General features: G+C 36.9%; 1 protein-coding gene across 4 annotated transcripts; it reads left to right on the top strand.

The window, feature by feature from the left end:
- The first annotated feature begins 63,070 nt into the window (after window positions 1-63,070).
- LOC149084813 (xylosyl- and glucuronyltransferase LARGE2s-like) lies at window positions 63,071-128,136 on the top strand. Of its 4 annotated transcripts, XR_016192763.1 has the most exons (15): window positions 63,216-63,471; window positions 64,938-65,127; window positions 65,232-65,360; window positions 66,765-66,832; window positions 73,606-73,760; window positions 76,719-76,839; window positions 76,929-77,084; window positions 92,467-92,589; window positions 92,937-93,090; window positions 94,013-94,095; window positions 107,297-107,378; window positions 108,223-108,340; window positions 110,363-110,452; window positions 114,599-114,680; window positions 127,944-128,136. XR_016192763.1 is itself a non-coding variant. In XM_089232557.1 (14 exons), the coding sequence occupies exons 1-14, from the start codon at window positions 63,323-63,325 to the stop codon at window positions 128,043-128,045; spliced, it is 1,716 nt and encodes a 571-aa protein (XP_089088683.1). In that variant the 5' UTR covers window positions 63,071-63,322; the 3' UTR covers window positions 128,046-128,136. The 4 variants fall into 4 exon arrangements, 3 of the variants coding, with proteins under 3 accessions (XP_089088683.1, XP_089088682.1, XP_089088684.1); XM_089232557.1 differs by lacking the exon at window positions 94,013-94,095 and having other exon boundaries at window positions 63,071-63,471; window positions 107,300-107,378; XM_089232556.1 differs by lacking the exon at window positions 94,013-94,095 and having other exon boundaries at window positions 63,231-63,471; window positions 64,935-65,127; window positions 107,300-107,378.
- The last annotated feature ends 7,448 nt before the right edge of the window (window positions 128,137-135,584 follow it).

Genomic DNA, 135,584 nt, shown 5'->3' with positions numbered 1-135,584 from the left:
ACATGCTTATCGTATTTCTTTTTAAACGTGTCAATTGTGTTACAATTAACTACCACCTCGGCCACTTTTATACTCTCTGAGTGCTCTTTTCTTTTCAAGATAAAGGTTCCGCACGCTATCCGTGAACCATAGAGGGTGTGATGTACAAACACGCTTTTTTCGAACAAAGGATATGACGTCGTGCAAAACAGAGGACAACTTCGTACTAAATTCTACCCATTGACTTACCACCCCTACTGATTCCAACTGGTCTTTGAAAACTTCCATTAACCTTCCTCTCAAAACATCAAAGTTAGTTCTCCGAAAACAAGGAACCAGTCTTTTGTTATCAACCTTACCCAAGGAAAAGTTACAGTGAAATCTGACGATACGATGATCACTGGAAGAAAACTCTTCCCCCACCGAAACATGTTCAACTAGATCCTCAGAACTAGTAAGAACTAAATCCAAAATAGCAGTACCCCTGGCTTCTGATACATGCTGATACAAAAAATTTTCGATCACTAACTTAAGAAAGTCTCTTTCATACTGATCTCTAGATGAAAGGTTCTCCCAATCAATACCTGGATAATTGAAATCCCCTAGTATGAGAACCCTCTTACGCTTACACATGTAGGAAATTTCATCATGCAATTTGGCGATGTAGTTTGGATCCCTATTCGGTGGATTGTAACAAACTCCAACAATAAGTTTATGACGTCTTTGTTCTCAAGCTCAACCCATATAGTTTCAATATCACTTCTCTGCACGTTACACTCTCTAGCCTTCAAACATGATTTCACGTATATCAACACTCCACCCCCTTTCCTATCGGGATCCGGAACTTTCGCCCCCGACATTTCGTCCCCGTCATCTCGCCCCCGACATTTTGTCCCCGACATCTCGCCCCTGGAACGTTTCGTCCCCGTTACATTTGGCCCCAGGAAATTTCGCCGCTGACATTTCGCCCCGGTACATTTTGCCCCTGGTGCGTTTGGCCCACGAAAAATTCACACCTGACATTTCACCTGCCCTGAACATATGAGTGACCGTATGAGTGATCGAGTGACCGTATGAGTGATTGACTGTATGAGTGACCGTGTGAATGATCGAGTGACCGTATGAGTGACCAAGTGAGTGTGAAATGAACTGTAGGAGTGCGTTAGTGACCGTACAAATGACTGAGCGAGTGGCAGAATGACTCACCACGTGAGTGACCGTATCAACTAGTGTGCAATTGACTTTATGAGTGAATGACCGTATGAGTGACCACGTGACTGACCGAATGGCCGTATGAGTGAGCAAATGAATGACCGCATGAGCGACCAAGTGATTAACTGTATGAGTGATCAAGTGAGTGATAGTGGGATTGACCGTGTCAGTGACAAAGGGAGGAATTGAGAGATGGAACGTTTGAGTGAATAAGTGACTGACTGGCTAATTAAATACTGGTGTAAGTTTCCTAGTGAATGATTGAGTGTATGAGTGAACGAGTGAGTGGCTAATTAAATACTGGTGTAAGTTTCCTAGTGAATGATTGAGCGTATGAGTGACCGAGTGGCTGACGGAATGAAAGACAGAGTGAATGCTTTAATAAATTTGAGAGTGACTGAGCATATGAGTGATCAAGGGAGAGACCGAGTGATTAACCGCATGAGTGACCGAGTGACTGACCGCATGAGTGACCGAGTGGTTAACTGCATGAGTGACCGAGTGGTTAACTGCATGAGTGACCAAGTGAGTGACTGTATATGTGACCAGGTGAGTGATGGTACGAATGTTCAAGTGAGTGATCAAGGGACTGACCGTGTGAGTGACCAAGGAAGTTACTGAGTGATGGAACGCATAAGTGAATGTGTGACCAAGTGAGTGACTGCATGAGTGACCGAAAGATTGATAAAGTGAATGACTGCATGAGTGACCGAAAGATTGATAAAGTGAATGACTGCATGAGTGACCGAAAGATTGATAAAGTGAATGACTGCATGAGTGACCGAAAGATTGATAAAGTGAATGACCGTATGATTGACCCAGTGAGCGACTGAGTGATTGGCAAAGTGAGCGATTGAGTGATTGGCAAAGTGCGAGTGTGGAGTGTCTACAAAGATGATCCTCCTCATCCCCTCCCTTTTTATAGGTGGTTACGTAGCACTGAGTGACCAAGTGACTCACACTTTAATGGATTCTAAGAATTTGGAATTTTCAGTTTAAGCATAAAATATTTTTCCCAAATTTACGACTCACACCGGTGTGGTCACTCACACTATCATTCATATATTCACTCATACGGTCACGCGTACGGTCAAGGTAGGCAAAATGACAGGGGGGTCAATTTCCGATTCACTTGATTACTCACTGAGTAACTCATATGATCACTCACTGGGTCACTCATATGGTCAGGGCAGGTGAAATGTCCGGGGATAAATTTTCAATTCACTCGATCACTCATGTATTCATTCACTTGGTCACTCATGCGATCAGGGGAAGCAAAATGTCACGAGTAAATGTCCAACTCACTTGTTCAGTCATGTGGTCACTCACTTGGTCACTTGTACCATCATTCATATGTTTACTCATACAGTCACGCGTACGATAAGGGCTGGCGAAATATCAGAGATTAATTTCCGATTTACTTGATTACTTACTGAGTCACTCATATGGTCACTCACTGGGTCACTGATATGGTCAGGGCAGGAGAAAGGTCAGGGCGAAATTCCCGGTGTGAAATGTCCGGGGCGAAATTTCCGGGGGCTAAATGTAACGGGGTGAGATGTCAGGGGCGAAATTTCCGGGGGCCAAATGTACTGGGGACGAAACGTGCCAGGGGCGAGATGTCGGGGACGAAATGTCGGAGGCGAAATATCGGGGGGCTAAATGTAACGGGGTGAGATGTCAGGGGCGAAATTTCCGGGGGCCAAATGTACTGGGGACGAAACGTGCCAGGGGCGAGATGTCGGGGACGAAATGTCGGAGGCGAAATATCGGGGGCAAAGGTTCCGTGAACCTTCCTATCAGATCTATTTCTCAAAAAAGTATCGTATCCTGAGATGTGTAAGAAAGATTCATCCCCATCGTTTGCCCAAGATTCTATAATGGTTATAAGATCCAGGCCCTCCACAACCATCATAGTTTCTAAAAAATCTTTCTTACTACCCAAGCTCCTGGCATTTATTAACACACATTTTAATTCGCCCGGTGATTTAGTGTCAATCGAGAAGCCATCCAAGTCAGAGGTGGGTTAATTCCCCGTCAGTACTGTTGTGATTATCATTAACTAACCCGCACTCCCGACTACGTGGTCTGGGAGTAAAAAATCTGACCTAAGACTATCGTAAACCTCCCAGACCCCCCCCCCTCTTATTTAGATAGATCCCATCCGAACGAAGCCACCTATTGGTAAATGCGGGAAGCTCCAAGAACGTGACCCCAAGGGAGGAGCAAATGTCCTTCAGGCCTATATTGAATTGGTGGATCCTATTCCTATACCCCCTACTACCCCTTGGCAGCACTGGAATCACTGCCATATCTGAACCCCCCCCCCCTCTCTAGCGGATAATAGTAAATCCCGGTACTCTGACAGAGACTCACAAATATTCGCTCCTACCTAATTCGTTCCCACCCACAGAACTATCCGCAAGGGCAACTTTCGGAGATGAAAAACGTCTCGAACGTTGCAAATCTTCCCCCCAGGAAGACAACAGCGCTCGAAACCCCGAAAATTCCTACACACTCTGTTCCCAAGTTCCCTAACCATGGAATCGCCGATGATTAAACCCCTATGACTATCGCCCTCTAAACTGTCGTTGTTCGTGGAGATTGCTTCTTCATCAACAGGTGGCTCGACGACCAGTGGCTCCGTTATAACCGAGTCCTCCAGCACCCTAACTTTTTCCCGTAAAGCTTCGATCTCGAGTTCCAGCCTTGCCCTATCCAAGCACCGTACACAATTGAAACTATCAGCTACTATACCCCTAGATCAGGGAAACCTCCCGTCGCAAGCTCTACACAACACTAGTCGAGGTCGAGGCATACTAACACTATTGCTAAACCTAGATAATAATAATAATTAAAAATAGGAAAATGAGAAACGTTAACAGGAAATTAAAATAATGTAAAATACATTACTATGCGAAATATACGTAAGAGATTGTACGAAAAAAATACGTAAAATAGAATGTTCAACACTAAATCACGAAGAAGAAAATATATATGTATATAAAGAATACAACACACTCTAAAAAAGGTATTCAGCTACAAAGTACAATTTATACTTATTAGAATTAGCTAACTATCTCAAATCACTAACACTACAACAATAGGCCCAAGTGGAAGGAAAAACAAAGTTATTTGAGTACCCGAGAAAAAGTATATACCTAAAAGTATATAGCTAACACTAACGTCCAAAAAAACCTACGAATTTATATCAGAGAAGCGCAAAACACAAACTTGGCGAAAATACAATGAAAATGAAATGCGAACGAGAAAAATAAATTCAAGTCGATCGAAAATACACAACGAAAATTAAAAAAATTGAGAGCAATATAATAAAAAAACATTTATCTCGCAATCCAACGTGTGCTAGAAATAAAAAGAAAACACCGCAGAATATGACCCAAAAATAAACAACACGCTAAGTAAAACTCACGAGAACGAAGAAAGACACAAAATGGCGCACTGACGTGACGGATAATCCTTCGCTAATCCCCCGGTAACGGTTTCGGATAAAACTGCTGCTGCGGTGAGCGGAGCGCGATAAAAACACGTCCGTTCCCAACCACGGCGTAGACGAGAATGAATGAAACATTGCTGTTTGAATTCTTCAATAATGATAGAAAAGCAAGTTGGCAAACTGCTTGAATGACACATAAATAAATGACATTTTCAAACTATTCAAAAATCTATGTGACTCATAAATACAGTGTGTTTCTTGAAGTGCAACATCCCATATTTTTTTTAAATATTGAAATTTTTTTCCTCATGTAATAGCATTCAGGGTACCTCATTTGCTTAATACAACTACTCAAAAATTTTCCCTCTTGACATGTCAGTGCTTGTCAATTAAAGGGTTAATGACAAATTTTCGATCTAGTTTATGCTTGAAATTCATCAGTGATTCAACTTGATATTTTTAAAATGTTTTAAGTTAATTGCTTTTCATTAATTAGACGGGTTAAAGTTACAGTTGTGTAACTAACATTTTCAACAATTTTGATCAAAACCAGAAATACAATCTAGAAGTGATAAACTGTCGAAAAAATAATGAACTAAGTCTCAGCTTCATTAGTTCGCCTCTAAATTGTGAAATCACAAAATTTTTAACATGGGAACCTATGCCAAACAATTTCAATAAAACCTTCTTTTTCTCAAAATGAAGATTATTCACTTACACCACTGTAACTTTAACCCGTTCAATTGCGGAAAACAAAAAAGTTTGCTGAAATGCAGTCGAAAAAAAACTGTTCGTTGGTTGTATTACGTAATGAAAACCAATAAAGTATTTTCACATGTGAACGATACGTGAGAGGTCTTATACTATCACAGCGGTATAAGGAAAAACGCTTTTTGTGACCGCACGAAAGCAATTTGTTAGTGTAGCTAATGGAATAAAAATGACTTCTCATTCACTAGAGAACATAGAGGTTGTTGGACTTCGGGACAATTGAAAAAAAGTACGTGAGGTCTGATGAACCGAGATTAATCTTACTCCGGAGTTACAAGAGTATTCATATATAGAAGTGGAAAAGCCTTACGAAGCGATGAACGCGACATGCCTACGTACTTTTCTTTGATGATCTCTAGAGACGGTGATGATTATGATCTTGTTTTGCTTCGATTTGTCTAGTCTAGGCCTAATACCAGTACACTGTAATCAAGTGAAACCAACCATCTTTATTTGCTCAATGAATAGGTTATCTCATCATTAGAATTCTTCACCTTTTCCTAACTTTCGAAGACATATTATATTAATGATATTCTTTGCATCAGATGGGAAATAAGATTTCGAAGAATAAGATGGAATTGGATTGATGTATGAGCGAGAGCATAAAACTCTTATCCCTTGGGTACGGAGCAATGCTCCACCCCGTCAACGCTGCAGGTACTTAAATACAATTAATGTTACAAATTCCACAAAAGCCATTCTGTCAATTATAGAAAACTTAAATTATGCAGATATAACACAGTGAGATTCATTTACTGTTTAAAAAAAAACTGAATTTTATCAAAAAACAAAAAACATATACTGTGATCTCTCACTGTTTCCGCCTGAAGATAACTCAGATAAGATTAACGAGCAAGACTATAAAAACCAACTAAAATACCATAGTGACCAAGGCTGTTGCATTGTAACAGCTTCAAGTTACATGTCTCATCTAGACCTGATGGAAGGTTTGCAAAATCCCGACAGGTCACAAAAAGTGTGTGTTTATTTTTTTCTCTATTGTTTTTGTTTACATTCTTCTTTTTTAATATTTTAACATTCATTGTGTTTTTTATACTTTTGTCTGATTGTGTGTATATTTGAAATAAAGAAAAAAGAAACATATAGTGTGCCAATTTTGAAATACTTGTTATGTGGTGGGAAAGAATTTTGTAACTCGAAAGAATTACCAATGAAAATCTTTGATTTTGATATTCATGTTGCTAAAATTAAAACTTATTACATTGAAAGTAAATAACACTATTTACTCAGTAATACCAAATATATCAGAATCATTTCATTGACTTTCAACTTGATCAGTTTTAGTTGAAAAAAAAATCCTTTTACATATATAATGCGATTTCTCCTTCTCTTTCGAACTTAAATGACTTGTTGGAAAAATGGTTTTATCCTCTTAAAAATTTAAAATTCTATTAAAACCTTTTTCCGTTTCAAATTTTAAAGGAAAGCTTTGTTTGTAGATACCCGTGGTAAACCGACTGTAGTTACAAACTATGTTTTTCGCTTCTAGAAACAAAGAGTTTTTTCTTTTTTTTTTCTGAATGTGAAAAAACTTGTTCTATCGCAGTCAACTCAGTAACGAAAAAAGTTGCATTGTCTAATAAGACCCTAAAGTAATTTTAAAGAAGATGATTCTCGAAGTTTGGTATAACAATAAAAAGAAATATATCATTTGAAGTTTTTATTTCTTTACTTGAAGCTTGAAACTAAAATAATGTTGCTTCGCACGTCATCTGATCTTTTATAAGATGGTTGTTGGTTGTCAAGTTTCTCTTTTATATCGCTGTCCATCTGCAGTTCGAATACAATCATCATACGCTCGTAATAAATTAATTATTTCTTTGCGTGCTCCTTCATGACTGTCCAATAATTCCATCACTTCACTTGGAGATGATCCATCTATAAAATCAACAAATAAACAAAAAACTGTTATGAAAACTTTTATTTATTTATTTACTTTCTTTTTTTTTTTCTTTTTTTTGAAAAAAACCATTGCACAGTCGAACTTGGTTAATTCGAAGTCCGAAATTCACTGGAAAAAATTTCGAATTATCCAATTTTCTTCCTATATTATTTATCCTGGATCTGTAAAATGATTACAAATTGCAACTTAATCAAACTTTTTCCCAAATTTTAATAATTTATAATTACAATAATTGTTCTTAGTTGCTACGTTGTTCCAGCGTTCTGGAATCAGCACCAACCGCAGAATTTCTTGACCATGTTCAAAGCATGATTTGCGGAAACAGTTTATGTTCATCCATTACGAATGTATTTCCCAAATTTTGCTTATTATTCTATCAAAAGGAAATGTAATTTTATTAACGTATTACAATGTGAATATTTCCGGTACTTTCCCTAACGACGACAAAAATATTCATATTTTCAGTGTTACACTTTGATCGATAGATTAAAAAACATAATCGATATTAAGTGGTACACAATCTCGATACACTCCAGATGAACAATGCTAAAATGGGCATTAAATTATCAAAAAAAGAGTTGGGAAGAACACAATTTTTAAAATATTATTAGTGTTTAAAAATTTGTTGTTTTACAACTTCATCGAAAAAGCAGTCTGGCTTCTTATAGAATTTTTCCAAAATAAATTTCTCATACAAATACTGTATAATAATGTTTTTCCTCCAACTTTTCGAGTTATACAAGAAATTCCAAAAAAAAACCGAATTAAACAAGAAATTTTCTCATTAAATTAGATAACTCAAGGAGACTTCGTAAAAGTTCGAATTACCCAAAATTCAAATTAACCAAGTTATACTGTAAAGGTGAAAACTTGAGTCCGTTCAAATATCTCGCGAATCGTTCGTTATAAAAGCAAGCTTTCAATTGGAAAAGGTATTCACACAAATCACGTGTCATTTTAGATATGTCATTTATCTTACTAGGGGCCGTATATTCACCCAGATACAAAATTTAATTCTTCATTTGGTCCCCCACCCCATCTTCAAACTTCCAATTACAGAGTTGTTGCTCTGTCTTTTCTAAACGAAACAAAAAAAATGGAGTTGGCTATGTCATAGACACAGACGCAAGTTTTGACGTGAATACGTTCTTTGTGTCTAGAATAGCGTGATAGGTACTGACATAATAAAATTAGTATCGTCAGATTTGTTTTTAGAACGACCAATGTCGTCTATTTGTGTTGCGAACTTAAATATAACGTCTATAGCGTAAAACAATTTCGTCACGAATGCTGGCCGCGAGCCTGGTGGCCAGACCGGAAGACGTATTAACGTTCGTAGGATATCATCAGATTTGCCTTTGCAATATCTAACAGACGACACCATTGGCTTTTATTCGAGTTGTGAACTCCCCGAAATATTGTGTGAAACAGTTTCGCCACGAATGCGGGCCGCTGGTCTGGTGTTCCACACCGTAAGACGTATTAAAACCGGAGTGATTTAATTATATTTGACTTACAAATGTCTATCAGGCGTTTCCATCGACTTTAATTTGCATTGCGAACCTCTCAAGACATAGTGTAAACAATTTCGCTAAGAAAGCAGGCCGCGAGCCTTGTGCCCAGACCGGAAGAAGTATTAAAACCAAAGTGATATCACTGGATTTGTGTGAAGTGATCTACCCACACACATAAAAAAAACTGATGTATTCTGAATACTTCCTGAGATAATGAACGTTTAAATTATTTTGTTGCATAACTTTTTGCGAATGCACTCAGTAGTGTCAGATGATTTAAAAGACGTATTCAGAATTGCATGTTTCTAAGTTCCATATTAGTTGAGATACTACAATTCCAAAATCGCTGAAAACGAAGAAAAGAACGGATATGAAGCATATGAATAACAGAAAAAAAACACTCTTGTCCATTAAAATATATGTTTTTTCTCTCACTTTAAGTTATTTTCGAATTCATGTATCTCTTTTTTTTTGAGGGGGAGCTCAGGAAAGAGACAGAGCAGCCATTTTGTAATTGGAAGTTAGAGGACAGGGAGACCGTATAAAAAATTAAATGTTGTATCTCAGTACATAGTCTTTAGAAAGATAAATGATATATCTAAAGTGGACACGTTATTTTGATACTTATTCTCATTAAATATCACCAATAGTTATTAGACTTAATTTTTGACCCTGTATACTACTTAACCACGCATGCACCTTGTACACATTCCACTGTGAAATTTCTAGCGAATCGTTATATACTGTATAGTACTGATTTCGGTGCTGATATTCTACACGATATTAAAACTAGTTGACGTTGCATAATAGTGTTGTGAATAGTTTCCCAGAAATTAGTGTTATTCTTATACAGTATATGGAATGTGAATTTAAATGTTTCATTACTTCTGATTTTTGAGAGAGGATAGGTAAAATATCAGGAACGTACATGAATGATTTGTTTCTCTAAAAAGTATCAGAATGAAAGAAAATTATCTAAAAGTATCAGGAAGGCATGTACAGGGTGTCCCATCAAGACCGCCCAAACTCTGCAACGCCAGATTCCTTGCTTGGAATACATCAAAATGCTCAAAGAACTGTACCTGTGCGACCCATAGTTTTCACGAAAAATGCGAAAGAAAGGTATGACATCATATCCGGTACAAGAAAAAAAAATTATTGGAAACACGAACATCGGTATTTGCATGCCTCGATATGCGCGATGGATATTTAATCATCTTCCTATGTAAACGTATACAAATACCGATGATCATGTTTGCAATAAAGTTCTTTTTCTTGCACCGGATAAGACGTCATACTTTTCTTTCGCATTTTTCTCGAAAACTATGGGTCGTACAGGTACAGTTAGTTCTTTGAGCATTTTTATGTATTCCAAGCAAGGAATCTTGCGGTGCAGAGTTTGGGCGGTCTTGATAGGGCACCCCGTATAAATGGTTTGTTTCTCTAAAAAAAGTTTTATATGTCTATATATATTCGTGTTAATGTATCTAGACCTTTTGAAGATAGTAAATCTTGAAATACTTGAGAGAGAGAGAGAGAGAAACAGTCTTAATATTTCATTTTCGCTGATCTTTTTTTTTATTGCAAGGGATCCGAAATGCATTAACTTACAACTGAATGTACGGACGTATTTTCAATTCTTTGTCTGTGACCCTTGACAGATTTTGCAATTGGCACATTTTAGTAAAAAAAATTGTGCGTTTTCTTTGTCGCGTTTCTTCTCAACATTGCAAGCTTAGTGAACTATATTTAGTAATTATAATCTATGCAATCACTGATGAGCCATACCAAGTGCACTGTGAAAAAATTTATTAATATTTTGCGCACGAATGAGATGATAGAGCATCGTGTACTTTAGAACAGTTGTATAACTTGAAATTTTCCTAGTTTATCTTGAACTACTCAACTTACACCATTTTTTAATTCATCTTCTTTTGCTTTCAAATACAATTTATGGTTTAAATTTTAGTTCTATACCTCTCCCTTACAAAAACTTCCGCTATATATATAAACCCCATTTCTTTCCTTTCATTCACCTTCGGTTATTCCGTGGTCAAATTTTCTGGATAAAACAAAGTTTCGTCCAACAAAACTTTTACCAAGTGAATTTCCTTAGAAGGAGAGGTGAGAAAATATTTTAATGTTCATCAGAGTGCCACATATTGCAAATATTGACAACAGGGATGTTGTATTTCTAATGCAATCACCTAGTAACCAGGGCACTGTGCTCGAGTGGCATGGTGGTAAGATGCTCGTCTACCATCGTGAAGGTTGTTGCTAGGGTCCCGGGTTCGAACCCAAGGGAGGATATAGATAAGATATTTTCCCTAATGAACTCGAGGCGACCACCGATAGACAGCGCCTTCACTTCCAACCCATCTCGCCAATGGCAATAAATTATTTTGCAATATAGCATATGGCCAGAGTTGGTGTTTGGTGAAGTAGTAACAAGGGAACTGACAGAACTAGATATAAAAATATTCTATTTCTTTTCCTCTCTACAAGTATAATGTAAAATAATTATGCAATTCATCTATGTAAATACGTTCCTATCTCCATTATTGTTAATTTTGTGTATGTATATATATATATATATATATATATATATATTAATAGTCCTATTTTTGTGCCATGTTTTTTATACATATACTTTTTATTATTATTCATTAATTTATTCAAGCAAAATACAAATACAACGCCACAACAGGCAAAATGCCCAACGAGGTGGCTGAGGAAAAAATGCCCATATGAGAAAAAGATGCCCATAACAAATATGGATGTCATATATTTCAAAAATACAGCAAAAAGTACATATACAATTGAAGGAGTTATACCCAAGGAGCCAGGAAAGGCTCATACTGGATATTTAATACAATCGATTAACATAAAGTATAAATGATACAAAAACAATAAAATAATTATAGGAAAGAAAAAAAAGGGGATAACAAAATATATATTATTAAACTGTGACGACCATGGGGGGGGGGGTGCTTTGAGTAGTAAATATGGGGGAAAAAATTGGAAGATATAAAAAGTGCTGAAGACATGTAAGCTCTAGGTGAAGAGAAAAAATATATATACATATGTACACACACAAAAATAAATTCATTGGAGAAAAATACAAAATAAATATAAATTTATACAACATAATTTAACAAAAAAAAAGTTCAAAAGTGTTTTTCTACGTTAGTCTCAGATAAGAGATAAAATTTCATCAATTTTTGTAGAGCAGAGTAACATTGGTACCAAAATTTAAAGGAAATGAATTTTATAGAACTTTGGAATAATATACGTAAATTATTTTCTAGCTATTGTTTTGTGAATTAGTGGTAGAGTGTAAGTTTGTTGACGAACGAGTGGTATTAAGGTTGAAGGAAAACTGATTTTTATAAATGAGCAATAGTGATTTGTAAAAATAAAGATAGGTAATGTCTGTAGGCGGTTATAAAGGGCTAATGTGTAGGCGAGTGATAATCATTGGTTAATAAATCGTAAAATTCTATTTTGAATAGAAATGATTGGTTGAAGATTAGTAAGGTAGTCGTTGCGCCCTAAGCAAGAACACCGTACATTAGATGGGAATGGAAAAAAGCATAGTAAAGAGTGTTAATAAAAAGGTGTTAGTTGAACATTGGTTAAGGTAATAGAATTTGTAAAATATAAATCTAAGTTTATTTAATAAATATTTGACATGTGATTTCCATTTCATATTTTGGTCAATGTCAAAATGCAAACCTAAATATTTTATTGTACTGACCTGCTTCAGATCTTGACAAGTACAAGAAAAATCATTGTTGCAGTTGATGTCATGGAAAATAATACTTACGCCAGATTGGTTAGTGGGAATTAAAGAAAAATTTATAAACTTGGTTTTAGTAACGTTAATTTGGAGGTCGTTAACGCGGAACCAATTTCTTACTTTTAGGAGATCATTATTAACAATATTTTGGAGAGATCGGTATTCAGAAGCAGAAAACAGAAGAACCGTGTCATCCACGAACTCAGTTATTTCACCTTCAACATCGAGTTTACAAAAATCATTAATGGAAATAGTAAAAAGAAGTGTGCCGAATACTGAGCCCTAAGGAATACCTTTTATTATGTTCATGGGATCACTAATGCTTGTAATACATTTAACAGTTTGTGTTCTATTGTGCAAATAAGATTTAAAAAGATCAAGTGCATTACCTCTAATACCGAGTTTTCCAAGTTTGCGAAGAAGGATTGGAAGGAATCATATATTCCAATATATGATTCATATAAAGTAAAACCTCCCAACAACGGCCACTAACGGGACCGTGAGAATGTGGCCACTATTGGGAATAGTCATTTTTATTCTGAATAAAAAAAACGACTAAAATCTTCTATCTATATAACATGTAAAATGATAATCCGTTCTGTAATTGATTACGATAATTATACAATTGCTTACATTAGAATAATGATTATTTTGATAATATTACATTCATTTATTAATCTATCTATGCAGCGCTATTTTGGCATCCTATAATTTGGGCTTGCAATGCTGAGATAGAACACAACAGAAACGACTCGGCAAAAAAAAACTGATGTGGACCAAGACGGTGTAGCAGCCACCCCAAATAGTTCTTTGTTCTCACATACAATCACCTAGACCATACATATTCAACCCATAACGTGAGGGCCACATGTGGCCCTCGGAGTCATCTGAAATGGCCTGTGATCTGAATCTGATCATTTTTTGTAGCACCACGGTCATTTTCTGCACACGAGGGCTAATTTTAGACCGGGACCTACAATTTATTGCCGATTCCGAACGGCAGGCTTGTTTTTATACTCATCGAGAGGTTGGTTCACTAACCCCTCGATGGGGGACTCCCTGCTGTAGCAATTTTTTCTTGTCTTGTCGCCATTTCTGTTGTACCCCTGTGTCAGGAAAGTTTTCTGACAAGGACGAACCGTGTATCGAACCTTGTTAGAGGTGTTGCAACACCTCTAAACATCCTTTGGTACTTTAGGCGAGTATCTTATCGACCTGGACTACCACGCCCCCTGTGATCTCAAACCTAATTTTGTAAGAATAAACTTAGAGGCACATTCTCATAGATCACTTCAATGACTCGCAGCATATTTACAGATTACTTAAGTGACCCGCGGTGCATTTAAAGATCTCTTAAGTGGCTCGTGACAAATTCATAGGTCACTTAAGTGGCCCGCGGAACATTACACTTAAGTGCCCCACTGAGCATTTGGAGATCACTTGACTGTCCCCCGGCACAACTATAGATCATATAAATGACCCTTTTTCGCTCTCCACTGCATTCAATAAACCCATCGAACATTTGTGTATCCAAAACAAAAGAAATTATACATAATATCCCCCCCCCATAGAGTTTGGGAGGAAAAAACTCCCTTGAAAGTTATTTTTCTTATAGCAATATGCGCATTTTTCCCGATCCACGTCGAAAGTGGCCGTTGTTCAGAAATCGTTGGATCCAACAAATTGAGGCCATTGTTCGGAGATTACCGTTGTTCGGAGGTGGTCGTTAGAGAAGGTTTACTGTATTAAAAATATACTCATTATATTATTTATCCAGTATTATTTGTTTTGTCTTTGTAATTTTACCCCGTTTGTGCATGCTTCAAGGTACAAGACCCCTTGTTAAACCGCGGAACATTTCTACATTTTCAAAAATCCATATTTCATGATTACAGTAAGTAAGAAAGAAAGGCAGTTTATAATTGATATCTTATGTTTCATACCGGATACAGATACTAAAAATGAATTTAGTGAAATTTTACGGTAAAAATTTTGACTGAAGTTGGAAAAATAATGTCTAAGATATTACAGTCTCCCCTACTGTATAAGAATTGCTCAACATCTAACGAACAATAGCCTAATATCAAGGAAACAGTTATTTTCCGGATGTTATGCTGAGGTGAGCTCGGAAAGAAAAGTCATCACGTCTCCGCCGGGACTCGAACCCAGGCCCTCTTGCATACCGGGCAAGGGTTCGAGTCCTGGGTTCGAGTCCCGGCGGAGACGTGATGACTTTTCTTTCCGAGCTCACCTCAGCATAACATCCGGAAAATAACTGTTTCCTTGATATCTCTGGCTGAGAAAAAAGCCATCTATATCTCTCTAAATAGCCTAATAATTACGTCAAAGACATTTATTTAGCGATACTTGTCACAACTACAAAGCTACTGTTAAATTTTGAAGCAACAGTTTCTGGAAAACCCCGTCCGATTGGAAAAAAATTTCCCGAAATAGTTATTTACAAAAAATTATGTGATGATTATCATGGAATTGATTTGGATTATACTTTGCATGATGCTTATCTGTCACATTGTTTTCTTATGAAATTTCAAAAGCCGCCTCTTGACGGATATTTTTCTTAGAATTTCACACGCTCAGCCCTTTGGATTATATTTTTTGCACGAGATTTTGTTTTCTTAAGAATATAATATAACTAACCTTTGAATTGCTACGATTGGGTATACTTAAAACACATTAGAGATATATTAGCAGCCAAAGGATTAGCTCTTAACCAATGAATAAATTTGCTATTATACGTAACTAGATCCCCAAACATATTTTTACGCTTATTTATAATAATAATACCAAGATATATAGTTTCATCGTTTCTTTACATAACCACTATCGTTTTGTGATTCAGGCCGATCAGTCATCTCGATAATTTTAAAAATTTTGCTGCACAGTTTACAAAAATAAAGTTTAAATTTTCTAAAAATTGTTATTCTTAATGTTAATATGAAAATCTTTCAAGAAATAACTAAATTATTGGTGAAAATCGATATTGAGATAGGTTTGTACTTTCGGAATGCTAATGCTATAAAACTAGTTTCAATGACATTTCATCCTTTCATCCAAGGCGCTAATGAATGATTTCTCTTAACGCCATCAAAGTAACGTTCGTTTTATACCCGTTCTAATCTAGTTAAAGTTGAATCGATCATTATTTTTCTTTATTTTAGCTTATCATCCATAGTTTTGACCTAATTTTGTTAAACTTAAATGGAGTTTCACGAGGATAATAACAATGTATGAACACAATTTATTGCTTCCCTGTGACATATCTAGACAGGTTGAAAAGTATCGTTTTGCTCAAAGGGAATTCGACTGTGTCAACCAAACTACGATAACTTTACTTTAAAGATAGTTCTGCAATTAACTCGAGCGTTTATCTATTAAATGGAATGGAACTTGACAGCATCATTGAATGATTGCTTAATTCTTTAATTTCCTTTCGGCATTTCTAGTCTGAATATTTAGAACAAATAATGGCTCTTGTAAGTTTCGGCATCCGTGTAAACGGATAAGATTTCAAAAGATTTTTTTTTTCCTTTTTTTCTTATTTTACAAAGGTTCTCAATCAAATAGAGAGATATACTTTAGATTCAAGCAGATTCTAATAAATAATATATATAAGAACTTATTTGTTGCCTCGAAGAGAATGGGAGTTTTTAATTTAATCTAAATTTTATCAAAAATCATACTGATCAAATTCAGAACTGCGTCAATGCACACAAAATTGTGAGAATAATTCGCACATTTTAATCTTTTCTAATAAACTTCTTTATCGAATGTCCCAAAATAAAACGCAAATATTCGAATGAATATTTGCTTTTACTGTTTTAACGGGGTGTCATTACTTTAATTACACCCTGAAATGAAAAAGACAATGTCACTAATATTATTTATGCCATTTGCTTAATGACTATACGGAAAAAAAAGAAAATTATCCTATACCTTCATAATATATCAAACGATTTTTTTTTGCCAAAAATAAGAAAAAAAATAAATTTGATGGTAATTTTGCAGATAAAAAATATGTAATGTAATACAAATACAAATACACAACGCCACAACAGGCGAAATGCCCAACGAGGTGGCTGAGAAAAAGATGCCCATAACAAATATGGATGTCATATATTTCAAAAATACAGCAACCCAATTAAAAATGCCATTAACACAAATTATAAACAATATATACACATGATAAAATGTGTTTGTATGTATTTGTAGTGTTAAACGAATGTTAAAAAGAATTTTAACATTTATTATATTCTTTTTTAAAAAGCATGCCAATGATACCACAATGAATACGATTTATATTTTAGTGTAAATTCTTAATAAGCATTTTTTGTTTTGGTTATGAGGATTTTCGAATAGACGTCATAATCATCATCAGCATCACTCTGAGGGACAAATACTAGATGATCCCCATAGAGATTGATGTTAAAATTGCCGATTTCAGTGTAGAAATGCGGAAATTTAGTGGGGTTTTCCGCCACATCAACAATTTTAAAAATTGGATTGAATTTTTGATTTTCGAAATATTAAGTTCGCTTAGAGATACGAAGCCCAGAAAATTAAATGTAAAATAATGAGCCAGACCCACTTTTGAGGTGGATATCTATGCAATAACAACTTTTCATTCAGATTTCAACTTTTTATTTATATCTTCTCAAGCACGAAAATGAGAATTAATGTCTCCGTATTGTCTTATATTATCCAATTACATCTCTCTCAATCCATACGTTTAGGATGTTTTGAAATTAATTACAGGCCCATATAAATTACATTGAAGAAATTCCGCAGCTTTAATCAAGCATTTTTTGAAGGAAAAACAGGCAGAACAATAACTTGAAGTTAAAAAAAAATTCGAAACATCTAACGCCCATTAAAAAGAAAAAAAAAAGATTCATTTTTGTTTCTTTAATTTAGATTTCTTTCTTTCATGAGTCGCACAGGTAGTCGTCATATTGGTTACCTTGTATGTCCCTCAAGAATGAAAGAGGGAATATCACGTGATCCAAAACGCCTCATTCTAATAAGAATCAAGCCAAAAAGATAATCATCAACTATTCAAAAAATAATACGTTTGGTTGTGACAGATATATCGAAGCTACTTACTCGCTAGTGAAAGGATTTTCGGAACTGGTCATTCTATTTTGCATGTCAATCAGCGTGATTGTTATTAATAGCAAAATATAAAAATTAATTTTATGTAAATAATTCAGTTGAATGTACAATGCCACATGAAAGTATAATTTTAAACCTTACTGAAATGTTTTGTTTTTTTTTCAAATTGTTAAATAAACTGTTCAACGGCATACAATATATCGATTGATGCTAAACAAAAATAAGCAAAATGGTTGCAATACAATAAAAGTTAATAAGTTGTTAAGTTAAAAGTTGTAAGATATGGTGATTTATTATAATTCAATTTTGCGTGTAGATATTGGAATTCATATCTAAACATTTAGATATTAAAAAACAAAGCCGTTTGCTATATTATAAAGGTATAGGAACACAAACCTCAACTTACCAGTGGAAAGTGTGGCAAGAATCACAACTAGGGGATTTGGTCCACATCCATGTGATCGTTTCATGATGGCATGATGATTTTCCATTGAAGCAGAAACCACAGCTCCAGTATACAGCAAAATCAATGTAGACATCATGAACATCGTCGTGTTTTGGAATCAGTGTTTTGCATGAAAATTCGGTTTAACATTCAGTTTATATACGAACATTAAAAGACTGAAGCCGAAGAAATACTCTCGTTGTCCATATATTTTCCCTTAGATATTTCATCAGATACTATAATTACATATATTAATTGAATTCGGCTTATTGATAAACTAGGAGGTTAATTTGGTTTCAAATACGCTATAAAAAATTCTAAAAGATCTATACACCCCAATAGCGAAACTAATTTTGAAAGTATTTCAAAAGACTTTCTTTGTGGAACGCAGAAAAAAAAATCCTTTCTAATTGGAGCTTTGTTTCAAATAAAAAATATTTCTTATCTTGTCAACAATTCTCAAAAAAAAATAACGGTAAAAGTTTCCAACATTAAATGCAAGACACAGAGATAAATAATCATATTTTTATTATTCTTTCACAATACTTATCTATGAGTATATTTTCTTTGAATTCAATGGATGCCGGAAGAAGGATAAAAGGAAGCTGTAAAAATGATCCACGATAAAAGGTATAAATGGGTGAAATCTTGTAACGTAAATATGAATTGAGACTACTCACAACAGCTTTAAAGAAAAGTTTATTTTTTGAACAGGAAATTCACTTTTTTAAGAACAGATATACACAGAAAATAGCTTGACTTTATTCATGAGTGGTTCCAAAGCGGATTCGTGAAACCTCGTGAAATCTCTGTGGGAACCATTCAATCTGTAATTTTTAGTGCCTTAACTCGAATTTCGATTCCGGGTTTTTTCCAACGCTTTTGATGTTAGACTTAACGTACACTATGTTTTCAAAAGTCTGTCTTTTTTGGAGCTTTAGACATTTTCTCGTATTTCTAGAAAAATACTGGGTGAATCATTCTGAAATGTTAGCCATATATACCCTATATTCGTGTTCACCATTTCCAGTAAAAATTTAGTCACGAGTGCATTTAGGGGTGAGACAAAAAATTAAAGAAGAAAAAAATGTTTGTGATCAACCCTGTATCAGAAAAAGATGCAAATGACTCGCAACTTTAAAAAAAATATTGTAATAACCTTTCTTGCAATACTCCTGTGCATTTTCGCATCTGGCAATCCAATTATGAAAAACAAAATTTATATTTCTTGTGCAAGCTCAATTAATAATCATTTACTAAAAATACGCATGTCTCATTGAATTCGTCACATTTTAAATTTCTGTACAGTATGACTCCTCACGTATAGAGTCATGTTTTCTGTAAGTTTCGTAAAAATTTGTTGAAAACTTGGCATGTTATAAGCAAAAATCATGCGATGAAATTTGGAATTTTTATAGAAAACGTTTATATTTTTGTAAATATACTTGCCATTTTAGCGGAAATGCACAAGACTATTGCAAAAAAGTCGGTGCAATATTTTTTTAAGTTGCAAGTCATTTGCGGCTTTTTTTTGATTCAGAGTTGATAAAAAACATTTTTTTTTGTTTTTTAATTTTTTGTCGCTCCAATAAATGAACTCGTGACTAAATTTTCACTGGAAATTGTGAACACGAATATAGGGTATATATGACTGACATACATTTCAGAACGATTCGCCAAGTATTCTTATAGAAATTCGAGAAAATGTCTCCAAAAAAAGGCACAGACTTTTGAAAACAATATATAGCCTAAAAATTAAACGTGCTTGGAGCTTTGAACTAAGCCAAGTTGTTTTTTGTGTATGTTAACTTATATTGCAGTGAAACCATATAACTGTTGGTAACAGCTGCTGGTGAGATCGGTCAATCGTTTTTCTTTATCCGTTCTCTTTGTAATTCGAATTTGAAATTCATTTTTAAGATACTTACATTTTTATAATCACAAATAAATTTTCAATGCATATAATTGACCTAATTTTAACATTAATGTGCGATTTTCTAATTATATGCAAAAATAATCAAATGTGGAGTCATTAATCATTTGCTTTGAGTTGTTACCGATAAAAAATGATCGAGTCAACGTGCCTCTTGTGTAACGAAAAGTAAGATACCTATAAAGAAAAATGGACTCATCATCCATCTTTGAGCAAAGTGTAGGTTTGCCGCTCGAAGTGATGTCTCGGAAATCGTTGAAAAAAAAAACGGGATAAGGAACAGTGATTGGTTACAGCGGTAATATTGACATCACACTTTTGGTCAAAGATGGTGGATAAGTCAGCGTGGCATTTGAAGAAGATCTAACGAGAAGTATATTTCAGTGAAAAATAGTGTTGAGTGTTCATGAATGCAAAAATATGTTCCATTGTTTTTGTACTGATTCCAGTGAAAAATTGTTTAGAAAATTGAATCATGATTGAAATGCAGCTTGGATCGACACCGATGCAATAAATGCAGGAATTCGAACGATCCAAACACCTCCACCTGAACAAACTCCTAAATATCTGGTAAAAATGCAAAATACGTGGCATCAAACATCGAATACTGTATAACGTCTTCAACAATTTCAACGTTAAACAATGGGAACATCTCTACAATTCTCTCTCTACTCTGCTTATAGTCCTACATCGACTTCACTAACAACACCTTCATTGTCTACCAATTCGAATACAAAGAAAAGAACAGGCAAAAACCCAACAATTCCCAACAGCTGTATCCTGTTCTCCGAAGATCTAATCCTCCAATCCAATCCAACGGAAGATATCAATTTTTTTACTCCTGGTCACACTCATATTAAGCTCCATCTACAGTATCAACTTTCAACAATAACTGGATAACCTCCCAGCACATTTCAAACAAAAAGAGAGTATATCATCAATGAATCCTGAAATATAGTGTTTACGATTTTTCAAACTTAAATACTCTGTATATACATGTACACTATATGATATTGACTCAGTTCTCTAATTTCACAGAGCATCTTCTGAAATATAGATAGAAGCATTGAAAAATCCGACACAACACTATACGACCTCACACTGTTAGATATTCACACTCACACATTTCCGGCACAATTCATTCGGTAGCAAATTGCCCATGGCGATAGACCGAAGTTGTGATTGGCTTGAATGAAAGAAAGAATCTCACAGAAGAAAATAGGCAATACCAAATAAAATAGCTAATAAGAATTTTCGTGGCATTCACAAAATCGATGTAAATGTGGAAACTACAAGTGCCAGCTATCCAGTGGGTGTTCAAGGTTGGAGTATATAAATGGTTCCACCCCCCACAATAACAAGAAATCAGTCTCCATATCGCTATAAATATTTTACTTTTCTAGCATTATAACCAGCCAGAGCAAATAGGATTAATAATATTGGATTTTATAATAATAGGATAGTAATTAATAATAATAGGATTAATAAATTGTCCTGTGGACATTTATATATTACAAATAATTTCTATGCATCTTCATCCAGTGTAAGATTTCTGTGTGTTTTTCAGTTCTAATCAGTGTATCCTGTACGCAGGATGCATCAGAAATAGATGCATAAGAAAATCCCTTTATCCTGGAATAATTCGCGAACCATTGATCCTTGAGGCATATTTCCGACTGGAAAAAGTATCCAAAAAAAATCTAGACCTCAGATACGTCATTCATATTGCAAGGTATTTTATAGTCATAAAAGTAAAAAAATTAACTTATTTGCCCACCTTATCCTAAAAACTTAATTATAAAGTTATTTTCTTGTTTTTCTGAGCCCAACCAAAAAAAATCTATGTTTTCAAGTCAATTATTCGCTGAGATATTTGAATTCAAAAATCACTGAAATGTTTTTTTTTTTTTTTTTCAACTCAGAAGGGACAGAAGGGACAAATTGAGTTTTTAGGAGTGGGTGACCAACTGAAAAGTTTGTTTTTACTTTAATAGCTATAAAACCCCAAAACTATAAAACCCTAAAAGCCAAACTTAGGGCTGTGCATCAGCCCTAAGACTGGTTCACCCCATGTTGAACAGCCACCACTCATCTCTGTCTTGGGTTTTGAGTTCTTTAGTTGGTTATAACTGGTACATTCTGCGTCATTTATTATCGTTGAGATCCAGGTTACTCTGGGCCTTTTCTCTTCCTGCCTTCCATTACATCTTGCAACACTCCACCGTGCTGCAGAACATGTCCCATGCTGTGTAGGCCTCTGTATTTAATCTTTTCTAGATTTGGCGATTTTCTTCAACCTGTGTTAGTACTTGTGAATTTGACCTTTTCAATGCCTTACTTATGGCTTTCATCACCACATCTCCAGTACTTCCAATCGTTTCCCGTCTCTCTTGCTTATGATCCAAGTCTCTGATCCGTATAGTGCCGTAGCCACTTATGCAATATGCCTTTATCAGGCATTTCCTTAGTTTAATCAGTAAATTTTTGTTCATTAAACAATCCCTATTTAGCGGGGAATTCTTGTTTAGCAAGAACGATTCTAGATATTATGACATCGCTACATCAGCCATCTTCCGTGATCAAGCTCCCCAAGGGCTTAAACGATTTAACTTGTAGTAGTTCTTGATCTTTAATTTTTGTTGTGAAGCGATGAGCTTTTTCTTGCCTATTGACATTGTTTTCGTTTCGCTTATATTTATTTCCATCCCATACCTTGCGGTAAATGCTCGAGAGTAATCTCATTAACGTTGTCGGGCATCCTGCCAATAGAGTAAGATCATCTGCAAACTTTATCGTTTTCACTATCCTGCCCCCTATTCGGAGATATGCATATAGCATTGTTTTCATTAAAAGCCTCGTTTAAAATTAGGTCTGCAAAGGCATTAAATAACCCTGGTGATAGTAGGTATCCTTGTTGGATGCCGCGACAAATGCGAGCTGGTTTAGTGTCGCCTTCTTCTAATCTTTATAATTGCCTTTTGTCTTGTATATTGGTTACGAATTAGGTTTAATAATTTTTCTGGACATCCGATTTTTGGTGGCATTAGTTGGGAATAGTTCACTCCAGTTGACACGATCGAACGCCACCTCATAATTATTAGAAGGCGTTCGATCGTGTCAGCTGGAGCAAAACTCGTATCATTGATTATAATCAATGAAACAGGCGTATAACCTTCTTCCCACCGTGTTCAGGTGCTCGGTTATCACTCTCAGCACTGCTACTGCATCTCTTGTCGCCAGTTTCTTCCTAAAGCCGAATTGCGAATCATCTAGGTATTTTTCGAAACAGTTTCCCATGCGTTTCCGTATGACATGGAGCAGTACTTTCGAGGTGTGACTGAGTGACTGATAAGGAGAGTTTCTTGGGTACTGGTATGATAACTGTCGTGCGATGTTCTTTAGGACATTTTCTCCCGTTTTATAGATATTATTAACAAGTTCAAAGAGCCGACTTCTGATAGTGTCTCCACATTCTTTTAATAGTTCCACGGGAATGCCATCCAATCCAGCAACTTTCCCTGTTTGTAGTGCTCTTATTGCATCTTCGAATTCACTTTGCAAGATCGGATGGTTCTCATCGTCCTCTGGGTGAGGGATCTCAATATTAATCTGTTAGGCATACGGGTCACTATAAAAGTTTTCCACGTAACGGTGTCAAGTTTCAGCCTTAGCTGAGGCTTCCATTATTTCCATTCCCGTCAACCAGCATTCTAGGATTATATTCTTTTCTTCTATGAGTGGTTATCTTGATCTTTTTATACACTAGGTCAGTGCGGCAGTGTCGGTCAACAATCTCTATTTCTCTACACTGTTCTTCTCACGACTTTTCTCGCACTTTTTTTGCATTCCCTTTGAATTTTGTTGTGCGGTGTCCTATATTTTTCTTGGATACTATCTGTGGTTTTTTTATCGTTTTTTATACCTTCTTTTCATCCATCCAATTTGGTAATTATTTTACGATCAACGGTTTGTGTGCTTCTCTCGTAGGGCATTCCAGTATCTCTGTTGCCGCCCTGTTTGGATATCTTTCTACCCTTTTTCAACAGGACTCTTTGATTCTCCTCCTGTGTCATCTTCATTATCAGCTCATTTCGCGGTCAAAATTCTCTATGCTTTTCTGGGTCTCGTAGTTTCTCTAGGTTCCACTTTTCACTGTTTTTTCTGTTTTTCTAGGTTTCCTGAGTTTTAATTGAAATCTCATTATAACCAGTAAGTGGTCCGAATCTACATCTGTCTTTGAGTAGCTTCATAGATTTGTGTATTTGATTTGGGTAACGTTGTTTTACAAGGATATAATCAATTTGGTATTTGTCTCTGTCTCCCGATGCTTTCCACGTATAGCGCCTTCCTGGGTATACTGTATTCCACGTATTGCTCACGATGTATCCTTCTTGTTTGCAGAAGTCAATTATTGCACTTGAAAACATTTATTTTTTTTTAACTCGGGAGACGGCCAAACATTTCTAACAGAGTTTTTCAGGAAAGGGTGACCAACTGAAAGGGATTTTTTTTTATTTTAAGAACTATACAACCCCTTGCAATATGAATTACGTATCTGAAGTCTACGAGTTAGTTGGATAATTTTTCTAATTGAAAAATTATCTTGTAAGATCAACGGTTTTTGCGAGTTATTCCAGGATAAAGGGAATTCCCTATGCACTCTGCATAATATGACACGTGTAAGATACCAGATGACATAGCATGAGCCCTTTAACTGCTTCTCGTACAATACCGCATTTGTTTTTCCTTCTATCTACCACGAGAGCTTCCAACCTATTTTTGACTGTTATCACCACACAATATGTTAGTCACAATAGTATCGAATCATCCGGGGAAATACAGGGTGCCCTGTAAGTGCCATCATGGCCTTTATCTCATCAACCTTCCGTCGTAGAGGTATGATTCCAATTTAAAAAATGCTCAAAAGGCGTTCAAAAATTACCTTGTACCAGTTTTCGGCTGAAGTTTGTTTTCTGTGGTTCCCAACTTCAAGGCGCAAATGCGAGCCGATCTCCCCGTTAAAAAGTCTCGCCACAGAGAGCAACAGTCCTACAACGATAAATCATTCAATCATAACACTTCACTCATAGTTAGAAACACTGGTGGCAGATGGCAGCACTACACATAACAAGCATTACAGAGAAACAACAAAAAAAACTTCACGTCAGGTTTCACTACACGTACACGCACATTCCAGCATGTACCGATTCGTTGGGGGGTTCCGCGGGGTGCATTTGTGGTGTAGTAGTAGTAGTAGGTAGGGCCTCCAAAAAATGGCTCGGGGATCCATGATGTTCTTAAGTCAGCCACCTCGTTGGGCAATTTGCCTGTTGTGGCGTTGTATTTGTATTTGTATTTTGACAGTGAAAACACAATGTGTAACGAAATAAAAAGTCTAAATTTTTATAGGGTCCCTTGTGCTCTAACTTCCAATTAGAAAAATGCTGCACTGTCTCTCCTTATGCCACCAAAAAACTTCCATGTTTCTAAGTGCAATATTCGCAGAGATATTCCAACTAGAACAGTGGTTCTCAACCTTTTTGGAATCGCGGCCCGGTGAATCAAATTTCCATGAATCTACAGCTAAAAGATTCAATTGGTCATACATAATCTAAATATCTTAATATTCAATTTTATAGAATAATTTCGCATAGTGTGTAAAAATACGAAGTTTTTATTCATAGTGGTCAATGGAATTTTTTGTGCTGACATCGACGCAGCACTTATTTATTAGCACTATTTTAATAACTTAATTAAGTGTAAAATATATTTTACGATCGAACTTTGTATTTGATCTTAGCTAGAAAGAAGGTAATGATATAAAATAAAAATTTATATATTGTAACTCACCATAAAAAAGTCCACTGAAGAGCAGAAAATTGTTCAGTTTTGGGCGAGACACTCTTTTCGGTATATTCACGATAGATGCTTATGTTATATTGCGTAACTTGATAAATTTCAAAACTTTGATCGCGATTTTTCTACTCTAAAACTTAAACTTATCTCCATTTTTTAACAAAAATTTAGATTTGTGAACCTATCCACACTGGAAAAGAAATCCAAACGAAAACCCTCGCAACGTGATTCACTGCTTTTTTGCAAAGAAAACAGTATTCGAGTTATCACCAGTAGTTATCGCTTCTCGGCCTTTTGGCTAAGATCAAAGTGTAGTGGTTGTGATTGCCTAGGATCTTACCAGGAGAAGAGGTATCTGCCAGCGAAGTTCGACGGTGCTCCATCCAACATCTGATGTGCCACGCCCCATCGAAGTTCTGCCGCGGGTCCTCTGCCATCCGAAGACAAGCCGATTCCTGCTCCACAACGATGTCCGGCTAAAGGAAGACGAAGGCGTGCCTGAAACATGACCTGGCTGGCGGCTGATGACTCGTGACCACCCCTGCTCTCTTCTTCCTCCACTCCTCGTCGTGATCCCGGGAAAGGCATCTGTCACATCTCAGGCATTTCAGCCTAGCCGTCGTCCTTGGACCCTCGCCTCATTATATGGCTGGGCCTTGGGCGTGCGGTCAGCGGAAGTGCCTGTTAGCCAATCGGTGGTGTGGCAGTGTTCGGGTCAGCCTCGGAGCTTTGGCTACACCTGGCGGACTGACTTGACACCTTTCCCTCGCGGGGCTGCCCCACATCCATAACTCGGGTTCGTCAGGATGACCTCTCGGGGTCGCTTGATGAATTCGGGTCTATGCATGATGCCCACTCGTGTTTCCCTCCCGCCCCTCCCTTTCTCGAGGCCTCTTAAAGGTCCTCAACTTCTTTCTCTCGGGACCTCTTAAAGTGTCCCACCCCCTGGTCTAGCGGGACCTATTAAAGGTCTCAACTCTCCCTGGGTTCTCGCGAGACCTCCTAAAGGTTCTCTTTCCCTGTGGGTTTGGTTCACGCGGGACCTCTTAAAGGTCTCTTCCCCCTGGGTTGGTTAGCGTGAGACCTCTTCAAGGTCTCACACTCCCGGGACTTCGCGTGGCCTCTTCAGGGCTCCCCTCGTCGGGCAGAGTCCGCCAAGTTGTGGAGTTGGTGAACTTTTGTTACTAGCTCCAGGGTTTGGCGGGGTCGGCCCACCGAGAGGTAGAGCTCCCAAGGGGACTAGTGGGATCTTCCCCCCCCGGGTTTTTTAAGAGTCCCTTAAGGGCTCACCCCCCCCCGGGCTAGGTAGGACCTCCTAAAGGTCCTCCCCATTGGTATCAGGGTCCCTCTTAAAGGTTCCACAGCCCGTACGGAGTCTCCTAAAGCTCTCCAACCCCCACCAATGGGTCTCGTGGGGTCCTTAAGACCCCCCTCTATCTCCCTGCCCTGGTCACGGGCATGTGCCGCTAGGTGGGTCATGTGTAGGGTGCGCCAAGTCAGCCAGCTCTAGCATCGGTCCGAACTACAGTCATCGAAGTGATCGCACAAAGTAGGTAGTCGTTGATTGTTAACCCCTAACAGTCTAACCACTAACCTGACTAACATCTAACGACACAATGCCGAGAAACCTGCGCAATGGAAGAACCCTACCGACACCAGGATCAGCCCGCCGTGTCATCACAGAGGGACTCGACCCTGAGGACTCGGAACGCCTCCTGGTCTCGTACGCTCTCTTCGTTTCTCCCGAGAAGCAGCAGTCACCATTAGCATCTCCGGTGAGCCACTCTGATGCTTCACCAGCCACAAGTGTGAGAGACGCCCACAACGACGGCGAAACCTCTCAGAACTCCTCGTCGCCGGGGCGACTGGTTATCGACTCCGATACCGACTGGCTCATCGACGCCACTGCAATCGCGCCGCCTAGTCAAGAAGCTGCATGTGAGACTGTGGCATTGGTGACCTGCCCTGAAGACGCGCCTACACGGGAACGGGCCACGAACAACAGCGTGTTCCCCCTGCACTTCTCTGCGGAAGACTCAACCAGGCTGGACCCCATGTCCTCCCCAGGAGCCTGGTGGGCGTCGGAATTACAGCCGGCAACAACTGGAGTAGAAGAGTGCCCAGTCCAAGCGGCGAAGTCTTCCCCGGAGCGCCTGCCAACGTCGTCAGACCTTGAGCGCGACCTGTCCCTGTCACCTGACACCTCAAAGTCAAGTGCAGCGTCAGTACCTCTGCCCCCTATGGCTTGCGAGAGTGATGGTGTAGAGAGGGGGCTGAAAGCGAGTTCGTGCGATGATCCCCCGCCGGCCAGTGACGTCTCGTCATCTTCCGCACACAGCGATGCTGCAACGCAGACGGACAGACCTGCTCGCCGGAAGAAGAAGAAGAGGAAGAAGAAGAAGAAGAAGATCGGAAGGGATGACCCGGAACTGGTACTCGCGGGCCCTTCACGGATACCGGAACCCTCTGCACCCTCACAGACCAGCGCTCTGCCACTCGCTCATAGGACCAAGAAGGCACTACAAACGAGGAGTAACCTCCCGGTTCTGGAGAGCCAGCTGGATTCGGATCCGCCGACGCCGCCAGATATGAGAACGGTAGTGCCAGAGACCCAAGCCCCGCCGGTGATGCCAGCGGCCGAGAGCCAAGTGGGGTCCAGAGTGCAGTCTCCTCCTGGGGTTGCCGGGCAACCTGTGAGTGACGACAGAGCACCAGAGGGGTCAGGTCCGCCGCAGGTAGCAAGACCGCCACTACTGCCAACGCCAGCGTGCAGTCCGCAAACGGCTCCACGTGCCGCGCTGCTGCCTGCCCCGGCTGGTCTAGGGAACCCGCCTGCTGCCAACACACACCAGATATCGCCGTCTCCACCGCCCACGACGAGTGCGCGATTCCCCGGCTCCACGCCCGCAACGTGTCAGAGGGAGGCCCTGACGCTACACCTCGTTTTCCCCGTCGCCAGCCCGATGGAGTGCCCGGAGGCAGGATGCAGAGCCAGGTTTCGAGCCAAGCAATGGACGACAATGAAGCAGTCCCTCCTGCGCCACCTCCTCGCCGACCACAGCCTGGATATGGAGGCATCAAGCTTCTGGTGTGGCCACTGCCGGAACCCCATCAAGCGTCAGCAGGTGAAAAACCACAGATGCCTACGCAGCGGCCAGCTCATCCTCCCCAGCAGTCAGCCGTCAAAGCACCAGTGCCCGGATTGCCCTGACTCGTTCCCCAGCGGGAGGGGTCTGCGGAATCACGCCCGATCCAGGCACAGACAGCAACAACGGCAAGCACCACCACGAAGTCAGGCGGATCAACAAGGAATGCCACTCCCCCCGCCGCAAGCACAGATCCAGAACCCGCCACAAGCAAACGGAGAATCGGGGTCACCGACACCGAATTCCAGCCAACCGACTGGGCCAGGAACCGACTCCCAGCAGTTAGAACCCCACGACGTGCCGGACGACAACCACGAGCAGGATGCCCATCCAGGTGACGAGGTCCCTCGCGACCCTCAGAATGATGAGGATCCGTCCGCCCCGTTCGCTCGCCGGCTCCGCGAAAGCCTGCCGGATCTCGACGAGAGCAACTGGGACGCCTTCTGCGGCATCATACGGGAGTTGACAGCATTCACGCAGGAGTTCGTCAAGCTCCCAGAGCCCACAGGTGGTAATGGAAGGAGAGGGGTTAATCCCAGAAACCACCGCGACATTCAGCGCCTCTACAGGAGGAATAGGCGTCGCGCTGTGAAGATCATAACCGAGGCGGAGTCCGAGAGGTGTGCCATTCCCATTGAGGAGGTCGTGGAAAAATTCCAGACAACATCAAGGTTCGACGCGTCCTTGCTCGAGGGAATCACCCACCCGAACCCCGCGCCTGAGCCAGTGGACGTCGCCCCACTCTCGACGACGGAAGTGCTGAACCGCCTGAAGCGCGCCGAGAACTCTGCCCCTGGTGCTGACAGAATAACGTACAAGCACTGGCTGGGGGTCGACCCGGAGGCAAAGGCGCTAACGGCGATCTTCAATGGGTGCCTCAAGTGCTGCAGAATCCCGGACGACTGGAAGTGCTCAAGAACAATACTCGTGTCAAAAGGGGGGGACCCAGCACAGGTCAGTAACTGGAGACCGATTGCACTGACCCCGACCATCTACAAATTGTGCGCTGGCTGCCTCTCCAAGCGCCTGACCTCATGGTTGAGCGACCACGGAATCCTGTCACCCGCTCAAAAAGGCTTCCTCCAGTACGACGGGACATTTGAAAATAACTACATGCTGGAACAGCGCATCCAGAAAGCGAGGAGGAGTTCCAAGGATATATGCCTGATGTCGCTGGATTACTCCAATGCATTCGGGTCAATCCCTCATGAGGTTATAGCGCACACCCTCATACGGGCTGGCGCGGGTCCTAAGTTCCTACAGGTCGTCCAGGACCTCTACAACGGGGCCACCACTACGTACCACACAGAAGATGGATCCTCGGAGGAGCTGGCTGTAACCCAAGGTGTCCGACAGGGGTGCCCACTGAGCGGGCTCCTGTTTAACATATGCGTAGACCCTGTCCTGCGAGCCGTCCAGCAAAGTGAGGACTGCCACGACATCTTGGCGTACGCGGACGACCTGATGATCCTCGCCGAGAGCCCGGTGTCACTTCAAACAAAAATCAACACTGCGAGCGAGGTGTCTGCCAGCCTCGGTTTGAAGATGAATCCCCGGAAGTGCTACTCGATGCACCTCTCGCACTCACCGGCTGGCTGTAGAAGCACTACCTTCGAGGTGGAGGGCACTCCCATTCCCGTGGTGACGGACGGCTGTCACAAGAGGTTCCTTGGGAAGCCGGTGGGCTTTCGGCTTCTCCCAGATGACGCTTCGCTGGAGCAATGCATCCAGTACGGGACGGACCTGCTATCATCAAGCCTTGCACCGTGGCAACGCCTGGATGCCCTCAAGAGCTTCTTCTACCCCTCTTTGCAGTACTCTCTACGTACGGCCCAGAGGAAGAAAGGGGAATGGCGCCGGATCGACAATGCGCTGAGACCACTGATCAAAGCCACCCTCAACGTCCCAAAGCGTGCCTCCAACACGTACCTTCATGGCGATACGAGGGACGGGCTCTTTGGTGTCCCCGAAGCGGCAGTGGACGCTGACATCAGCCACGTCGATGCGGCCATGAAGCTTCTAACATCAAAGGACACAGTGGTACAAGCCACGGCGTGGGAAGACCTGACAGAATTCGTGGCGAGGTGCATCAGGAAGCCAAACCCGTCGACAGCGGACTTGAATGCTTACCTGTCAAGGTCGGCAGCGAAGCATACCTCACACCCGACATCTTCGGTATGGTCCAGGGCACGGATGGCCTCCGAGCATCTCAAGCTGGTGTGGGAACTCACCGATGACCATCAGGTGGCTGTCAAGTGCGGAGAGACCACCATCTCCGACAGGAGAATGGTCTTCAGAACCCTGAGAGGCGCTGTCAGAAAGCAACACTCTGCGGACTTGGCAGCAATGGCTCACCAAGGGAAGACATCCAGCACCTTCTCACGCTCAAAGGCATCGACCCACTTCCACAGGGAGGGGAACTTCACTCGCTTTGCTGATTGGAGGTTCATCCACCGTGCGAGGTTGGGTCTCGTACCGCTGAACGGCTATCGACACGAGAATGACCCAGCTGCCAAACGTTGCCGCAAGTGCAACTATCCAAACGAGACCCTCCCACACGTGCTGGATCATTGCATGATGTATAGCCCTCTATACACAGCGCGCCACAACAACATCGTGGAAAGGGTAAAGAAGGCAGCCAGCGGAAGGTGGGAAGTCTTTGCCGAGAACCGGCCAGTGATGGGTTCAACTCTACGTCCCGACCTGATTCTCAAAAAGACGGCTCCATCCTGGTCATCGACGTGACGGTGCCATTCGAAAACGGCCCTGAGGCCTTTGCAACAGCGAGACGTGCCAAGGAAGAGAAATATCGACCGCTACTCAACCTCCTGAAACAGCGCTATCCGGACGTCCGCTTTGGTGCCATTGTGGTGGGAGCCCTAGGTTCCTGGGATCCACTTAACGATAGGATCGTGTCCCGGCTGTGCTCCCGAAGATATGCTGGACTCATGAGCAAGTTGATCGTCAGCGATACGATTGCTGCATCACGCGATATCTATGTGGAATTTATATCCGGAGTACGGCAGTCATCCGGGAGGACCTTGACACCCGCAACGTCCGCGCCCGATCACATGAGCAACCATGCGCGAAGACTGGTCCGACACAGCGCACGTGCAAATGCTGCCCCATGATATGTAAATACCCCCACAAGTGTCTGGCACCCAATTGTATATATATCGTGTTCTGAGGAAATAATGTAATAGCGCACCCATGTCCGTATTCAGTTCGCACCTGTATCTCTTGTATTTTCTATGTTCCGCATATATCCATTGTACTGTACCGCATCCGTGAAATATGTGTATATATGTATATAACCAATGTCTCGCATCATACCCCTTAATATATTTATGCTCTATGTATCCCGCAAATGTGTGTATCCGATAGGTACATACCTAACTGTCCGCACTAATGAGCTGTAACCCGCTGCTGTGAACTAGCACCATTAATGTATCCCGCATCTAACCTGTTTATCCGCACATGTTTAATCCAATAATGTCAAGCATACTACTCCCTTGTAAAGGAAGAACTGAGACCCATATCGGGCAATGTGAATACAAATTTTCAAACATGAATAAAAGCTTTTTATAATCTGTTATGTGCACCTTGATGACCAATTCAAAACATACTATTTTCTGTGTGGAGCAGGTGTTTCACTGATTAGTTAGTCGCTGACATTTGCCACGTATATGTAAAATACTTCGTTTGTTTCTGAGAACACATACAAAACCGTTATAATGACTGCTAGAGGTTTTTACCACTGGCCATAAATAACGGGTGCAATGGTCGAAAGTCATTATTCATGTCGAAGGTCATGTCATTATTGTCTTCAGGACATTTTCTGTGGTGGCGACAATGACAAATCGTGAGCACGCAAACAACAGGGTCATCTGGTTGTCAACAGAGAGCCCTGAAGCAGTAGTATATTTTCGAGGAATAAGCACGGAGAGTATGGAAAAACGCTCCCAACCCCTGCTGTATCGTTTGGATCTCATGAAGAAGGATACTCAAAAATACGCAAAGAAAAAACATACAATTAGAAATACCAGTTTCGAGGGGAGGGGAGGACCCCAGAGACATGTTTCCCTTTCTTTGGGTCTAGCAACAAAACGAAGGATTTTCAGTGCGATAAGGGGAAGAGGGATCCTATAATTGCGGCTGGAAGCCTTTGTTCTGGAACTCTAGAGGAGGATTTTTCATCTTTCCCCTTGTATGATTGTTAGACTGAAAAATTAAAATAATATGTGCCATAATAGAGTGAAATAAGCCAATTAGTTATTCTTGGAAATGCTTTGAAAAATGAAAGGGTAAAATGAATATATTCTCGCGGCCCGGTACGATTGATGTCACGGCCCGGCGGTGGAGAAACACTGAACTAGAAAAACGGAGGAAATTTGGGAAGGAACAGCGTTAAATCCGGGTAAAACAGTTTTTCCGCGTTTAACGCTGGTCATTTGATCATTTTTGTCGCACCACGGTCATTTTCTGCACACGAGGGCTAATTCGACCGGGATCTACAATTTATTGCCGAGGCTTGTTTTTTATACTCATCGAGAGGTTGGTGCGCTAACCCCTCGATGGGGGACCTCCCTGCGGTAGCAATTTTTTCTCTGGTCACGTCGCCGTTTCTGTTTTACCCCCTGTGTCAGGAACCGGGTATTGAACTCGCGACAACTCTAAACATCCTTTGGTACTTACAGGCGAGTATCTTATCGACCTGGGCTACCGCGCCCCTTAACGTTGTTTTATCCCAAACTTTTTCCTCCGTTTTTCGAATTCGAATATCTCTGTGAATATTGTACTTGAAAACATGGAATTTTTTCTGTTTTTAAATGTCTGTTGGCCATTTTCTAAATTGGAATCATACCTCTATGACGGACGGTTGATGGGATAAAGGCCGTGCTACCACTCATAGGACACCCTGTATATTATCACAATTGTTGTAGAATAATTATTTTTTCTTTTTAACACAGAATGTTAAACAAACACAAATGTTTTCCAGATATTTGTGCGACAAAACCAGGCTATAAGACTGGGGTTCTCAACCTATGGTCGCCACCCAAACTTGGGTTACGGGGGCTTTCAATACAAGATGGGTCGTGAAAATCCACTAATAACCAGGTGCTCTTGGGTGATGGGTCTCAAGCCAAACTTTATTCGCAGGGGCTTTCAACAAGAGTCGTACAAATTCGCTTACAGCCAAGGATTCTCAAGAGACTCACATTTAATTCGCAGGAACTCTTGAGCTATGGATCGCGGCACTGATTTTGAAAAACAAACATTTCCGTGAGTCGCGAAGCCGATCTTGTTGTTGATTTTGGGTGGCGGTGGAAAAAAGTTAAAAATCCCTGCTATAAGACATCGCGGCAAAGTTATAAGTCCGTCGACAGTGTTCTTATGTCTGTGTTCACATATTAAAAAGTTTTTTTCACCATTACAAACAATTCAAACATGAGAACAATCTTAAACACTGCTTACGTACTTACTAACCATACACAGCTCTGGTCTATCGCCACAGCTAAATTATACTATTTAATTACTCAATATATAAATTATATTTAATACGCTATATATATGATGTGATAAATCGGTTATTTTTATGTACTTTCCAACCGTCTTGGTAAGCTTGATAAATTTATCACCGAATATGCATATGAAATACTGACGACACTCATAGATGACAGCACTGAAAATTCAAACACGACACTAGATACGCACACATACTTCTGGCACAACGCAATCGATAATGAGTTGCCCATGCCGATAGACCAAAGTTGTGCTCGATTTGAATGAATTTCATACCGACGCCTAATGCCCAAACGTTATTATCACACTTTTAGCGGTGATTATGCATTATAACCAATTGGCATAATGTTTTCAGTATTTATCAAATTTACCAACGACGCTTGGGTATTATGCATCGGTATGACATTCATTCAAATTGAGCACAACTCCGGCCTATTGGTAAATTTGATAAATACTTGAAATTTATCAATTTATCTGTGATTATGCGTAATACCCTAGCGTAATCGGTGAATTTGATAACTGAAAAAAATTCCAAATGGGTCGTCTATGATTTATGATGAATATAGTCGGACCCCAATATAACGATAACAAATTTTACGATCGTACCCATATAATGATACAATACATGTATGAATTATCATGTATAGTGTATAGTACGATTTCATACCAAATGTAGCCCTTGGGTACTATGCATAATCACCATAAAAGTGATAAGGAAATGTATCATACTTATTTATATCTTTATTAATTACCTTTATTTAATTATAGCTTCATCATTCAGGAAAATTCATCAAACTTACGAAAATGATCGGTGATTATGCATAATAACCGGTAATTTTTTATAAAAACCGGATTTATCACACATTTACCGTAATATATATATACCAATTTACGCAATAATACAATTTTACTTCTGAAGAGATGACTGTCGAAAATCTGTTTTCTGTGGAAGCTAACAGTGCATATACAGTATGGGTCTAAGTACAAAAGTTTTAACAGCTGGCTGATGCGAAGATATATTTTGGAAAGAGAGAAAATTCAACTGCCCCTGCGGGGAATCGAACCCACGTCCTTTCACTTTCAGGATGAACGCCCTAGACAAGTGGTTCTCAACCGGGGGCCCTAGGATATTCCAGGGGGGCCACGGATGAAAATCTCGCAAAAGGGATGCCATGGCTACTGGTACGGGGACCACGAAGAAAAGTTTGTGAAATTAAATTTTTTTAGTCACTCTTACTAAAAAAATTTAATTTCAAACAAAATGCATAGAGAATATCTCTTTCGCAATTTTTCCCCTATTCATGTAATACTAACATGAGGAAGGAAATAAAAAAAAATGGTTCATGTAATATCGCTGGTTTTTCGACTTAGGGGTGGCAGTGGGCCCTGACAAACTATGGAAGAGGTTTAAGCAAAATAGAGTAACTGTGTAAAGACAGAAAATTGTGTGTGCTCGAAGACTTTTCATTCAAAGAGGGCTGCCATAAAGAAATTAGACAAAGATTTGTTGACCATTCACGGACATTCTTTTGAGAGTGCTGTAAAATAAAAGCTAGTAAAAAAACCCCATCGTTTTCATGCAATTACAGACGGATAACCATCTAGTTTAGCCCAAAGCTATCTTCAGCCGGCACTGAGTGGTCTGATGGGGAATATATTTATAAAAATCGAATAAAGAATGATTGCTCTGGGGTATTTTTTTTTATGAATTTTGAGGGGGTGCCAATCCATTGCCTCTGCTGAAAAGAAATTAAGTTGAATCCAGTTATAACGAACTCCAAGAGACCAAATCATACATGAGGAAAAATACCCACAAAATTTAATTTTTTACAACTACATTGCTGTATAGCTTAAGAAACTGTAATTGCATAAAATTACTGTTGTTTCAATCGCAAGAGTTCATGTCATTCCTTTCAAATTAACAAGAAAAGCGTAATTTTAAACATATTTAAGATGGTCTTAACGTCATTTGGTTTGCCGATTGGTTTCTATAAGCAATCCAAGCAGATAATGTATTGGGACTTCCTCTAAGATTGACACCACACCTTTAAAGTTTTTTTAATCGATACTGTAATGCTTCCTATTAACTGCCCTACTACATAAGTCTGCTGCTGGCCTCCTACTGGCCTGCAGCATAACAAGTAATTTGAATGCAATTTTCCTATCTTGCAAGAACAATGCTGTGGACATCAGAAAAAAAATTCTAAAAGGGCGTATATGACCACATTTGAAGCAATTTAAATCCGTTGATTTGAGACTCACTGCGTCTGCAGATTTCTCAGAAAAAAGCAATAAATTCTCACGTAAGTCTCCACTTTGAAATGTTCACAACCGGCTCAATGTGTCTCTTTGCATCTGTCAACCTAAAATTTATGGTTTTTTGTGTTGATAATACGCATGCAAAACCAATTCACCGTTGCGTTTTCACAATTTGCCAAAACTGCGTGGATTTGATAGTTGGAAATGATGTCTAAATGCCAAAGATTTGGAGTTCGAATCAAATTGAAAATGCCAAATAATTGAAATTGTGATTCGTATAAATGAAATATTTTAATATTGAAAGCTATATATAGAGATTAATCGTGACGGTAGTCAAACGTCTCTTAACTGTGAAATAAATTTTGTCATAAAACCGAGAGTGAGGCGCGAATCTTCTTGCGCACAAATGGAATTTTTAGGCATTTACGCACAACCGAGCCGCTCTTGGCCATTTTTCTTTTTTTCTCCCCACCCTTTCTTCCCTTCCTAAATTTATAAAAGTAAAAAGGACATAATCATTATAAAAAGGACTGTTTTCATATCAAATTGTCGAAGTTCAATTACTTTAGTGCAAAAATGTCAGATTTTTTTGGGGGAATACAGTCAAACCCCATTATAATGCACTCCAGGAGACCGGAGACACAACTTCGTAATAACGAAATTTCGTTACAAAGGAATTCCAGATTTTTATATTGTTCCTATGTAAACTTATTCGGGGGATTAGAAAAGTTTTCGTTAAAAAGATTTTTTTTTTCGTTGTAACGGTATTCGTTAAAACGAGAGTCGAATGTATTTCGTCTCAAACTATTTTTTTACGTGTATATGCAGGCTGCATTCGTAACAGGGCGTATGACACTTTACTGGCGAGCCGTAAGTCTTAGAGATATACCCAACTAGAAAAAGTATCCAAATCACGTATCCAACTCAGATATGTCATTCATGTTGTAAGGGGTTGTATAGTTATAAAATAAAATAAACTTTTTATGCCGTCCCCGTGTGCCAAAGAACCCAATTAAGAAGTTGTTGCTCTGTCTTTCCCGATGCCAACTAAAATGATTTCACGTTTCTAAGTGCAATATTCACCGAGATATACGAATTCGAAAAATTGAGGAAATTTGGAAAAAAACAGCATTAAATGCGGGTAAAATGTTTTCCCGCATTTTTAATGCATCTCAGTGAATATTGCGTTAAAAACGTTGAATTTTTTTTGTTGGAGACCGGGAAACAACTTTCCAATTCGGTTTTGGGGCACAGGGTGTCCGAATAAAAAGTTAAAATTTTTATTTTAATAACTATGTAACCCCTGGCAACATGAATCAAATATCTGAGTATTACGCATTATTCGGATACTTTTTCCGACTGGAAGTATGCCTCTAGAACCAATGGATCGCCACTAAAATGCCATATGCCCCGTTATCTATGCGCCTGTATATTAAATATAGTGCGGACTGTTATGTGAAATATTGTGCTGTGTTTAAGAAAACTCGCACGTTGCTTCGTTCGCCTGCGAGAGAGCGGCCACATTATGAACCAAAAAACCACTTGAAGGTATCTTGTCATCCAACGAAATATCAGATTTTCACCGTATCGAAGTTGAAGTCACCAAACTGATAATTTTCTTATTTGAAAATCTGATTATTTGTATTTTCCGATGGGCTTGAAATCCTGATAATGAATAATTATTATGTTCACATGAACAGTTTTGTCACTGCGTACATGATTTCTCTGGAACGAATGGTTCAAACTTATTTAAAAAATTTCCACACGTATTTTATTTCAGTTTTTTAAATTTGTAGTACGGCTACAACATGAACCTATATTCTTGATACATGTATTATTGTTGAAAACGATGTGAAAGTTGAACTTTTCAATTGTGATTCATTTGTGTGGCTACTCCCTCATTACTACTTTTATCCGCACGAAGAGAATAAAATTAACAAAACTGCTTGCTACCACTTTTTGCGATTTTTATCATTATAAGAATGCGTATTTTGGAAGCTACAACTGACATTTCTCAATGAAACCATAATTATTTACACACAAAAAAATAACTAATTTGGAAATAATACAAATTTCATCTAGTACAGTAACTTGATGACATTGTGCCGTCTTCAAGCGCAGAGTTTACCTTGATTGAAAATAATGTAGGCCTATTCTATTTTTTGACTGTATTTTATTATGTTCATTTTGCTTTTCCATTATTTTCATAAATTAAAAATTAATCAAATTAAATTTAAACATATTTACTTCAGACAGTTTTTGAATAACTATCTTCTAATTGGAAAACGGGGGGGGGGGAGAGGAAGGGGGGGAGTAGAAAATTATTCATGTTCGCAAGGTAGCCACAGGAACGAGAAATGGTTGAAAGGGGGACATGGATAAAAAAAGGTTGAGAACGACTGCTCTAGACCACTAGGCAACAGAGACAACGAACGTCTCAATCTTTCCTTGAAGCTCGTGTGCACTGAACGGGACCGTACATGGACGGTCGGACCTCAGGCCAAAGCTGACAATCACTGACATTGACCACCAGATAGCGACTTATACAAGAATGATGTCACTCTCCGCTATCCATACAAAGGTTTTTAACAGCTGGCTGATGCAAGGAAAGTGAAAGGACGTGGGTTCGATTCCCCGCAGGGACAGTGGAATTTTCCCTCTTTCCAAAATATATCTTCGCATCAGCCAGCTGTTAAAAACCTTTGTATGGATAGCGGAGAGCGACATCATCCTCGGATGTGTCCAAGTGCTGTCATCTATATTCTAAAGAAGAAATTGACAATGAATGGTTGTTCTGGTGTAAAATGATTCGGTTAAATAATGACTGCAAGTTGTTCGGGATTATTCATATTGATGATTTGAATAATACCCATTCATTTATAATGAACTTTACATCATTTAACATATTTCGTTCAAATATTTGCAGGGTCAGAACAAATTTTGACCAGCTACTTACAAATGATCATAATGAAAATATATAGTATTTTAGTTTTATTCGAGGTATGGATTTATGTGACAACCAAACAAAATTTCATAATTATTTCTGCATTTAAGTTTTATATCTGCTGCCGACAGTATAATAGTTCAGAGGTATTTTTGTATTTGAAAATGAATCCCTAAATTTCAATCAAATAACGTCAATTTTCGTTCAAACTGCTAAATTGGTAGCCTTACTTGAATCATCCTTAAATTTTACTACATTGTGGCTATCTATTGACCTCGTTCATTTTCCGTAACACATTTTATCGATGAGTTGAACACTATTTTATGTAATTTTTAATATGAAAATATGCGTTTGTGACATCAGTGTTGACCTGATGAATACCGACTCTAATATTTACAATGAATACGTAGGCATGTTATGCACCAATGGATCTAAACTTTTGCTACAACATATGGCCATGTTGATCATACATGACATCAGTCATTTTATGTCTTGATCACAACTCAACGCAACTCAACTCTCTACACACAACTCACTGAATAATAAATAATTATATTTTTTCCACTTATACGACAGATCATTTATTCATCATTATTCCATACGTTGCAAATTATTTTCCCACTGCCAATCAAATAATGCGCCAAAAAAATAATAACTTAGTATGATGGTCAAATTGGATATTTCCAATACTGTACATTTTCAGAAAATTGGACTGATCCCGTAATTCATTTGATAAATTTATTTTTAACCTTCTTATGATTGGATGATTATCATACTAGATATGCTAGTTTTATGAAAAATGAAACACATAAGAGGAATTCTGATTCTCGTGAGTTGAAGCAACTGGTAAAAAATTAAGCGAAAAAAATTTCGGAATAAAACCCAAATTCTCGTTTAATGTCTCCATCTCATAGATTTCAATTAAATTTCTCAAACCACTGCTTAAAATGGTTAATATCAACTAATATTCTACAAATTTTTCTAAATACAAATCCTCTCTTAAACACATTTGATGTTCTTAGATGAAATTGTGGCTGACAAAGACAATAATAATACGCTCTCTGCAAACTCTGATTACAGTTTACTTGCACAAAATTCCAAATCCCCGTTTGTTCATGTTCTCCTGTCCATGTTAACATTAATGATTATTTTCATAATAGCGACTGTTATGATTAAAAAATTTTTAATCACTTTTATCATGAAAAGAAATTTTTAATCACTTTTATCATGAAAAGAAATTTTTAATCACTTTTATCATGAAAAGAAATTTTTAATCACTTTTATCATGAAAAGAAATTTTTAATCACTTTTATCATGAAAAGAAATTTTTAATCACTTTTATCATGAAAAGAAATGTTTGAATTAAAAAATGCATTATTTATTTCTATTTTCTTTTTTTTTTAAGTTTTCTTATGCCCAATATTATGATTTTGATGTTTATCTAGAATAAACTAGAAATATAACATACACAAAAACATACAAGAGAACGTTTTGTTTTCAGTTTTTTCACAAATATTGCCCAAAGCAACGGTAAAAGTATTTCACTATGGATGGAAGCATGGATAAAATAATAGGTTCCGTTTGCTCCGTTACTTGTTTTGAATAGTTTCATAGTTTTCAGGGGGTTTTCTTTTTCCCACCTGAAGCAAGATTATAAAGTGCACCAAAAACAGGACAAACTGTTTGTAAGTTATCTTTCCATTACGAACTCTATCCTTTTCACGTCCACTAGAGAATTGAACAGCCTGCAGCGAAAACTCCATCTCAAGGCTATCGTATTATACAGATATTACGAAAGGAAATTTGAAACTATAAAACTGGATTAAAATGATTTTCATCTATCATACCAGAAATTTAAGGAGGTAGGTGCACGCAAAATTACCATAAAACACATTTCCAAATTTTTCAATTTTCAAGTACTATGGAAATTTCTGCGTCTAATTGTGTTTTTGTTCTACCTATACTCAGAAGTATTTTTAACATATTTTGATATAAACTGCTGGCAGACATTATATATGCTAATATTTTACACTAAATTTCTCTTTTCTCAAAACTCAAAGTCTTTTGTTAGTTAAGGAACATTTTTTTGAACACCAGTCATTCAAATGTCTCAAAACTATAGTGTTACATACTTTAACACGAGGATTTTTATTAAAATTAGTTTAAAAATTTTTATGTCACAAAATATGTGTAATTTTGGGGATTTTTGAAAAAGTTACATGTTGTTGATGTTAAAATTCGAGGAAAAAAACAAACAATTAAAATCCTAAATTCCCGTGTTAAATTGCATAAAAATATCCATAATATTTGAGAAACAAAAATTGAGTGCCTAAAGTAAATAGAAAATTTTTAAATGTTCCTTAAAGGAAGGAGATTTTTCCTATAGGGAAGCCAAGATCACGCACCAACCCCCTCAAACCATTCAAAACCGTATCGAACTCCGTATCATTTCTTTTATTGCAACACAGTTCGTGTTCTTTAAAAAATAATACCATCTAACAGAAACAAACTATCATAATTAAAGGAAATTGAGTCCCAGATGAACATTTTGAATGCATTTATACTGTATTCAATTTTTAAAATGCTATTTGGAGACAAACAACCGAATCGAAACAAAAAATAATTGAGGAATTAGTTTTCATACTGATTACACTTGATGAGTGTACCAGCCGTTTTCTATAAATATATTTTATTATATTAATTAAAATTCAAATTTAATTAAGTAGAAAAGTAGAATTTAATGACTTATTATAATGGTAAAACATATATTAACTAACGTTCTTAATTAAAGACGAACAAATATAATGTATTTTTGATTCTTTGGATGGTTTGCGATCACGAATTTCACAATACGCTTGCTTCCCAGCAAATCATTACGTAGTTTCATTTAATATTTGAAATTAAATATTAATTTTAGAAAGAAGCCCTTAAAGCCTGTTCATTATGCTGCAAAGAAAATTCAAAGCTTTCACAATTGATTCCAACATAAAACTTTTAATATATATTTTTGGTTCCCCCTCCTCTTTTTTCCTTCTTATCCATCATTTCAGTTAGCATTTGTTGAGTATGGTGAAACAAATGGAAAAATAGTTTCATCGTGTAAGTACGAGATTCGCATTGCCAGCAATCGTCAATTAGTATGATATATTAAGAAATTAGAATTTCGTATTCATCTTTTCTATGACTCAGAAATGCTAACACAGCAGTCATTTTTACTTAAAAGAGTTCGCTTGATAATTTAAATTATAGACAAGAGTGAGAAAGAATGCGCCTCTAGCATTCACGTTTAATTTTATCTTATTCAAAGGACTTTTGGAACTTCACTATCTCGCTTAAATTCTACTTGACTTTAATTACTTAATTTTTCTTGCTTAACTTCCTTTTGAAAATCGGGCACTTGGGACAAACTGCAAGATATAAATTGGACATCTTTGAACTGATGCTGACAATAGCAGCAACTATTTATCAATTTAGTACAAATGCATGAATGCACATTATTTGAAAAGCATTTTTTTATCACTACATCACTCAATTTAATAAAATAAGCATATTCAAGATATGTAGTTTTGATTCCTGTGATTTCAAAGCTTGTGCGACAATGGAAAATTACTTGTACGTTTGGATTTTTTCTCTCATGTATATAAGTTAACAGTAAGAAATTTCATTATACGTACATTCCATCAACGCCTTTATTTATTAATTGTTTTATTGTTGTTATATTAATTCGAAAATATGAGAAAAAGGAAAAAATTTACCAAGGCATCAAGAAAAATGGCCCGTGATGGTAAACGCTAATAAAATTAGTATGGACGGTAAAATACAATGAACGGATAAAATTATAAATACATATATACTAACTTAAATACAAATGCAAGGCCTAAACAGGCAAATTACCCAACGAAGTGGCTGAGAAAAATTATGACCATAAAAAATATGGATGTCAAATACAGCAACCCAACCATCACCATCATCATCAATCATTTTCCATTCACTGCTGGATGAAGGTCTCTAACTTTTTTCATTTTACTCTGTCTGAAGCTTTTGCCATCCAGTTGACTCCAGCGATTTTTCGGATCTCGTCGATACATCTGGCGTGAGGACGCATTCTCGGACGTTTAACAGCACGGGGGTACCGATCCAGAATACAGCATCCCAATGTAAAAGCATATATCACCAAAAAAAATTAATAATAATATACAGGGTAAAACCGATCTATTCTGCCAAACGAAAGGGAGTGATAGACGAGTCCGAGTGGATTATGTGAAACACCCCACCAACCCTGTCCTATCTCAAATCGTTTTAGATTTATGGTGGACAATCAATTATGGAAAAAATATGTGTCAAATCTAAAAAAATCTGCATTTGTGAAGTTTCTAAGAGACCTACACGCAAACAAAGCACATATTTGGAAAGCACGGATAAAATTCCTATAAGATGACATCATTTTCATCGAATTTGGATTTATTGGCGAGCTACAACCGCTTAAAGGTTGGCAAAGTTAAAAATCGAATTGTCGCCAAAATTTTCCATTGCTAATTGCGCAAATACCCTTCTGTGTGGCTACAATCTTTCAAATTTGCCAAAAATTTGTCCATTGCACCAGTTTTCGAAAGAGTCTACAATAAACCATATTGGTGTTCTGGTGCAGGAGAAATTTAATTTTTGCGCGTAATATACATCACTGAAATCAACGTTTGTCAAAGTAGATATTCGACGAAAATTCGGAATTGGTGGTTAGAGATTTTGGTGACAATTTGATTTTGCAGAAAAAATCATATAAAGTGACATTCCAAGATCATTGACATCTACAGAATATCTGTATTCAATGGCGAGCTTAAATCACTGAGAGATTGGTGAAGTGAAAAATTGAATTGTCACCAAAAAACCTACTAAAAATACTTCGATGAACGCAGTTGTAGTATTGACCGATTGAACCCAGAAGGGTATTTGCGTAATTGGCGACAATTAGATTTTGAACTTTGCCAATCTTTCAGCGCTTGTTTCTCGCCAAAAAATAAAACTATTCCGATGAAAATTGTTATCAATCTTTTTTTTATAAGGGTGTTTTCCGTTCTTTCCAAATATCTATGTACTTACTTTGCGTATATGTTTCTGAGAAACTTCACAAATGCAGGTTTTTTAGACTTGACACATATTTTTTCCACAATCGATTATCCACCATAACTCGAAAACGGTTTAAGATTGAACAGGGTTGGTGAGATGTTTCATGATCCACTTGGGTTCGTCTATCACCCCCTTTCATTTGGTAGGATAGGTCGGATTTACTCTGTATAATGCACTGCCCATAAAAAAAGATCGTTGTTGTCTTATGGACAGCTCCTCGATTTATCCTACTATGTCTATCATACTTCTTTTTAAGCGTATCAATTGTGTTAGAATTCAGGACCCCGGAAGTAATCTATTCCATTTATTGGCAATCTCATTAGAGAAACACTTCGCGCGACACCGCAACCTGGAGTTGTCCCTTACCAATCAATACTCATACCTAGGCTGATCATATTTCCTCGAGAGAAATACGGGAAATTGGGATTCCAAATACGGGAAAATACGGGACATCGCCAAAAATGACGCCAAAACCAAACAAAGTTGCCAAATATAGTTGAAATTACGGAAAATCACAATGGCGGGAAATAAACCATTACTGAAAATTGCAGTGGATTAAAATGAATTCCACGAAAAAAAACGTTCACCGAGACAAATGTGGGAGATTAATATTCTCATTTATAGTTGTAATTATCATAAAATAATTTATGAGTTGAAAAATAATGTCAATCTTTGATTTCAATAAAGAATAAAAATTCAAGTAGGCTTCGTGTAAAATACGGGAAAAACCGGAACACTTTCGCCAATAAGTCGAGACAACCAAAAAACAGAACTACCGGGACTGTCCCGGAAAATACGGAACGTATGGTCACCCAACTCATACCCCGCCCTAGTCGAAGCAGTCGATTGATGGCATAATGACGGACTCGCATCGCGAGGATCCGGGTTCGAACCCCACCGTCGCCATGGTGGTGGTCGGCTGAAGTTGGTTTCCTGTGGTTCCCAACTTCGAGGCGCAAATGCGAGCCGATCTCCCCATTAAAAAGTTCGCCACAGAGAGTAACAGGCGTACAACGATTAATTATTCAATCATTACACTTCACTCATAGTTAGAAAAACTGGTGACAGATGGCAGCACTACACATAACAAGCATTACACAGAAACAAACTTTACGTCAGGTTTCACTACACGTACACACACATTCCCGCATGTACCAATTCGTTAGAGGTTCCGCAAAGGAATATGGACGAGGTACATGTGTGGTTTAGTAGTAGTAGTAGTAGTAGTCGATTGATGGCGTATTAATAATTCATGGTCCGTGCGTTGAAAATTTTACTTCGATCATATCCCCCGACACCAACGTTCCTCCAATGTAAACATATTCAAAAATCAAGTCTTTCTTCATAGCTCAAGCCTTGTGTGCCAACAAGAGCATGCGTAGCTCTTCTATACAAATATATACAAAATTAACGGCAACAGAGGAGTGCAATTCATATAAAAAGTGTTGAGTAATGTATAACCCAATATGGGAATTCTTTTCCCATCCTTCATTTATTAGATCCGTATATTATTTTTTATGGGTTTTTAAATTATGTAAAAAAAGTGTGATGATTAAATTCATAATCAGACCAGAAAAAACTGATTCCCGAAAGCTAATCAATTTTGAGCTCTTTTAACTTCCTTTTTTCGATCTCAGTGTCTAACACAATATCCTTTGTAGAAAAAAATAATTTTAAGCTTAAACCTCTTGTTGAACATTTTTCAGTCACTTTTCTTAGATGTAGAAAAAGCTGAAAAACATTAGCTCGTGACAACGGAGTAATAGTTTTTGAGAGTAATTACTCACTTTTTTAACTAAAATAAAAAATAAGTAAAGAGTGCTTTAGATAATTTATAGTCTATAAAACATTAGATGCTGTCAATCGCAGAGAAATTCGCCAGCGGTTATTGATTTTCGAAGAGAAATTTTAATATTCAGACGCAAGTCAGACGAACAGGATTAGGATTTTTTCAACATTTTGAGCATATATGGACTTGAAATTCGAGTTTTGATGAAAATGAATGCATAATTGATTTTGATAAATTATTCGAAATTCTAACCCTGTAGACCTGCTGGAAGAACTTTCAAGTCCTTTGAGGTTGCAAAGTGTATGTTTTTTACGTTTATATGGTTGTATCTATGTGTATGTTTGCGTCTCCAGACTGCAAACGTCATTTACGTGAAATCATGTTTGAAGGCTAGAGAGTGTAATGTACAGAGAAGTGATATTAAAACTATGTGGTTAGCTAGAAAACAAAAAGCACCATAAGCTTATTGTAGGAGTTTGCTATAACCCACCGAATCGGGATCCAAACTACAAGCTTCATGTGTGGTAAACATAAGAGGGTAGTAATATTATATTTTAATTATCCGGGCATCGATTGAAAGAACTTATCAGCTGGGCATCAATACGAGAGAGATTTTCTCAAGTTAGTGGTCGATAATTTCTTGTATCAGCAGGTATCAGAAGCTAACTACACTGCTCAAAACAATTAGGGGAGCACATGGTTTTAACAAAATTACGCAAAGATGTATACCGATAAGTAACATAAAATGAATCATCTATAATTTAAAGCCTAGCAGGAAACGGAAGAAGAAAACTTCATATGCAAATCAAAGTTCATGACGTCAAAAACCAGAAAAAGGAGATAAGGGCAGAAATCGGGATGTTGCAGAAACGTCTGTTTTACTGCCGTAACTGTGAAATTCGATTGCGCGGTATTTTTTTTTTGAGACAAGGTGACTTGAGGATGTCTCAACAACGTGATTTACCGGAATCCATGGCATGGCGTGTTATAGGCAGACTGGAATCCGGGCAAACACAACGTAGTGTCGCGGACGCTGTTGGAGAAGCGTCGTTGTTGAAGCAAGTGGTGAACCAGAAGTGTTGTTGCAAGGCTGTGGAATCGACTCTAAGAAACAGGAAATGTTAGACGTCGACCAGGGCAAGGTCGGCCAAGCGCCACTACAGCAACTGATGACCGGTATGTACGGTTAACAGGCTGTCGAAACAGAACAGAGAATGCTACGCAGCTGCAAAGACGGTTGCTCTTGGCAACAGGACGAAGGGTGTCCAGCCAAACAGTACGTAATCGGCTTCATGAGGGAGGGCTCTATGCACGTAGGCCAATGGTCTGCATTCCGTTGACCCCACGCCACCGTGCGGCCCAAAGAAGATGGGGTGCTGAACATCGAGATTGGGAGCAACATGATAGGAGCCAAGTGCTGTTTACAGACGAGTCCCGATTCAGTCTGGAGTGTGACACCCGACGTGTTCTGGTATGGAGGGACAGGGGCACTCGAAACAACCCCGCATTCGTTCGTGAAAGGTCACAATACAGACGAGTTGGTTGGATGGTATGGGGTGGAATCAGCATAGGCGGACCTGCATATCATTCGGAATGGCACTTTGACGGCCCGAAGGTATGCAGACGAGATACTGCGACATCATGTCATCCCTTACGCTGGAGCCATTGGAGATTCCTTTGTTTTCCAGGATAATAATGCCCGACCGCATAGAGCTCGTCTGGTGGAGAACATGCTTGAAGCTGAAGCAATACAGCGTATGGAATGGCCAGTGTGCTCTCCTGACCTGAATCCAATCGAGCATGTTTGGGACATGCTCGGACGACGCATTGCTGCGCGACCAAGGCCGCCTGTTACTGTCCGACACTTGCAGATTGCACTTCTTGAGGAGTGAAACAGTATTCCCCAAAGTCTGATCGATAACCTCATCGCATCCATGGCAAACAGGTGTGCAGCAGTCTTAGCTGTTCGAGGAGACCACACGCCCTATTAAAACTCATGCATCATGTCCAAACAGTACTTTTTTTATCGTTTACATGTAACCAAATTGTTGCCCTAAATCATCTTTTTTCCATATTTTCAAAGAATTAAAGCTTAATTCCAAATTTTTTTACATCTTTTTTCTGTATTGCGCATTGATACGCGTGTACTATCCATTGTATGCCAATACGTGGCTGTCTCGCACGGTTTTCTTCACTTTTTTGCTTGCTCCCCTACTTGTTTTGAGCAGTGTATATCGACTTATATATTTTGGATTTGATTCTCACTAGTTCCGAGGATCTTATTCAACATGTTTCGGTTGGAGACAATTTTTCTTCTGATGATCATCGATTTATTAACTTTCTTGTACCTTCTTTGCGGATATACCGAACATTGAAAAAATGGTTCTTTGTTTTCGAAGAACTTTCAACTTCAAACTTTTTAAGGAAAAGTGAGGGTTAATTTTCAAACACCTGTTTGTATCAGTGGGTGTAGTAAGTCCGTAGGAAGAATTCAGAACAAAACTCTCCTCTGTTTTGCACGATGTCATGCCTTTTGTTCGTAAAAAGCGGGTTTGTTCATCACGCCCCCTCTGGTTTACGGATAACGTGCGTAATCTTTACCTTGAAAAGATAAGGACATTCAGAGAATACGAAAGTGGAAGAAGTGACCTGTCTTTATTTACTGAAAAAAAGGACATTGAAGAAAGCAATAAGGGATAGCAAAAAGGAAGTTGAATCAAGGTTTGCAGATAAAATTTAATTGGTTCTAACCCAAAATCATTTTTCAAGTACATCAATAATGGATGTAAGGAGACAGTTGACCTCCACTCGATTGAAGGATAGTAGAGAGCAATGTAGGCATGTATAGGGCTTTCAATGACTTTTTCGCGTGAGTTTTTAATAGAGAAAAATAAATGTAAAAGAAAATACAAATACACAAGGCCACAACAGGCAAAATGCCCAACGAAGTGGCTGAAAAAAAGATGCCCATAATAAATATGGATGTTATATACTTCTGAAATAAATAATATTAGAAAAAATCCATAAGTGTATGGTTGCCATAGCCCAAATACAGCTACCCAACATTTGGATTGCAATTTGCACCACAATCATTAAGTAGAAAGTTTATTATATAAAAACTTGAATATCATTTTTTTCACTTTTTTTCTGTATATTGTAAGAAACCATGATAATGATCAAGATCTTCCTATTCTAGATACCTATTAAGATGTATAATAAATAAAACTTTTTCCAAGTATCTAAATGAATCAAAAGAGTGTACGACAAATAACAATAACAGAAATTTTACAATTACCAAAAGTAATAAATATTTTTGAAATTCAGTGTTAAAAAAGGTATAAAGAAACAATTTTCATATTCATAAGTTGCAGCATATTTGGTGCTAGGTCCCACAGCATCTTTACTTGCAGCTCGAATTATATATTTTCCTCTATCACCTACTATTAACTTGTTAGCTGAAAGTATTTAAGTACTCTGATTAGGTGTATCGTTTAACATTATCTTCAGATAGAATTTTACAAAGTATGTCAATAAAAATATTCATGTAGAAACCATGATAATGATCATAGATCATAGGTGAATTTTTTTTTCTCACATTTAAAACAAGTAAAAGTTTGAAACTCCGTTACAGTCTACGTAAATGAATGTCGGGCGTCATTATGAACGGGCACGGGCTCTGTCGAGCGTAATAGTTTGTCCCCCGAGTCCCTCTCTCATTATATCACTGTTAAATCGTTTTTCTTGGTAATTATGAGAAATAGTTGATAGGTTCTAAAGTCGTTGAGATACTTAACACAAGCGTTATTAAACAAAAATATCGATTAGGATATCTTTTTTACTTCTCTTCGAAAGCAACTTTCTTCTTGAAATCACCAGGTAAACGATGTTATTATCATGTGAAAAAAAGTAATTCTGTTACCTCTATAAGGGTTTTAGTTATATAATTCACTCATGTGTGACCCATACTCACACACGGTTTCTGGTCTTTTGCACTGATTAGAAGTTTTATTTAATGTTACAAGAGCCATAAGAGCAAATGGAAATTCGGAAATTTTAAATTTGTTTGCCAGGGACAAAATATTGCTTCCCTAGCAGCGTCATAACTTGTATATATTTTCTATAACATGGCCTCGTGATTCTCAACCTTAGGAAGAACGCGGCCCAGCTATTTTTTTTTTTTTTTTTTTTTTTTTTTGTGAGTGAAAGGCCCAGTAATACACACGACCAATCACAGGAGGATTTGACGGCGCGGATACCGCGCGCGCGCCCGGGCCCCGAAAAACCAAAACTTCACACTTTTTATAATTTAAGGAGCCTAATATTTTCTTCTGCTTCTGGGACCTGGACCGATTTTAATTCACTTCTGCGACTAATGGGAAATAAATGGGTAAACAATGAAACAGTTAACAATTCACATCCCAGTCTGACTGATGTCAGGGCTCGGCTGTTGTGAAACACTGGCGCAGAATCCCCCTTGAGGGTATATCAAGAGGTCTTAACGCCCCTATGAAGAAGAGTGTACTCGTCATGCATCTGTGAGCAAAAAACAGGTTAGCTGCTCTAAGTGATGTCTAGGAAATCATTGAAAAGAAGCAAGATAGGGAACAGCATAGCGATAATACTGATGGCAGATGTCACACTTTTGTCGGAAATGGCAGATGAGTCAACCTGGTATTTCAAGGAGCTCTAAATCAAATGTTTTAAATCTCGAAAGGATTTCATATCATTATTTATTCTCAATTTTTTTAAATGTAACGCAACCAAAATCAATCTATGGAACTGAATCTTGCAATGTTTTCTTCAACTGCCTAACTAGGTACAAACTTAATGAGAGACTAACAATTTATATGTGTGTCCTAAAAATTATGTTGAGAAAGATGTTATGTTAAGTAAGATTGTTCTAAGTGAATGGGAAAGGAGAATTATGTGGGCCAGAGAGCAGCCTGACCTGCAGTCTTATTCTTGTCTAAAAATTGGAGGACCCCACCCTACATTTGAGAGACTAAGCGAACGAACTAGCCCGTGACGGTACGCTAGCAAGACCTTCGGTGATTTCCGGTAGGTGGGAGGTCCACTGGGGCCTAACAAGTGATATCTCTCGCAAAGATAAGAATAAAAGGGTCAAATAACACACAAAACATGAATATATAAACAAGACAAAGGACCCAAAAAAAAATAACGCATATATCTAATGTAACCTAGTACACGGGTTACCAACTCATTCCCCAAGAAAACAACTAAGGTTGCTACCTATCTGGTGGACGAATAAATGACCTCAAATTATACCTAGTAGAGGTACGAGGTACGTTAAATGAGTACAGTAACAAAGGAGGACGCAAATATGGGAATAACGCTGTCGAATCAACCATGTCAACATGGGTTCGATGATGGGAACCAGGCATCGATGAAGTTGTACGGTCAGTAGGAGACATCAGTGAGTGCCTGTGTATGGTCCCTATGTGAATGTTCTAAGTTACAAGGGTGAAACTTAGTTAGACGATCTATGTGGGCAGTTTAAATGTCCTTGTCATTGTTTACATATTGTATTCGAAAACGTACTGGTGACAATTGACCAATGACTCTGTAAGCGCCATGATTAAACTTAGTTAATTTCTTACTAAGGTGAGGTTTGACAACCGGTACGTACAAATAAACAATATCATACTGATGAATGCGTTTGTCAGTAGCCACTTTTTTCGTGTAGTTTCTTGTTTTTCTGTTGCTAGTTCCAGATTTTGAGACACTAAATGATTCTGTTAATGTACGAGTTAACTTTCGGACAAACTCATAGTATGAGTCCGAGGACTCTGATGACAAATCAGGTGTGAGTAAATGCAAAGGAACTTTGAGTTCTCTGCCATATTGTAGAAATGCTGATGTGTACCCAGCCGAAGAGTGTAATGATCTAACGATGCCCATGGTAAATGAGTATCCCACTCGGTGTGTGTTTCGTTGACAAGATGACTGAGGGATTGAATTAGCGTGGCATTTAATCTTCCCAATGCACTATCACCTTGAGGATGATATGTATGTGTGGTGATTTTCTGTATACTAAGCTTTTTGTAGAGATCAGTCATTAGTTGAGATAGGAAATTTGATCCTCTATCTGTCAGTATTTGTGATGGAATACCATGTGTAGAAATGTACTTAGTTAAGACATGTGCAATATATCAGCTCTAATGTGCAGTACGGTATGCTTCAGGCCATCGTGTGAAATAGTCAGACAATACTGCAATGTATGAGTTACCAAAAGATGTTGTAGGTAGTGGTGCTACACAGTCCATAGCTATATGCTCACCTGGACGAGTTGTGAACGGAACTTTCAAGAATGGTAACTTGTCCTGTGGTCTATGACCACGTTTCTCCATACAAGACACACATGAAGAGGCGAATTGTTTAGTTAGTTTAGTGATATTGGGAAACCAATATTTCTGTCGGAGACGAGTGAGTGTTCGTGAATTCCCCGCATTTGTAGATGATGAGACATCATGTGACAATGACAAGGCTTCTGGAATGTATGATGTGGGGAGCACCGTTTTACCGTTTTCATGTTAGACGGTTTTTTAACTCGCATGGCCTTATGGCTGGGACGAGTAATTTATAAGTTAGACGGTTTAGCTTTAGAGGTAACAAGCAAGATGTCATTTTGGTAAAAAAAGTTCGTCTTTGTATCGTTATGGCAAGTGTTTGTTATTCGTTACGCAGTCTTTGACAGGTTGACAAAATTTGTCATTGTTTAGTGCTAACCTTAAATCATCCAACGAGTGGTTGGGAACAAGTTCTAACTGTACGAAAGGTACGGGCAAGACATTACGTGATAAATAATCGGCTGTAATGTTGTGTCGGCCAGGTTTGTGTTGAACTTGGAAATTTTAATTCTGAAGTAACATGATCCATCTGGCAATACGACTGTGTGGGCCCTCAAGTTTCAGTACGTTTGACAGGCTAACCTGATCACAATACACAAGTTAAGTTTTAAAGCGTGAAACAGCAAAAACAATAGCAAGTAATTCACGTTCAACCGCTGAGTAATTTAGTTCAGAACCTTTCAGTTTGCTCGAGGCAAAGGCTACAGGATGTCTTACACCATTTTCGTCATTTTGTGCTATTACAGCAAGAGCTAAGGAGGATTCATCTGTATACAAACATCCAGGATGGTCAAATTGTGGAAGCTTAAGAGAAGGTTCTCTGAAACAACAGCATTGAAAATATGCCAAATGCAAGTTGTGCTTCCTGTGACCATGTAAAATACAAATAGTACAAATACAACGCCACAACAGGCAAAATGCCCAACGAGGGGGCTGATAAAAAGATGCCTATAAAAATATGGATGTCATATATTTCACAAATACAGCAACCCAATTAAAAATGCAATTAACAAAAATTATAAACAATATATACACATGATAAAATATTATACAATGCCCATAAAGAATACTTATGGTTGTCTTATTCTAAGAATGGATAGCTTCTCGATTTACCCCAACATGTTTATCGTATTTATTTTTAAACGTGTCAATTGTGTTACAATTTACTACCTCCGGGGGTAAGCTATTCCATTTATTAACAACCCTATTCGAGAAAAATTCCCTGCGACACCATAACCTTGCATTGTCCCTCACCAATCGATACTGGTGTCCCCTTGTAAAAGCAGTCGATTGGCGATGTACTAAAAGTTCATGGTCCATCCTATCCATCCCATTGAAAATTTTGAACACTTCGATCATATCTCCTCTACACCTGCGTTCATCCAATGTGAACATAATCAAAAAATGAAGTCTCTCTTCATAACTCAAGCCCTGTGTGCCAATAAGAACACGCGTAGCTCTTCTCTGCACCCCTTCAATCAAGTCTATGTCCCTCTGTAGGTATGGTCTCCAAAACCTTACAGCATACTCCAGTCCAGGACGAACTAAGCCTCGAAAAAGCGGAAGAATGACTTTAGGAGAACGCGAAGAGACTTTTTTTGAAAATGAGACCAAGCATTATGAACACGATATTTTCGATCCGTGATGGCTGTTCTCCTCAACTGGCAAAATCTAAACTCAACCTTTTTACTCTACCTAGGCCGCAGACTACCATAGAAAGCGGAAAATTGGTTACCTATTAACCGCTTTCAAACGTCTCCGATGGAGGTCCTCTAGAATTCAATATTGGTGGAAGCGGCGATGAGCACCTGGCTCTCTCTTAAACGCTGATTCATATGAAAGCTAGGATCGTGAAAGGTGATGGGACTTTTCTAGATAAAAAGAGTACAGAGTAAAGTCGCACCCGTAAACTTATTTATGCAATCCATGCTTTCCCAGATGGATGTATCTCTGAATGATCGTCTCATATCATCTTCTAACACGTACCCCCTAGCGAGCTATGATAGAGAAACTCTTGAACCACCGTAATGAAAAAAAACCAGTCAACTAACTATAGAACTCTTTCATAAAGACGTTCTTTTAACAACGTTGGAAAATCATCATTTAAGATTAGCAGTTGCCACCTGCAAGGGTTTTTGCAAATTGTGTGAAAACTCATACTCTTCTTCCGTTATCAGAGGTCTGCACCCAGCCAAAATTTGAGACCGTTTTCCGGACCCTTCACAAAATTACGGATCTAAAAATCGGACCCTTGTTATGTTGAATTGTCAAAATTCATCATAACGTTACATTAACTTAATCTTAAAATAGTTTCAATTGTAGAGAAAAGAAAAGATTATTATATTGAATGGATTTTTGCGTTATGGGATGTTGGATTTTTATTTGTACAGCGCAATCTTACATAATTAATCATATGATTATACCTATATTTAATTGTATATTTTAAGGTATCATATAATAATAATAGTGGAAAGCAAAATCTATTCTATAGAAAGTTTAGGCCTTAAGATACAGTTGTACACGGTACTGCTGCCTTGGGGCCCCAGATGAGAAACACGGATCAAATTACAAAGGGTTGTAAGAGAGTGAAGGAGCTGGTCATCGAGCCATATAAGGTAATGTTTGTTTTTCAGGGGGTGTGATTAAGGGTCCTTGGCGAGAAGAAATTCTCCAAAGGTCTGGACAGTCCCCTCAAGATTTTTCCCTTTTTCTGTTGTACCTCTTTCCCCCCCCCCCTCTCTCCCCCTTCTCCGCTTACTCTAAATTAAAACGCCGAATAATTCCCTTCAGGACCTGTACCTAGTACATTTTAATATAGTTTTGTATCACCAAGGGGCCTTTTTAACATACCCTCTAGAGAAATTCTCTTCTTAAGCTTGATATAATTTCTACGCTACTGGCGGGTGAGAGTTTTTCTCTCGCTTGTAATTGCAGTGTGAATCTACGATGTAAATTCTTGATACTTTTCATACTACGAGCGAGTTGTATGTTCGCTCGCTGATAATTTATAAATGTGTTAGTTTGATTATTTTTACGCTACCGGAAATGTAGGTTGTTCTAGTTTTCGCTCTCCGGTGTCGCGGGAGAAAATAGTGTAATGTGAAATAGCGGTAACCACGCACATTGCGGAGTGAAATTAACGTACAAGGTAATCGGCGACCACATGACAGCTGACAGCTTTCCGAGGGTTCGTCCACGGGCTATCTTGTTTGATGGCATGGACCATCGTCATGTAAGTATTCATGAAAATCAGACCGGAGCCGAGTTCTTCTTCAAAAAGGGGGACGAACTTGTGTATTCAGAAGTGCATGCACGTTCAGCTGCCTTCATCGTACATTAACTCCAAATTCATCCATCGACTGTTCACTGTCTTCGGACATTAAAACCTCCATATTCACCTCTTCGAGATTCATCTGTCGTCCGCATCAATAGACACAATTCGTCTCCTTCTGCGGGTCGTCATCTTCGAACATTCGAACCTACAATCCTGATTTCTCACCCGTTAACGACGGACTGTTGGACAGAATGATAATATATAAGTCAACCTTTGAAATGAATTTCATAATCTGTATATAACCATCCGGTAGCAACCTACACCTTGTCTGAATTATTTTTTTAATTGTTAAAATTAAATGTTCTTTTTAAACTTAAGCCCTTGAACTCTGATTGAGTATTTCCTTCAACTCTGATTGAGTTCACTGAAGTGTTAAGTTGTTTTCCTCTCGTATTATGGAATGGTTAAAACCCTTGTCTTGGTCCTATAATATTTATTAGAACCTGGGTGAATGGATTTCAATTTAGAATCAAAGATAAAATAAATTAAGAAGGAAAAGGATCAAGACACCCTTTACAAAATTTCGGATCTGAAAAACGGACCTTTCACAAAATTCTAACCTATAAGGGAGAAAGGGGGTTGGTTAGTATACGCTATTATGTTCATTTTGGGCGAAAAAAAAGCGGCGTGGATGCTCATGCTGCAATCTACTACCTTTTAAATCTGTTGTATCTCCTAAGTTAGAATATACAGGGCGTCCATAATTGAAAGGCCCTATTTTAAAGTAGCCTACAGGAGAAACCAGTCATCAGAAAATTGAAATTTTGTAGAGGGCTTCATGAAGTTATGGAAATTTGTTTCAGGGGGGAAAAAATTAGTTGCACGTGCCGCCACCAGAGCGCGTTTCCCTTTCAATACCTGTAGTAAACATGTGTATTTATGTGATGTCACACAGCAGCTGTTATAAAACCTAGAAACATTCGCGGAGATCTTGTTGCTCAATGTGTTGGCTGCTCAGAATAGCGATAAGTTTACGAGAGCGTGCTTTCTCGGTCAAATTGTTTTACCAAAACAACAATTCCGCAGTAAATGCTCTACGGAAATATTGGACTGGGAAGAGGATTCGAAAAGGTCCAATGAATGTTATAAATAGTGCCCGGATTATATGCACTTAAAAATGCAAAATTATGCAAAAAATATGCACATAAAAATGCAAAATTATGCAAAAAATATGCCCATAAAAATGCAAAATTATGCAAAAATATGCACATAAAAATTCAAAAATATGCACATAAAAATTCAAAAATATGAACATAAAAATGCAAAAATATGCACATAAAAATGCAAAAATATGCACATAAAAATGCAAAAATATGCAAAAATATGCACATAAAAATGTAAAAATAAGCACTTAAAAATGTAAAAATAAGCACTTAAAAATGTAAAAATAAGCACTTAAAAAGGTAAAAATAAGCACTTAAAAATGTAAAAATAAGCACTTAAAAATGTAAAAATAAGCACTTAAAATACAAAATGTGCACTTAAAATACAAAATGTGCACTTAAAATACAAAATGTGCACTTAAAATGACAAAATATATACTGAAAATCCCAAAATATGCACTTAAAATAAAATATGCATTAAACACCCCAGAATATGCACTAGAAATCTTGAAAAAGTTAAAAATTCCAAAATATGTACAAAAAATGAGAAAATATGCATTAAAAAATGAGGCAAAAAAAGCAGATGTGTTTTTAAAATGCATCTTTTCTATTTCTTAGTGCATATGTATTTTCATTTACAAAAAATATCCCCTCATATCCCCTCGCGAGTTTTAAAGGGGAGACCGGCTCGCATTCGCGCCTTGAAGTTGGGAACCACAGAAAACCAACTTCAGCCAACCACCACTGTGGCGACGGTGGGGTTCGAACCTGAGACCTCGCGACGCGAGTCCGTCACTATGACCACTCAACCACCACAGCGGCCGAATAAAAGACTGACGCACCCTCTCGTAGACTTCCAGTCGTGCTTATCTTGGCTACAACAACAATTCTAACTAAGATATCGTCCACTGAGTTCACGGGTGCTTCGTACATGTTCTGGAGATGTGCGACTTCTCAGATTCGACAGAAATGACGTCAGAAGATACGACTTGTGCTTGTTGAACGTACAGTATTTCGAATTTACTCTTTTCTGGCACTGGGTGGAAGGAGGGTCAAGGTTCTATTGTTTGTCTTGATAGATGATATCGCCCCTCTTATTTTGTTGAAACATTTTACGAGCTCCCTGTATATGAGTGAAATTCTTAAACTAAGAATCCAAGAATGCGTAACCATACTAAGATATTTGACAAAGAAATTGAATAATAGTAAGTTTATATATAATATTTACATGCTAATCATACATCGTAATCAAATGAAGGTTCCAGTGTAATTAATCTGTTGTACAAAATTAAGAAAATCTTAACCAATTGTTAAAGACTCAAGCAGTTAAAGACTCTAGCCCATTGATGTCCATTACAATCATCCAAGCGTTTTCACGAGCCACTCCTTAGTGATTCTGTTTGACTAGCCACCTGCATGTTGACTTCGCCGCAGTTGCCATGTTGCTACAAGCTTCAACAGACCATGGCCGAAAACAATCAAACGGTAAAGTCCCCGAGGTCCATTTTTCAAAACGAACAGTAGCAGAATAATGGATGGGTTTAACGATCCCTATCATTCTGTGCTACTCTGCTGGACTTAATGTTCCCACGCCCATACAACGATTTTTTCGCACTAGAGCCGCAAAGTACAGCATGTCTGTATATTATTGCCCATTTCCCTATTTTTATCACTAAACTTTGATATTAATTTCCCTTTCCTACGTACAGAACCTAAAGTAAAAGTGCGTCATCTTGAGAATTCTTTCTGGATTCGAGGATTTTAAATAATGTTTATAGGTATTTCATTCTGTAGTTATATAAATATTAGATATGTACTATATGAGGTATGAGAATTCCATATATACCTTTGACTGTAGGGGACCTCCTTACTTCTAACTGCTTATCTGAAATTAATTTACATTCGTAAGAATAAGTAAGAGAAACGTTAAACACAAAGATAGGGCTACGAGGAATAAGTTTCTTTTATAGAAGCTATATTGCATATTTGATGTTTAGACATGTGAATAGACTTTAAAATTTCTAATTATAGTTACATGTATAAGTTTTGAATTCCTTTGTAATTTATTGAATTTCTTTAGTATAGCTAAATTTTGAGCAAAAAGTTTTTAAAAATTTTAAATGTTAATATGGCTTAATTTTCCTACTATAGTTTTGATATTAGAGAGCACTAAAATTATAAATATCAGCAGCAAACGCGCTGAAACCTCCTCCTTCTAACCAGAACATGGCCCGCCGCTCTGTCTCAACGACGAGATATAAGCAGATGGTCAAAGACCTGGGCCATGCTGGAAAAGACGCGTTGAAACTGGCTTAGTGTGTGAATGATGAACATAGTAAATTATGTACAGTATTATTGTAACTACAGCAGAACCTCTCGATAACCTACACCCATGGGACCAAACGTTTTGTCCGCTAATGGGGAGATATGATATGCAGAGAGACCAGCAACTTTCAGCCCCCCCCCCCAATGTTTTCTCCATGTCGGCGCCTCTGACTGTAATTAACTGACGGGTCGTCATAATACGAGCATAATCACGGTTGAATACTATAAATTCTCGATTTGGGAATAAAAATTAATAATTAAAAGTTTCTGAGGGGAAAAATAAAGTTTGCCTAATTTTACTGTCCGCTATCGAGAGTGTCCGCTAACGGGGAGTTAAATACATTTTTTAATTTAAATTTATTTTTAAATCATTACTCGTACGGTATTTATTCAACTAATTAGAATGATGAATGAACATATATATATCACCTTATATTTAAGAAATATATATCGATATCTGAATGAATTATTCAATTATTTATTAATATCCTGATATACATAGGAAGATTTTGTAGACAGACATCTCTCTCTCTCTTTGGATAAATTAATGGCAGATTTAATATATGTGTTTGAATATTCTCTACCAACTGAATTAAAACGGCTTTGACATGACATTCACTATTTAAGAATGTTGTGTACGCATCGCATTGCTGATCAGTTACTATTGGTGTCGAGTTCCTTGTTTTTAACTGAATAAAGTTCAGCACGTGAAGTAATTACATGTGAAGAGTGTCTCTCTCATCTGCAGTCTCTTGCTGTCTATACGATTTATCTTTAATCAACGTCTTTGTCTGGATTTTGCTAATTTAGCAGCTATGTAGGCCGTCAAAAAACAATAGTCTTCCCTAAGTAGGAAAACCAGAGAAGTCTAAGGGCGTACAAAAATATCTTCCAAAACTATTGCAGGAACGTGAAATGACTTTGCCTGGAAACTAATTAAGAATTCGTCCGTAATTTCACAAATCTTCGTAATTTAGCTGAAATATATTCTATTAAGGTCTGAATTGGAGTGATTTTCACCTTTGAGTCAATTTATTCCCATGGGTTTTAACTGTTGACTGCAAAATATCTCAAATCCAGACGTCTCGTCTTTTTCTCTTTATTTGGAATATTCACCTATACTTTTCAGATTTAGAAGAAATACTGTATATGGTTGACCACAAAATTTGTCTCAGACATACGATTGCTTCATTTTTAAAAACTTTCTGACATCAGATTTATGAGACTCGGGTGCTTGTGTCAAGGGACCGTGGGAGTGAAGGTCATACTGTGACCACGCATCCCGAATTTTGCGAGGCAGTAATGCCATTATTAACCCATTTATTTTTCAATTTTTGGAAAGGGCCCTCTGAATTCGTTCCTGATCAGAATTGATTTCCACAGGGTCCAAAAAGAACAAATCTTTAGGATTTTAATTCTCCTGAAATATCTAATGTTCTGAATTTTTTCTAGTTTTTAATTTTTAAGTATGATTTTATGAAGAAGCAGGTATTAATCATTTTAAAATCGATATAGTTACATTTTTCCATTTCGGATATTTCTGAAAATTTGTGGAACGTAAAAAAAAAAACTAATATTACATACAATATTTTATGGCTTTAATTATCAAATCAAGTGTGAACATTTTTTTGTATTATGTGTTATAAATAATGCTTAACTTTGATATTTTAAAATAATTGTCCCTCTTTTATACAATTAAATCGTTACCTACTCAGCCAATCTCAATGCATAAAGTTTTGGTCTAGTGACAAAATGAACATCATGCCCAGAGGCACCAACATGAAAAAACATTGAAGGGGCTGAAAATCATCATTGTCCCGCATACGGGACTCAAGCCCGTACGCAGGAGGTGGAATGGTGCGTTCCATTGTATATTCATGCATTTTGGGGGGCATCAGTCCCTCACAAACTGTATTGGGGGGCTCAAAAGACCTCAGCCCCCAGATTACGGCATCTATGATGCATGCCAGTTAGCTTGTGACATTCTCCCTGAAATGATAACAATAATATATTTAAAAATTGAAAATAGAATCGGGGCTTAGTTGGTATTCAGTGGAAGAAAAGCATATTTGAGATGTTCATTTCTTGTACAATAGAAATAAACGTCTTTCTAGAGATAGGAAAAATGAGCATATATCTCCGCATTCAGTGCCATCTTATAGCATGGGCCCCTCCGGGCACCGCCCGGGGGCCTCAAGAGAAGGGGAAGCCTCACAAAAATGAGATCTGGTTGAAACTTTCGAGAATTTGCCTGGTAGGGCCTCAGAAAAATCACTTGGCCCGGGGGCCCATAAGACGGCCCTGTCGGCATTGCCAGGTTTTTCTGCACACCAACCCACCCACACCCTACAGCCTGACAAATTTGTAGTGTGAAAAAACAAAAATGATAAGAATCGTCGCTGGAGCCCTGTTATAGACCACCCGATGTAGTGGGAGGATATGCCCACACATCCTCTACAGCCAGCCCCTCATTGTTTTTAGAAGCATAGGCGTGAATAGACTTCAAAGGCTTCGGATGGGGGGAAGGCACGATGATGATATCAGTTAATTTTTTGCTTATAAATTAGATCAGTCGACCTAGTCATTGACGCCCATGCCCCCCCCCGTATCTCTGCCCTTATTTGAAAGAAGCAGAACCTCCCAAGAATTAAGCAGACTTCCTTTATAACTTAGTTAAATGACTTTCTTGCAAATTTTATATATATATATATATATAGAGAGAGAGAGAGAGAGAGAGCGTGAAACATTTTTTGAAGAAATCTATCTCCTTGAGGGAAAATGGGGGCAACTGTATTTTTTATGTTTTCCGCTGATAGGCAATTCGAATAGACAAAGTTTTATCCGGTCCATGGGCCCGAATCGCCCCCCCCCACTAATATTTGCCACTATTTCCATGTAATATCTTTCAAAAATACTGTGTTTGAGCCCCCAAACCCCCAATATTTTCAAGCCCTCCCAATATTTCCATTAAGTTACGCCCACGGAGAAAAATTCGTCTGCGTCAAATTTAAAAAAGCACACACAGTCATTTCCTTGTCTACATTTCCACTAATAGGCATATAATCATCCACCTATAACGCCCATTGCACCAATCATTAACCCCCAACTATTAATTAAGCATACGATGTATTCTTTCCAATCGGGGAAATTGACATTCTAATCAACACACGAAGTTTTTTGCCAAACAGATGTCGGATGGCGCTTCGTAGCCATCTGCTGTAGCGTAACGTAGTGCTATAAATAGTACATTTGGCGACTTCGTCAACATCAAGGAAACCTTAAAACCTCGTGTAAATCTGTGTGAAGAAACAATGCCTAGAGAATTTGTTTCTTTGTAATGATCGGGCCGGGTGGTTATGTTAGAATTTTTGTTCTTGTGTAAAGGTAATGTTGATTTTTTCGAGATGGAAAAGGTTCATAAGAGGTACGAATGCTTTCCAAATGATTCTCATAGCTATTTTGTTTCATTCCTTGACGTCGATTTTCGTCATTTACGTGCATTTGATGTGGTTTTTTGCCGAAGAAGAAAGAGGATGGTAAGCTATTTTATCGAATAAAATGTATTTATTTAAATAACATGAGTTTTTATTATATCGTCCTTTCAGCCCGATAGCACGAGCATTTTTTTTTTTTTCGAACCCGGCGTAGATTCTTTTAAGTTGTTGTGAATTGGTCAGTGAGGGGCAAGAATTATTTTTTATTATATTGTTAAAAGCAAATTTTTTTCAAAATTTGTATGGATTTTCAAACCATCCTTTCCAAATTTATAAAATGTTATTTTAAAAAAATTATTAGACAATTATTTCTAAAATCATTTTAATTTATTTGATTATTTAAAAGATTTTAATATGCTGCAAATTCAATCATAATTTTTGTTCTAAATAGATAAAATTGTTAAATGGAGATTATAATTGGTTGAAATAGACTTAATAAGTGTATATCATTATTTGGTGCTTTATAGAAGTTAAAATTTCATATTTTCCATTATTCAAATGAAGATTTCTAAATCTTAAGAAATTTTTTTTATGCTCTTTGGAAGGGAATATTTTTTTTTTTTTGGAAACTTTTTTAATTATATACATTTTCTTTCTTCATGTGTTGTAAACAAAGAAATATCATTTATTTTTCTTATTAGTTTACAAATATTTAAAAAGAATTGCAGAGTTCTTTCTGATTAATCGCATATTTAAAATATCTAACTGCTTTTCATTCACTGCTGGTAAATTAAACTTTTTAATATTTTTTTTTTTAGTTTAAAAGAAGAAAAAACAAATTTTACTCTGCCAACATTTTATTACAAACTGCAAACAGTTGGTAGTGGTCTCTGCAAAAGTTTGCTTGAATGAAGGGGGGGATCTGATGGCTGGAAAGTTTTAAACTTACAAGAATAAAACATTGTACAGTATTACACTATAAAACCTAATGCATATGCTTTCATTAACATTTTACTGGCCGAATTCAGATTTAGTTTGATTATCCTAATTTTTTCCCTTTTTATTTCTTCCCATCCTTGAGTTTAGAGATATCAACAAAAAAATTCATGAAAAAAAATTTTCCTGTATCTTTTCTTTTCTAGACTTGTCCATGTCAACAACATTAAAATTGAAAACAAAACAAATTCTATTCTTCCGTAAAAACAAATGATTTAAAATTTGACATGAGTGCTCAAAGAATAAAATTTTTGTTTTGTAAATCAAGTTTAGAATCTCGCACCTTCAGGAAAAAAAAATCAAGAGCTTTCTTGAACAAAAAATATTTTTTTCTGATTAATAAAGCTGATGTTCCCAATTGGGAACATTGGCCATTGAAAGGCTAAACAAGGAATTATAGAATGGTCGAAGTAAATAAACAACTAAGGACACAAATGCACAATAATAGGAAGAAACGTGCTTATACCTTTTAATTTTGTAGGCTTAATCCATTTGCATTGTTTATATAAACTCTGTAACCTTCGTACTTACATCATGAATATACATGTTTTTTTCTTTTCCTTAATGAGTAGGAAGAAAGCTGAGGATACAATAGTCTTTAGCAAAGGTAATATAGTATGGAACAAGAGGTATCTTCGCAATGCTTTGACCAGCAAAGTTATTTCTAGCCATGAAATGTCTTTGATTGGATGGTGGATGGACCATGCTCGATGGGATGTCAATATAAGATGTTTCAATCAGAAATGGGCTGTTTGTTCAAGGGTGAGATATTTTTTGCATACTTTGAAAAAATCATTATTCTTAATCTACTTAGGCATTACATTCATGACATATTATTCCAAATTTTTTTTTATCTTCATGTATAGGGTTTCAGTACAGCGTGTAAACCTGATGGCATAAGAGCTGTTTACCAGTATATTATGTTTGCAAAAGAAGCCAAAATTTATGGTTTAGAGCTATCAGTTGTTGCGACTGCAGATCAATTGGAACCTCAAGTAATTTCTTTTTCTATCTTGCGTTTCTATATTCTGTATGCATTAAATACATACTGTAGAACCCAGGCAATCTGAACCAGGAATCTGAATAGAACCAGCACCTGTTCAGATTAGCGAAAAATTTGGATTACAGAGCTTCAGTATTTGAACAACAAAAAAATTTAATTCTCTGAGTTCAACAAGAGTTGAACCAAACAATTTTTTTCCACCCAGGTGTGGATCTAGAGCAATGTGTTTGGAGGGAGGACTAATTGTGGGAAAATTGTCCCATAATTTGTAGGGCAGACTATTCTGCTCCCCCAATATTATCTAGCTGTTGGGAGGGATGATTGCCCCCTCCCCTCTAGATTTGCACATGCTTCAACCAGGGCCATCTTAATGAGTTTGGGCCGCCCTCTCCCTCTTTAACCACTAGATGATATTTTGTACAAAAAGTAATTAAACACCAAATCAAATTGCAAATAAAATGAAATATTGAAATACAAAATGAAAAATTCAGAATGAATAAAAATCTCCAATGACTTGGGAAAGACATATTGAATTTGTTAGTCCACATATTATAACAATGGAGAGTTGATAGAGCTCTGTGTCTATATTTCTCAGAAATATAGTACACATACTGGATGGGAGGGCAAGAAGGATAGACAGGAAATTCAGGATTCTTGACACAAGTTGGCTGGCCCTTGGAACCCTCGATCATGAGGCACCCTATAATGATTGAAATTTATTTTTTCATCAATTAAACTCATTAAATTTAAATTAACATGGATTGTGACAAAATGTAGTGACCCCATGTACGCTTGTAGCAACCCCGTGATGCACAAGATGGGTCTATGCATGGGATAGGATTTTTCTTCCATGCTTCCTCACACAATTGTTTTGAGCCATATATATTAGCTTGGTTCTAGTGTAATTCTAAAATACAAATAATGCTGCCATAACCATGTGGATTCTGTATCTACTGTTCAAAAATGGCATTCCCCCGGTGTGATATTGAAGCTTTCAATATATAAGATGCCAGCATAAAATCTTGTCAAATATCCTTGAGTAAATAAACATTGTTTATTCCAATATCTTCAGACTCACAAAAGATGAATAGTATAACTATTTATATGTAACATAACATTTAACTAGAAAAAATTATATCTACGAACAGCTCAAAATTTCAACTATTTTGAGAAAAAAAATCAATAAATAGCTATATATAATTTTTATCTCAGAAATTTGAAAAAAAAATTAAATTTTGTGTGAAAGAATGCTAATTTGGCCAAAATTTTAATATATTTAAATATAAAGGTGTTGCTTGGGACTCTGTGTATGTGTTAAGTGATTACCTGATTTATTATCCGGTTTGCACTTAAGGATGTCCAACTTTGTGTTGTGTAACTAAATCATAATTTGCAGGCCACTGGTGCTTGGTTTGGAGCCCTTGCTCTTGTGAAGTTCTATAATGGTAGTATGGAAGAAACCAAGTAAGTTTATTCTCAAAAAACATTTTCAATAGATTTCCTTCAATCAATGTAAAATGTTATTTATGGTAACATTGAAAAATGAGTAATCTTAGGTTTTTCTTGAAATGCCTTAAACATTTTTTTAAATAATTCAAACATTAGATTAAATTAAATAAGCTATATAGCAATTAATTTCACCTTACTAATTATAACTAACTCTGTAACCCCCAAAGACGGCCCAGATATAGAGTATGGGTATGTTTTGGAGGCTTTTGTGAATGGTGGGGAAAAAGATGAAAGCTCTTGTCAGAGACGGGAGGAAAGACAATTCTGTTTTGCACAGAAGGGTGGGGAGAGGAAGTAGTTAAAACTTAGATGAACCTACTTTCAGAAGAGATATCTGGGCATGAGGGGGTTGGTGCATGCAAATTTTCCAAAAAACATTTTCAATTTTTATATACTATGAAATTTTCTGTGTCTGTTTAAGTTTTTGTTCTACCTCTCCTAGAAGTATTTTTATAATATTTTAATATAAACTGCTGGTAGGCACATTATATATGCCATGGGCGAAGATACGGGGGCGTGGAGGGGCATTGCCCCCCCCCCCAGCATCAAAGGTGGAGTCAACAGATCTAATGTATATGCGTATATATGAATTGACATCATCGTGCCCCCTTCCCCCCAGATTTCCAAGTCTATTTCCACCTATGGATATTAATATTTTTCCACGAAAATACTTTTGTCAAAACTGAGTTTTTTATTAGATAAGGAACATTTTTTGAAACACCACTCATTTAAATGTCTTGAAACTTTGTGTCTGTCTCAACACAATGGTATTACATACATACTTTAACACAGCGGTTCCCAACCGGGGGTACGCGAGAGGCCGTTAGGGGGTACGTGAAAAGAAAATGGTAATGGCGGCCATCCATCTAAAAAAACAACAAAATGATTAAAAAACATTAAAAGGAATTTTTAAAAGTAGGTAGAGGTTTTCTACTAATATTGTCAGTTGTAATATATTGATTTCCCTATCAATAAAATCTTCTATAACAGAGGGGTTGCGTCCGCTGGAAGGTTCGGCCTTCCCTTGTCCTGCCCAACCTATGATCGGGATTCGTGAAATCCTTTCTCTCGCCTAACTTTTCTTCTGCGTTTTGGATTTGATTGTTAACGCATGGCCGGGCTGTGCATATAAATGAAGAATTAATTCGTGTTGTGTTTAACTTTTGTTGTGGGCGTTTGTATTAAAACGTGTACGTTTTATTCCCGCAATTTGCTACGTCAACTTTTCTACCAAGTACCTACTACTCACGTGATTTGCGCTATGGATCAATGGCTAAAAACTGGATCTGTGCGGAAGCATACTGAAACACCAAAATGAAATACCGTGGACCTGTAAGCGTGAAAGCATATTTTGAATCTTCCAAAAGTGATTCTGCCAAAGCTACCGAAACCTCCTACTACAATAGCTATCGTATTGCGAGACGAGGAAAAAATCACACTATTGGTGAAAATATGCCGTCAGATGCATGTTTGCAGAGGAAAGTGCTTTTATAATGAGTCTATATATATCTCTCTTAAATAATACGGTATCTCGAAGAATACAGGACATGTCAGACGCTGTTGAGAGCACAGTCATAAGTCACGTCAGAGGTTGTGAATTTTTTGTCTATCCAAGTCGATAAAAGTACCGACGTTGCGCAGTATCCTGAGCTACTTGTAATTACAGAGTACTTGAAAGACAGAATTCGAAGGATATTTTTTGTATGTGTCACCCATTGAAGGTGTCGTACGACTGTTAGACTTATTTGAAGCAATTAATCATTATTTCCTTGGAAAAAGAATTCAATCGTCAAAATGCATTGGGCTCACCACAGATGGAGTAAAATCCGCGGAAGGTTGCTACTCAGGCCTTCGTGCACACATGACAAAATTTGCTCCCAAAATGAAATGGACTCACTGCTACATTCACAGATAGATCTCTGCATCGAAACCATTGTCTCCAAATTTGCAAAATGTTCTTGATGAAGCGGTCAAGTTTGTCAACTTTGTCAAGGTGAATTCTACCAACTACAGGTTGTTTAAATTGTTGTGTGAAGACATGGACATCCTTCACAACGCTTTGCTTTTGCACACCGAAGTTAGGTGGTTGTCCGTGGGTAAAGTCCTGATGTGGCTGCTTGAACTTCGGCACGAGGTAGCCCTTTCTTTGGGAAGTGTTTGAAACACTTTACGATTTCTTGCCACAAGCTGAGCTAGCAGTCGGCCACTTGGAAGGATTAAAATCCTTGTTTGAAAGTTATTTTTCAGAGCTGGAAATAGGTGATCGGTGGATATCTAATCCTTTCAAAGCATTTTGAACCGGCTTTTGATTGTCGAATCCAGAAAAGGAGAAATTGCTGGAGCTGGCATCAGATACCCTACTGAAGATCCTCTTCAATGACGGAATGGTGAAACTAGTCAGTTTTTGTGCTTGCCGCGGTTATGAATGCGTTGAACTTTTTTTAGAAAAACCATAATGTTTTTGTTGCCATTTGTTAGCACGGAGCTTGTTGAACGGACGTTTTCTTTGTATACTTACATAAAAAATAAATATAGAAGCAAACTGAACGCAGCTCCGGATTTGAGTTTGTATTTATCCTCTTTTGAGCTTAATTTTTCAAAACTTTGTAATTCAATACAGTTCCAAACATCACATTAATTTCTTTCCCAATCTTTGTGTTAATTTGTTTGCTTACTTGAGAAATAAAAAATCTGAATAATGAAAAAATAGACCATTTAATTTAATTCAACATGTACCTTTTTCTTTTTTTGAAGTTTTTCGAAAACTGTAATGGGTGAAACAGATTGGAGCGGGTGGGGGGGAGTCTGGAGGATTCAGGGCTGGGGGTAAGCGGAAAGGAACCGAGCCAGCTGGGGGTACGCGGACTGAAAAAGGTTGGGAACCACTGCTTTAACATGAGGATATTTAATTACAATAGTTTTCAAAAAGTTTTATGGCACAAAATATGGGTAAATTTTGGGGATTTTTGAAAAAGTTGCATGTTGTTGAAGTTAGAATCCTAAATGCTTGTGTTAAATTGTATAAAAATATCAATAGTATTTGAGGAAAAAAGTTAAGTGCCTAAAGTGAATAGGAAATTTTTAAATGTTCCTTAAAGGAAGGAGGTTTTTCTTTTAATAAAAATATGGGAAGCCAAGATCGTATACCAACCCACAATGTTGCCAAAATATCTAACTCGTACTTTTATCTATAGTCGATACTTATGATATTATTAAATTATATGTTATTAGGTTTTTCTAAAGCATTTGATAAGGTTTGCCTCTAATTAAATTATTACTCAAACTCTCTAAACTCAGGCCTGTGTGTTCAAATGTGCAATTGGTTAAAAGTATTCCTCGCAAATCTCAAACAATTTTTCCATTCCAAGAGCTGTAATTTCCCCTTTCTTCATGTAAGCTCTGGTATGCCTCAGGGCTTGGTCCTGTGTTTAATTTATTTTTATTTTTCATGAATGACCTCACAGAACAATTAATTGCTTTATCAGGCGTTTTGCAGATTACTATTTTATTTATCAAACTATAAACCATAGGACTGTGACCAAACAATCTTTTCAATATAAACTAAGCTCTATTTTAGACTCGTACTCATCCTGGAAATTATTCCTGAATACCTTTATTAGTTTCTATGAGAGTTGTGCCACAATGTCCCGAAGACTCGTGAGAGGACAACCAAGAATCACCACTGTTTCCAATGATCACTATTTGTGTTTTCAATTACATTTCTGCAGATCACACATGATATGTTAATTTGTTCAGTACTTAAAGCATCAACGAAAAGGTCAGTCACCAAACAAATTCTCAAAAGGCTGCATGAGGGTCACACGTATGTGATATGACCAGTGGTCTGCATATCATTACCGTCTTCACACCATAGAGGCAAGGCTAAACTGTTCTCATGATCGCGTTTATTGGACCCCACTGCAATGGAGAATGGTACTTTTAATGGATTAGTGTTGATTTGGTTTACATAAGGACTACTGGCCCATATGAATGTGAAAAAAACACCTGGGACTGCATAATGGAACCTTAACATCCACAAAACGTATGCCTATAGTAAGGGTGGTCTACTCTGCCATGAAGCTAAGCTGAAAGAGATTTGGGCAACCAGATAAGTTCATTGGCAGAGTTCTGGCATTCATTCATTCAATTAGTGGTGGTTTGATGGTCTGGACTTTTATTCCTGTTGATGATCATATTGACTGAATTGTTTTGATTTCTTATTTTCTTTGTGATTCTATCTGAGAGTGTCTTTTTCTCCATCCTGTGACCTGTGTGAATGTCATTGAAAAAGAATAAAAACATTTGCTTACATGAACATTTTTGTTGCTTAACTTTTGAGTATCAGTGTAGTGCCATAGTAGCTCTTTACATTTCTTCAACCAAGTCTATATCCTTTTAAAGTTATTGTCTCCAAAACTGACTGACATACTCTAGGCCAGGACAAACTAGGCCACAGAAACACTTAAGGGTTAAATATTGTTTTCCAAGAATGAAACCAAGACATTCTATTTGCTATTTTGAGGACAATAGAACCATGTTCGGGAAACCTAAGCCACTCATGGATGATACCAGGCAATTTTATTGTAGCCTTTGGGTACAATAAAATTGTATCCAAAGGCAATGCGCCCCTTCCCCTGTGAATTTTCTCTCCTCCGGTTACATATCGCAAATTACAGTACTTTCGTGGCTATCTGCCGTCATTCCAAAGACAACGTCTATAAATTCGCTTTGTTCCTACAAGATTGTGAATGTGCATTTTTTGAAAAATCATAAAGGATTTAGAACGCCCATTCAAACTGTAAAACATTTTCAGAGATACTTCAGAAAAAAAACTGTAAAAACCTTGAATATTCAGTTTTGACATTTAGCTGCTATGTGGTATTCACCATTTTGCATCGCAAAAATCATGGGGGTGTGTGCAGAATCTGCTTTTGGAGGGGCACAAGAATTTTTTTCCACAGAAATTGTGGGTCACTAATACTCAAAAAGAATTTTAAATGCACTGTTCTTTTGTATTTGCTAAGGCAAGTGGAATAGACATCTGTATCTGGACTGCCAAAACCAATGTATTCATTAGTAAAAATGCTATGAAAATATTAATACTCCACAACTTGGGTTTCGTTTTTGTCAAAATTAAATGCATTCCTCAAGTTTTCAATGGTAAATCCCTATCTAAATAATACCTTGTCATGTTTTTTAAGCGACAGCAGTGGCTTTGACCATTACTGTCAAGACTGTACTGTTGAGACTAGTAGCTTTACAGCTAGGCTAGCAAGACTTACATAACTTACTTTACAAATTTACATGACTTAATAAAAACTTATGACCTAGCAAGTGCACTCGATCCGGAGAAATATCAAGGATTTCAATAAAACACTTTTTGTGGATTTGGCTACGTTTAATGTTCTTGCTCTTTTTTTTTTTTTTTTTTTTTTTTTTTGGCAGAAATAAAATAGGGAGAGGAACATATATGTATCCTTTTTGGGTCAGTTGATCACCTCCTCTGTGGAGTCTTCACCATTATGTACTTCAGAATAAAATCATTTTATACCTGTCTGTCAGGAACCTTATAGAAATTTTCATGGAACTTCCTTGTAATCTTGCGCAGATAACTCACTGCAGGAAAAGACACTAGTTGCTGTGTGTTGACAAAAAATCCATGAAAATTATTGATTGGAGACTGGTTTAAAAAGTTTTGACGGAGAAATTGACAGTCGAATGGAACGCAGTTGTAACAAGTTATGCAGCAGGCAGCGAAAGAGATTTACTTTTTTAGATTTATTGAATCTTTTTTCAAAGGTTAGAAAAAAATTTGTTATTGTTTAAGCTACCGAATCTTACAGAGGTTGGGGGTTCAACAAAGTAGTGTAAAAATCTTGATTATTGAATTTTTCAATTTAACAAGTTTTGCAGGTGGATGACCCAAATGATCATGAAAGCAAAGGAGGTTGGTTACACACATCCTTCTGTTTTTAAAACCATGCTGGTTTCTGTCAATACATTATCTTCTTCGTTAACTGGCCTGGGCTCAAAACCTAGCTTAAAAATTTTTGTAATTAATCAGAATTAGCCTCAAATTATCACTTGTGTAATATGCCTTTGAGTGCCAGAGTATGGCCAGCAGATGGCAGCACTATACATAACAAGTATTGCACAGAAACAAACTTGACGTCAGTTTCACAACACAGACATGTACGTACCAACTCAGAAGTTCTGCAGAGGAATGGCATATGACAACAGTTTGTGAAAATAACTGTATTCCATTTAAAATTGTAAATCACACTATATACAATGCTTTCCTGGTGGGTATAATTTTAAACTAAATGCCTTATTTTCACAAACAAGTCAGTGAATGTTACTAACTGGTACCTGTATTCATATATAGACCTGTAAATCAATGAACTTCCCTACAAAAATTAAAGGGGAAAAAAATCCTTCAACATTGTGAATATTGTAGTGCTGTGGTAAATATAAATTAAAACTATTTTATAGATATTAAACCTTAATCTTTTTTTTTACAGAAAACTGATTTGCATGAACATTTTCTCTTTGTTATACAGTTGAGCCCCAATTCAGCGCCACCATTTATTTCACATAATTCTGGCATGAGTTTTGTGTTGTATCAAACCACATTTGAACCTGTATAAACCATATATATGGGAAAAAAATTACTGAAAGTTTCTTTATTTTTTTCCCATTTAGTGTTTTTCTTTTTTTCCCCTTTCCAGGTTGCAGTTTCCAGTTAGTATTGATCCTCTTACTGCACAGAGTGTTACATTCACTGCTGATGAAAAGAAATTTATAAAGAGTGTAGTGGTGATGCTGATGTGCTATGGCTATTCTGGCAGTGTTCATTTCACTGACCCAGTGTTATTACCTATTAGTAAGTTTATTTAAATTGATTTACACATACTGGCCAAATTTAGAAAAGTATGTTGTAGTAATTTTTTGAACAACAATTTTATATATATAATGGTATGATTTATAAGGCTGTCCCACCCACTGATAAAAAATTTGGTGTTACTTAGGTTAGTGACAAGCATGCCCCCCAAGCAATATGCAATATTGCTCTCATTGCGATGATTCATGAAATTTTGGTAACTTCTATATGATAATTTGATTAAATAAAAATTCAAGAAAACCTCGACTGAAAAATCAGGATGGAAATAAGGACTGTCCCGGCAAACACGGGACAAAATCCAAGACATATGGTCACCCCATACACAACAATTTATAAAAAAAACCACCCTTCCCAACAGCGAGCTCTAGATCCACCCCTGGTTCATAAGTGTTCTATAAATTGTCACCATTTCGTCAAATTACAAAAAAAATTTCATTTTTTTGCGGAGAAAACACAAAATTCGGCAATCAGTAAGCGTCAGACATTTTGAAATCCAAAATTGGCATGATTGCAGGTTTCTGCTTTATCCGTATATCCTGTTTCAGGCCCGATGGAAATTTTTTGGTTTGCAAGATTTGATTTTTGAGAGGTAATTTACCCAAGCACTTTAACCTACTGGTTGGCCATAATTAACAATGGCACGCACGGTGTCACTGTTTTTGCAATGAAAATTTCCCTTTTACGAATTAAAAATCCCTAAAATGTTTTAAAATATCTTAGATCCGCGTGGAAACCTCCTGAATTCTCATTCTCAAAAGTTAGCAGCTATGTAATAGTATAGAAATTTTCAATTTCAGTGTCTTAAAAAATCAATTCAAACAGGTTTTTTTTTTTTGCATAAGCAAATTATGGCAGAATTTAAACAGAAATTGATTTAAAAATATTTTTGTATGCATAAAATGCAACACAGCCTAATAAATATGCTTAAAGTTATTAAAATATACTTGTTCATTTTCAGTTTGTAAAGAATAAACCATTGCCTCATTTGCAATGAAACCATGGCAGCCTTCAAAGAGTACAACATATCCCGTCACTTCACTTCTAAAGCATAAAAATTCTAATTATGAATCAATATCGGAATATGTCTGGCCCACCAAAATTTTTTGTTTTTGGCCTGCTCATTAAAAGATTTGCATATTACTGACTTAGGTCAATAACATGGAATCAAAATTAAAATATTTCATATGATTTCAAACGTACTGGAATATTTTCAACCAATAAAACAAATGATCTCCCATTTTGATTTTTCATTGTTATACAGGCTGTCCCAAATTGTTCGCAGCGGATATCTCTAACCATTGGCTTTACAAACACACTTTCAGTTGCAAAAAGTTTGAAGCCCTTATATAACTGCATCAAAATGACGTGCAGTTGCTTAAAATCTGAAAATTTATTTTAGGGGATCATACATATAAGAAAATGGAGAAAAATTAACCTTTTATACAGTCTCCATACGCTTAAAACCCCGATTAAAAAGTTTTTGCCCTATCTCTCCTGATGATAGCAAAAAACAAAATTATTCCACGTTTTTAAGTGCCATATTCTCTGAAATATTTGAATTCAAAAACTGAGGAAATTTGGGCAAAAAAAAAACAGCATTAAATGCAGATAAAATGGTTTTTCCGCATTTAGAGCTGTTTTTTTTCCCAGCTTTTCTCCATTTTTCAAATTCAAATATTTCAGTGAATACTGCACTCAAAAGTGTGGGATTTTTTTGGCATCAGGCAAGACAGGGCAACAATTTCCTAATTGGGTAACATGGGGACTATATAAAAAGTTAATTCTTTTATTTTGTTATGGGTACAACCCCTAAAATAAATTTTCAGATTTTAAGTAACTGTGTGTCATTTGAAAACTTTTTGTAATTGAGAGTATGTAAAGTCAGCGGTTACTGATATATCTGTTGTACAAACAATTTGGAACAGCCTGTACATGAAAGAAAGAGTGATGACAAAAAAAAAAATTTCTCTTCGTTTCCTTAATAATAATTACAAATGTAATTCAATGGCAAATATGGGGGAGGGGGGTATTGGGAAGCAAACACATCATAGGTTTCTATCTTGCAGTAACTGAGATAATGGTTGTATCTCTCTCAGCATTGTCAGTGATTGTTCATCACAAACAATTTTAGGTGGGCTGCCAAAATCATTTTACATTGTACTGTGATATAGGCAGAGTTCTATTTTCAAATAGGCAAGTGGAGTATTTGTCACGGTACTAGTGATTTTGGGGTTATCCCTTATCGCTTTCTTCAACTCTTTTCTTTTATCAGTAAACAATGATAGGTCACCTCAACCCCTTTTATATTTCCCGAATGCTCCTTTCAAGATAAAGGTTATGCACACTATCTGTGAACCATAGGATAATAATCTTGGACACAGGACTGGATTTTGACTTGAGGGGGCCCTGGGTCTCTCTTGCCATCACAGGGATGTAACGTGCCATAAAACTGTGTTCCCCAAAGCAGAATGTGCTAAAATCTGTGATCTATGTCGCAGAACAAATTAGCGCTAATGCAGGGCAAGGTGGAAGAATTTTAAGAAAAAGTGACAAAAAAAACACTATTATGTGGACTTTTACAGAACATTTCCAGTCAGCCGAGAGTTTGTAGAGCAATGCAAAACATTTTGCTTTGGGGATTTTGGTAGTTAAGAAACATATAGGGTGGCCATATGATCCATATTTTACTGGACTTTTTTCTTTTTTTTTTTAAATCAGTGCTTCTGAAAACATTTCTAATTTTATCAAGTTCATTTGATTAAGAGTAATTCAATGATATTAAGTTGGCATCAAATCCATGCCAATGAAAGTAGGGCAAAAATTCAGGAAAACAGAAAATAAATTCCTGTTTTCGCTATGAAACACTGTTTCTTCGCAGTTTGAGTCAATTTGACCCAGTCCGCGGTTCTAGTGTTAAGAAAATGTGATCTTTTTTTTCAGCTGCATCCCCTTACAGCAGACAGCATGCATGCCTTAAGTGTCCTTCAGCATCACACCTAGAAAAAGTACAAGTTCATGGAGTCATCAAACAAGAAAATTTAGTAAAGCCAGTTAGCATGAGGTCAGTTTTTAAATATTTTGAATCATTTGAAAATGTGTGAATGTTTGCAAAAGTTTGAACATAATTGTTCACACACATTTTTTTGATAGCTTGCAAGATCACAGCTTGATAACGCTTGTAACTCAGCTTTCAATGGACAGACTAGGTGTCTTAGAACGCAGCCTTCATCTTTGGGAAGGTCCTGTGTCACTGGTCATATACATTCAGTCTAAGGGGTCAGACAAAGAAGATGCTGAATGGCAGAGGTAAGTTTTTTTTTAACTAATTTTTTTTTTGTTCATAAAATTTCTCTGCCAGCACCATCAAAATTACCTTTTTTAAATTATTCCCCCCCCCCCATTGAAATTAAGTCTTTTGACAATAGAAGGACCAGCCGGTCATTTTGACCGTTTTTAATCTTCTCTCTCTATTTTCACAATAAATCAGATTGTTTAGAATTTTGAAATTTCATGACTTTTTTTAAAAATGCTCAACTATCACGCTGTTCAACCATTAGATTTTTTTTAAAGATCGGTTGAGATATTTTCAGCTAAACCTAGAAGGACCATCGCCGTCGATTTGACCAGTAACCTCGCTTTCATAGTCATGCGCAGCAAATATTTCATCGAATCGTGGCATAAAATTTCTACTAATATAAATGTGCTCATTTTGGCTAATTGACAGCATTCTTAATAATTGACTGATTACAAAAAAAATACTAATATGGCCAAAAATGTAGTGATACAAATCATTGAATTTGATCTAGAAGCTAGTAGAAATTTAAGCACGTGATTGCTTTTCTTCATCAACACTTGCTAAAATACTGAAGCAAAATAGCATTGCCTTGGTAGGTATAATGATAAAAGATCAAAAAGAAATTTCCTATGAAATTCATCAGACTTTTAAGAAGCGGAAATGCGGTATTTAAAAGATTAATTTGCTCAATATGTATTTTGTTACATGATGCAGAACATTAAAAACAGTTAAAAGTTAGACATTTCTTCGTTAGTGCCCAACTTCATTGTATTGAACAGAATGGCAGAACTGAAGTGTGTTTGACAGAGGAAGATCTTCTCTCTATATATATAGTCGACTCGACGATCCGGACTGCTGTTTCTCTAATCGACAGTTCTTCTGAACACGCTACTGCCATATCGCCAAACTTGGACTGCTGAGATAATTCAGATTCACGGTAGGGTGATGAGTCTGGTTGAACGAATGGAAGATCCTGATCAGTTGCGCTGTTGATAGATTCGGTGGTGGATCATGCTTGAATAATTGATCCATGTGACATCTAATCACTTCTGATTCAGTAATAGCCTAGTAGGAAACCAGACCCATTTTTTGGCAATCTTTGATGGAACCCATTTCAGACCACTGGAATAGTTCCTAGCATATACTTGATCATCGAACAGATCGTTGCTCGACCAAAGATTCTTGCCTTTCTTGCTGATCTCTCACAAAGTCTGGATGCAATTTGTCCAAACAGCTTCTTAGCCCCCCCCCCCCCTCCTCAAGGGAGTTCTGCTGTACTTAGGCCCGTAACTGAGGATGGTGTAATGTGTTGCTGTGTAGGAGGAACTGAGCTAGACATTTGTAAAACAGCCACAATATGTCACAAGGTATCCTTAGTCATTTGAACTACATGTTCAGCTTGCCTATTTCCTGCCCATCTAAGAGGAGCTATGAACACTCTGCAAATGACATTTCTGTGCGGGAACTCTCCATACTCCTCTGATTTGAAGGGCAGGCCATTATCAGATACAATGGCATCAGGAATTCCATGAATGGCAAAGATGTCTCTGAGTTTGTCTGTAGTAGATGCAGCAGTAGTGGAAAACATCTTTCACCTCAGTCCACTTAGAGTAGAAATCAATGAGAATCAAGACCTTCTGTCCCTGGAACAGTCCAGTGAAGTCTGTGGGTTCGTCACCAGGGAACCCGAGTCACCTCCAAAGGGTGCACAGGAGAACGTAGAGGAGCACGTCTTGTCTCTTAACAAGATGAACAACCAGCAGTATGATTTTGGATATCATAGTCTATTTGAGGCCACCATACAAAGCAACATGCCAAGCTTTTCGTGCATTCCATTCCTGGATGAGTATAATGATCACGTAGAACCTCGTCAAATGCCTTGGTGCAGGCACCACCACTGATTTCCCCACAGTAGACAGTTATTACGAACTCACAATTCGTTTCATTTTAAGGAAAATGCTTTGAATTCTGAACTCAATTTCGTGTCTGGCTATCCTTTTAGAACAAAATTTAAGACTCTGGAAGCAACAGGATCATGCAAGGTCATTTTTGCTATGTCTCGTGTATTGACCAAAGAAGCCACATTTTCCATAAAATGAACCTCGGTGGGTGGCATAACCCTAAACTCAGGACTGGGCTGTGGTAGCCTACTCAAGGCATCCGCATGACCTATCTTTTTTCCTGAACAACATAGGAGATCAAAATTGTATGCATTTAGCATCAATGATTATTGCAACATTCATGGAGGTATTATTGTTGTGGGGGTTAGGCCCCCCCCCCCCTAGGTGTTGGGGCTCGTGATCGTATGGGACAAAATACACTTAACCAACTTCATTGAAAAGCACACAAAAGCACATTCAAGAAGAGTCAAGAGAAGGAAGCTAGTTTGAGAAACGTTATATTTTGACGTATCATGTAACTAATACATTTGGTTATATAGTGTTAATTACTGTATTTAAATTTACCCTAAGAGAGCTTTTTATAATTAAATTATATACCTGACCAGCCAGATGAACTGATGGATTTTTTCGGTAATTAAAGTTCCAAACTACATGAAGGGGCTCGTTACATCACAAAATGATTCTTATATCAGGAAGATCCGTCGCTATACACGGAGTTGTATCAATAGCTACGACCATAGTCCGGCAAAAATTATAAACGATATATATATATATACGTATGATAAAATATACAATGACCATAAAATCTATTTATGTTTGTCTTATACTATTACTACAAAACAAACTATTTATTGAAGGGATCGAATAGAAAAAAGCACCCATAGCTTTATTAAGTGTAACTTTATAGTCCCTGCACAAACAAACATAGCCGACGGTTTCAAAACCAGTACAATGGGTTTCGCACATTTGGGATTATCGACTTGCTCTATAACACCCTTACGCTGGAGATCTTCCAGAGCATCTTCAATTTTAGCCTTGAGGGCCAACAGAATATTTATAGCCTTACAGCAAATGGGAGAAAAATTGGGACCGATTCCCAATTCCCAAACCACTCTCAAAAACCTCTGAAAACTGTAACAACCTAAGATATTGGAATAATAATAAACATTGGCAATCAAAAGTTTTAATTTTGAATCACAGTTTTTAAACTGAGCGTGCATCTTACATTTTCCCATGAGTTTTATTGAATTTTTTTTTAAATCTGTCAATTACAAGATATTTTAGGTCTTAGAGCCAAACACCAAACAAGGACTGAAAAGTATCGAAATAAATAAATAAACTTGTTGCTACGTTGGGGGAAAAAAAGAGGGAATGCGGAGTAAGAAGAGAGTGAATGAGAAAAGTGTTAAACCGAGTTCTGTCCTTAAGACTATTATATGTCTGGCTTGAAGAAAACCTGGCAGTTGGAAAAAAAGTGCAAAAGCCATATTTATTTCCTCCAAATGAGCATCCCAACTGGTATGTTTGCGCTGGCATTTGCTGTTTTTTTTTACTTCACCCATGCAATAACAAGTTACAGCCACTATACAAGATTCCAGAAGCGGGGTTCAAATGTATGGGTTGGGATGGTATGTATTTATTTCCCCTTCCCCAAAGAACCCAAATATTTTCAAAGACTATTTTGGGGTAAATCGTTCCAGGAAAACACCCTCCTGATCTATAAGTTGCATGTTTCAAGTAGCTGTTTTTGGCAATGGAATAAGACATTTGCACCCATCCCATTTCAAAAAGACCACAAGAGCAACCACTGCTATGGTACCTGGTAATGGTACAGTACCATTACAACCCCCCCCCCCAAACCAATCCTATAAGGAAATAAAAACAGCTGTATAACAAGTACACATGAATCAAGGTCAACGGGAAATCTTTTTTCTGGTCTCCTCCCTCATGATTTTTATCATTTTTTGTGTGAATTTGAAGCGGTTTCTCTCTTAAAAAAAAAAAAAAATAAAAAAAATTATATATATATATATATATATATATATATATATATATATAACTGTGTGAAATATATGTAAAAATGTGTTTTTGGAACAGATTGCATATATTTGAATTTATGGGATATATAAAGCAGGCTTACCCGTATAATATCAGGGGTACTTTCCGTAACTCCATATTTCAGTAAGTTCAACCATAGAAACTACAGGCAAACCCTAGCAGTTGGGAACTCTGTATTTGACGTATAAATGCATAATAAATTAAAATGTGAAGTCTAAAAGAGTTTTACTTTGTATGGTACAAATTTGTTCAGAATACAACTTTCTCAAGTGTTGTTTCTAATGAGTAGTTTTGTAACATGACATATATATAGAAAATGCAGATATTGTCTGAGTCTGGGCATGAATGTATTTTTGTGAAGATAATGAATTCATGACTAAATGAACATTGTCACCAAAACCATTACATAGCTAAAAATAAAACGAAAAAAATTGGGGTAAGCTGTGTCATAGACATGGCCACAAGTTTTGACATGAATGTTTTTTGTGCCTTGAATCTTTTATTTATTTACACACATCTCAACAGGCTGAGCCCAATTACAGATATGGGAAATACACGGACGTAAAGAATATAAAAATACAAGTATTGAAAATTAATAGAAAAGCAAAATAATAATAATTCATCAAATTTACACGTTAAAAATAAAATCATCAACAAACATATGATACAAAAATATATACAAATACAATGCCACAACAGGCAAAATGCCCAACGAGGTGGCTGATAAAAAGATGCCCATAAAAATATGGATGTCATATATTTTAAAAAAAAAACAGCAACCCAATTAAAAATGCAATTAACACAATTTATAAACAATATATACACATGATAAAATGTTATACAATGCCCATAAAGAATACTTATGGTTGTCTTATTCTAAGAATGGATAGCTTCTTGATTTACCCCAACATGTTTAACGTATTTATTTTTAAACGTGTCAATTGTGTTACAATTTACTACCTCCGGGGGTAAGCTATTCCATTTATTAACAACCCTATTAGAGAAAAATTCCCTGCGACACCATAACCTTGCATTGTCCCTCACCAATCGAAACTGGTGTCCCCTTGTAAAAGCAGTCGATTGGTGGTGTACTAAAAGTTCATGGTCCATCCTATCCATCCCATTAAAAATTCTGAACACTTCGATCATATCTCCTCGACACCTGCATTCATCCAATGTAAACATATTCAAAAAATGAAGTCTCTCTTCATAACTCAAGCCCTGTGTGCCAATAAGAACACGTGTAGCTCTTCTCTGCACCCCTTCAACCAATTCTATGTCCCTCTGTAGGTATGGTCTCCAAAACCTTACAGCATACTCCAGCCCAGGACAAACTAATCCTCAAAAAAGCGGAAGAATGACTTTAGGAGAACGCGAAGAGACCTTTTTGAAAATGAGACCAAGCATTCTATTCGATTTTTTGACCACCGCTGAACAATGTTCAGAAAACCTAAGTCGCTCGTCAATGAGAATTCCCAAATCGGTGAGCCTAGTTGCATCCGGGACAGTGACACCATTCAACTCGTAAGAGAACCGTGGGTTGTTCGAACCAAAATGAGCGACCATGCACTTATCAACGCTAAACGTCATGCTCCATTCATTTGCCCATGCTGCAATCCTGTTTAAGTTGGTCTGGAGCAACTCCCTATCGCTTTCATTCCCGATTACGCCCATTAGCTTCACATCATCTGCGAATTTGCTAGTAATCCCATCGATACCCTGATCGAGTTAATCGACAAAAAGTGAAAAAGTATGGGGCCAAGGACACTTCCTTGAGGAACTCCACTTGTGACGTCTGTCCAACCAGAGAATTCCCCGTTCACCATAAGTCGTTGAGACCTATCTCTTAACCACGATTCTATCCAATTCAGCAAGTTGCCCCCGATTCCCATCTCGTGTAAACGCTTCAAGAGTTTGCCATGTTGGACCCGATCGAATGCCTTCTGGAAATCAAGGTAAACAACATCTACAAGCTCTTACCCAAAGCCTTAGTCACGTGATCATAAAAGCAAAGGAGGTTAGTTACACATGACTTCCCCTTCCTGAACCCTTGCTGATTATCCGACAATACATTATTCTCGTGTATCCACTTCACAAACTGCCTTTTGATGATAATTTCCAAAATTTTCGAGAGGGAGCTCATCAAACTCACTGGATGATAATTTGACACCGCTTCTCTACTACCCTTCTTAAATATCAGAACAACGTTATCAAGTTTCCAATCTCTTGGGACGATACCCTCAGCAACACTACTCCTGTATATCTGTGCGACTGGCCCCAACAATTCATTAGCACATTCCCTGAGGACCCTGGGATAGATATCATCTGGTCCTGGTGCTTTGCTTGTTCATACATTTCTTAGAAGATTTAGGACCTCCACATCTTCTACTTGAATATCGTTGAGGGTTTTATTACCCTATGCAACACCTGTATATTGAATATCATTATCTCCATTAAAAACCGACGCGAAAAAGTCATTGAAAGCACTACACATGCCTACATTGCTCTCTACCCTAGAGCCTCCTATCGAGTGGGGGCCAACTGTCCCCTTACATCCATTATTGACGTATCGAAAAAATGATTTTGGGTCAGAGCCAATGTCATCTGCCAACCTAGAGATTCAACTTCCTTTTTACTATCCCTTATCGCTTTCTTCAACAGTCTTCTTTTATCAGTAAACAACGATTGGTCACCTCGTCCACTTTTATACTCCTTGAATGCCCTTTTCTTTTCAAGATAAAGGTTCCGCACGCTATCCGTGAACCATAGAGGGTGCGATGTATAAACATGCTTTTTTCGAACAAAGGGTATGACGTCGTGCAAAACAGGACAGCTTCGTACTAAATTCTTCCCATTGACTTACCACCCCTACTGATTCCAACCGGTCTTTGAAAACTTCCGCTAACCTTCCTCTCAAAACATCAAAGTTAGTTCTCCGAAAACAAGGAACCAGTCTTTTGTTATCAACCTTACCCGAGGAAAAGTTACAGTGAAATCTGACGATACAATGATCACTGGAAGAAAACTCTTCCCCCACCGAAACATGTTCAACTAGATCCTCAGAACTAGTAAGAACTAAATCCAAAATAGCAGTACCCCTGGTGGCTTCTGATACATGCTGATACAAAAAATTTTCGAGCACCAACTTAAGAAAGTCTCTTTCATACTGATTTCCAGATGAAAGGTTCTCCCAATCAATACCTGGATAATTGAAATCCTCTAGTATGAGAACCCCCTTACGCTTACATATGTAGGAAATTTCATCATGCAATTTGGCGATGTAGTTTGGATCCCTTTTTGGTGGATTGTAACAAACCCCAACAATAAGTTTATGACGTCTTTTGTTCTCAAGTTCAACCCATATGGTTTCAATATCACTTCTCTGCACGTTACACTCTCTAGCCTTCAAACATGATTTCACGTATATCAACACTCCACCCCCTTTCCTATCAGATCTATTTTTCAAAAAAGTATCGTATCCTGAGATGTGTAAGAATGATTCATCCCCATCGTTTGCCCAAGATTCTGTAATGGCTATAAGATCCAAGCCCTCCACAACTATCATAGTTTCTAAAAAATCTTTCTTATTACCCAAGCTCCTGGCATTTATTAACACACATTTTAATTTGCCCGGTGGTTTGTTGTCAATTGAGAAGCCATCCAAGTCAGAGGTGGGTAATTCCTCGTCAGTACTGTTGTGATTACCATTAACTAATCCGCATTCCCGACTACGTGGTCTGGGAGTAAAAAACCTGACCTAAGACTATCGTAAACCTCCCAGACCCCCCTCTTATTTAGATGGATCCCATCCGAACGAAGCCACCTATCGGTAAATGCGAGAAGCTCCAAGAACATGACCCCAAGTGAGGAGCAAATGTCCTTCAGGCCTATATTGAATTGGTGGATCCTATTCCTATACCCCCCTACTACCCCTTGGCAGCACTGGAATCACTGCCACATCTGAACCCCCCTCCTTAGCGGATAATAGTAAATCCCGGTACTCTGACAGAGACTCACTAATATTCGCTCCTACCTGATTTGTTCCCACCCACAGAATCACCCGCAAGGGCAACTTTCGGCGATGAAAAACGTCTCGAACGTTGCCAATCTTCCCCCCAGGAAGACAACAGCGCTCGAACCCCCAAAAATCCCTACACACTCTGTTCCCAAGTTCCCTAACCATAGAATCGCAGATGATTAAACCCCTATCGCTATCGCCCTCTACCTCATCCACAACCACCCATTCGCCTTCTAAACTGTCGTTGTTTGTGGAGATTGCTTCTGTCACGGTGGGAAAAGTAGGACACTTTCCCCCCCTTGACAAATAAGCCTGATATAATTTTAATCCATAATTGTCATGTCAAATAAGTGAAATTTGCTAAATGTAAATATAATTGTGTTTGTAGCGTGGAAAATATTTGAGCTTCTGTCTTTATATTATTGTGGAAGGCTGAGATGAATCTCGTGGTTGTCTATTTTTTTTTCCTTGTGTTATCATTCCGTCTGGTATTCATAAAATGCCCGAGATCTAAACCACAGATCGTTTGTATAGAGTGGACACACACTCTTTATGCATCACACTGTATGTGTTTGTCGGAAAATCCTAAATATTAAATGCTTTGCTTTGACGTCTCAATCATTTGAGTTCAACAACAAATTCCTTGAATTTTTCTGATTCTTCCTGTAAAATTTTGAGAAATTCCGAGTTAAATTGAACGAGAAAATGTGTGTTCTTTTGAATAATATATTCTTTCTTTTGTGAGAGAGACACACCTAATGATCCACTGATAATCTAAGATATTATCGCCATCTTGATGAGTCAGTTTTTCTTGTTCCCACAGGAACGTGTTCGGTAAGGTACGTGTAAAAGGAAGATAAGATTCCTTTTCTTTTTTTTTTTTCTCTCTCACTGTTCGTAATCTGTTGTATATTTTTTTTTATACTTGAAAAGCCGATTTTTCGCTTTTTGCATATTCCAAGTCGATGTTTTTTTTTAAATAAGGGAAACAAACATTTTTGTTAATCCAGAGTTAAATAATTTTGAGACCGTGTGAGTTTTTCAATTTTAAAAATTTATATTTTTTTTCCTTTTTCTCTCCACTGTTTCCAATGCTTTGAAGAAAAAAAAAAGGCTTGTGTTGTAAAATATTTTGAGGGAGAGAAACTACAATGTTATATATGCTTGAAATTATTCTCTGTCTTCGAGAAAGTGTTGAATTTGAATTTTTTTTAAGAATTTCCTTTGTTTGGATTCAAATTTTTCGGCATGTCGCGAAACAAGAATATTTATATATGATGTCGCATATCGTTGGAAAGCTAATTTTTTTCCCCACACAATGATGTTAATGTTTTTTGATTTTGATGAATATTTATGCATTTAATCGGGAAATCTTATATTGAAAATTATTGTTATCATTATAAACTTTGCTGAAAGCTGTTCATTTTCTTAAATCGACCCCGTATTGAGAGAAGATGTTTTTCTTTTGGTTTCATGTTTGTGTTCGCGCCTCGTGATACAATTGGATAAAATTTTGGATGACGCAGTTTGCGCGATGAATTCCATCACTCAATTTACATATTATCACTGAAAAACTTTGGAGGCGTGCAGTTCATCGGGACCAGTTGCACGAGAAAGCGTGGTCCCGCCGTTGAAGAATTCCCCCCCCCCCCCACGTAACTTGAAGAGCCCCTGAAACACAAATCCCAAGTCAAGTCACTCAAAACCCCTATGTAGTTCTGAACTGCTAAAAGTCGTAACATTTTACTTGAAGATGTAAGTTCAAGAAAAACAGTATGAAGCATCGTCTCGTCATATCAGTTGCTCCAAACTGATCCAGAAAGGAAGGTTTACTGTCATGCCAGAAAGATGAAGCCCAACAGCTGTCTCTTGCAGTCCAGTCCAAGGATGGTACTTCGACCACACTACCCCGAGTGGTAGTACAGATGGAGAACTTTGATGCTCCGACATCGTAAAGTATGTGCATGGACCGTCGCTTCAACAGATACAGAGGACATTACATTAATCGTTCAATTCGCCAAGCAGATTCGCCTGTCTAAGGATGACATGACATAACGAACTGTCCGTACTGAGTGTTCAAGTTAAAGGGAACTGTTCATCGAAATCCGGTTGTCAAGAATGAAGTGACCTTGATATGGGAGATAGTGAGTAAATTTTCTCTTTCAAATTTTGTTCAGTGGTTGGGCAAAAACCAAACTGCAGCGATATTTTAATTTTTCGATAAGTAAAGTAAGGTATTTCAGCATCGTTTTTTCTTTTTGGTATTTTGTTTTTGGTTATATGAATTAAGAATTAAAGAACCTAATGTGCATTTAGACCTCTGTGTGTTGACATATTATTTTTTCTTTGTGACTTAATTGTTTCGGTTAAAATGCTCTAGTACATATTTATTCAGGAGAATTACTCACAGACACACAAAGGGTTATTGCGGACACGGTAACAACTCAAAAATGGTACCCCACTAATATGATCACCAGGCCAAAAGTTTTCTTTCTTCGAGTACTGTCAACTTAAATAGTACTCAACAATTTTGCACCACAACATAATTGGTGCTGTGAAAAACAACCATCATCACACGGGTGCCATCATAAAAAAATTAACAAAAACCTCAACCGTCACATTGATTTTTAAATTTTCGATAAGTTCAATCATCACATTGGTGCCATGACTAAAACTGAAAAAAATTCAACCGTCACACTTCTTCATCAACAGGTGGCTCGACGACCAGAGGCTCCGTTATAACCGGGCCCTCTAGCACCCTAACTTTTTCCCGTAAAGCGTAACGGATATAACGCATAACATATATGCGTAACGGAAGCACACATTTGGAATTCAAAAGACAAAACGCCCAAAATACAGAATGAAAAAACCGAAAATAGATGAGAAAACAAGAAAATATATACAAATTCATATAGCACCTAGTGGAACATGGAATCTTTATAAAAAATATCTGGTAATTCACCTGTATTATAATTTTTGCATGCTCGCAGAATTGGTGAAGCATTTAAAATGTTTGTGCATGCACGAGGTAAATAAAAAACATTTTGGGAACTATGAACCCGTCGCTCGGGAGATGGCACAGAGATATTAATTAGGCTCGTCAAATAATAGTCATTGATTCTGCCGTGAAGAGCTTTGTGGAGGAATGATAGATCTCGCTTTGTATGTCTGCTATCGAGAGATGTCATCTTGAAAAAAGATAGAAGATCCGAAGTAGGCGCATCTGGGACGTGCACGCCAAACATCTTCCAGAACAATGACCTCAAATACATTTTCTGTACATGTTCAATACGTACGCTCATCACTGCAGGAATATGGCCCCATATCACTGAGCCATACTCAAGTGAGGGTAAGACACGAAATTCAGTCGTACCATCGCTGCAACTGAGGTGAATGGCCCAGACAACCTAATGAGAAAGCCAAGTGACTTGTTGGACTTTGACAAGACACTCTCCGCGTGAGCGCTGAAGTTCAAATCACTCTTGAAAATTACACCTAAATCCATTACCATGCTCTTTCTTTCTATAGCTGCTGCATCTACGGTGTAATCGTAAAGCAATGGATGTAATTTTCACTTGAATGAAACGACACTGCACTTTGAAACATCCAGACCCAGATTGTTGTCACAACACCAATCATTCAGATGGAATATATCATTTTGAAGAGCCAAGAAGTCTTCTATGTATTGAATTGATCGATGAAATTTTAGGTTATCAACGAACGTGAGGCAACAGCTATTTTGAAGATACAACGGTAAGTCATTTAAAAAGATGAGAAAAAGTAACGGACCATGATTGGACCCCTGAGGAACACCAGACGTGCTTGTATATGGTTTAGAAAGATTTCCTGATGGCAGCCTAACGATGTTTGTTCTGTCACTCAAATAGGAAGCGAACCAAGCTACAGATTCATTTGATAAAGTTGCGAGTGTAATTTCATTAAAAGTACATGATGATCTATTCGATTGAAAGCCTTTTCAAAATCTGTGTATATGGTGTCTATTTGTTCACCATTGTCAAGAGCAACTGACAGATCATGGGTGAAGTTTGCTAGGTTGGTTACAGTTCAGCGTTTGTGAACAAAACCGTGCTGAAACGGACTTAATGAAGTCACAAAGTGACTATACAGTTTTTCATAAATCAAAGATTCTAGAATTTTGATTAACGAACTGAGAATTGAAACTGGTCTGTAATTAGTTACGATCAATCGGCAGTATCGTGTATCCGCCGATCGGCCAATTTGTTATGTTTGGTTGCCAGATTCAATATTATAATTTTTACAATATTTCCTTTTCTCTCATGAAATTATGTAAATTAGATACAAGCTAATATCGCACCTTCGACCTTGTGATTGGCTCTTTCGTGAGGCATTTTGGGGAAAGCTCCCATATAAAAACCAGATAGACATGTGCTCCAGCACGAATGATTCTACTACTTCCGACTAACGACTTGTCTTAATCAGTAAGGCATCACGCCCTGTTGAAGTGTGAGCTAGATCATCTCTCAAATACAATGAGTTAAAATTATAGAAGTGTGCCTTAGGCACCTCGCCCGTCTCATCGCTTGACTTCATGTGAGGATTCAACGTCGTTGTGATCCTGTGGGTTGGTTAGTGGCCAGACCGGCTACCCGTGGACTTTCACCTCCAGTTCCATGTGCAGCGGCTGACCTGTGATCTCAACGTGTGTTTGAAGACACCAAACCCGTCTGAAGCTGGTGCTGGGGAGTCTTTGGCTGTGAGGTAGACACCTGGGAGTGTCTATCGGACGATGTGAACTAACACGTGAAAACCTGGACACGGCAGTGAGATCGATCCCTTTTATTGTTTCGTTGAAATATTGAGAGAAAAGCCTAACTGTGATAATTGTTGATAAAACGTTACATTAATAGCTAATATATAATTGAATAAATTTTTATAGTTTAATCAAAATCTTGTCTCTTTCATTGTTGTCATCCATTCAATGGTTACTGGGGGAAAAAATGTTAAAGAACCGGGAAATGCAAGGCAAACGTTGCACATGGAGGGGATTTACGTCAATGCGCTTTCTTTTGTGGAACACAAGAGCCAAATATCCGATGCAGACTATCATAGAATAGACTCACTGCAGAGTCAGCGTCATTAATGTGAAGGAGACTGTCCCAGTTCAAATTTCCTAGCAAGTGGTACAGCTTAACAAAGTCCACCATACTGAACTGATAGGAAGTTATTCCACAATTTCTTATATATTTTGCCTGGCGTTCAACTTGAAGAAAATTTTCAAGTGACAGATGGTGTCTAACTTCTATAATTAGAGGACATTCACAGTGTTCAATATGGTAAGGTACCCAATTGTGGCAAACAAGATCAAGAAGCTGCGGATTGGCATTTAGCACTGTGTTAACTTGCTTCAGCCCATGATAATCCAGGTTATCAAACAAAATATTTACAATTTCACAAGCTGAGATAGGTTGAGGGGGATCCACTGACCAATCAATATTGGGTATATTAAAATCACCAATGATCACAAGCTCATGCATTTTCGAATCAGGGAATGCTTCTTCAACAGCTTGAAAAATCTCAATTTAGTCAGCACTTACAAATTTAGGTAGAAAATAAACATTGCAAATAGTGACTGTGATGATCTTAAGGCCTGTCCCAAATGCACATACATTCTGCGGAACAACGCCATGTAGCCAGTTCAGTGCTTTGCATGTTTTTATTAATGGCAATTAGAACGCCACCTCCTTTACATGGGGTTGGATGAACATAACGATCTCGGCGATAAATTACATATCTAATCAAATAGCTCGGAATCGCACACTATCAGTCAACCACGTTTCTGTTAAACAAATAACATCATAATCATTGGCCAAGAGAGCAGTGTAAAACTCGTGTGACTTCGATCTCCCATTGGACTTATTGTATCATGCACTCAGTTGAGCTGTCTGATCAATTATTACATTTTGCATTTCCGGGTTTGCTTAAACATTTGTGAGCTTATGTCGGGGCGTGTAAAACCGTCATACCGCAACACCTAGCCATAAAGAACTGTCTGTCAGTAACTTTGTGCCGACATCAGCAGGCGTAGTAGTTACTGTCATTGTCACCGACTTTGGTATCATTTGTTAGCTATTCCCCAAAGACAATGTTATCTATTTGTTATTGTGAACTGCTTGAGATATAGCGGGAAACAATTTTTTATGATTCAGGACTGTGGGTCTGGTGCCCAGACAGGAAGAGATATTAAAACTGGAGTGATATGATTGGATTTGTCTTTGCAGTGTGCATCTGATGATATCATTGCTTTTGACTTGCGTTGCATACTTCTTGAGATATGAGTGTTTAAAGAATTTTGTCATGCAACTTTGTGCAAATGCTCCCGATATTATCAGATGATTTAAAAGATGTATTCATGTCAAAAACAGGACTGTCCCATTCAAAACAAGACATATGGTTAACATTCTTAAGAGCTATATACTGTATTATCACTGATGACTAGAAACTACAATTTTTATGAAACCTACCACAGTTTTATAAAGAAAGACTCAATTTCTTAAATTTATGTTTACATTGGAAGAATGCAAGTGTTGGGGACAATATGATTGAAGTGTTCAAAATTTTCAATGAGATGGATAGGATGGAACATTAGATATTAATACACTGTCAATCCACTGCTTTGATGAGGGCAAACCAGAATCGTATAGTAAGGGACAATTCCCGGTTTTGGGGTCGCAGAGAGTTTTTCTGTAATAAATGGAGTAACTTACCTCCAGGGGTAAACTACTAACGCAATTGATATTCTAACACAATTGATACATTAAAAAGAAGTACAATAGACATATTGGGATAAATCTAGAAGCTATTCATACTTAGCTATGATGACTGTAAGCTTTTTTATGGGCAATGTATTATTATTTTTTGGTGATATATACTTTTATATTGGGTTGCTGTGTTTTGGTTATATTTGACATCCAGTTATTTTTTCAGCAACCTCGTTGGGAAATTTGCTTGTTGTGGCCTTTATATTTGTAATGCCTATAATAAGAAGCAAGTTGTTGATTTTATTTGAATAGTACAAAAAATATCTAGTAATTAGAAACTGTTGCTATTTCCTTTCTACTAATGATGTGTGAGAGTAAATAATTATAACCAGAATATATTCAATTGAACTGATACACATATTTAATAGAGATTTAAACACTAGAAAAAAAAGAGACAACAATTGTTCAGACTTGAGCAGCCATGTTTCTTGTACTGCTGCCAAAACTGAATCTAAATACTTGACTGATAATCTGTTACCAGATACCAAAAACAAATAGCCAATTGTTTGTCCATTAACATAATATTCTAACAAAATAATCATTCCAGGTTTTTCCTTTGTTCATTTCCGTTTTTATTATTCTATTCATTAAAATAAAAAAATTATTACTTTTATAGACTATATGTTCAGAAGAAATTGAAAGGTTTGAAGTTATCATCACAAAGCCATGTTACTTTAGTTTTTGGCCATTCTTCTGAGAAAGATTATCCTATAAACAGTCTGAGAAATATTGCTATAAGGTATGTTCTTTATTGCGTAGCTTTTACTTGTTAAATTATTTAGTAAAATATTTAAAGTATTTAATTTTTTATTTTTTAGTGTGTCTTGTGCTGTTATTGAATATTTATTTTATTGCTTGTGTGTGTATTATGTGGTTTAGGCTCATAATTTATCTAATATTGCACATTTTCAATCTCATTTAATCTCAGAATTTTAGTAGGCTGTCTATTGGTCTCTTCCACTATGCTAGTTTTCAGTGAACAGAGTTAAAAAAGGTTTCTTAAATTTCAATTTGAAAGTTTTGTTTATATATATGGCATAATAATTAAATTTACATGGTCATATTTTAAATATCCCTATTTCGTAGGCATGCAGTTACAGATTACATTTTGCTCGTTGATGCAGATTTTCAACCTTCACCTGATCTTCAACAACGTTTCACTGCATCACTGAAGCGAGAAAGTTTTGATTCAAATGTAGCTTTTGTTACCCCAGCCTTTGAATATATAGAGTTACCACAGGTGAGGAAAAAAAGCACATTACAAATCAATTTGTGTTATCCTAAATATCCAGTGATATTTATCAAGTAATTTCAGTCAAGTGTGTTGCTGTACAGTCGTGTAGGCATCATGATGGATTTGCATCACAAAAGTACAGGTTGTATTTCCCATGGTCACATAAAACTGGTTAGTTAAGGTAGATTTTCTGTGATTTTCCAACTTGAAGGTATGAATACAAGTTGACTTCCTCATTACCCACCCCCCCCCCCCTTTAGAGAAAGAGCATCCATAGACAGACCCACGACACGAATTCACACATCTGCCATTGTCATTTGGGAGCTAGATTGTAATACTTTGAAAACATAACACTCACCTCAGACATTTGTGAGTATCTGAGGGCAGGATTTTCTAACTTTATGCTGGAATAAGATATCTCATCAATGCTAGTGAGAGGGTTGATCTCTAGTGCAATATCAATCTTAATTGTTTTCAAAAAAGTTTTTCCATTACTGAAGATTACTTTGCCTCACTTATTAGTCAAATAAGTTGATAGTGGTGGATTGCACATGTTTTTCCACCTCACAAAATCAGGAAATCATTTTTTTTACAGTCATGTATATGCCTAATTTAACTCTTTTTTTTTTGTTATGTATAAGCATGCAACGGTAATTGGAAGGCCTCAACCATGGCGAGTCTGGCAAACTTGTAATTTTCAAGTACAGCTCATTCCTGCAGGGGGGGGGGGGTAGGAGCTTACTCGTAAATGGCTACCCATTTTGTGATAACATTATTTAGCTATTAGTCATTATTATTCTTGTTAAACAGGCCTCATTCAAAAACCCCTTTGGTCATAATCCAATTAAAATTTGAGCAACTATCCAGGATCATCTTAAAATTGAATCTTTTTTTTCAAAAATGCACGACTTAAGTGTTTTTTTTACAGGTTGAATTTTTACATAAAGCACCCAGTCAACAGTTTTCCAAAACTTTTATGAAAGCCAAAAGTTGTGTGAATGGTTTTATAAGGTATTTATATTTTTATCAAATAAGTCCATGAACCAAACCTAAAAATGAGCTCAATTGGTACCATCTAGGGAAGGACTGGTTCTGGGGATTTTTCAAGTATAAGCAAATAATATTTTGGTTCCCCAACCCCACCTCAATCGCCCCTATAGCTTCAAAAATTGCCTCCTATCACTGCAAAAATCCCCCCCAGTTAGTGCTTTCTGTGGCCACATAGCTTGCAGGATTCAAGATCCGGCCCTGATCTGGGTTAGCAAAGATTAACTATGTTGTATACAGACCGAATGTCCTGTCGATAGCTCATGTGTGGGCCAAAAAAGCATGAAAAATGAGTGAAACTCTTACAATAAAAACACACAAGAACCACCCTCTCGCACAGAAATGTTTAGCAGACTACTTTTACACATAAGGTTATTTATGTAGGCAGAGGGACCCTTCTATCACTAGGGGCACTTACATATACATATATGGGCATATTAGAGCGGCGGAGAAAACACATAAACTACAGTATGTGTACAATAGAAGCTAGTGGCTCTAATAAACATGCCGCCAACGTTAAAATATTTCATCATGGGGTGGCATGTTCATAACAGCCACTAGCTTGAATTTATTGCAGTTATAAACTGCATGCGATTGACCTTTGTAAATTATACATCTAGTTTGAAAGTTTTGCAATAGCCCTTTTCGTTTATATTGGGACATACTTAAGCTAGAATTGCTTAGTTTCTGTTTGGTTGGAACACTCTTGCACAATAAATTCAGTACCTTACTTCTTTTCACAAGGAACTGTAAGAATTCATCTAACAGGAATTTCCTGACCTCCCATAGTCAGTTCAAATTGAATGACAGTATCTCTGTCCAATTTTTGCATAATCAGATTAAACAATATAAGATCCAACAATTTATCTTTATCAAAATTTAGATTCTTTAAAGCTCTCAAGTTTTTGTTTGCAGTGTCTATCATATCTTGCAAGTCCTTTTTCAACTTGCATGACATTTTAGAGAAATTTATAATGTTGTGGATGTAAGTGTCGACTAAAATATGGCGATTTTCATATCTTTCTGTCAGTGCTTTCAACAATGACTGATATGAATCATCTAAAGCCGTGGTTCTCAACCAGTGCTCTGTGTGCACTTTCCAGGGGCTCCACACCCACCCGAGGATAATAAAATAAATCAGTAAATTTGATAAACAAACAAAAAAAGAGGCCTAAAGGGTACAACCATATAAATAATATACTAAAAAGGGCTCCTCGAGTTAAACAAGGCTCCGCCATAGAAATTATACACTGAAAAGGGCTCCACAAGTCTGAAAAGGTTGAGAACAGCTGATGTAAAGTCTCTGTGTATTGAGCATGACCTTTGACACATGAACACAAATAACATTATTCATAATTGTCTCTTAGTTGGGGATGACAACTATAATACTTTGAAAACTATTTTTAAAGCTATTAAAATTTTCTATGATGCCATCGAATGTTAGTAATGGAATGGTTGGCAAGGACAAAAAGGTTGGCTTTGAATTCTCAAGACTCTTTTCATCGGCATTAGCCTTGCTATCGGCATCAGACAATGAAGTAATATAAGTAACTAAACTTATCTGGGTTTTTTTTTTCAATCTGCTCTTCCAGTTCCAATAGCTGTCCATCGATGGAATGAAGTTCTGAATCTTTGGTTACACCATAGTAGCTGTCACAAAGCTTGTCAACCTCTGAAACCATTTTCTAAATACTTTCTAGCTTCAAGTTCAATAATGTGAGAAGAGGTTGCAGCTTCACGGGTAGCGTAATTATCAGCTACTTCCCGAGATTCATACATCCATCGAATAAGTTTTCAGACAAATTCAAGAAAAATATTGGCAAATTTCAGATCAAGTCATTTATTCACACATAATTCATATGATTAAATTACATTAGCTTATTATTAATTCCATATTATTATTAAATCAATTTAATCATGATCTCAACATTTAACAAAGTAACATGCTCACCAGTTTACATCAATGACATTCCTATTAATCGGAGAAAACATAACATTTTCTCAGCAGGGTCGGACCACAATCGTGGAAACAATCCACACCGACTGGCAAGAGTTCATGATCACTGTCAAAGATCAGCACATTGAAGACATAACACATAAAAATGTCAGGAAGTTTGTAGATGAAGACACAGAAGATCATCTTGATGATCTCATCAAATTATGGCAATGATGGCCATCACTATTTGCACATAGTTCCAAGAGAACTGTGGGAGACCGAGTCATCAATGAGCAGACATAAATCACATCACAGTAGAACGTGCAATACTCATATCAACCGCTTTATCACCAATAGAACTCCACAAAATCATTGGTGAATTTAATGAGAGAAATTATCATTAACAATGACCGACTGCCCAGACCGGCCAGAGTAGTATGATGCACTTCACTTAGAAGTATTAATTAAACATGATTTTTTTTTTTAAAGGGAACTAGAACATAAAATGATGTTAGTAAGTTTCATTCATTTACATCTGAAGATGCTCACAAAAAAAAGCCAATGATGGATGAAGGAATGAATGTGACGGTGTAGTCTTCCCAGACTATTAATATATTAGGGAAAGAACGGGTTTGTCTTCGGACCAATTGGAGTACTGCTAGCTTTCAGTGCACGAAGAAATTTATGACGTCATTTAGTGGATTTGCATATGGACACGTGGAATGAATTATTTTTGTATACTATTATTTTTCGGTGGCAACAGTCTCAACAAGATGGAGGAAGTTGATCAGGCTTCTCCACAATCTTTATATGGCTATTTCAGTTAGAGATCATGGAATTATTATTATTATGGAATGGAAGCCTGCAGGTAACTCTGTGCGTGAGACAAGGTATTTAAAAATAATGCATTTCATTTTGTTACAAAAATACATAATTCAACATAATGAAATAATAGGATATTATGCATAAATAATAAATATATGTTCACAAATACCTTGACCAGATCTTCTCCCATGGGACCAATTAAGCCCTGTTCACATGGGAAATAGAAAAAGCGAGTTTTAAACCCTCTTCAAGAATTTTCACCAATGACTGCTCCCAATTTCTTTCTTTATGAAGGAAAAAAGTCGTCAAGCGGGTTCTAGAACCCCCAATGCTCCCACAATATTTGCACATGTGAACGGGGCTTCTGTGTTAGTTATTAGGGGTTTAGTGGTGACATGACAATACACTGATGACTGGAACATATGAGTCCGTAAGGGTAATATCATGCTGACTCCATCATCGGTTCACCTAACAATTCCAAGAAATTTTCTAACTGCATCAGTTTCGCCTTTAGTGACCCACATTGACGATTTAACTGCTGTAACGTCATTTTGTAAAGTTCAATTTTTCTCCTGTTCAACGAACCAAAATGTATGGACTGAATTTTCTGTCGATAGCTCATGTGTGGATCAAAAAAGCATGAAAAACAACAAGAAAACTCTAAAGAGACACAAGAATACCAACTTCTCACACAAACATTTGGTAGACTTCTTTTACACACAAGTACAGGGTGTTTCACGAAGGACCCCTAACTTTGAAAATAAATAACTCGGAAACTGTGATAGTTAGAAGCATGAAACCAGTGGTATGTTTATTAAAAAAAACCGTAAGAATCTGATACAGAAACCTCAAAATTTTAGTTACAAATTGCGCCGATAGTTGGTGTCACAAGTGGCATTAAAGATCCCTGTAAAGAGAGCTCAGATGCCTAGAGCATTCCGTCGTTGAAGATTTCACCATTGAACGTGACCGCTATTAGCGTATAGTAAAAGAAATTCTGGAAGCGATGTATTCCATGGAAGAACGTGTGTTTATTGTGTTGGAGTCCCACCGATTAAATCACAGCCCTACTGCCACAAGGAGAAACTTTCAAACGCGAAAAGTCGCAAAAGGCCCAAATAGGAAATCAATTCATGAGCTATTCAAAAAATTGCAACAGACAGGCAGCATGGTCGATGCGTTAGTCGAATATGTAGGTCCCACCCACTCCATCGTTATACCTGAAAATGCAATGGTACTTGCTGCAGTTATTGAGCGTCATCTGAATAAATCTGTCCGCGGACTTGCATTTGAATCCGGAATCACACCAACCAGCATGTACAGAATCGCCCTGAAAACATTCCACATGTTTCCGTACAAGATTCAATGCACACCATACCAGTTCGAACTGAACGACGAGAGGATTTCGCTAACGAGTTGCTCAAAATGATTGATGGTTCTGGTTTCAATGTCACCGAATATGGTTTACAGACGAGGTGCATTTTCATCTGGATGGTGTCGTTAACAGACACAATTGGCGATTTTGGGGTTCCGAAAATCCACATTTGTCTCATTGCCCAAAACTTACCGTTTGGGCTGCAATCTCCCGCATAGGCATCATTGGGCCCTTTTTCTTGCGAGAAATGGTGACGACTGACCGGTATATTGCACTTTTAAAACAATTTTTCGCCACTCAACAAGCGTTGGACGATCGACCATGCACGCCGTGGTTCATGCAAGATGGGGCTCACCCACACTGTACACAATCCATTTTTGACTTTATGGACGAATACTTTGATGATAGTTATTGCGTCAAACTATTCGACAGTTAAGGGAAAAGGCATGGACTGGCCTCCGTATTCACCCGACCTCACCCCCTGCGATTACTTTCTGTGGGGCACACTGAAGGAAATTGTTTACCGCAACAATCCTTTAACACTCGATGAGCTGGTGGAGGCTATTTGTCAAGCTTGTGTGTCGATTTCTGGTGACACAGTACAGAGAGTCACTGACAATTTCATTCTTCATTTGCGACATGTGTGTTGTGTGAAAGGTGCATATTTGAACTGCTTTTGATGTGAATGCAACGAGGTTTGCTTGCATTACCCACTATGTACAGTCTACTTTTGGTAATGCCGCCTGTGGCGCCATCTATCGACCAGGCCCGTCATTGAGGGGGGTAGGGACCGTTGCCCCACCCCCGCTTTTGAAAATACACTAAAAATGGTGTATATATATATATATACACACATTAAATACATGTGCTTTGCCCCCCCCCCCAGAAAAAGTTGAAATGACAGCCCTGCTATCGGTGCAATTTATAACTAAAATTTTGAGGTTTCTGTATCAGATACTTACGGTTTTCTAATTAACATACTACTGGTTTCATGCTTCTATCTATCACAGTTTCCGAGTTATTTATTTTCAAACTTGGGGATCCTTCGTGAAACGTCCAGAACATTTGTATTTACAAAAAAGAAAGGTTATTGACCCTGACAGAGGAACCCTTCTATCGCTGGGGTTACATGCATATATATATGCGGGCGTAGTCGAGGGAGGAAACATATATATAAACTACAGTACATGTGCATGGAAGCTAGTGGCTCTGCTGAATGTTTTTCTTGGATGGTTTTATGTGTAGTTCAAGAATATATGTGATATCAATGTCATACACGCGAAGTGATAGCTTAAGTAGAAAAATAAAAAACCATGTTTTTATAGTAAAAATTATTTTTCCCCCTCCCTTAAAAAAATTTCTCCCTAAAAAAGGTACTACCAATCAAGGTGGCACATTCTATCAATGTTTTTCTTTTACAGATAGAGGGAAGCAGCTTTTACTATTGATTTTGAAAAATGATTTCTTATTCACATAAGGTTACTATTTTGTCATTGATGTCACATATATTTTTGATCTACACATAAAACCATGCAAGAAAACATTGGTAGCATGTGCCACCTTCATTGGTACCTTTTTACTATTTTTTAGGGGGGAAAACAATTTTTACTATATAAACATGATTTTTTCACATAAAGCTACCACTTTGACATTGCTATCATATATATTCTTCATGAAACTGTACAAGAAAAACATATTCAGAATGCATATTCAGAATTCATTTCTTTTGCCTCACAAGGTGGTACCAAAACAGTAGTTGGCTCATGGACTTCTCATCTAACTTAGAAGATTTTGATTTCTCATTCCAAAGAACAGTACTAGAGCCTGGAAGTTCAGGCAAAATGTCATAATTTTATATATTTTTACCTATTGAAATTTTTTTTAAAAACACCTTTCTTGAATTATTTCTGCCATAAATACCTACTTTAACATTGTTTTAAGTTTGTTCAGAAATTTCAGGGGTGTGAATTTCAGTTCGTGAACATTCTGTAGAATGTGCGTATTTTGAACATGGAGAACTTCAAAAGATTTAATCTTTTTAAAATCTCTAACTCTTAGTATATTAATTATTATCAGAAAGTCCCCCAAACCCAATTTAAACATGAATACTTGCAAGTGCCTTAGAGATAGAAAAATTGGTGTTGCCCTGCATTAACTTTGCCTTGACCAGATGTGTGTTGTTAGACATGAATGCTTTTGTTTCAGATGAATGCGGCTATATATGAAAGAAACTGAGAAAAATGAGAAGTTTGTTTCTCATTATAACATGGCTTGCTCATGTATTAGACTGCACTGTATAATGTATAGGTCATCAGTTGATGCCTTGACTCCCCCAGGCTGTGTAGGAGTTCAGAGGGCTTGGGCTTTGGGGGCCATTATTGTATATTGGGGGGCTTATTTTATTTTAGTTTTACACCAGGGGGTGAACTATCTCTGCAGTCCTTAGTAACTACTAGTCCTAATGAACTACCGGTCGGAGGACTGAAGCTAAGGACCGCTTCAACTACTAGTAGTTAAGAGGTACTATGTACTACCAGTCCTTAAGGTCACGTGACGTGAAACAGTAGTTAGAGGGGGAGAAAATGTTTGGTTTCGAGAGTAACAGATCTCTAACCAATCGGGATGCTGTTTGAAGCCTACAACTACTACTAATTATTTAACAATCGTTTTTCCGCAGTGGGTTGTGGCAGCGATTTCATGTTTACAAACAAACATGTTGTAAACAAACTTTTTTTTCCGAGGGACTCGCCATACATTTTTTTGTCACCCGTGTTTTGCAATTTTTTTTGCTGTAATATCGCTGGCTAGTTTAATTATTTTGTAAACATATGAGGACGTTGCATTTTTCATCTTGCGACTTCTTTTTAGAATAAGATTCAGTATATAATAATAGTCAAAGTATTCTTCTTGTCCGAACTCATGGACCCCACTTTTAGATGATTGAAGAACCGAGTATATGGGACCCCAGCTACATATAAGTGGGTCGCATACTGATGAAATCAAAATTTGAAAAAAAAAATTCTTACAACAAAACGTAAGATTTTAAATTAAGGTTACCGGCACTAGTTGAGCCTATGGCCATAATGTGTCTTTTCGGGGCAGACTTTCCCTTTTTTTTTTGTGGGGGGGGGCTTCTTCTTGAAAGGGTTATTATCATAGCTGCCAAGTCTCCCGAATTTTTCGGGAATCTCCCGAATTTTATCTTCATCGCTCGATCTCCCGAAATGTTCTTAAATCTCCCGAATTTTTACGAAAATCACAAAAATCCCTAATTGTCCCTAAAAATTCCCTACTTCATTAAAAAAATTCCCGCTTATGAAAACAATCCCTAAGGAATTTCTTGTGGGGCATGAAGCCTCTTTTTTTTCCCCTTTCGAAATGACGTCACACGTCGTAAATGGGGAAATTCCCTTTTTAAGGAAGTTTTACAAACCCTCTGATGGTAACAAGAAAGTTGTTTGTCTTATCGTGCAGGGAAATGGCTTAGCAGCCAATAGTCCTGGATAATAATTGAAGATTATGGTGATGCACATGTGGTCAAAATTTCTTTTGTTGAAGTTACGTACGTGCGATATAACAAAGCATGAATAATGATGAGCAAAAACATATTTAATCAATTTTAAAGATACTTATTTCGATGAATTTCCTTTCATCAAACGTTCCAGAAGAGGGCTGACTTTTCCTTTTTGTACAAGTTGTGTTACGGACATAAACATCGGTCATGGAAAGACTGCCATCATCAGTCGTGAAATGAAAAAAAAAACATCAAGCAAGTGTCACAAAAAGTCAGTGTTCTTCAAAAATTGACGGTGTTTTCCTTCATCTTCCGATGATTTTGGGGTCATTCGCGCAGAATGTTTGTTCACAGCGTTTCTGATTGAACGCAATATTTATTTTTACATCATTGAAGTTTTGACCTCCAATTTCACTTGTTTTTTGCGTAGGAATTTTATTCCCAAGGGTTTAACTTCCATGTGTGTAAAATCCCTATTTTAATTTGACTTCAGTTTTTGAGTAGGGATTTTATTCCCTACGCTTTAACTTTTATGTTTGGAAAATCCCTATTTTATTTGGAAAATCCCTATTGTATTTATTAGGGAGTGGTTTTAGCATAAAATACGGGTGTGCGCGAAAATCTCCCGAATTTTCATTTTCAAAAGTTGGCAGCTATGTATTATGCAAAATAATTATAGAATTTTTGGGCCCCCTATTCACCTCGGGAGCCCTACTTGAGGCCCCAGCTGAATACTATTTTTAATATTGAGTGTCACTTTTTTTTAAAGACCAATTTGTTAAATGATTTTTTATTATCCATTTTTATTCCTTTTAAATTCATTGAAACAACGAATTGTAAATTATTTCTGGAGCAACTAAAATAATAAATTATTGATAATTTTAATTAAAAGAATTAACTGCCTTGCTGCGTATTGTAGTTCTGTATTTTAAACTATGGGTTTCTCCTCAGTATTAAAAAATATTATCAGAACATGATTCTCTATGAATGAGCACTTACCTGTTAATGCAAGTGAATACTTCAATATTTAAAAGATATATACTTCTATATTAAAGATCTTTCATCAATTTATCTATTTCATATTTAGCTTCCACCAAATAACTTCACCTGATAACTTTCATTTGATCGTATATTTCATTTCAGTTGATTAGAAGATGAATGATTGATTGAAGTTGATTAATAGAAACATGAATTAAATAACAACTTGCACACATGATTTGTCATACAAAAAACATTTTATTTCAAACACATGTTCATAGAGAGTCATCATAATCACAATTTATTTGTTGTACTTTTTTTAGAAATCGCACCTTTCAAGAATATAATTTTTTGAGATTCATTAATTTTCATCTGCATCTTCAAATGTTGATTTACCTGAAATTAGAAAGAGGAAGAAAAAAACACTTTTATTATGCTTATCAATCTTTAAATGTACTGTATATTTTATTTCAAATTATAACAGTCTTTAGTTGCATAAGTAGAGATAATTCGTGCACAATAGCACTTTGTCAACTCGCCACCATTTTATCACAGTAGGATCCAAAATACATCAACTGTGTTTTACAAGGGAGGCCTGGCATTGCACACAGATGCACTTGTTCATGTCTAGATGTATTTACCTAGGGCTTCACAAATCTTAGGAGCCAACATTGCAAAAAAGAAAATCATATTGACACCTAAAATTTTCTATGCAGATCACAAAATATTTGGAGTTTTATGTCTGCATCTTCCAATATGTGAAGATCATCACTAAGTGCTGAAAAAGTTGAATATAATTTTTTTTAATTTGGATTATTTCTCCTAAAAATATGCTTGGCTGCCAAGAAATTTGGCCGGCGCCTAAAATGTTTTTCAATTTTTCGAGCCATGTTTCTACCCTAAAATTTTGGTCAGACAGATGAAGTGAAAAAACCTATTGGCACGCAGCTTACTTAATATTTTCACTCTACTTTCAACTTCGCTCTAGAACACATCCTTAGCAACCTCTTGTAGATCGGAGAACCCCTATTTAAATTAACATACAAATTTTGCAGTATTGTATGGTCTCGCTAGTTAAAAAGTATAATATTATTTGTTGTCAACTATATTAATTGTTTTAATATTTCCATTCACAAAATTTGCTAATCAGTAAATATGATAATAACATTTTCAAAGAATTAATATTGCTTTTCAGTTAGCAAAGCTTCTAAAGGTTTTTTTTTAATGTCCTCCCCTCTCATTTATACGTATAGCCAAGACAAGTTTTTCAACAGTACATGTTTTTACTTGCACTGGTCAAATTTTGAGCGGTACAAGTAGCCATTAAGAAATCATCTATCTTAATTTGCTCAATTCAATTATGTCAAAAAGAGTTGTTCTTTCAATAGTATCTGAAAAAATTATGATTATAAAGAAAATTACTCATAGCAAGATATTTCTCGAGAAAAACCAATATGGTATGGACTAAAAACAATGCCACCTTTCCCCCCTACCTGCTTATTTTGTTTTTGCACATATAAAACATGTTGCTGAAATTACAATAATTTCAGAGGGTAGTATGTTTCTGTTAAGTTTTATATTGAGAAATATTCAAGTGATTTTAGTTTACAATTTTTATGAATTTTGTATTCATCATGCAACATAAATGAGACACTGAAATACATTTCTTAATAAACATGTGAATTTATGTAATACAGTCTCTCCGAAACGCCATTATATCTGCGGTCTGATATAACGCCAAAATTCTTTGGGTGGGATGGTGGCATTAAATCGGGGTTCGACTGTATTTGTTCCACTAGGGTTGTTGATACAAATGAAATCAGTGAAAATGATGCGACATAATGTTAAAATTTATGCCATTAAATCATGCATGGAAATATTTTATTTTACATGAAAATAATAATGGAAATTGTTGCTCAAAGTCAAATACAAAGAATTAAAATTACCTTTGTTTGCTCTGGTAAAATTGTTTGGTAACCTTGAAAACCTTCACATAACTTCGTAGCTACCTACAGCCAAGTTCCTGGGAAACAAAATTTTTCTAGAGTTAGAAAAGTCTCACAAATGTATATACAATATATATATATATATCAGCTGTTTACTAACAACATCGTTAAAAAAATAAATGCTTGTTAAAAGTTTAAATGTTAAAAGTTTCAGTTCCATAACATCTCAAAATGTTATATTTTAAAGTTCTTAAGTATTTGACATAGAAATTTTTTTTCTGTCTTTACCCATACACACAATCAAAAATAATTTTTGGCAAAAAATTAAATTTGAACACACACAGCAAGGCCCCAAATACTGAAGTAGTAATATGTTTCAAACACTAATCTGCTTCCTTTCATTATAATGTATATACCTCAACACTTAAAACTGTGCCTGAAATTAAAACTTTGTTTTTTAGTCCCATTGTACGAATTTCATTTTTTATATCAACGAAGCAATATAATGATTCCTTATTAAATATTCTTCATCTCAGAGCGAGTTACAGAGTGCAATTTTTAAAGTAGTAGCACATGATTTTTTCTGAAAATTTAACTTTCACTAAGTATTACAATATTGTTCATTTGAACAGTTCAATATATCAAATCTAAAGTTAAATCCTTTACACTAAATTTAGTGAATGAGTTTTACAAAATTTAATATTTAACATTACTGCCAATTTTTACCATGCTTTATTTCAATTTCACCATTACTCATCACAAAAAAATAATTAAAATTTTTGTCATTTAGGTGGTATAATTTATTATCAATGAATTGTAGCTTATTAGTTACTTTGTGCATTGACGGGAGGTTGATCTAAAACACAAATTTTCAATTTATTTATTATTTATAAGCGATTATTTATAGCATAGTCATCTCCAAGCACAAGTTTTATTGTGCCAACAATATTCAAATTATTTATTTACACACATGCTCAATTTATTTAGACATAATTTTTCATTAAAAAAAATTAATGTAGCAAAAAACATAGAATGTAAAATTTCAATCTGATATTATCGTAATTGAAGATTCATGTTTCATTCGCCATGTAAATATTTTCAATACAACCCAAAATATACATGGGCTATTTGATATTTTTCAGCATTACCAAGTGGGATCCACTGCCCTATTGATTGAGTGACATCATGTCCATTTATATTTTTAAATAACGCACATTTACCGAGCAAAAAAATAATATCTCTAAACACTTTTCTTGTATAGTTCGATAGCAATAAAATAATTCTTACCTCAGTAATGAACATGCTAGCACTTCGTCGTGGCTTCGATCGCCGATGTCAACATACACGTATACTACAGCAGGTTTTTGAGGATATAACAATGAATCACTTCAACTTTGATGACACCGAAGATATAATCCAAGTTTTATCTGTCATCATTATCGTAAAAAAAATTTTAATTCGAAAAAAGAACAGCATATTTCATCGCTAAATATCACAGCGAGAGCTCGCGGCCAGAGGCGAAATTTCCTCTTTTCCAAGATGGCCGCCGTGAACTACTTTTCTTGCTGCTTTAGGACTGGTGCTAGGCAGTCCTTAGCAACGGTCCTAAGTAACTACTAAAAAAAAGTCCTTAGCATAGAGATAGTACCGAAAAGTCGAACTACTGGCCAGCTAAGGACAAATCGGCATTTAACTACTTTTTTTCGGCCAAGGACCACAGAGATAGTTCACCCCCAGGGTTTAAGCTGGATAAAAAATTCCTTTCACAAAAAGGCGAAAATGGAGGGAAAAGCTTTAGCAAAATGCTGCAATGCTAATGTAATGATTGATGGATGGAAGTCTATTCATTTCATACATCCTGTACGCATTTTTGCAAAAATGGCTACTACTTCTTTTTGCATTCTACGATTTTCTTTTGCATTTTGCAAAAAATGTGACCGTAGCTTAAATCCTGTTTCACACCACAAATGCACTTCAAATAATCATGGCAAGTTATTTCAGGATTTAGTATTCAGTTGAATTGACCAGAGATGCCCTCAGGTGGTGTGTGGCAGGTGTGGCCACACTGGGTCCTGCTCTTAATATATATGTCTGGATATGCGATAATATGAATGAACAAAAATTATTCTTTTTTACAACAGTAGATCATGGGAGCAGTGTTTCAACTATAAAAATGATAATTTTTCAAATAATGCAGCAAATAAATTAGAATTATTCTTAACTCGAAGTAGCCTTACAATCATTTCTTCTATGGGCTTCACATCTCATAATGCTGGCCCTTTAATGGATCTTATCCTGAGGGACCACAAACACTTCATTTTTGGCATGAAAACAATTTGATTTTGAAATAGCGCAGCTATTATGAGCTATAATTGAAACAGTGGACAGAGTAAGTGCAAACAATTTTTATTCAGTTTTCGGACACTCAATATCTATGCTTTTAGTTTTTCCCTTTATGTTTTTTGGTGCATATTTTAAGTATTTTTAGGGGCTTTTTGCCTACCTATTTTATCGATTTTTAGTGCAATAATAACTATGAAATAAAATTGAAACATTATACAAAATTATTTTAATGTGTTTCTGATTTTCAGTAGAAAAGTGATAGTGTTCCACAAACAAAAGAAGAACTTTTACAATTGCTCCATCGAGAAGATCCTTTCATATTGCCATTTCGTATCCTTTGAGTAGCAATAGAATATATGTGTCACATTTTTTTCCGGTTTATTCTTGTCATTTTATTCCACAAATTTGTAAAATTGTTGTTGTATTCATATACAATATGTGAAAAAAAATCAACATATTTTGATTGTTCTGCATCATTTACTATATTTTAATGTGCATAAAGAACCCTTCTTTTAGTCTTATATCTTTGATGAAAACTTCAAATTTTTTATTTTTGAGATATAAAAAAAAAATTATTCATCATAGAAACCATTTAATTCTTCACTACTCTCTTCTAATACAGCACAATCAACTACAAAGGTTTCTAACAGCTGGCTGATGCAAAAATATATGTAGGAAAGAGAAAATTCAACTACCCTTGCGAGGAATCGACTTCACTTTCCTGGTGAACGCTCGGAAACTGAAAGAACGTGGGTTTGATAGCGGAGTTGGGGGGAATGAAGGCGCCATCTATCGATGGTCACACCAGTCTCAATAGGTGAAGAACTTTTTCTAATGTTCTCTTGGCTAGATTCGAGCCCATGGACCTTGACTGCAACCTTCATAGAGGAAGACGAGCATCTTACCACTGCGCCACTCGGGTGCTCGTACCAGCATAGCTGGCTTCTTGAAAAGGTTCCCAAGTCTCTTGCTCTAAATCTTCCATAATACTATTCCATATCATGATACTATCCATGTTTAAGAAACAAAAAAATCCTTTTTTTTTTTTGGGACACAATTTTGATAAAAAGGGGGTTTCTTACACACGTTTAAAATACTATACTTTCTTTTATTAGTTTAATATTTATTGTTAATTATACTTTCTTTCATAGTCAAAGTCCTTGACTTGTGTTAGGTTTGACTGAATCTAGTGACTCGCATAGAATTACAGATTATTGGAAGTGGTATAGGGCTGATAGGCCATACCATGTAAAGACATTCAACGATAAATATGAACCATACATTATAGCAAAGTAAGAAATTGTTTTTATTGTTTTAAAGGCATGGAAAATGAAGTTCGAATGTATTATTGATTGTTAATTCTATCATGTGGAAGTTGAAAGAAGGAAGAAGTTGTGTAAGGAAAACAAAATATTTATATTAGCTTACATAACTTCATGTCCTTTAAACTTTTGTATTGGAGCACAAAATAGGTGCAGTTACAATTTTCAAACACAATGTAAAAATTCGCTCCTGAACTTGTTTGCATATATATTTTTTTTTCATATTATATTATATTACACCTGTTTGCATATTATTTTTTTTTTTTTTGTAAGAAAATGTGTAGGTAAAATAGTATATCTATTAATTTTCAAAATATATAATACAGTTAGACCCACTTAAATAAAATCAGGAGAAACAGATAAACTGTTAGTTATATGCAAACTTTGTTATATCCATAAGAGTTTAAGAAATGCATTTGAGCAAAATGAAACAATAAAATATACACGATACACATTTTTCCATAATATGAGCATTCTTGAAATGAATAGAGATTAACCATTTCACTTACAAGGTTTGGCAAGAAATTTGGAGCTCTATTTAACAAATTGGGGATAAATATGGTAGTCTTGTCCTAACCTAACTGCACGTTGGAAAGAGGAAGAAGGGGGAAAGGAAAAAAATAAGGAAAAACTACAATAGATAAGAGGTTTTTTTTTAGTCTTCTTTTCACCCTCACCCTACGTGTTCCCTTTTGCTCTTATATGTATGTAATAGAAAGATACATTATAAAGAAAGGAGGGAAAGAAAACAATTTTTGTAGATAACAGACAATCACGATAATAAAGTTGCTATAAAGCTTCGCAACTGTGAATAGAAAAAACTCAGAGAACTTGTTTGAATTTATTCCACTGGTGTTTGAACATAATATTACGCCCATGATACAAATACAACGCCACAACAGACAAAATGCCCAACGAGGTGGCTGATAACGTGTCAATTGTGTTACAATTTACTACCTCCGGGGGTAAGCTATTCCATTTATTAACAACCCTATTAGAGAAAAATTCCCTGCGACACCATAGCCTTGCATTGTCCCTCACCAATCGATACCGGTGTCCCCTTGTAAAAGCAGTCGATTGGCGGTGTACTAAAAGTTCATGATCCATCCTATCCATCCCATTGAAAATTTTAAACACTTCGCTCATACCTCCTCGACACCTGTGTTCATCCAATGTAAACATATTCAAAAAATGAAGTCTCTCTTCGTAACTCAAGCCCTGTGTGCCAATAAGGACACGCGTAGCTCTTCTCTGCACCCCTTCAACCAAGTCTATGTCCCTCTGTAGGTATGGTCTCCAAAACCTTACAGCATACTCCAGTCCAGGACGAACTAAGCCTCGAAAAAGTGGAAGAATGACTTTAGGAGAACGCGAAGAGACCTTTTTGAAAATGAGACCAAGCATTCTATTAGCTTTTTTGACCACCGCTGAACAATGTTCAGAAAACCTAAGTCGCTCGTCAACGAGAATTCCCAAATCGGTGACCCTAGTTGAATCCGGGATAGTGACACCATTCAACTCGTAAGAGAACTGTGGGTTGTTCGAACCAAAATTATCATAAGAGATTAAACTAATCAAAGATGTCAAGGTTTCAATGAAAATTGAATGTAATTAAATACATAAATGTGTGGAAATGTTTGTTGGTTTTTTCTTCATGCTATGATTGTGAACATTAAACATATTGTGTTAAAATCTTTTTTTCCTAATGTAAATGCAAAATGTATGATAGTTTTTTTTTAACTGAGAGCCTGGAAACTAGAATTTTGTCCTTTATTTTTGTACCACTTAAAAAACGGAACAGCTTGTTTTTTATCTTTAAATTCCTATGAACCTACTTTCATTATTACAACTAACCACCGATTATACAATAAATAATGTGATACTATACTAAATACAGCATACAGAATTATATTAAATCCTGCTCATTTTACCTGACATTCTATGAGTTTTATTAATATTAAAATGATGTGTATATTTTGTTTTTCTATACAGGAAATCCAACTCATTTCCATTGTATGATGAAAGATTTCTTGGATATGGAATGAATAAAGTTACTCATATCACTGAGTTGTTTGCTGCAAAGTAAGTTTTCATGTCAGACTAACTCATTGCGAACACAATGAAATTTCTCCATGTCCCTTGGATTTTGTCAGTTTTGTTATTTGATCACTTAAAATGAATAATTTGAGAATGTATGTGAGTAACAAAATTTTTGACTGGTTTTCAATGTAACATCATTCATTTTTTCATTAAAGTACTCCTAATCCTTTATTTTTGAATATTTTTATAAATACAAAGGTTACAACAGGCAAGATGCCACTGATCTAGCTGAAAAAATATGGATGTCAAATATCACTAAAATACAGCCAACCAAAAAAAAGCAATTATATCACAAAAAAGCTAATAATTAATGGTAAAATATAATACACTGCTCCATAAAAAAATTATGGTTGTCTTGTCAGGGAAGGTGCTAATGAATTGTTGGGGCCAGTCGCACAGATATACAGGAGTAGTGTTGCTGAGGGTATCGTCCCGAGAGATTGGAAACTGGCTAACGTTGTTCCGATATTTAAGAAGGGTAGTAGAGAAGTGGTGTCTAATTATCGTCCAGTGAGTTTGACGAGCTCCCTCTCGAAAATTTTGGAAATTATCATCAAAAGGCAGCTTGTGAAGTGGATAGACGAGAATAATGTATTGTCGGATAATCAGCATGGGTTCAGGAAGGGGAAGTCATGTGTAACTAACCTCCTTTGCTTCTATGATTACGTGACTAAGGCTTTGGGTAAGAGCAAAAATGTCGACGTTGTTTACCTTGATTTCCAGAAGGCATTCGATCGGGTCCAACATGGCAAACTCTTGAAGCGTTTACACGAGATTGTAATAGGGGGCAACTTGCTGAATTGGATAGAATCGTGGTTAAGAGACAGGTCGCAACGAGTTATGGTGAACGGGGAATTCTCTGGTTGGACAGACGTCACAAGTGGAGTTCCTCAGGGAAGTGTCCTTGGCCCCATACTTTTTTCATTTTTTATCGATAAACTCGATCAGGGTATCGATGGAATTACTAGCAAATTCGCAGATGATGTGAAGCTAATGGGGGTAATCGGGAATGAAAGCGATAGGGAGTTGCTCCAGACCAACTTAAACAAGATTGCAGCATGGGCAAATGAATGGAGCATGACGTTTAGCGTAGATAAGTGCATGGTCGCTCATTTTGGTTCGAACAACCCACGGTTCTCTTACGAGTTGAATGGTGTCACTATCCCGGATGCAACTAGAGTCACCGATTTGGGAATTCTCATTGACGAGCGACTTAAGTTTTCTGAACATTGTTCAGCGGTTGTCAAAAAAGCGAATAGAATGCTTGGTCTCATTTTCAAAAAGGTCTCTTCGCGTTCTCCTAAAGTCATTCTTCCGCTTTTTCGAGGCTTAGTTCGTCCTGGACTGGAGTATGCTGTAAGGTTTTGGAGACCATACCTACAGAGGGACATAGACTTGGTTGAAGGGGTGCAGAGAAGAGCTACGCGTGTCCTTATTGGCACACAGGGCTTGAGTTATGAAGAAAGACTTCATTTTTTGAATATGTTTACATTGGATGAACGCAGGTGTCGAGGAGATATGATCGAAGTGTTCAAAATTTTCAATGGGATGGATAGGATGGACCATGAACTTTTAGTACACCGCCAATCGACTGCTTTTACAAGGGGACACCAGTATCGATTGGTGAGGGACAATGCAAGGTTATGGTGTCGCAGGGAATTTTTTTCTAATAGGGTTGTTAATAAATGGAATAGCTTACCCCCAGAGGTAGTAAATTGTAACACAATTGACACGTTTAAAAAGAAATACGATAAACATGTTTGGGTAAATCGAGAAGCTATCCATTCTTAGAATAAGACAACCATAAGTATTCTTTATGGGCAATGTATAATATTTTATCATGTGTATATATTGTTTGTAATTTGTGTTAATTGCATTTTTAATTGGGTTGCTGTATTTTTGAAACATATGACAACCATATTTTTATGGGCATCTTTTTATCAGCCACCTCGTTGGGCATTTTGCCTGTTGTGGCGTTGTATTTGTATTTGTATTTGTATTTGTCTAAGTATAGGTAGCTTCTCAGCTTATCCCAATATGAATATTGTATTTCTTTTGAAAAGTGTCAATTGTGATAGCTTACCCCCCAGGTGTATTGAATTCTATTTCATTTACAGTAGGCTCTCATTAATCCAGCCCTTCCAGTAAGCCAACGTTTTCTTGCTGGTTCTTTTGTTCTCTCGCTGGGCTATTTTGTTATGGGGAAAACATACATATAAACATGTCCTACATATATATGGACAAGATAAAAACATGAAGACAAACAGAGAGGAAGACAAATTAAAAAAAAAAAAAAAATCAATATGCTCTGTGTGTAGCCTCAAAAGGGACTATGGGGGGTCATACCCAAAAGTAAACAAAATTGCCTTATACGGCAAGCAGAGCATCCGTAGTATGCGGTTCTCCCACTAGGTGAATGTAAAGCTCGTCTTCCACTATGAAGGTTGCCGTCAAGGTCCATGGTTAGAATCCAGCTAGAAGAACATGAGAAAAGTTCTTTACATATCGACAAAGTAAGTTCTTTACATATCAAAAAAATAGTGGTGTGAGGGACCACAGATAGATGGCGCCTTCATTTCCCCCAACTTCTCTAGTTGTAAATTGCCATATGGCAATATATGACTGGAGTTGTCCCACCCAGCTTATTCACCTGATTTAGCTCCGTGTGACTTTTCTTTATTCCTATGGATGAAGAGGGACCTGAAATGAAAGTGTTTTGGCAACATTGATGAGGGGAAAATAAAAAACGATGGAGGCGCTCTCTGGCATCACAGTAGACAAATTTAAAAAATGTTTTGAACAATGGAAGAAAAGACTTATATTAGCTCTAATAGAGAGTACTTTCAAGGAAATTGCAGAATGTTTGTAAAAAAATTGTAGAAAAAGAAATTCCGGTTACTTTTGGATACCCCCTCGTATACCTGTCTTATACTATATGCCCATATAAAGATCTTCCTTGTTAAAGATTGTCCTTGTAAATGTTAAGAAATGGAAAATGTATCTCTATGTATATCTGTGAATGTAAAGGCATATCTCTTCATGTGTCTGCTGCTTGCTTACAGGAAAGCCATACAAACAATATTCTGTTATCAAATTCATTTCGAAAAAAAATAAATTAAATGGTATTAAGCTGGTATCAAATCCATTTGAGAAATTAAATTAATGACATCATTTTCAGGGGGATGTGCACCTACGCACCTCCTTCATGAGCCATCCCTGCTGTCATGGCAACAACTTTCTTATTGGAAGTTGTTGCCCTGTCTCTCCTGAAGGGAAGAAGAAAATCAATATTTCTTTGTGCAATATTCGCTGAGATATTTGAATTCAAAATCAGAGAAAAGTTTTGAAAGAATAGTTTAAATGGGGGAACGGAGCATTGTCCGTTAGTTCATGTTGTTCCCTAACTTTTCTCTGATTTTGAATTTGATCATCTCGGCAAATATTGCACTTAGAAACATAGAAATTTTTTGTTGGGCACAGAAGCGACAGGGCAACAATTTTCTAATTGGAAGTCTCAGAACATGGGGATTATATAAAAATTTAGATTTTTCATTTTGGGGCACACTATTTTCACTCTCAAAACTAGGTATAGGGTGATATCTAAACACATTTTGAATATTTTTTAAACCGGAACCATACCTCTACATGACAAGGGGCTCATGTGATAAAGGCTGAAGTAAGACTTGCAGGATACCCTGCATATATGTATTATGCCTTTTACTTCATGCATGTCTACAGCTTTATTTTTCAACTGTTTGTTTATTAATTTTTTATTAATCTCTTAATATTTTGTGCTTGAATTTTTTTTTTTTTTTTAAGTTTTACATAGTGTAGAGAAATAATGGTTTCCACCCTTTGAGCGGCACAGCAGAAATCACTAAACCCTCTTCAACATGTCATATCTTTTTTAATGAAATAGACTTTCTTTCAATTTTCAACAGGTGCAAACTAAAGGGGTATAAGGAAAAGTGTTTTATTGAGAAATCAACTTTACAAAATATCTGGGCTTATCACAATGATAAAATAAGAAGCTTTTAAGAAGGTGAGATCTTATCAGTGCCGCTTAAAGGGTTAAATAACACTTCTTTTTTTTTTCAAATTTTGTCATTTTGATTTGCTTCTTTTCAGTTTCACATTTGTTGTTCTTCATGATGTATGGCTCATTCACTTACCTCACAAAGCATCTTCATACACTGTTGAATTTCTTCAGGTATTCACATAACCATATTAAAAAAACTTGTGGTGATTTGCATAAGTTGAGTGCTTTGATGTTTAGATATATTGTGTAGTAAATCAGAATTTTTTTCAAAAATATAATTTCAGTTCTATCGGAAATTAATATTTTTACTCAGCTGATGCATGTAATTTTTCTTATTTTTAATTACAACTTTTTCTTATTTTGATTGTGATGCGAGACCTGTGTGATCTCCAGTTAGTTACATAGACACCCCAATACCTGAACCAGTAATCCATCCTGAACCTTTTGCAGTTGAAACTGTAGCACACTAATTACTCAGCTGTCAGGCAGAGGCAGCTTGAGAAAAAAAAAAATCTCCACCCATACGGGACCTATTTTTGGCTGACCCCACCCACATTTTATTGGTAGACAAAGCTTTTTTCATCCTTTCACTTTCGATTTGGTGGTGCCCCTGTTGTCAGGCATTGGTTAATGGTATTGAACTAAACTGCATTCTTCTTTCAATCTTTTTAAAAATGTGGTAAAATAATTGCTAGTCCTCAGTGAACTGCTTAATCATTCATTTGTTTAAAGAACTGTCCCAGGGCATAAAATATCTATATTTTATTTCAGAAATTGAAAAAAAAAATATGTGAAGATGTTTATTTGACTAAAATTTGAATATTTATATTAAAATGATTATTACACTGACAGAAACAAATGCAAATAAAAAACGTGCATAAAATCACAGAAATAATACATCTTAATTTTTTAAATAACTTCTGTAATATGTAATTATATTCAGGTTTTCCACTTTTATTTTTGTCTAATAGCTGATTTAGTTGGTCAAATAGTTGTTCTTTGAAAAAACAATGACAAAAAATGTTTTCAAATGTTTACCCATCATCTTATTAGTCATTTAGGTGCAAAAAAAATATTTCTGAAAACATTGAAATTTCATTTTTTAGTTCTCTTCCCTGGCATCTGTGTATGCTTCAATTAGCTTTGATTAGCTATGACTTTTGGTCGTCTTTGGTCATAGGCAAATGAGGAAACAAATTTTTCTCCTTCTTTCAGTATGAGAGCAAAACAAATATAGAAGTTTTTATAATTTTTCAAAGCCCTAAAAATAAACAAAAATAACACTTTTTTTTTCTATATATAATCACTAGATTTTGAAATATATTAAATGGTTATGAATAAATATTAAATGTTTTAAAAATGTGGAAGAGTCAAGTGTTTCAATAGCACCCTGGGTCTCCGGGAAACTCATATTCTGAGTACGCACTGATTATACATGCTTTAAAATCATAGCAGTCGGTCTTATATAAATAGCTCTTCAACACATCTAAGGTCCCCCGTGACGTGTCTGGATTGGCCTGCATGCATTGAGGTGTCCCTGTCAAGAGCTCATGAATTATTTAATAATTACGGTACAATCCTCTGTAACCTGAGCTCCTGACCAAAATATGAAAAGAAAAAGCCAACTTTTATTTTATTGTGAAATTTGGTTATAAAATATTTTACAAGATATTCATTTGTTTTTGTTATAACTACCGTCAATTTGAATTTCCATCAATAATACCTCATATATATAACACTCTAGGTAGATTGAAGTCTTAAAAAATGTCAGAATTTGTTTCGGTGACATAAAAACAAAACTGAATCTTTGAGAAAAATGAAAAGAAATTGAATGAAAATCCGCCCCTGGTAGTGCAGAAGAAAGAGGAATGCCTCTTAAAAAATGGCCCTTTTTCAGTAAGTATGAGTCGCACCTGAGTGATTACATCACATGCGTAATTGAAAGTTCACCGTCACAGAAAAAATGCACCAGTGTATATGTAGCTTATGATTTCCAAAGGGATAAATCTTTACGGTAATGAGGGAGAGGAGCTGATCAGTAAACTGCATGCAAGTTTTTGATAAAGTCCCAGTGTCCCTGAAGAAAATTCAGAGTGGAATTATGTATATATACGTTACTTTTTTGAATGCAGAAGCTTTTTCAAAATCATAATTATGTGATTGCTGTCAACATAATTGTTCTTGACCTGATTGTGAAAAAGCTTCAGTATTAAAAAAAATATTAACAAATAATTACAATCTGAATTTCCTGGGGGATACTTCACTTGCCAAGATTTCCTCATAAATGATGAACGAAATATGCCACCTATATATTGTGGGCTTGGGCAAACTTTATAGACCACTGCAGAGACAGGGTTTTCCACATTCTGCAATGGATGGCAATCTAATTTTTATTAAAAAAATAATAATCAAGCTCACCTAATACAGAGGCAAACTCTCCAGATGATCAACACTCCCTCCAGTAGTTTTATTTGTTTATGGTCTTAGACCACAGTATTCTGAAGACTGTCCTCCATTATGAGGTCAAAATACATTTATCAGTGAAAGTACAAAAGATTCATTTGTCTTTAAAAAGCGTTAGAAATTTCTTTGAATTGAAACCAGGCAAAGTTTCGTTCTGGACGATGACTGAATTTTGTTAATCAACTAATTATATTCTTTGCAGTGACTAAATACCTGTAAGTTTATTTTGTGTGAATATAGTCTGTTTATAAGTGTGCCAAGTTGTATGCAGCCCTACAAACGGGGGAAAAAACAACCTTGTAAATGGGGATAAAACATGTTTTACATGCATTCATCCTGTTTTTTCCCAACTTTCATTTGTTTTTTGAATTCAAATATCTCAGCTAATTTTGCACTTAGAAACATGGATTTTTTTTTATTTTTCCTATGGGAAAAACAGAGCAACAGAGAAAACACAGCTAATTGGGTTTTTGAGCTCAGGTTGTCCATATAAAAAATTAATTTATTTTTATTTTAAAAACTATTCAACCCCCTTGCAGTATGAATCACTTATCTGCAGTCTACATGTAATTTGGATACTTTTTTAATTCAGGGTGTCTACCATCATGGAAAAGGGAAAAGCCACAGAATGAGAAAAGAGTCACGGAAGTCCCAAAAAAAGTCACTCAATTTGAGGAAGGTCACAGATTTTTTTGATTTTTCACTGAAATTGAGGCTTTTGACAGTGTGGCATTCAATATTTTTTCTCCCTCTGTTTTTTTTTTTAATAGGCAGATAATAGATGGGTGAGTAGCGACAGAAAATAACAATGTTATCTGTCAACGTGTAGCCAGCCATTGGGGCAGACATTATATTGGTGGGGAAGAAAAACTATTTAGAGTTATTTAATTGCCGTGACTGGATGAACAAAAAATTTTTCTTTCTTTGCTAGTCCGGACCTATTCCCCTGAAGCAGTGTTTTCAGAATCATGTGATACTTCTTAGGGAAGGGGATTGGCTAACAGACCATTGCAGTTGGGAGTCTTCGTGGTAACAATATTGGTTTCCACAGAAAAGATATGACCTTCTGGGCCCCTAGGTTGTGGGACCTTTGGCGGGTCTCCAAGCCAGAATTTTCACAGAGGGAGGCTCTGTAATGAATTCATAGCGTGAAGAAACACAAACAGTGCTGATAATTGTGCTGGGCCTCGGGGCTGAAACCCTGTCAGCCAGCCCCACCCTTATGGGGGCCATGGGGAAGGGTATTTTTTTCCCGCGAATAAAGAAAAATGGTTTTTTTTAATTGCCTTTTTTTTTATCACGCCGATCTTTACGGACCAGCTGTAGCGAATGACAAAATTGTACAGTATGCACATGAGACAGAATGAGGGAGTTCAAGTGAAGCAAATATCAGACTGAGGGTCGGTGATCAAATTGGCAAATTGTTTGCCATTAATTGTATTGCGACGCAACATTTAGGCCAAATTTGAAGGAATACTGCAGTTTTTCTCAAAGTGCATCAAGGCTCCTAGGGATGTCACGGTGAGCTGGATTTGTGTGCCTATTTATGTTTTGAAGGGTTCTTTATATGGGAAAAATCTCCCAAAAGTATTCTGGGGAGCAGCTAATGAACCATGAGTTAGGCAAGGGAGCTGTGGGTGGCAAAAAATTGAGAAACTATCGGAACATGGTGAGCAGCTTGTGACTTAGGCTGACACTGGAGCATGACTATATAACATATAACACAAATGTCTAGTATCAGACTTCGAAAAATGTGAATAGGAAAAGGAATATGTGAAATCCATCCTCCAGAATGACCCTTGGTTTGTTTAATGGCCCCACATCCTGTACTATTTTACTTCGTCCTGCACTCTCTTAAGCTGAGATCTTCAGTGGGTCCAGACCAGATTTTTCGCAGACTTCCGTATAATGAATTTATAGAGGGAAACCAAAAAAAAAAAAAGAATTATCTCTGTCTCCCGGGCTGGAGCACTGACTGTCGAAATTGGAAGATCAGCCGGCACTATATTTGTACCTTCACACTATGGTTTCAGCTCTCATAAGTAACGTTTCCTCTATTATGTTTTTATTGTACCTGCGCTGATATGTTTTATGTGTGCACGGTCTTAGAATCAGTTAAAGAATGGGCTCATTTATGCACATTCTATTCAGACAGTGTTTCCTTCTGATACACATCCCTGTCTGGCGATGCACCTCGACTCTGATGGCAAACCGCCGATTTCGGCCGAGTGCCCGATCGTTGAACCGATGAGATGAAACAAACTACTCGATCAATCACACCTCACTCCATTTAATGTTCGGCTCTTTTACTCTGTTTTGAGCCCACTATTGCTATATGCATCGCAGTGTGGCTGTTGTGCACACTGTTTAATATCAATTGGTGTGTTCAGTAGTTTTGCATTTGCAGGACACGTTTTCATCATGCACGGGCGGGCATACCCGCAGAGCTTGTTTCTGAAAGTTTTGCCATAGGTGCCACAGAAACTCTGATACGACAAAACGTTGGGGAGGTCTAGGGTTGCCAGACAGTCATATGTACAACTTGCAAGGGCATATGCTGGAATGGATTGCATTGTGAATATTCATGAATTGCTGAGGGCTTAGGCGACCTCACAAAGTTTCTTGGGAGCATAGGGAATATGGGGGTATAGGAACAATCATCCTTACCTCGTTCATTAAAAAAAAAATTGTGTTTTTGACTTAGACAGAGAAGAGCAAAGATTGGCATTTGTCGTTGTCTTCCCCGCCCTCGTTCGAGAAACAATCTGTTTCCGCTTTTGTCCTTATGGGGTGTTGTATTTAAATAAACTTTGAATTTAAGGTTTTTAAAAAATTAAAAATAATTTTAGGTTTTTTTTATTGTGGTTGAAGATTTCCCCCCCCCCCCACCTTTCCGTAGTGAAGTTCAACATTCATGACTACTGAGAGGCTTCATGCCAGCGTTGGCATGTCTGTGTATAATCAGAGCTCATCACATTGAACATGGTTCGCACAGTCCTTGAAAAGTCCTGGAAAAAAAAAAGTTCATTTTCAAGGTCTTGAAAGTACTTGAAAATCCATAAGAGTCCTTGAAAAAGAAATTTTTTTTAAGAATTCTGTGAGTCCTTGAAAAATTTGTTTTTTCCGAAATAGTTTTCGCCACTTTTTTTTTTTACTCCGGAAGTGACGTCCTATAAAGCTAATCACAGGGAAAAAGCCTTAGCAGCCAATAACCCTGGATAATTGGATTTAAAGCATGTTTTTTCCCATTATTCTTAAGCCGGGTTTTTGTAGGAGCAGGTTTTCTGTGCCGCGTGCAAAGTGAATCGCCCGACTCGCCGTCCACTCACCAATAATACAAGTTTGACTGTTTTCCTAGAGAGCGCAACAAGCCTCACGGCAGTGTTTATGTCGAGTGTGATTGGCTGACTGCTTCGGGACGAGTCAAATGCGTTGTGCGCCACTCGTTTTACCGATCTTCTCTTCATTTTTGTTTTCTTTCACTTCCCTTCATCGAGCTCGATGCTTCCCTTCAAACCAGAGTATGCAAATGACAGAGTAGCTGATGCGCCACGGTAGAAATACACAAACGAGTAGTGTGATTATGTAACACGTTTCTGTCGACACGAAATGATCCAGTTCGGTTCATGCTTTGTCAAAAACCTATGTTGGAATGTTTTTTCCCTTTTTATTCTCTGTGCACGTGGAACCTCTGTGCCCGACGCAATATGTAAATCGCGGGCGGTGTGCTCTCACCCTCACGGGAGCTCGGCTTTATACTGTAGGCTGGTTTTTTTTCTGCGTGTATGTCGGGATTGCTTTTCTTCTCCCTGAGATTGCCGGTTGTTATTTGTCGGCCGTTTTATTTATTTTTTTTATGATCGTAAATTATCTTGTTTTTTTTCCTTGCAACTTTTATGGAATAAAAGCTAGAGTTCAAAATGAACTTCCGATCGTTGTTTTTTTTTTTTTCAGCTCAATCCCCCAACAACCCACTTCTAGGAAACCCCTGCTTTATGGTAGCATGTATCCTGTGATCGTATGTAGACGTATTTGGAGTCGTTGGAAGTCATTAAACTTTTGTACTAGGTATTTTTTCTGGAGTACTTGAGAAATCAATATCTTAGAAAAAAATGTTTCCTAATTTTTGCCGAAATAATTTCAACCTTTCGGTCCATAAATGAAAGAAATAATTTCAGTATCGATGATATGATTCCAAAATTAATGAGATAATTCCAAAATTAATGAGATAATTCCAAAATTAATGAGAGATGATTTCAAAATTAATGAGAGACAACTTCAGCATTGATAAAAGAGATAATTCCAAAATTGATAAAGCAATAATTCCAGAATTAATGAAATAATTTTAGAATCAATAAAAGAAAGAATTTCAGCATTAGCAAAAGAAACAAATCCAGAATTGATGAAAGAAATAATTCCAGAATTGATGAAAGAAATAATTCCAGAATTGATGAAAGAAATAATTCCAGAATTAATGAAAGAAATAATTTTTCTTTTTCTATCTTTAGAAGAGTTCTTTTTTTTTAGTCTTTAAAAGAAAATTAATTGTTAAAACTTGACATTTCAAGTTTTACCTTGAAAAGTGCTTGAATAGTCCTTGAATTTTTTTTCATTGGAAGAGTACGAACCATGTTGAAGCAATGCTTGTCTGTTCTATTGATGCCTAATGTTGATAGAAAACATTTATTGTCTGTCTGATGCTCCGCTATCTCTATCTATAAATGTGATTTGTATACAGGAAATATTTTCCTGCATTCATTATTAATTTAAATAATGAAGTTGACTTAACTTCATTAAATTTAGTTTAGATTTCAACACAACATAAATTACAATGTATTTGTATGCATTACACAAAAACATAAATTGCAGTATATGCATTGACACCCTCATCATGGCATACCGAAAGCTGCAAAAGATTAAAATTGATTTCTTATATATATATATATTCACTCATTTCATTGAGACCCCCCCCCCCCCTCTTATTTTATTGAACACAAACTCCCTGAAGATCGGGACTCAGTTTGAGAACCACTGATATAAGAAAACGGTTCAGCATAGTTCATTTTGTCGGACAAGAAAAATGTCACCAAAAACTCCCTGAAAAGTCACCAAATTTTGCTTCTCGTATATGGTAGGCACCAGGGTTTAAGCTGGATAAAAAATTCCTTTCGCAAAAAAGCGAAAATGGGGGGGAAAAGCTTTAGCAAAATGCTACAATGCTAATCTAATGATTCATGGATGGATGTCTACTCGTTTTGTACCTGCTGTACCCATTTTTGCGAAAGTGGCTACTACTTCTTTCACATTCTATGATTTTCTTTCACATTTTGCGAAAAATGCGACCGTAGCTTAAACCCTGGTATACACCCTGTAATTGAAAGTATGCCTCTCGGATCAACGGTTCACTAGTAATTTGCTGTTTTGTATTAGAGCAATACCCTGGTATACAGTCTGGTGTAGGCATATATGGCATTTTCACAAGGGGGGTTCAAATTTTTTTTTTCTTCTGAGTGGGGGGGGGGGGTTTACATTTTTCCTTCAAAATGACACTATAATCTCTGCTTGAAGGGGATAGAACCTCACCCCCCTCTTGCATATTTCAATGCAGTCTGACCCCAATTAAGCAGGTTTTTTTTCTGAAATTCTAGTGAAAATAGGTCATACCCCTATTTAACAAATTAAAAACCTTGATATAATGAATATTTTTTGTACTATTCAATTTTTTTTTTCTTGTCACCCAAAGCCACAATCCAAATATTTTACTTCCCGGGAATTCACTTTCAGCCCTTCTTTATAGACAAACAAAGAAAGGAAACAGGAAGCTGTTCTTTCCTGAGGAAAAAGAGATAATAAAGCCATTGAGAATGCACATGAGAAAATTTCAGCAAGTTTCAGCAATCAGTGTAACACCATTACCATACTAAGTTACTTTTTTTTTTGTGTTCTGTCTTGACAAGCAAAGAATGGCTGTTCATCTGAAGAGAGAACCTTTTCTGATTAATGAAAAAAATGGCAATTTTGACAGAATTTGCTAAACCAGCACCACGGTGTTGGTGGGCTGAAGTTGGTTTTCTGTGTTTCCCAATTCTGAGATGCGATAACGAATGGGAGCTGATCTCTCTGTAAAAAGTCTCACCACAGAGAGCAACAGACCTACAAACAGTACAAAATATTCAATCATTACACTTCACTTCAGACTGTTAGGTACACACACTTGCACTTCCGACACAACTCACTAGGTAGTAAATTGCCCATGGCGATAGACCTGAGTTGTGCTCAGTTTGAAAAAATAATTTTCTAAAAATGTTGATGTATCAAATAAACTTCTATCAAGCAATTTTTTCATGCATCCTGACTTTATTTTGAAGTTTATGTCTTGGTTGTAATAGTAACCTCCAAAGTAGCTTTTAAAATTTGCTGTTTCTCATGTGTTTATGCTTCTGATCAATGTGACCCCAATTTAATGATTTCCTAAATTTAGCAAATAAAATTGTTGATTTCTTCCAATTCATTAAATCAGGGTTCGACTGTGAAGTGTGTATATATATACACACTTCACAGTCGAACCCTGATTTAATGCCACCATCTATCCTAAAGAATTTTGGTGTTACAACTAGTTTGGCTTTATATCAGATCATAGTCAGAATAGCGTTTCGGAGAGACTAAGAGGCAGACACAAATTCACACATTTATTATGAATTACTGTATCTCAGTGTCTTATGTTACTCTACGAAAAATAAAGTAACTTATTTTATAATTGAGAAAATTCATTTAAAATACAAATACAACGCCACAACAGGCAAATTGCCCAACGGGGTGGCTGACTTAAGAACATCATGGAGCCCCTACCTACTACTGCTACACCACACATGCACCCCCCGTGGAACCCCCCAACAAATCGGTACATGCGGGAATGTGCGTGTATGTGTAGTGCAACCTGACGTAAAGTTTGTTTCTGTGTAATGCTTGTTATGTGTAGTGCTGTCATCTGCCCCCAGTTTTACTAACTATGAGTGAAGTGTTATGGTTGAATGATTTACCGTTGTAGGACTGTTGCTCTCTGTGGCGAGACTTTTTAACGGGGAGATCGGCTCGCATTTGTGCCTTGAAGTTGGGAACCACAGAAAACCAACTTCAGCCGACCACCACTGTGGGGTTCGAACCCGGATCCTCGCATCACGAGTCCGGCACTATAACCACTCGACCACCACAGCGGCCAATAAATTCTAAGTTGAGAAAATCTGTAAATTTGTAAACACTGCAATCACTTGAATATATATTTCTTAATATAAAAAACTTAATAGAAACATACACTTACCTATGAAATTATTTCAATTCTGCATAAATTTAGCAACACATTTTATAAGTACAAAAACAAAATAATCAAAGAGGGAAAAAAGGTGACATTGCTTTTAGTCCATATTGGTTCTTCTCAAGAAATATCTTGCTAGAAGTAATTTTCTTCATAATTACAAATTTTTCTGTTTTTTGAATAACTATTGAAAGAAAGACTCTTTATTTATTTGAAACACAAAGCAACAGGTTGAAACCCAATTATAGTTTGCAGTGAAAATAAAAATTATCATAGAATAAGAATAAATAATAAATGTGCAAAATAAAAATAAAGTAACAAAAATTACACAAAATACAAAAACTTTACACAAAGGTATATACAACGCAATCACTACAAAAATCTTCTAAAGTTGGTAACAGACAAATAAAAATACCCAGATGTCAATACCATGAAAATACCAGAGGAACTCGTTATAAAATTCAGAAAATCTGTTCACAGCACAGTATTTACCAATAGTATTGAATGACTTGATGGCAATAAGCATTTTGATCTTGTATTGTGGCATTTAATATTCAAACACATTTCGGTATGAATGGATGTGCAATCAATATGGTTATTCAACACTTTCTTGAATAAAAAGAATGAGCAAGTAATTTCTGCATTTATGTAAACTAATGACATTGATTGAATTGAATAAATCGAGGGAGATGATTTCTTAATAATACCCGTAACTCTCAAAATATGACCAGCGCAACAAAAAATGCACTGTTAAAAAACTTGCATTGGCAACCTTCAACAAATTGGTGCAGTATGTTCATGGCACACTTTCCCTTCTCAACAAATCTGTTTCTTTGAATAGGTTAGTTCTTTAGAAATGTGCTTTCTAAAACCTTTGGACCACACCAGTCTTTATTCTTTAAATCGTTTGCTGAAACTTGTTATGTTGGCCAATAATAACAATGGAATGAAAAGGATAATCCCCAACTCCTTTCAAAAAAAGAAAAAAAAAACAAAATGAGAGAAATATGGAAAGACGTGTGTGTGGGAATTCACAGAAAATGAAACGTAGACTTTGTATACACCAAAACATTAGTTGGCATTATAACGAGTTGGTGCTATACAAATACAAGGGTCACAACATGAAAATTACCCAATGAACTGGCTGAAAAAATTTGCTCGTAAAACATATGGATGTGAAATGAAACCAAAATACCCAATATGAAAGCATATATGACCAAAAAGTAATATATAATGTACTGCCCATATGGATAACTTATCAATTTATCCCACTGTATCCATCATACTTCTTTTCAAACATAGATTGTGTTAGAATTTACACAGGATTACCTTACCCTCGGAGTTAAGCTAATCCATTTATTGACAACCCTATTAGAGAAAAACTGCCTGTGACACCACAACCTGGCATTGTCCCTTGCTAAATGATACTGGTGTCTCCTTTTCAAAGCAGTTGAATGATGGTGCATTAATAACTCGGTCCATTCAGTTGAAAATTTTAACACTTTGATCAGATTCCTCTGACTCCTGTGTTCCTCCAATTTAAACATATTCAAGAAATCAAATCTTCATAGCCCAAGCTTAGTGTGCCAACAAGACCCCTCTTGTTGACACTCTTCCCTGTGCCACCTCAACCGAGTCTGTCCTCCTGCGGGTATGGTCTCCAAAACCTTATGGTATATTCCAGTGCAAGACAAACTAAGCTTTGGAAAAGTGGAAGAATGACTAGGAGAAATCAAAGAGACCCTTTTCAGAATGAAAATTAGCATTTCTCTCTCTCTCAATGATTGAGAGATTTGAATGCTCAAATGAAACGATGAAATCTCAACCACGATTCTCTCCAATTCAACAAGTTCGCCCCAGTCTCATGTAAATGCTTCAATAGTTTACCATGTTGAACCCGATCAAATGCCTTCTGGAAATCGAGATAAACTATGTCTACGATTTTACCATTTTTCAAAGCCTTAGTCACGTGATTATAGAAGCAAAGAAAGTTGGTTACACATGACTTCCCCTTCCTGAACCCATTCTGGTTTTCCGACAATACGTTATTCTCTTCTATCCACTTCACCTTTTGATAATAATTTTCAAAATTCTCAAGGAGCTCATCAAACTCACTGGATGATAATTTGACATGGTTTATCTGCTACCCTTTTTGAATATTGGAACCACATTTTAGAGTAAGCTTCTAATCCCTTGGAACGACACCCGCAGAAACCCTACTTCTGTAAATCTGTGCAACTGGCCCTAACAGTTCATTTACACATTCCCTAAACCACAGGATAAATATCATCTGATCCTGATGCTTTGCTTGCACATACATTTGTTAGAAGTTTTAGAGTACTTCCATATCTTCCACCTAAATGTCGTTAAGGGCTATTGATATTACTTTGGATATCACCTTCTCTATTAAAAACGATTGCAAAAAAGGCATTGAAAGCACTGCACATGCCTACATTGTTCTCTACCCCTAGATCTTTCTATTGAGTACCCTAGATCTTTCTATTGAACTGTCCCCTTACACACCTTATTAACATACCTAATAAATGATTTTGGGTCAGCGCCAATATTATCTGCTAGCCTAGATTCAACCTCCTTTTTTACTTTCCCTAATCACCCTGTTGAATGCCCTTTTTTTCAGTAAATAATGGCAGGTCACCTCTTCCTCTTTTGTATTCTTTGAATTCCCTTCTCTTTCAAGATAAAGATTACGCACATTGTTCTTGAACCAAAGGGGGTGCTATGAACAAACCGGCTTTTTATGAACAAAGGGTGTGACATCATGCAAAACAAAGGAGTATTTTGTTTTGAATTCTTTCCACTGACTTACCACACCCACTGATGCCAACCGGTCTTTGAAAATTAAATCTAACCTTTCCCTCAAAAGTTTTAAGTTGGTTCTTCGAAAATAAGGAACTATTTTTTTTTATTGTTTGGTTTATCCACGAAGAAGCTACAAAAGAAGATAATAACCTGATAATTACTAGAAGAAAAGTTGTCTCCAACCGAAACATGTTCAACACGATCTTCGGAACTAGTGAACTATTTTTGAAAAAAGTATATCGTATCCTGAGATGTGTAAGAAAATGATTCATTCATCCCATCATTTGCCAAAGATTCTGTAGTGGCTACAATTAGTCTAGGCCTTCCACAGCTATCATAGTTTCTAAAAAACCGTTCTTATTGCCCAAACTCCTGGTGTTAATTAGTGGGTGTTGGCGCTATAACTGGGTTTACCTGTGCATATAATGTTTTCCACTGTTTTTCTGTTTCCCCAATTGTGATCTAAGATTCAGTTTTTTAGGTACTTATCATGGATCCTACCCGACAGACCAGACACGACCCAGGCTCTGTCCCTCCCAGGATATAAAATGGGGCCTACCCGGGCACCACCCTGAGGACTCAGCCTCGATTCTGCATGGATGAGGTTCACATGAGAATAAAATTTTTCATGATTTTTGAGGGTATGTGAATTAGTAGGCAGGTACTGTGTAAGCTAGGTGTGGAACCCCCATGGTGATGTCATGATAGCCTCTCGCCTTAAAGCGCCTTTTTTTAGTGAGGTTGGCCTTTTGCTTATTTTCAAATAATTATAGTTTGCATCTATTGTATTCAGATTTGTGGGTATGTATATGTAATTTTTAATTTAATTTTAATTACAGAATCCTCACCAACGTCTGAAGAACAGATTACAAAGGTTTGAATTCATGGCAAGCATATTCAAAAAGTATGAGATTGGTTACTGTAAGCGCCAAGATAGTTGATATATCATGTGATATTTCTTTATTTCTGGTCATTCATGAATTCTACTATCTGAAAGTGTACAGTGTGTGTATTAAAATATCTCTGCGAGTCTTTATGTTGTTTGATCATATTGATGTGTAGTGAGCACCATGCATACACCCTGCTCCAAAATACATTGATTAGATACTGATGGCATAGAAATGGAGATGGCAAAACAAAGATTGGAGTGGGTTTTTTTCTACTTCTCTCTCAAATGAAGCCTCTGTTCATTCGCTGTTCCATCAACAGGACAATTAATTGTTTGAGTGACTACATTTTTTTATTTATTTGTGAGGGAACTAGAGATTCTGAGTTGCTGGAACCATTGGCCAGTTGGTCGCTTCACCAATGGTTGCATAGTTCCATAAATTATCAGAAATAGGATTGGATTGGATTTTAAATTTGTTGGCGCAAGGACCAATTTGGTCAAACTGCGCCAAAACAAATGATATAAAAATTGTTCTTTGGTCATGTCAAAAAACTAAAACTGTCCATGATAAGAAGCAACGTGAAACGTAAAACAATGACATGAATTGTAAAACTATAATTTGTTATAAAAACCAATAGCCTTAATGAATTTAAAAATGTGAGATGCATCGCTATTGTCATTTAAAATGTCATGAAGTGAAAGATGACTATGACCAAAAACGGTCGTAAAATGATGACGATGGTGTGAACAAGTAAAAGCATGATCAATGGACTTTGACAATGAGGGCACTCTGGTTGACTCTCCCGTAATAACAAATACGATTGTGTGATGCGACTGTGTCCAATGCGTAACCGGGCAAGCAGAACTTCCTCCTTTCGATTGGTCCTGCAGCTCGAATGCCAATGGCCAAGTGTGGGCTTGGTGCCATGTAATTTATTATTTACTTGAGTGTCCCAATGATCCAATATCCGAAACAATATCCTTAAATGATCTGCTATCTGTTTTGCTGCAACAATCAGATTTTTTTTTGGGGGGGGGGGCAATAATAGACTAAGCCATGTTCACTTCGTGTGGAAAGCCCTATATCTTCTGAATTAACTGACCAGAGGTTTCTATAGACACATGATCAAATCTAGCATGAATATGTGCAAAAAAAATAGTGCTATACTTATTCTGAGATTATATTTTTTCACATTTATTCTGAAATTATTTTTTTTTTGTTAAATACAGATAATTTATTCTGGAAATATTTTCCATTAGATATAAATTTTTGTGAATTTGAATTTTTTTTCCACTAATTATGAAATTATTTAAGTAATTAAATTATTTCTCTCATTAGTTTTGAAATGTTTTCTAAAGGTAATTTTAAAATTGTTCCTGTCATTAATTCTGGAATACATTTTTGTTCAGCATTTGCTATGAATTCTGGAAGTCTTTCCATCGGCATGCGATGCATTGAAGGTCTCTGCATTATGGAAAAACCGGTTGCTTTTGTAATCTCAACAAATGAAATCCTGACAGCAAATTGAAAAATTTTAATTTCACTATATAAGCTGCACTACCTGCTTTCTGTCAGAATTTGCATTTCTTGTAGAGAAGGACGGTGGGTGCTGAGATCAAGATAATAAATTGCAGTCAAATAGATTTTGAAATTTCAATTTTCACTGTATAAGCCACACTTTGCTCTTTCTTTAATTATCTGGGGGCACGGCAGTGCCTCCGCTAAGTCAAGCAAGACAAGCACAGCTGTAACATCCTTTTCTGGAGGCAACTTGAGGTACTTTTGAGACCCCATATTTCTATACTACTGCTTCACCAAACACCAACTCTGGCCATATCGCTCTATTGCAATTTACTGCCATTAGTGAGATGAGTTGGAAATGTCACTGTCTATCGTGGTCGCCTCAAGTTCATTAGGGAAAATATCTTATCCATATCTTCCCTTGAGTTCGAGACTGTAACAGCAACCTTCACAGTGGTAGACGAGAATTTTACCACCATGCCACTCAGGCGCATATATCTCTATACTGGAAATGTTCAGGTTTCTGAAACTTGGTGAATATAGAGCAGTGGTTCTCAACCAGGTGTGTACTAGAGCATTTTTGGGAGTGCGGGATGGAAGAAAAAATTATGTGTGTTAATTGATTATTCAGGAAAATTAAAATGATGAAAATTGAATTTTGTGATTCCTAAAAAAATTATGAATCATACCAATATTTCAACGCTTCATCTTCTGCTGGCAGAGATGTGTCATACGAATTTTGCATTGTAGAAGTTTCTTTTTCGATTAGCGATCATACTTTTTTTCCATTTCAGTTGAGAAAAAATACCATTATTTACTTAAACTATTTCGTAGTTTGTTTACAGTAGTTCCTCGTATTAGTATGTTGTGCTTAGATTTGATACTGTCGTGAAAACACATGACTCAGGAAAAACGTCAAAAAATTCAATTAAGTGTCAAAAAAACATTAATTTATAGTTATTGTAGCTGCAAATCAATAAATGAAAAACTATCTTTAATGAATTTTTTTTACAAATTTCAAAAGATACTAAAAAATAGTAACTTTTTTTAGTTTTGTTTTTAAATTGATTTTAAAAAAATTAAGCCAAAGTTAAATATTATCTATAGCTGAAAAGACATTAAACAATAAGTAAAATAATTCATCAAAATTAATTACTGGATAATTAATGCAATTAATTACAGGAAAAACCCTGAATTTTTTAACAAATAAAAAAATGCATTATCGAAGGAGGTGCAAGAAGATGTGTCACATTGCTTTGGAGGTGTGGGAAGGAAAAAAGGTTGGGAACCACGCACACACACACACTGGTCTATAGCTTTCTACAAACTTAATTGAATTGCGGAATTTCATATTTCTATCTATAGTTCATGAGAAATTTGAACTCAACTTTTTCATTATTTTGTCACTGACTGACTGACCGATCATCAAAAATCCCAGACATTTCTAGCAACCCTAGAAACATGGAATTTGGTATGAAGGTAGTGTTTGGGATACAAAAGTTTGGGAAAAATTAAAAATCCCCAATATTCCTCTCAGGATCAAAAATATGGAAAAATTCCAGATATTAGGCATTGTCACCAAAAAGCAATGCCAAATGAATGCAAAATTGCCATCTATAGTTGAAATTGTTCAAAATTTGCTGTAGGCGGGAAAAAGGGTTTGTTTAGTGCTGTGTTAATTTCGAAAACAAAACACTTCAATTATTTTAGCACTATTGCCATTGATATGTTTTCCTAAAATCCCTCATTTTCGATGGAAAGAAATGATCTTAATTTTAAATATTGTCTGAGGCTTTCATGGCCGGCGTTAAATGACTTGGAAACGGTTTCCTGGTTTTTCCTTAATTTTATTCTAATTTTTTGTTCATAGACAACGATTAATTCAAAAAAAAACATACTGGAATTTTTTTCCTCATGAATTTCTCAGATGATATCTAGGGCCGTCTTAAGAGCATCATTGGCTCCGGGGCCAAGTGATTTTTCTGAGACCTTACCTGGAAAATTCTCAAAAAGTTCAACTACTTGTTTTTCTGAGGCCCTCTTCTCTTGGGGCCCTTGGGCTGTGCCCTGATGAGCCCATGCTTTAAGACGACACTGATGATATCTCTGAAAAAGGGGATCAAAAGGGTAAAGAAAATGAAAAACAACCTGAATTCAGCCTGTAAAACATTAAAATATAAGTATTTGTTATGCACAACAAAATTACATACACAAATTTTTGTCACAGTTATCATTATATAATAAGTTATGCATATTATCTTTGTCCATATGACTTCGGTAAATATTACCAATTCAACTGAGCTACAAAATGAAAAATGTGGACATATTTTTAAAATTAGGGTCTGGACAGGAAAATTGATCATGCTATCACCATAGTAAGAAGGCCTTTCAACTCGTGTACTTGGCTTTATATGGTGAAACAATGCACAGAATACAATTTTAAAAAAAAAAACTGTGTCCAAAAGTACACAATGTCAAAAAAGAGGACTACGGTATGTACAAGAGTGAGAAATCCCATCAAAAACATTTCATGTAGAATATGAAGCCAAGTCTCTAGAATCGTTACCCGTAAGAAGTTGTGATATCTGATGTAGAGCCAAGTCAAATGCTATTATTAACTGTGACACTTTGATTCACAAATCACCCATAAGGATACATACCTTTAGTTGAAGACTATTTTGGGACTTGGCAATTATATGCAGCACAAAAATGTGTTGGTCGTTGGCTAAGTTTTGCTATTCACATTCATTAATTATATGTTATCAAACAATGTGAAAAAGAATATGTATATTTATAGCGCTGACTTGGTTTTACATAACATGTGGCAAGGTGTAATATGTGCTGAGTAATTGCCAGGTCCCAAAATGTTCGTCAGCTAAAGGTCTGTAGCCTTGTAGTGATTTGTGAATCAAAGTGTCACAGTTGGTAACAGTGTTTGACTTGGCTTTACATCAGATATCACAACTTTTTACGGGTGAAGATTCTCAAGACTTGGCTTCATTCTTTACATGAAATGTTTTTGATGGTATTTGCATTTCGCACAGCATAATATTTTGTATGTCTGTGCGAGGGGGGGGGAAGTCCCTTTAAAAAAGTTTGTTATTCGACACATTTATGCAATGTTTTGACTCAGCCTCTCGAACATTGTATAAATGAGATTACCTTGTATTTTATGCAAAAGAATTGGCAGAAGAGACGTTATGGCCTGTTATTCTGCAACCTTATTCACCTTGTTTTTGCGGAATGGATGCTTTCCATTGTTAAGCATTGCATGTTTACATTGCCGATTTACATTTTTCTCTGTGATTGGTTTAATATTTGCAAAAAGGAATCAATAATATATTGATCTTAATATTCAAATCTCACTGTTTGTAAAAATAAAATTTGATATTTTTACAAATTTTTTTTACATGAAAAGAAATTTCAACTGTCTAATCCAGGGGTTTTCAACCTATCAAACATTGCGAGAATAATTAGAACTCTCCACGGGCCACCACCTCTGAATCTGACAATTCACAATCGCTTAATTCAGTGTAAAATAGGCCAACGGGAACCCGGTTAAATGGAGGGGGGCAAAATAATTGAAGACATTTAATTACTTTAAAATTATTCCTTCAGTTTGTCAATTTTGAAATAATTTCTTTCTGTAATTAAATCATGAAAATGAGAGAATTTCTATCATTTATCAGTAATTCACCAATTTCATAATGTAAAAAAATATATAGATTCATCATGGGGCTACAGGGCTATTGCAAAATCAGCTTTCTAGAGACAATCGGTTGTAACTACACCTCGGCTATAATGTCAGAAATTGGCGGTCCGGATTGATTCCTATAGACCAGGGGTGGCCAACAGCTGGCCCGTAAAGTGATTTTGTGTTTCCCGCGACAAAGTAAAAGTACCGTGAAAAAAACTAAATTTATGACCATTATTTGAACTATTGGGTTCCAACAGCAGATTTCTTGATTAACAAACTGCTTACAAACTTATTTCTAATGACAAAATTAATTTAATAACTAATTAACTTAATTAATAATTCAGCAGCTTATACACCGAAGTTGCACCACTGATGCGGCCCGCGACGCTGCACAAGGACTATGCATGTAATCAGGGCTAGTGCTGTCTTAACGTATGGGTCCAACCAGAGCACTGCTCGGGTATCTCATGTGAAGAAAGGGCCTCATGACAATGATATCTGGTCAGAATTTTCGACATTCAGAGTGTAAATTGGTTAGCAGGTGTTTCCAACTGCCCAATAAAACCACTTTGCTCAGGCCAGGGCCGAAACTAGAGGGGGGGGAACAACTGACTGCACTGGATAGAGAAATTTAGGGGGCGGCAGAGGTGAGAACCAAACACACCGTTATAAAGTTGTGGGGCAGGCAAAATCATGTTTACTGCCCTGTCCCGGGAAGGGGGGTGGGAGCTATCGTGCTGTTGAAACGGCCTCGTCATGACTAAAGAATGCGTACGGCCTCAAATATTTTTGAGTGAGCTGGGCCAACATCTTCTAGAGCAAGAAGCCTTCGTCCGCGATTTTTCGATGCTGTGACGTCATCACACTCCGGCCTGTTTTTCCCCGTCAATAGCTTTTCTTCCCTGATCGCCATATTGACAAGTGACAACAGTAAGCACTCACGTGCACGCAATTTTTTAGTGATAAATTTCTATTTTAAACATTTATTTTATTAATTTATTGGCAAGGTAATAAACAATATTGTTGCACAAGTCCTTTAAAAAGAACAAGTTGGAGAAAACAACAGCTAATCCGGCCACCAGCGAGCTTCGTGGAAGGAAGTATAGGCCTATCTGTACAGCTGCATATAAAATCACAGGTTAGTTCATTTTTTACTATTACATGAAATGCATTGATGAATATTCTGTAATATTATTGCAAACATAGTTAATTTCATAATCGCAATTTTCATAAACTCAGTGCTATACATAGGGATAGGGCTTTATTAAGTTAATTGATAATTGGCACTGTGCTATTTGAATCTTTTTTTTTTTTTTTTTTGTTATCCTTCAACGTAAGAAGTTTGTAAAGAATAAACAGTTGGAGGGAATTTAGAATAATCACAAAAAATATATATTTCATGCACCCCCCTCCTCACATCCAGGAGCCGGGCTTCTATGATAAAATTTTTAGTGGATCCCACTCTAATATTTCTCATTGCAGCCTTTGATGGAACTTCAAATAATTACGTGAAAGGAAATATTTTATTTCATGCCCCCTCCTGAAACTGGGTCCCTTGGTAAGACCTGCTAGGGTCAAAGCAATGAAAATTCTAAATTTTTTTAATGTTATAATTTCAGCTAAATACATTCACAAATTTTGAAAAAATTCAAACATCTAATGATGCTTTTATTTCATGTCAATAGGTGTGTATGACTTGGACAGTATCATGGGATGAGACCAGAATCATGTGAATTTGCTGAGCGCCCAAGAAGAGTGAGGACTTTATAGAACCACCAGACCAGAATCAAAGTTTTCCCCCTGCCCAGCTCCATAAGGGCTGACTGTGGGACTACAGACAGCTCAGATAGGCCTATGAAGAAGGGAAGATATGTGTTTGTGTTTTGTGCAAGTGTATGGATGTGTATGAAAGAGAAAAGTTGATAATTTCGGGATAAATGGTCCTGTTCGGTCATTGCTAATGAAAATTTTAGCCTTGGAAAAAAAAACATGCCACCACAACACTTGAGCCTTTTCCTAAGGAGAGAAACAGTTCAAGAAAAATGATGGTACAGTAGTCATTTACATGCGAGTTCAAAGCAAGCTCTGTATAACTCATTTTCTGGGTAAAGATATCATTTTTTGCAAAAACCTTAATTTGCAGTAAAACCAAGCAGCACCACCATCACCAGTCAAATCACAAAGTTTGTAAAGATGTTATACAATAGTCACTCAAATATCAAACCAACCCTATTCGCCAGGGGGATTTTTTTTTTTTTAATTTTTGATATAAATATGATTAATGCACACATCTATATTGGGATTACAATGTAATGTAGAACTAAAATAATTTCAAAGGTAAGTAAAATATGTGTCTCAAGTTTTATATAAAG

Source organism: Pholcus phalangioides, unplaced genomic scaffold (assembly GCF_987345545.1).
Source record: "Pholcus phalangioides strain wild (caught in Gottingen) unplaced genomic scaffold, Ppha-v1.0 ptg000007l_1, whole genome shotgun sequence".
NCBI classification, from domain to species: domain Eukaryota; kingdom Metazoa; phylum Arthropoda; class Arachnida; order Araneae; family Pholcidae; genus Pholcus; species Pholcus phalangioides.
The sequence above is the reverse complement of the archived record's forward strand: the minus strand, read 5'-3'. Positions and strand labels throughout refer to the sequence as shown.

Excerpts from the sequence above, each read along its gene's own strand:
- LOC149084813 (XM_089232556.1), top strand. The coding sequence starts at position 63,323 with ATGTTGATTTTTTCGAGATGGAAAAGGTTCATAAGAGGTACGAATGCT. Across the intron at positions 110,453-114,598 it reads ACTGAGTTGTTTGCTGCAAA|TTTCACATTTGTTGTTCTTC; the intron begins GTAAGTTTTCAT and ends GCTTCTTTTCAG. Across the intron at positions 114,681-127,943 it reads ACACTGTTGAATTTCTTCAG|AATCCTCACCAACGTCTGAA; the intron begins GTATTCACATAA and ends TTTTAATTACAG.